Below are 126,005 nucleotides of genomic sequence, written 5' to 3' on the forward strand. Positions count from 1 at the left end.
TTAGGACGAATGCGGTGATCGGAGAATTTAGCCACGCGGACGCGGACGCGTCGAGACCAGGATAGTGCGCGGCGCGGCAACGTCGGATGGGGAAAGTGGGTTGAACACACTGTCAAAGATGCTGTCCAAAGATAATAACGAAAATGTTCTCGAAATAAGAGCTCGCCGATGGGAGACAATTGTCAAGGATCATGAAGGACTGTCAACGAGAGCACGAAAACAATTGACCCAAATATTGTTTACGTATCGATGAAGATTAATTAAATCGAGGCAGCGTCGTGTTCACTCGTTGCGATGACAGTGCAAGCTTTGGCAACGTTGCCACACCTCGAATTCGCGAAATTCAAAGCCAAATTTGCGACAACCCGAGGTCGCGACCAGCCAATGGCCGCTCGTTTCTCGTTATTTCCCATTCCAAATTATCGTCATCGACCTGCAACTGACATTTCGTCCTCTGCACATATAAACGGCGAGCATTTTCAATAGAATTTTTCATGTGCAGATTGCCAAATGATCGAGAGATCGTTGCTTCAAGGATTCTCCATTGTTTTTCCCCGTGAAATCCCTCAGTGGAATAGCAGCGACGCGAAAGCTGGAAATCCCGGGGGTTTTTTGTTCGAGAATCCGAAAATAATGAGCCCCCGTGAAATGGTTCATGACTCCCGACCACAGAGCGTCTAAATATCGGTAAAAAACTCGGAATATATCGATAGACGAAGCCGAGAATGAAGAGCGAGCGTGGAAGAGCCGAAGAGACAGTGCGATGGGGCCGTTGGTTCGGAAACATAGGTCCCTATAGCCGATGGTACCGGGATCTCGAGAAGGGGGTCACCCGGTCACCCAGATGAGGTTCCTTGCCCGCGCCGTAGTCTCGGCAAGCGCGCGACCCACACACAAATACGCACGTTGTAGAAGGGAGAGAGAGCAAAGAGGGGTGAGAAGAGGAAGAGAATCTACGTCATGATCCTCCGACGATTGTGGGGGCCCCACCGTCTTGTTTCTTGACCAATCGCACCATGGAAGTATTCAGGGGCTTTTATGCTTCGGGCTGCGATCCATTTTATTCTGTATATGTGAGAAGCGTGCTCTCGCGGGACCCGGGCATCGAGCCAGATTTAAGCTTGTTCCTTGACCGTCAGGATCTTCTCTTTTCTCTCCGCGGTTCTCCTCATTTTTCGTTTGACAGTTCTGTCAGTGTTAACCACCGCGTCGGGACCGCAGCTCCATCGCGGATTTTTCCATCAATTTTCGTTCGTTTTTTAGTCCTGCCCATCGGGCCAAGTCTTCGAGTCCCACATAACCAAATATCGTTTTTATTCTTCGCTTCATTCGGAGTTTAAGCACTTTCGCAGCGACACACCTTTGAGAATATTAATTATCGTTTTTATCCGTACGCTCGTTCTGCTCATGCGTCGCGACGCTTTGTTCAGGCTTTTTTAAGCTCCGTCCGAGTTGTAAATACCGTTTTTGCTCTTCTCTTTCGACACGTGACTACTCGAAACTACGATGAACGTGACTGTGAGATTTTTTTTGGTACTCACACTCGCTGCTGCTGCCGTCTCCTCCGCTGGGATACTCGGTGAGATGAGATCCTTTGTGAAGCCTCCCTGTGTGCACCGACAAACCCCCCGTCACTCGTTCTCACCTCACATTTTTAATCCCAGTTTCCTCTAATCTCATTTTTCGGCTTCGATACCTTCCGTTCATGGGCGCGACGAGTCTCGGTCCGGTTTTGCGCTTTTTTCAAAATGCCCACGTGCCACTGGGTGATCCATTGACTATAAGAAAGTGAATTCGTTCACACTTTTTTGTGCAGTGCTATCATTATTTTTAACTGATTCGTTCACTCCGGGGAAGAAAACGAAGTTTGTTTCTCATCAAACGTCAATAACGCTGGCAACTGCTTTTAATTTTTCACTAAAATCTACAATTTTGCCAAATTAATATTTGAGGAATTCATTCTGTTGGGTGGATGTGAATACTTGAGAGAATTTTCCTTCATTTTTTCATATTCGAAGCAAACTTGGAACACAGACCCTAAAAAATCTTTGTTTCTTTCTTCCATGAACGACACCAATGGTAGAAACACTTTTATCTTGGGACCTTCCCGAAGCCGAGGAAAGATCGGCTGCGCCTCAATCGAAATGTCTCTGCCAATCATCCGGCTGCTTGTGCTGCGTTGATTTCAATTTGACTTCGGCCATCAGCCTCGGGGGCCCGGCCTGCATCAATATCAAACAGAAGGAACAAAACGTCTCGCTGAACGTCAGCTACGGGGAAAATCCGGTTCACAACGCTACCATTAAAATTGGTCAGTGAAAAGATTGCTTGGATTTATCGAGGACGTTGCTATTTTCGAAAAATCTCGTTAATATTTTACTTTCGTTACCTTTTTAAACGTTTCCTCCGATCGAAAACAATCAAGACTTCGAATCGTAAATTATTTTGAAAAAACGATGAAACTGGAATTGCCATTCGCTCGGGTCATCGAGTGACATTGATTTGGACGAATTCTTGGTCTCGTAATCGGCCGCAATTTCGATGGAATTCGGTTTATTACGAGTTGCTGCTTTCCACTTACGACTTTTCGAAGTTTATCCTGTCGCGATAAACCGCTGAGCAGAAAGTAGAGAATCGGGATTGCGGATTGAAAAAAAAACATGTCAAAATAACAATTCGAAAAGCCTGAATAAAAAAAGGTCTAAGTGGCACGCGTGAAAGTTGTTTTCATCGAAATACAATCGTTCGTTTCGCTATTTTACTTTCGGAATTTCTTTTTACACGCTCTCGTGCATGATCCCTCGGTCACACAAAGGAGGATCAACGAGTCGGAGAAATAAAAGTGAAACACTTTCGGCTCGGTGTATCGGAGAAATTTTATTGACATGTTCGCGTATTTTTAAGCGCTTTTGCCTCGTTTTTTCTTTCTTCTCTCTTTGCTTTGTTTTTCTTGATTTGATTTTGACGAACGAATGCAGAGAACGCGGCGAACAAACCAACGTGCATGAGTCTCCTGCCGTCCGGGGATGGCCTCTTCGTCAATCTGGTGCAGCTTTGCGCTAAATTCACATCCATTAGTCGCTCCGATCAGGGTCACAACGGTTGTCTCGTTATCGAACCGACTCTCGTGAGCACAATACAAGCGACGTACAACGTTGGATGCTTCAATTTCAATCAAGGAGTTCGACAAATTGAAATTGCCACGTGAGTTTCCGAGCATCATTCTTTCAAGCTCATCGGCACTCGACGGAAATTCCACTTTGATGGAAGCCCAACGTTCGTTTCTGCCTTTCGGCCACAAGAATTTACATTTTTTCCAATACGAAATGCTCAACCGAATAAACTAAATTTTATTGAGCATTTTTGGGATCCAGTTTGTTCAACTAATGTGAAAACGAGTCGGCACTTAAGGTAGTTCGATAGCTAAGTGCCTTATAAAAAATAGGGCGCAGCCCTCTCCCTGTGTGGTCAGTATTCGTTGTGAAATATCTTCCAAAAATCATTCAAATTAGCGTTAATGATTAGTTTTAAAATATATGGTTACGATATTTTACCAATTTCACAATGATTTTGGAATTTTTGTATTTCATCTTTTGCCTACGTCCCTGTTACACAACTTCATGCCGTATTTCTCATACGATTTTTATTGCAATAATTTTTTTCTCAAAAACTAGACGGCACATGATGTTTTTTTTATAAATTTTTTATTCAAAAGTTCTCGAGTTATTTCGATGCACATTTATCGTTTGAGGATTGGAACAACTTTTTTTAAAACCGCTTCGTTAGATTTTTCTTCGCGACCATACACTTGTTTAAAAATTTCCGTAAGAAATCGAGTTTCGTTACTGAACACGCTTAATTCGAATGCAGAAAAACAGGGATAATAAAATTCGTCTTCTCCTGTTTATACGCCCGAATGCAGAGTTCCTGAAGCAACGGATTCCCCAGCTGCGGAGGAGGACGAGGAGGAAGAAGTGGGTCTGAACACCGAGGAGTTAATAGCCGCCGTATCGGCGAGCGCGGAGAAAGGAATAGCTCTGTTTTCTCAATGGCTGGGTTTGAATATCGGACCGAAAGCAAACGTGACAGCGACGAAGGAACAAGCGGGTGGCCAGAGCAGCAGGACCGAGGAGGAGACGAGCGTGGAGAACGGGACGTCGCGGATGTCTCGAGGAATGTCGACGAACGATGCTCAGAGGGAAAGGAGCGAGGAGAGATTTCGACAACTGTTGAGCGCCCAGGACAACATAATGAAGGAGTCAGCGAGGATCGGACAGCCCTACGAGACCCAAACTAAATTCGTCTATTCGACTCCTCTCTCCGAAAGTCCCTCGAACAAAAGCAAAGATTCCGCTAGGACTTTGGACGAGAACGCAGCCAAGAGCTCGATCATCGTTCCCCGGGAATCTCGTCGCGGTGGGCGAGCCTACAATATTCATCAGCACGTTAACGAGGTCTGAAAATTTCATATGACCGCAAATAAGAACGTTGAGAGAGAGAGAGAGAGAGAGAGAGAGAGAGAGAGAGAGAGAGAGAGAGAGAGAGAGAGAGAGAGAGAGAGAGAGAGAGGAGGAAGGAGAGAGCGAGAGAGAGAGAAAATAATCACGCACGCCGTACACGTAGAGTATGCTTTTCTTTGTCCACTCTCGATGGGACTCGATGAGTAGATTTTTCACAGAGATATTTATTCACGAGTAACGGTCGGTGTTAGTCACGATCTTGTAGAAAAGATAGTGCGTGGCCTACTTTTGAGGACGCTTGAAAATTCATCACTCCAAATTTCACCGAGATCTTTATTCCTTTGATTATCACTTGACCTTCGTTTCTGCACCAACATTGGAGGCTAATGAAGCCGTTGATGGGGCTGCGGAAGTTTCTTCAGCCTCGTTTATCTCGCGTAATCGTTGTAGACAGCACCGAGGCTTCGTATGGCCGAGAATCCGAGAAACTTCGAAAAAACAAAAAACGTTATAAGGCAGCTAAGAAAGTATCCGGTTGACAGATTATTTCGATTATCGGAGCAAAACAAAATGTCCAATTTTTCGTTACAGTGACAAAAGATCGAATCTTCGAATCCAGGCTTCGTATGCAGGGAAAGATAAAATGAGACGAAACAAGAATTAAGGAGCGAGACGAGGAGTGTGCAACTGACGTAATTTATTATGATTATTCACTGAAACGTGTGTTAAATTAATATTGCACCGTCGTTTTTTGTAATACCATGGAAAACAAAAACCACCGAATTACAACGAAAATTACGATTTTTATTATTCCCACAATATTTGGGCGCTAAGTGCGTTAGCAAACGCTAGCGATAAATTAGTATCGAGGGATTCAAAAGGTGGTGAAGACGAAATAAATCAACGGAGATTAAACTGCATGCGAATAGTTTATTGATATTTATATCCGCAAATCAGAGGTCACGCGACCTCGACATTCGATATGTTTTTGGTTATTAAATCGTATTATTATAAAAATCTAAGAGCTACGCGTTATGTGAACGAATAAAAAAAAACAAATTCAATATTCCACTTGAATTTTGATTCGCACGTTATTTATTTTATGATTTTTCGTATATTCTCATACATTTATCAATTTTTTATTATTTCAGCCGAGAATTTTCTCCGAGAGTCGTTATATGCGAATGGTATTTTGAAATTTTTCAAAAAAAAATGGAATGTGCAGTACAATTTAAGCAAACGAAAATGGTGTTCGTCACCTCGATAGGACTGAACGCGTAGCACGAATGAGAATATTTTTAGTAAATTCCCAAATTTGATTTCCTTCGAATAAGCACCCTTGATATGATTACTCGTAAAAAATAGCTCGTCAAAAAATGTTCATATTTTCCAAGTTAATTATTGTTTCGCACTCGAAGCTGATGTTTTTGTTTTGTTTTTGTTTTGTTTTGTTTTTTTTTTTTTTTTAATTTTTCGTTCGGTTCGTCGTTATTGGAAGACTAAAATCTCGGAGTACGTTTGTATATCTCGTTACTCGACGCGAAAGGCGCGATGGAATATGCTTTTTCTCTTCGTTTTTATTGTCTGTCGTACATCTCTTTGGGTTGTCATGTTACGTATAAATAAATTGAATTTTACGTCGATATATTCGATCGTTCGTACCCACGGCGAACTTTGGAATATATTTCGTCATTTTATTTCAGTTTTTTTATCCTTTTTTTTTAGCCTTTCGAGTCGACCTATCACAAACCCGACGATCGGTGTGATTACGGTTTTTAGTACAAAGCGCGCGCGTTCGACACTAAAAAATCTCGTGACTATCGCTAATCTTTCTCTGTTAAAATTCGATCGACAGGCGTTAGAAACATATTTATGTATATATATATATATATATATATAATAGAAATTTACTTATGAATATTTATTAAATTTAAATATATTCATATAACATATTGACTAAAGCTAAATATCGTATATCACCGTGTGGCATTTAATTTTTTTTCTCTTCTACTCTATTTATAAATGCTTCATAAAAAAAGGTTACAAGTGGACTAGATGCTAACAACGTTTTCGTCTCAAAATATTTCTCGTTCCGTTCATTGATACTTGTTCGTTCCCTTTTTTTTCATTATTATTTTTGTAGTTATTTTTCGATGAAAAATCTTCTCACGTGTCAAATATTCGATTCCTTCTATATACGATAGTAAAATATATATTTTTGGGCTTCATCTTTGGGGTGAGCTTCGGTTAGTCTGGAGTTTATTATTTTCTTTTTGCTCGTTTTAAAAAATAATTCAATCTCTTGTTGCGGCGTGTGAGGACCTCAAACTTTGGATGCTTTCGGTAACATTCCTTTTTCCCTTCTTCCTTTATCTTCCCCGGCCGTTCGTCGTACCATTTACTTTTCGCTCATCCGCTTACGTGATATACTTATGTGAGTAGCTTATATATAGATTTTAATGTTATCAAAGTTTGCTTGCTTTACGTTTCCTTTCTGGTTTTACAGTACTCAGCTGGTTCGTTGATTCGTGACTTCTCGCTCCATCGAGGATAACACTGTTTTGACAGATTTCTGTAACTTCGATCGCGTTCTCACGTTTCTATTAATTTTGGACAATTTCGTGCTATTACGAAAGTAGAATTTGATTTTTTCAGCGTTCCTACGTTTTTTCGTACTCAAATGTTCGTAAAAAAGGTTCGTTGCTGTATAAAGTTTGCTTTCCTCGAAGAAGTTACGTCAGGAATTTAAAAATCTGACGTTTGACGTTGAGAAATTCAATGTTTCATCTTCGTCCCATCAAATTACAACGCTCCATCGACATTATTCGCTAATTTTCGTTTCTCGGACGAAACCTTGTTTCAAAAGACTGAATTTTCATGATAAAAATGTTGGAAATACCGACTGCACGATTTAAACGAGCGTCTCATCGGTGGAAGAACTTCCAGTGCTTTTTGGCACAGTATTTAACAAATTTTTCGACGAAAACAAAATCGTCATGTAGAAAAGGAAATTCGAAAAGTTTTTCTGTGATAATTCGAATGGAAGGGAAGACTGAAATTTTAGTTTCAAGAATTCCAAAATATTTCACTTCCCATCCAACATTCCAGAGGCTCGTGGCCAAAGTGAGAGAAATCCGAAAGTCGATAAACTGTTTGCAGCAATTTTGGAAGCATCCTCTTCATCGGCGCATTGAAAAATAATCCTCCGCGATTTCGGATATGCGCTCAAACGATCGTCATTATTGCCGACTCGTCAGGGGCTCGAATATTCTTTCTGAAATATTTCGAACCAGTGCAGATTCGTACGACGAATTGCGAATGACGAATAAATGAAGGAAAACAGTTATTCGACGGCCTGTCGTGGCGTCGAACCCGCCGCCGCTGGTGCCAACGTCAAACCGTCCTTCTTTTTTCTCGATACTCGACGTCCCACGTGCAGTATGACGTCACCTGCTTTGACAGCCTTAAATTCTGCAATAGCCTCGGCGTGGGTCATCCCGTGCAGAGGTTTGGAATTTATGGACAGTATTTCATCCCCTACAAAAATAAGTAATCAGTTTATTGTTCAGCTCGGAGTTGATGCCTTTCGAGAAATAAATTCGCAGCTTTTGATCGACTAGTTCAAGAAATTCTTAAGGCCAATGCTCCTCGAACAATTACAAAGTTAAAAAAGTGCAATTCTTTTCTTGCCACTAATTTTCACGCATGCATTCAAACATTTTTTAACCTTCCAAACGTTTTTTAGCCGAGCAATTTCTATCGGTTAGAAAAACAGTATTTTACCTTCTTTGACGGTGTTCAAATCAGCAGCTTGACCATTGGGAAACACGGTTTTCACGTATATCCCCATATTTCCACGGGGACTATCGGTACCACCGACGATACTGAAACCGAGTCCCTTGTGTCCGGGGCCTTTGTAAAAACGTGCGGTAAGTATCGTGAACGAGACTCCACCCTTGCCGGGTCTTGGAAGCGTGCAGAATTTCGACTCTTCCCCCTCGCCCGATTCGTCGATGTCTTCCAGCTCGGAATCGGTGTTTAAACCTTCGTCCGTTTCTTGAGCACCCTGGTACCGGCAAACGAACATTTTATTCCCAATCCAAAGCATTCTTGCACGAAATTTGAAGAAATTCTACAAAAGTTCTATTTTCCATTTGTTTTTTTTTTTATTTATTTATTTTTTCAAATATATTTTTATTGTTTATTCATAATTTTAATATTATATTTATTAATAAACACACATATTTATTGTTTTAATTATTTTAATATTTTCTAATAAATATTCTATAAAAGTCGATTCAAGGTAAAAAATTCGTTGATACGAAAATGTGTCATTGCGGATTTGATTTCAGCAAAAAAATGTCGATCATCGCTACAAAAGTGGCGATCGATTGATCGTCGATTATATTTACGATTTATGAAATTTTAGCGAAATCATTTTCATCAACTGCATTACGCAACGATAATTTCAGACTTTTAGATCCATCGAAAAATCCTTTTCATTGATGAATGCGGTGCATGCATAATCGAAAGAAAATTTGAAATGTCACTGGCATTGTGGCAACCGACGTTAATCGGCATGCGACAATAGCTTCGATATTGAATGGGCGAAGTGACTTTATCAGTGAGGCATTCGTCGAAGTGTCTTGTACAATAAAAAGTATCGAAGAACTTACGTGCCAAGCCTTCAAATTGTTTGCAGACGAGCAGGGAATGTTCGCGACGCTACGGCTGTTTATACGGCGAGAATTTTTCTTGCCAGGGCTGATATCAGCCCCGAGACTGGAGGGACCTTCGTCCAATTTATTGAGAACCCCAGCGGATCCGGTGGAGGAGCAGGAGGGCGAATAATTGGTGACTTGTCCACCGAGCTTGAACTCGTTGCTTCGTTTCCTCGGAGTGACCCTCGGTATGTGGATGTCCTCGAAGCAGGAGTCTTCGGAATCGTTGCGTGATTTTGAATTTTTATGGAAATGCATATTTTCGTAAGAGTTATCGGTTTCCCGAGTTTCCGAAATGCTTCTGGCCAAACGCCTGAGATTTTCCTCCCTCTCGTCGTGGATGGTTGACCTCTGCGAGCACCTCGAGAACTGAACGTTCTCGTAAGAATTATCGTGCCGCGAATGATCACGGTTTTCCGAATTGCTACGTCGGAGAGTGTCCCTCGCATGAGCGCAGCTGCCGTTCGCTTGGAGCCTTCCCGAAGCCCCGAAACTCATGTTCTCGTACGGCTCCTTACTCGATTCTTCCTCGATTACGTCGGAGCGTGAATCCTCCAAATTTCTTCGAGCCTCGTAAGTGAAGGCTCGGCACCCCCGCGGGTTTTCGAGCCCCTTACACTGCGGCGAATTCGGCACACTCGCCTCGGCGAGGGTCTCGAGATTCTCGTGATACGGATACGGCGGCAAGGAGGCTGGCTCGCAGCGACTCTCGTAATTAGCCGGCTCGAATTTCTGACTAGTCGACGATGACAGAGGACTCGGAACGTAAAAGTTCGAAACGTTCTCTTTCGGCGGAAACACCTCCGTCACGCTGAGCGCTTTGCGCTTGCGTATCCCTGCGTTTATCTTACTAAATTTGCTGCGTAACACGTTTTGGAAATCCGCGATCCCCTTACTGGTGCCTGAATCATACGGGGGAACGAAAAGAATGAGATTTCATTGTAAAACGTTGACGGCGGTGAGACAATGAATTTGCGGATGCTTCAAAACTCTTGAAAATCGTCGTCGAAATGATCATCGATAAATATTTCATCAACGAAAGATTTTTCTCACCGGGTAGCCTCAAAGAACTCGTTTGCAATAGTTTCTTGGGTGAAGCGCCATCGTGCGAGGATTTCGGAGCTGGTGAAGCCTCCCGGCTCGTCGGGGTTGACCTCACGGCGTGGATTACCGTCCGCCTTGAGCCGTCCTCTAGCAGAGCTTCTCGGGGTTCCGAAATCTCTTGGACGGAGCACCTTCGACGAAGTTTCCGCCATCTTTGACTGATACTCTTGTTCCACAAGTTGAGATCTGTAAAAGATATGCGAACGATGAAATGGACAATCGTTTTGGAAAGTTTCTGAATTCTACCTCGAAACGGGGGAAAAAAAGAATAATTTTCAACGATGCTGAGAGCGAAACATCGAAGCAGAATAATCAGGAAAAATTTTCAACTCAGAAACGGTGACAAGTCCTTCAAATCTTTGCTTTAAGGTATTTTTCTTAATTTGTTTTCTGTCAGACGGTTGGTATCGTGAATTCAGAATTATTCAATAGAAATGTAGTGTTGATGGAATCTCCATTCTCGTATGAATTTCACGATTTTTGAAGTCTTAATCCTTCATTAAATGTTCAATAACCTGACCTGAAATTTCGCCAACATCGCGAATTTCACGCCGGGTTCGTGAGAGGAATACCTTAACCGGAGGAAGAAAAAATCGAAGAAAAATGATGGTCGAAAAACAAATTACAATTGAGAACAGTTTCCATTCTGCAACTTCCGGTTGGTCGGTCTCGAAATTTCGTGAAATTCGTGTTAAGCGTGTTGAGTCAGCGGGCCCGAGACGAGGTTATTCCCTTATTTCGAAGGGGCGTAAAGTCGAGGCCGAGAAGTAAAAACACTTGTCGAGAGATGAGGAAACAATCGCGCCATTGTCCTCCTAATTTGCATGTCCCTGGGTCAATTGCGAGAGTATCGCGCGTGAGTTTGATATTTCGAGGCGCGCGATCGTCATCGGGACTCTGGCCGCTCGGCAGTCGAATCGGCCTTTCGTAATGAACAAAACGAGCGATATTTACAAGTTATAAATAATTAATGTTCCTAGACAGCGTCGGAGGAGCGTCATAAAGTTCGCCGCATGTCGAGGTCATCGAGTCTTGAAACACACGTGGTGAGTATCCTACGAGAACGGAGACGAGAACTTTCGACGTAACTGGAACGTTGAAAATTTCGTCATCGTTGTCTCTCTCCCCGCTTTCGCGAACTTTCCTCTTCGACGCAAAATATCAACTATAATATATTCCTTTTCTTTTTATTCGCTTTTTTATCGTCTTTTTTCTCAAATATTCTCTCACGATGTACGTTGATTTTTATAATTTCCGGTTCGTGGCCGATTCAGCGGTTTCTTCAAAGTACCGTAATCCCTAAACGCCATTGTCCACACGACACACGAGATCATCATGCAAAATAGAAACTTTCACTTTGCCACCGCGTAAAGTGCCCTTTCCACCGCGCGAATGTTCGCTTCGTTTTTTTCCGTCGTACTTTATCGGCACACTAGATCCTCCTCGTTATTTTCTTCTTCTTCTCCTCTCGTTTTTCTCCATCGAGGCATCGCTCTCCGATCGTTGCATGAATAATTTGCCTCCGCGTTCCTTCTGCGCTGCATTCCCATACCGTTGAAGAGACGCTTTTGTATTCACGCTCGAATCTTAACTCCCCATTGTTTCGTAGAAATTCCAAAATCACGTCGAGACGACTGGCTTCCGGTTGACGCTGAGGCCACACGCATCCGCCTCTTTCGGTCGCGTATCCTCGATAGCGAGAAGAAACGACGGGAGGCTTCGATCTCCCGTGAAAAGAGCGCGGATTTCGATCGGTTATTCCGCACCCTTAAATTCCCCAGTTTTTGACAGCTCGACAAATCCGCTTCGGCAAAAAAGCAAACACTCCGAAGTCAGCATCGTTTGTAAATACGATAATTCTCCTCAAATCAGTTGAACCGCCAAGAAGCTCGTCGCCGATTTCCAACGCGCCGAAAACCCCTCCCACCATCACACTTTCGGGGGCGAAAAAAAGTGTCGGTATTTCATAGCCACGTGAAATTCGTTTCTCATTTTATCCAGCATCGGAACCGAAGAAAATCGAACGTTTCTCCTCGCGATAATAATATCGAGCTAAAAACACTGCACTTTTATCAGTTTCACAGCACGAATTTCGAGAGTTTATAGCTCTCGGGGTCAATGACCATCTGCAACTCTAATCGCAACAGTTCAAAGTGAAAATAGAAGAATCCGATGATGATTGCGAGCATTATTGAGAAGAGTTGCTGACCAACCGACGGGGAAGGAAGTTTTGAAAGAACTTGGATTCGTCAGGCCTGAAGGTGAATCGAATTTAGTGTCAACTGCGGCGTCGTTTTTCCTCTTCTTATCAAGCATCGACAGACGCACGATTCAAGGGCCTTCGCAGGCGTGTTTTTATCTTTTTCCGATTTCGCCGGCACACACTCCGACATCTATTTTCGTGGGCACAAGCATACTAACTGCGATCACACACAAAAGTATTGAACGCAACCGTCACCGAGTGCGATGCCAAGTCCTCGTCGAATCCGTTTAAATCCACTGCGCGACGATCTCAGTATTCAATTTTGTTAAATTAAAAAAACAACGAAATTAGAGAAGCAGAAAGTTTGCGGCACAGTCGGTAAGCAAGTAATCGAGGAGCGCTGTTAAAATCCGCGTACACACGGTGCGCAGTCTCGTCGTAGACTGGCCGCGAGATCACAGTCGTAGTATGTGCGTGCGTTGTGGAATTCGAATGTATGTGTGCGTGAGCGAAGGTGCGCTCGGCAGTCCAAATGCCATGTGTACCCGTGCACACATTATTCGACGCTAGAGAATTTTCTATCGGCTCGTTCAGAATTAATGGTGCGGTAGGTCGAAAAAAGTCAAGCATTTTTTCGATAATCTCCAACCGTTTAAAGGAGACGAGAACATTTCGGGCGTTTCCAAATGAGAGGGATCGGTAATGACAAATTTCCAGACGCAGTATTCATTGACCCGGAATGAAATGACGCTGCTAACGGGGCCCCAAAAAACTCGTTAATTTTACGAAGCTCTTCCCGCTGACAGAAGTGAGCAGGAAAAAGTATGGAGTCCTGCCTCGTGATATTGCTCAGCAGTTTTCCGAAAAGGTTCGTAACTTCTTGGCGGAAGTAACCTTCCAAAGAAATGGGGCATTGCAAAAACTTGGCTGCGATGTATCTCGTCCGAGGATTCAAGGATTAAAAGCCCTCGAAACCGGAGCGAAAAACGTACTTTGAAGAGCCTTGTAGTTCAATGTTTCTCCACGGATCCGAAACACGTAGTCACAGATATTTAACATTCGTAGGAAAAACTGAGTGCTGCTCGTTACAGTAGACGTTTGCTTCGTGAATGTGAGCAAACCAGCTGCGTGTGTCCCCGCCGAAATGGCACGCTGTCCTTAGCGCAGTCGATCCCAAACGAAGAGTCTTTCCCCAGTGCACAACGGCGCTGTTGCGTGGGTGCTTGTCGACTGGGGAATGAGCCAAAGTTTGCTTTAATCAGGATCAGGGTGTACGAAGTGTTGACCGCTCTCGGTCTCTTCGTTCTCGGTTTGTGCATACGGAGAGAGAGAGAGAGAGAGAGAGCCGTGGTTTCAGAAGTGACAGAAGTGCGTGCTCGTGTGTCGAGCGCGAGGAGTTTGTGTGTAAAAATACGACGTGCGAGTAAGGAAACTTCCAGGTGTGGAAGAGAGTCCCTTTCGCGTGTTCGTGCTCACGAAATCCGTGTGGAGGCTTGACGCAAGCGTGCGCGGGTGTGCGTATAAAAGCGCTTCGGGTGTGGGACGAGAATGCACTGGTGTGTGACGCGCTGTGCTCGTCGGGCATCACAATAGATTGTACGCGCTCGTGAAATACTCCGGGGAAAGGTATCAAATGGTGGCAAACAAAAGAGTATTATAAGGAGAATTAAGGAGGGAGGACCGAGGCTGGGGGGTTGGTTGAAAAATTCATTTTGTGGATAAAGAGATTCGTGAAAGGTCGCAGGACTGTGAGCACTTTTGCACCAATCGTTTGCCTCGCTGCTAATAGGCAACGTCGTTTCAGCTTGAAACTCAAATTATTTTCCACCATTCGGAGATGAGATTCGAGGGAGCAAGAGGGAGCGAAGCCATTACGGACTACTTGGAATTCGGGGCAGTTAACAGCGAGTCGTGTTTTGGTGAACCGATTTCCATTCCAGTGTTTTACCTCAATGTATATATTCACATGTATGACCGCGAAGAGGGGCTTCATTGTTTCGTGATAGTCATCACGACTAGAGACTCGGATTCGAGCTATTCGCCGAGTGTGTACGCCCGGGATCGTGTGTGCGTTACAAAATGACACGTTTCTGTGCGTGAGGTCAATCCAGGAGAATGCCTGTTCCATGGCTCATTGTGCAGGCTTGTGTTCGCTGGAATCCATGGGGGCATACGCTCGATTCGACTCAAGTTCTTCGTCTCAAGACGAGTTCACTTAATGCGGGTCGAAACTGTCAAAAGTTTCAGTGCCCTCGGATGATGGATGGAAGTTTACACATTTTTAGCGATTCCGGCAGCCCAGTTTTACGGTTAAAGTTAAAATTTCAGTCGCAGGGAACCGCTGCAGCCGAAGCTACTCATAGCGCGGGGCGGAGCGCTTCGCTCGAGCGAAAGACTCCGCTGGAAGCCGCCTAGCGGAGAGCCATCGAATCACCCAATCGGAGTTTGAGCGGCGGTGTCACGACTGTAACAAATGTCGCTGAAGTTTTCAACGTTGGACATGAACGAAATTAAAAAAAAAAAAATTTCGATTCACCTCTTTTTTATTTCACGAATCACTTGGCGTGAGGTCAAAAAAGGAAGACGTGCCAAGGAGTTTGGTCGAAGAATTCGTTCCGGAACACCCCCATTTCGGGGGTTGAAATTTTCGAAACATTTCGATAATCAAAAAATGATCTCCAACGATGGGTTTGAAACATGTTTCACGCGATTCTGAGTCGAATGAGACAAAGTTGTAATGACCGAAAAAAACAAAAAAATTTCAAAGGCAATAGACTATGAAAAAATTCCGATATTCGAAAATTTCAAAAATCAAAATAGACCTCCCACGATGGGTTCGAAACATGTTTCACGCGATTCTGAGTCGAATGAGACAAAGTTGTAATGACCGAAAAAAAACAAAAAATTTCAAAGGCAATAGACTATGAAAAAATTCCGAGATTCGAAAATTTCAAAAATCAAAAAAAGACCTTCCACGATGGGTTCGAAACATGTTTCACACGATTCTGAGTCGAATGAGACAAAGTTGTAATGACCGAAAAAAAACAAAAAAATTTCAAAGACAATAGACTATGAAAAAATTCCGAGATTCGAAAATTTCAAAATTTCAAAAATCAAAAAAAGACCTCCCACGATGGGTTCGAAACATGTTTCATACGATTCTGAGTCGAATGAGACAAAGTTGTAGTGACCGAAAATTTCAAAGGCAATAGACTATGAAAAATTGCCAAAGTTCGAAAATTTTCGAAAATTTCAAAAATCAAAAAATGACCTCCCACGATGGGTTCGAAACATGTTTCACACGATTCTGAGTCGAATGAGACAAAGTTGTAATGACCGAAAAAAAACAAAAAAATTTCAAAGGCAATAGACTATGAAAAAATTCCGAGATTCGAAAATTTCAAAAATCAAAAAAAGACCTTCCACGATGGGTTCGAAACATGTTTCACACGATTCTGAGTCGAATGAGACAAAGTTGTAGTAACCGAAAAAAAAAAAAAATTTCGAAGGCAATAGACCATGAAAAATTGCCAAAGTTCGAAAATTTTCGAAAATTTCAAAAATCGAAAAAATGATCTCGAACGATGGGTTTGAAACATGTTTCACGCGATTCTGAGTCGAATGAGACAAAGTTGTAATGACCGAAAAAAACAAAAAAATTTCAAAGGCAATAGACTATGAAAAAATTCCGAGATTCGAAAATTTCAAAAATCAAAAAAAGACCTCCCACGATGGGTTCGAAACATGTTTCACACGATTCTGAGTCGAATGAGACAAAGTTGTAATGACCGAAAAAAAAAAAAAAATTCGAAGGCAATAGACTATAAAAAAATTCCAAGGTTCGAAAATTTTGAAAATTTTCGAAAATTAAAAAAAATGCAAAAATGACTTTCCACGATGGGTTCGAAACATGTTTCACGCGATTCTGAGTCGAATGACACAAAAGTGTAATGACCACGTTTTCCACGTTTGAATCGGCCATATTTTTTTTTATTAATGTTCAATCGGAATTTTGAGCTAATATTCTGTAAGAATATAAAATTCTACGTCGTTATACCTGAAAACAAAATTTTTTCAACGGCTATAATACAAAAAATAGTCGCGTTGAAAGATTGGTAAAAAAAAACGGGACGCTCGAGCGTTAATGGATTAAAAAACACCCGCGGAACACAATGTTCTGAAGCGAATTTTCCAATTTATCGTGGCAAGTCCCTCTGTTTTTGCCTCGAGAAGCAAATCGCAAATAAAAAAAAAGAAATAAGAATGATCATTTGTCTTAAAATTCGGTTTCGGGGCGGCTTTGTCGACAATTGTACCCTTATGAAGGGGGTATTTCGGAACGAATATTTCGACCAAACTTGGCATGTCTTCCTTTTTTGACCTCACGCGAAGAAGTGATTCGTGCAATAAAAAAGAGGTGAATCGAAATTTTTCTATTTTTTAATTTCGTTCAAGTCGAACGTTAGAAACTTCAGCGACATCTGTAACGAAGCAATGATAATGAGAAAGCATACGATAAATCCATGCAAATAAAAGGCTGTGAGATAAGAATAGAATGGTGAACTAATAATAGGAATTCCGGTGGAGAGAAAAAAATCCATTTATCACTGAGGATTATCCGTGATTACGTGTCGTTCACACGATTCTTAGCTCTCAAGTTCTCTTTTCTTTCATTCGAGCTCCAAGTGGGTTACTTGGTTGATCCCATGGGCACTGACGGAAACGCAGTTTTAATTGATGGAGGAGCAAACCGTTGTAGGCGCGATGCGTGTATGTTACTACACGTGCGCGACTCAGTGCACGTGAGTATTTCTAACAAAAGAGGAAACGAACTTTGCCTTGTCGAATACTCGAAACCTTTTTTTTCATATTGTATACACGAAGCCATTATTTGCTCAGATATGGAAGGCATATCTGCCAGCTGTTCGCTTTTGTACACGCACGCGACATTGGGGGAAATCAATTTATTATTTTACGTTTTATTTAACAGAGTGAGCCAAGTCTTCTGAATAAATTTCGAAAAAAATGTTCAACGCAGAAAATAATTTCTTTGCCTTTTAGGCGTTCAGGCATAATTCGAAGTGGATCATTTCGATGAAACTTTGAATGTTTGTAGGAAATTCAATTTTTCATATGTGAAGCAATAACGGGGAGGAAATCATCCGTCGAAATCCCACAGCGACGATTGCCCCAAGCCACTCGCAGAAGGGTGAAAAAAAACATTTTCGCATTTATGAAATTGCTTCACCGACGAGCTCCGCGAGCATGGAAATGGTCGATTTCCAGACGATCACTTTGTTAAGTGAAGTGGATGGAAAGGAGAGGTGTACGTTGGAGTTAAGGGGACGATAAGGTTTCGAGACGAAGGGAAGTAGTCGCTCAGGGTTCGCTGGCTGAAACAAACACTCACCTACGCACCAATACGCATGCATATGTATACGCCAAAGAGAGGGAGCCGAGAGAGAAAGTGAGAGGACTTTGGGGGCACGAAGGAGCACTCGAGAAGCGTAATTTCAAATTCTCAAGTATTGGCACTCGAATGGGCAACCGCCAACGGTTAACCACTTACGCATTCCTTGCCATTATTTGCTTTAGAGAGTATAATGCATTTCAGGATCGAATATGCTCGCATAGATCGTGCCGTTGGATCTCGAACAGGCGATTTTCAGCCTGCTGGCCTCATGCTCGTTTTCTGTGAGAACCTCAAAATCCGATTAATTTTATTTTTAACCGACTGCCATAAAAATCACGAGCGCTGCTAGAATTCCTGCCAGGAGCAGTGCAATTCAGCAATGAAAAAGTCAAACTTTCAACTTGAGTAATGATCTGCTTTTTAGTGAAAAATACAAATGTAAATACCTCGTTGAGCAAGATCAGTGCAGCATAGTTGAATTAGCTCCGCGTGTACGGGCAGTTGCTACCGCAAGTTAAAGTGCCGACGAGTTGAGAACTCCTTGCATAATTGGAGTCAACGATGCGTACCGAGTGGCCTCAGCCATTGTCTGCATACAGTTACTCGATTATTCTGTGAAGCGAAATTTTATCGGAGAAGAGACGAACGGGGGATTTTCTTCGGTCCCTGCGGCTCCTAACGAGCGAGCAGATAAGATGAATTAAATAGGGGAGAGGCGAGAGAGAAGCGGAGTAAATAAAAAATCACTGCAAGTCTCAACGAGAGTGTTAGCATCGCACAATGATGCCATTGTTTTAGCTGCAGATAGAAATTTGATGAACGATCGCAAAACCAACGAGGTTTCAAATCAACCATTTTTTTTCATTCCTCATCGATGAGCTATCAAATTATGTTACATTGAGTGTCGCACACGTTGTCGTTGCAGCGATCCAAAGTCGATGAGAATTTCGTAGAGCCAACGCGAACCGATGAAAAGTCACAGAATGACGAAGCTTTTTTGCATGAGATACTGAGCCATTTCCGGGCTTTTACTCTCCCTAATTAATAAACTACAAACGGTAAGTTCGTGTGAGATTATAGAAGACACTCGAGTCGTCCGAGTGCGCACTTTTCCTTCTTCTATCCATTACAAGCACGCACTCGGACGGATGGACAAGAAAAGAGGAAGAAAAGGGAATTCAGATAAGACGACAGAGGCATCGGCCGAAGAACAAATACCGAATAATCGTTTTCTCCCTCTCTGTCCTCTGGAGCTTCTGCTGGTTTCACGGTGCAACGCTCCGGTGACGCGTCAATGGCCTTGGACAGTGTGAACTCGAGCAATATCGGCTGGTTTCGGGTTCAAATTCTTGCTAAACTGCGACCTCACTCGCGTTCCGTCCATCGCAACTGCTTTCATAGTTTTTTTTTCCCCATTTTATTCCAAAATTTTATCGTTTATTTTCCTGTCGAAGGTGTATTCGCCCCCGCAATCGCAAGCTCGTTAAAATGAGTAAAAGACCAAATTCGAAATACGAAAAACCCGGAAAAAAGCGAGCGGCTCTGAGCGTTCACCGTCAGCAAAAACTTCCTTTCGAGTTTGACGAAAGGACGCGAACAGTACCGTGAACACTAACTCGGCTCCTACTGTAATCCATCCACATGCGACGAACGTATATATTTGTATTAACACACCCGTATCTCCGAAGCGTAACGATTTACAGGAAAATTGTCTCAGAGTGTAATCAGCGAGGTCTTTATGACACATCGTCCAAAAATACAACGTAACATTACTACAAAGAGTTCTGCCTTTTGTTCGAATCGAACTTCAGTCAATTTTATGTAGTTTTTTATATAGACGATTAAATTCTAGTAAAATTAATTTTGGTAAATATTCAGAGGTGCAATTTTTCCGAAAAATGGGGGTAGAATTTTTTTACTTTTTCATCAGTTAATAGTTATCGGTCCAACGATGATAATCGGTTGGGGGGCCTTGAAATTTTTGATGGAAATTATTTTTCTTAGCAAAAATAAAAAAAAAACAAATTTTTGTTGCCCTTCTGAATTTTTCTATATGGAAAGAATCAATTTAGTCATTTTCATCCTGATCGATTCCGATGGGATCGAACTGTGATTGAAATGAATCAGTGAAAATAGAATTCAATGGTTGTAAATCAGTCGATCAGACCAAAGTAACGAGCTGCACAGAGAGTGAAATAGTTTTCAATTCAGCCTGGAATATCTCGTGTGTAATAATTGTATAAATTGATTATATCGCGATCGTTAGAGTTACAATTGGCGGACATGACGTATGTGCCTCAGAACATGTACGCAGCTCGCTTCGTACTTGGATAAGTATCGTGCTCTCTCTCTCTCTCTCTCTCTCTCTCTCTCTCTGTTCTCTTGACCGAGCACATGCTCGTACAATTTTACAAGGAGAGCCTCGCGCGGCGTCGAGCGTAAGGAAACGAATGCGGAGGAAATGCTCTCGTGGCTTTGTATATAAAGCACGCGTTATAAACTGTTTTGCGCCAGATGAGAGATATTATACGAAGGGAAGGGGCCGGTTAGACCAGCGTGATCTCATGCGCTAGGGTCTCTCACATGCCACACGATCCATACGGCTCAAGTCTTGAAAGATCAAAAGAAATGTGGAGACAAAACTGTCTCGAGTAGAAGATGAAAAAAATCGGTCATTTTTACGTTGACAATCGAATAAAATGTGGAAAAAGTGAATTTCGTCAATAAGCGTGAAAAAATGATGGGGACGATTCCAATGTTTTGTACGATGAGGGAAAGCGATTGGAAAAACGAGTCCGAGCACATAAAAATACAGCAAGACTCGCGCAAACTTTTTTTTATGAATCAACGTCGAGGTGCGATTTTTTATTCTTTTGCTTCGGCTTCAAAGATTTGATTGGAATTTTGAAAAATCGATGGAGATTTGCCCCCGTGAAAAGGCATGTCGAAGACCTCTCAAGAGCTGCGACATTCCGTCAGAAAGTTTCGTCCAAACACTGCCAATTGAAGCCTCGTAAGAGCCAACGTCGTGTAACAACTCGCGTTATATCAGCGTGGGAAATGTTCAAATGGAAAATGTTTTTTTCATTTCGAATTTGGCTCTCCCAAGACTCGAGCAACACGAGAACCATCAGCGCGAATTTGAAGGCCCGATGAAAATCGAGTTATCACATTATCTCGAGGATTTATTGAATCACGATGATGAATTTAGCTCGAAGCGTATTAAGCTCGTCGTACGCTCTGCGGCCCGAGTTCCATACGTCAATTACGATCGTTCGAGGGGAGCAGAAGCAGGAGAAGTTGATGAACGCCGGCATCGCGACAATTAGCCTCGAGTTGGGGCTCTGAACTTCAGTCAGTCTTCATTCCGCTCCAACCTCTCCTCCACACCCAAGATTCGTGAGTTTAAGGTCATGCGGGATCTGCAGTTAAGGATGTGACTTCGGCACAAACGTTCTCACTCAACAACTTCATTCGATGGGAATTTTCTTATTCAACGGCCCTGAGAATTTCTGGGAAACATTGCGAGAGAAAAAAATGGAAAAAGTTGGAAAAATGGAGTAGAAAAAAAATACGAGAAATTCGTTGACTTTTTTCTGCAAATTCAAACAATTTTTGGAGATTGGTGTTTGCGGCACTTCGAAAGTGCATCGAACTTTCGATGATTTTCTCGCATTTTTCAAACTCAACATCCGAAACGAATTCGAACGAAGACATTTTTTACAAAACGTACACGTTCGACACCTTCAACGAACTCGATCGTTTTTCATCGCGAATGTACCGAGCGATCAACGCTTACGAGACGATTCGTCGTCCGTCCTGAGACCCGCATCATGCCCGCAATTTCTCTCGAGACAACGGAAGGAGGGTCACATCGAGACAACAAAACACTCGCGTACTTGCTCGTCGGCAAACAAAAGTTTCATAATTTCACGTCTTTTAAGCGTAATTCCTAATCTAGATGATGCAATATTTAACCTTAATACATATTTTCATACTTATTGTCCTGGACGATGATCGCTTAACGATCCAGCCCAGTGAGGAGGAGTTTCCGGCACCAATTTTCCTGAAGAGCCAAAAAAATTGTTGCGATCTAATAAAAAATTTTGATCCCGACGACGACTCGTCGAGGCGACTCTTTGTGCCATCTTCAGTCGGCTAAACTAATCGACGATTACACAGCATGTTTCAGGATAACCGCTGGAAAAAGCATTGATACTCTTGTCAAGAATCGTTTTTTTCCCATTGATATCAGCTTCGTTACCGGACGAGCTGTCGAGTTAGCGATAAGCCGGCGCCTCCCTGGTTTCCACAAGTATTTGTGTCGTCGTTTCATGTATGGGGTGTTTTCGATCAATTGCGATTCGTCTAATTGCAGCCATTGGATTGAGTTAGGGAAGGGAAATTGAATGGGATAGAAACGAAGCTGAAAATTCAGGGATTTTGGTAACTGTCATTTGGAAAATCTGTCAACAATCATGCGTCGATTCATCGGTCGATTGAGCGTCGAAAACCCCGCGCATAAATTCGTTGCTGCGCGGCGTATCGGGACAACATTTTTCCATCTTCGTCCCTATTTCGTTCGACCTCTTTGTCCGTTGAGATTACGTGCGACAATAAAAGTGATCGTGGGGGCTCTCGCAGCAATACAAGTCGAACGAGTGTTGATGGAACTCGCGATGTTGGAGGAAACGCCGGAATGGATTGGCAACGCCAGAAAAGCTACTGCAATGAATCCGAACTTCCGTTCTGCATTTTACACATTCTTCGCAATTTCCCCGATTTTTTATCGTTTTTATCGGTCGTGTTTCGTCGCCCTTTGATGAAATCGATCTTCAAGATCGTCTGAGTAACAAAGTACTTCATTGTTGAAACTCACTTTACTTTCAATTTATCGCAATGGAAAAATTCGCCGAGAAAAAAAAAATGCGTTTCACTGAAAATTCAGGCAATTTCGAAAATCACTCCTAAAACTCACTTTTTTCTGTGCATCAAGAGAAACAGGAAAGACTACAAAACTGAACTTTCGATCCTGTAATACGGCAGCAGTGCCCTAGTGGCCTTACCCTACGTCTCGTAATTAGCCTCTATCTTTCATCTTTTTTACAATAAATTTATATTCAGTCATTACAGTAATGAAGGAAACTCAGATACGATTACTGTTCATGGAGATGTGGAGTCAGCTGTGAAGCACGTACATGGGTACGACTATGTACAATTAAGCATTTTGCATCGAATTAACGAGCCACTAAAATCACCATTTCAAAGTGATTTTTCATATCAGATTGTCTCGGTGGTAAAAGTAGAAAAATAATCGTTTTAAAGCTGCTCTATGAAGCTATTTCTTTTTTTTTTTATTTTTATTTTTTTATTTTTATTTCCAATATTTCGTTACATTTTTTTTCAAATACGATGAAAAAACTATTAAAGAAACAGTAAATCGGATTGTTTTTTGTTGTTACGATGGAGGACAAATTGACAGAAAAATTGATCAAGAGTTAGGTAATTAACGCGTCGACAACAACCCCGAAGAAAATGTATGAAAGTCGTTGCGCTGTCAAATTGACTTTAAACGTCCCATACGTACAAATGTGTACGTATAATACACAGTAAACTCATTATAATGCTGTGCGAGGTCTCAGTTACTGTGCACATAATTATAGACGCGTAACGGGTCTCGTTTAAGCATTCCCCCTCCCTTAATATGTGTCAGGCCTTCGTCCATACAATCTCTCGTCGAGCATCAGTTTCGCTCGGCTCTCGTGTTTCTTTCTCCCTTTCTCTCTCTCTCTCTCTTTTATTTTTATTAATAATCTGAATCATTTTCTTGGAACAAAAGTGGCAACAATCGACCCGTAGACATTTTCATTACGGTCGACGAACTTTGTGAATCGTACGATGCACGAACGTGAGGGAGTTACAAGCGAGGAGATTTTTGTCACGAGGTTGCTCGATACAATATCACATTCCCATGCGGGTCACGGAGAGAAAAAAAGGAAGAAAATGAAGAAGAAAAAAACGAGAAATTCTGAGGAGCAAGCAGAGCGCGTTTCGGAGGCTCGACGAATTTTTCTTTCCTTACTTTCCCGTTCCCTCTTTTGTGATTGGACCGCGGCTTCCCCGACTCGTGGGACGAGACACACACTTAAATTCAAACGATTCCGAGAAAAAGAGTCATCACGAGTCTTTAGACAACTTGAATTTTTCGAGTTTTTCTCCAGAGTTACATTTCAATTGGCTGCTTGACTATATGTGCTTCCAAAATCGATCACTTCCGGTCTACCATGTGCTCGAGAGCGAGCGACAGCATTAAACGCTCCGCGGGTAAGTATGACCCCGGGAGAGAACTCTCTTCGTAACGAAATAAATGATGGAAAGTTTTCTCACCTTTGCTCTCGCAGACATCGCACAAGACCATTTCCCAGTCGGCGAAAAATCCTCAAAATCAAACGCACATTTGGTCGCAACGAATTCCGATGGAAAATCCAACAAAGCGGCGAGCACTGTTTCACTACGTTCGAGATTTTGCGATCACCGGAAATAACGCGGTCCTGCTTCGCGAGACGGTGAAAAAGAAATGATAAAAAGTGGCTTGGCACGTCGCCGCGGAAGCAATGACACGCGGTCGTGACGAAAGTGCTAACGGTTTGACAGCTTAGCTTGCACTGTGCTTGGCCACGCAGCCACGAGCATATGGACGACATTCGGGAGGGGTAGAGAATTTCATTGTAAAGCATAGACGTCGACGCTCGCTCGCTATCGCTCGCCGAGAGTAGGGACAGGAAAAGGACCCCCAGATCAATATTAGGGCGTAGACTCAAGGGCGAAAGGATGACCCAGCGCAGCCTCCCCATCGCGTTTCTCACCCCAAGCATCCCCGAAAATTCTACCCGGATATAGGGATCCCCTTCGTGGCTCCTTGCCTCTTCACGGAGGAACACAACTCGCGAGGGAATGCGCCCTTATCGAATTAAATTTACGTTCCAATTGAATAAATAATCTTATTACGAGGATTTTTCCTGGTGGGATTCGTTACGAAGATACATTCGATTCACGGGCCTTTTACATTCGATGAAAATTCAAATAATTGGGAGGCAGATTGCTCGCAATTATTTTCAGTTGAATCGAAAATTTTCGAAAATTTTCAAACCTTGGCAATTTTTTCTGAGTCTGCTGCCTCCGAAATTTTGTTTTTTTTTTTTTCGGTTATTACAACTTTGTCTCATTCGACTCAGAATCGCGTGAAACATGTTTCAAACCCATCGTTGGAGATCATTTTTTCGATTTTTGAAATTTTCGAAAATTTTCGAACCTTGGCAATTTTTCATGGTCTATTGCCTTTGAAAATTTTTTTTTTTTCGGTCACTACAACTTTGTCTCATTCGACTCAGAATCGCGTGAAACATGTTTCGAACCCATTGTTGGAGGTCAATTTTTCGATTTTTGCGATTTTCGAAAAATTTCGAAATTTTCGAATCTCGGAATTTTTTCATAGTCTATTGCCTTTGAAATTTTTTTGTTTTTTTCGGTCATTACAACTTTGTCTCATTCGACTCAGAATCGCGTGAAACATGTTTCGAACCCATCGTGGGAGGTCTTTTTTTGATTTTTGAAATTTTGAAATTTTCGAATCTCGGAATTTTTTCATAGTCTATTGCCTTTGAAATTTTTTTTTTTTTCGGTCACTACAACTTTGTCTCATTCGACTCAGAATCGCGTGAAACATGTTTCGAACCCATAGTTGGAGGTCAATTTTTCGATTTTTGCGATTTTCGAAAAATTTCGAAATTTTCGAATCTCGGAATTTTTTCATAGTCTACTGCCTTTGAAATTTTTTTGTTTTTTTCGGTCACTACAACTTTGTCTCATTCGACTCAGAATCGCGTGAAACATGTTTCAAACCCATCGTTGGAGATCATTTTTTCGATTTTTGAAATTTTCGAAAATTTTCGAACTTTGGCAATTTTTCATGGTTTATTGCCTTCGAAATTTTTTTTTTTCGGTCACTACAACTTTGTCTCATTCGACTCAGAATCGCGTGAAACATGTTTCGAACCCATCGTGGGAGGTCTTTTTTTGATTTTTGAAATTTTCGAATCTCGGAATTTTTTCATAGTCTATTGCCTTTGAAATTTTTTTGTTTTTTTTCGGTCATTACAACTTTGTCTCATTCGACTCAGAATCGCGTGAAACATGTTTCAAACCCATCGTTGGAGATCATTTTTTCGATTTTTGAAATTTTCGAAAATTTTCGAACTTTGGCAATTTTTCATGGTCTATTGCCTTCGAAAATTTTTTTTTTTCGGTCACTACAACTTTGTCTCATTCGACTCAGAATCGTGTGAAACATGTTTCGAACCCATCGTTGGAGGTCATTTTTTCGATTTTTGAACTCAACGGTTTGTTGGCTCAATCTTGTTGTCAAACTTTTAAAAACGCTCCTAAAAGTCATGAGTTTAAGAAATCCTTCGATGCTGCCATTGGTTTCGGTCACGGACACGAGGTGAACGATTTTCGTTTGGTATTCAAACACAAACGTATAAATATTTGTGACTTATCGTATCTCGCAGCTCACTAATGAAATATTTATACTCATCGAGCTCGCAACGGACAGACGTTCCTGCTTGGCCATCGGTTACGTCTGGGGTCGAAGAATTCGATGACTCAAATGTGAGAGGTAATTGTTATTGAGATTCTTTTTTTTAAATCGTTTTGATGAGAAGAGAAACGAGAAAAAAATGTCTCAATCAGAGACTGACGGAGCGATTAGCACCGCCACAGTCGAATGGTATTTTTATTGAGTCTACGATCGCATCATTTTTCCGAGGCTAAATATTCACTAATGTGAAAATAATGATCTTTAAGGTCGTCGAGGCGATCGGAAAGATCATCGGTCTCGGCTTCGCTGACAGCGCGTGCCGCGCTGTGCAAACATATGGGCATTTTCGTGCTTCTTTCCCCATCGAAAGGTCGGGATTTGCCACTCTCAAAATAACTTTATTCATGGACACAGATTCGATCTTTGGAGTGTGCCAGGACTCTGTCACATTCGCTACGCAGGCAAATTGTTAGAAAAAATTTCACCAAAAAATGCAGGAGCCTCTGAGCCCAGAGCCCATTTCGAAATTACTCGAAAATATTTCATTATTTCGGCACGAATTTATGATTTCGGAAGACCATGATTTTTAGAGTTTTTTCTCATTCTGTGGGAAACAAAATAAAATTGAACCAAGCAGTTCCTGAGCGATTTTGGTCTGCCTCAAACTCCGATGATTTTTTGACGCCGATCATTGCACGCTTTCGCGGTCCTATCATGAGCTTTTCGATTAGTTATGTCGAGACGACCTTTGAACACACTGTTTTTATTTTTCCAGTCGTGAGAAGACGTGTACGAAGACTTTCGCACCGAACCACGAGGATCGGCGACTGATCTATGCTGCTCTCGAGCCAAACGTGACTCTCGATAGTTGCTCGTGCATATATTTATATTGAATGATGCTGGTATCGTTGTACCACGACAAAAGGCACATGCCAAACCGAAGACTGCCGTGAATGTGTTTCACGAAAGTGCATAGTGGAACTTCGACCTCGAGGGGTTGAAAAAATCGTTGAAAATTTCAAAGTTTTTTTCGAAAAAGCGTCTCCGCCGAAGCCTGAAAGAAAAAAGTGTTTCGACAGACCTCAAATCCAGCACTCGCGAGCGATTTTGGTAGCTTTCATTTTCTGCTTTCAATTGCACCCAAAAACGCACATAAATCCTCCGAGAATTTCACATTTGCATATTTTTATGGTTACGCTTACATCGCAGGAGTCACATCCCAGGGAACTTTTATTTCATTATTAAGGCGCGCGCGCGCTATAATTGCACGTAATTACACGATTACATAAGGATTTATTTAACGAAACGAGAAATCGATGGAATGCGAATGGAATGTGAAACTCGATGGAAACTGACATCGAATCGAGCGCTTCGCAATCCTCCAGAATTCTATGCAACTTTAAACTTTCTTTGATACACCGTATCACGAAAACGTTTCTTTTTTCTTGCTTCGAAGATCTTCGATTACATCTCAGCGATGAATTTGTTTACTTTCTTCGCTGTTTATTCATGGATCGTATTAGTCGAATTTTCAACAACGTTTGAGGGAAAGTCCACGCAGAGAAAACGAGGCCGAAAATTCTAGAGGAAAGTATTAGAAATACGGTATCTCGGGGACCTTTCACGAACTCGAATATTCTACAAATAACTGATTTTAAATAACAGTAAAGTAAAAGTGCATGCGAATAGATTGGCGAAATTTCAGGTCAGGTTATCGAACATTTAATGAAGAATTAAAACTTAAAAAATCGTAAAATCTTTACGGGAGCTTATGGAAATTCCATCATCACCACATTTCTATTCAATAATTTTAAATTCCTGATACAAACTCTCACAGACAGGAATACCTTAATTCTCGAAGAGCAGTAATAAGAATTGTTTTATCCACCATAGTAAAAAGACCAATACCCATACCTTTTATTCAAAAGACTCAAGAGTCTTCTCTATAAGCATAATAAAAAATGTTTTCAGTCACTTCGAGTGTTTATATTGTTAAGTGTGCTCGAGCAACTCTGAAAAAAATTATATTATATAGTAAAATGTCAAACGTATTCGGTGTATCATACAATTTACTGCGCTGACAGTCCAAATTTGTGATTTCCAATACATCACTTCTACTTATCAGTGAGTGCTAGTCTGACACGATGAATAACACTCGAAAACCAAACGAAATATAGTTCTCACGTACATTACTTTTTGCTGTGGACATAAAGCTGTTTAGAATTGAAGGGACGAAAAAAAATGGCAAAATTCAAAAAATACTATGCTGTTTGTATACGGTGGCTAAATACTTTGAAAATTCTTGAAAGATAATATATACCGAGTCTCTTGATGCTATACAAAACGAATTCGTTTTCTCGACCGTGTAGGAACATCGTTGCGAAAACTCGTCCGCGGTAATGCATTTTGAAGATTACAATAAAAAACGAAAATAATTAACTTTGGATTCAAGATGAATTGAGTTAGAGAATTCGAGTTTACTTTCCTCCAGGCTTCGTGTTTTTTCATTGAAAAATCCGAGAGTGCGGAGTTTTAATGGGAATATCCGATATTCAGTTCGACTTGAGTGAATCCATATGTGGAAGGCGAGCACATGCACACATGTTTTCGGGTGACTCGTTTCGGGAAGGCAGTCCCCGACCTGGGCCATTGAGACTCCGGGGGAACGAGGCCTAAAAATAGGGATTGCCTAAGTCCTGTATTAAGGGTTCTTTCTCGTTCGTGTACCGCGGTGTTCGGGCACCTATACGCGTTGCCTCGAGGACACTCGTAAATTAAAACTAATTCAGTTTTTCCGCTCAGTCAAAATTCTAACCGTTTCGTTTTTTACGGTCCTGCGGGGGTCGAGTGCCATTTTTCTCGGGTCCTTGACGCTGAACGAGTTGGCACGAAGTTTAAGAAAAAGCTTTATGAGGCGTGTCGTTCTGAATCTTTCTAAAATTTCATGGATTTTCAGTTGTGTAATAAAAATGATCGATTTCGTCAGGCTTTGTTAAAAGGAATTCGAGTAATGAAAGTGCCTTTACCTTTTTTCGAGTCCTCGCTGTCAGAGTGCAATTCCACGTCATGGAGTCTCATGGATTGTACGAAACCTCGCCAATGACTCCTCGGTCGACTTCTCTCGGTCAAATCGTTCTGCAACTCTTCCAATTGCCTGTCAGATTCTTTAAGCAGGCCGTCGAGTATATCCGGTCTCTCAAGGACGGTTGTTCGCTTCGTGAGACCCTGACCAGTGTCGCCGTGTTCCGTGGGACCGGTGGACGAATTTTTGATGTCGTGGCAGCCATTTTTTTTCGGAGATCCTTCGCCCGCGTCATCGAGCTGATCGGTGATCATGGAAATTCTGGAATCTCGTCGCCTTCTCGCGGGCGGTTGAGGCTGCTCGTTCTTGTCCCTCGTCCCGAGGGGCTCCTCACTTTTACTGGTGAATTCAGCGGGCGTGCGTAGTTTGGAGGGACTCGATGGGCTCTTTTCAGCAAGTTTGGGCGTTTGGTTCGTCACTTTTTTGTCCTTTGTGTGATAATCTCGTTTGTTATCGATTCTATCGAGTTGCTTGTTTTGCTGTTCGCGATTGGAGCCACGAGAAACTTGGATGAGTTTCTGTGCGAGCAATCGCGTTCTATTAACATCAGCAGATTTGCCGCTTCTCTCGTCGCCGTCGCGAGTCTTCGGGGCTCCGTTGCTACTCGAATTGCCAGTTTTGGGCGAGCCCGTGTTAGCACCGCGGGATCCGCGCTCGCTCGGGGAAGCGAACATTTGCTGGATCTTCATGATGTCGGCGCGTATTTTGGCGGCGTTGGAAGTGGCGCTTTTGGGCGAGGGATCGGGGCACTCGTTCGACGACTTGGACGCGTTTTCAACGGGTGTTTTGTTGTCGCCGCGGAGTTGACGACTGGAACGCGAATTCCTTTCCGGCTGCGGAGTGCTTCGGAGGCGTTCCAAATCTTTGAGATTCGCCAACATCGAACTCGGCGGACGCGCCGAGGCGTAGTGCAAACGCGTACATTTCTCGTCCTCCCGTTCCTCGCGGTTCGATTCCTCGATCGTTGAACCCACGAAGAGAGTTTTCGGGCGCGATCTCGAGCCGCTTTTCCCTGATGCTTTCTTATCGACTCTCGGGGTCGCGTGGATGCAAACGGTCTCTCGAATCTCGTTTATGTTCCGCAGCCGCGGCGCTCCGACCTTTATACCGGTCGTTCTCAATATCACCTTTTCCACCGACTCGATGTCGCGCTCGCGACACAATCTTCTCTCCTCTATCAATCTCGCTCGATCGACGTCGATTCCGCCGCTTCCACCTGATCCCGAATAAATGGATTTTGACGGGACAACTGATCCGCTCGAATATCCGGCGTGTCCTCGACTCGTCTTGTTGTTCATCCCCGTCGATGGACTTTCCATGCCGTTCGTTCGACTCGTCCGGAGTGGCGTCATCCTCACCAAGCGCGGCGCGTCCCGAGGGTCGTCCGTTTGCAAGCTCCCCCGATAAACCATCTTCGGAAAATGGTTTTATCGACTCCTCGCGCGAAGCTCCAGGCTCGTGAGCAGAAAATATTTTGCGGACCTGCGAATTCGGAATTGAAGCGTTAACGATTTCAACGAAAAACACTCATCCAAACACCCCGGCTGACGTTAATATTTGGCTGGTTTGAGGAAAGATTACGAAACTTGACGCGACCTCTTTCATAAGAAATTCGTAAAACATTTTTTATTCGAAAGTGCATGCGCGACGGCAAAAAAGGTGAATTTACATCCTTTCGAGAGAGCTAGAGCTTTACTACACTTTATTCATCGCGCATGGAAAAGTGATCGTACCCGTAAACAAGGAATGCCTTAATCCCGGATTTGAATATTTCTTGGCACAGAGTGCGTATTCCATAAATTATGGAAATCGATGCTAAAAGAGAATGTGCCAAAAACACATCAATCCCCTCGAACTAATCTGCTCCGCGTCTCCTTTCGAAATAAGCAGCTTTTCTAGTCGACCAAAAACGTCGAATGCGATTGCAGAATGAAAATATATCTTTTCGACGTTTCGAAACTCGTGCACTGCACAAAGATAAAATGCCACGATTGTAGAGGCCCATTTGAACCGCGCGCGAGCTTGCCTGACATTATACGTTACAGTGCGACGTGTAGAACATTTCGATAGTGAGTTCGATTTATGAGGGCCGATAAGAGTGGGTTCGTGACGCTGCTGCGGACCACTTTCACCGCCCGTTCATAGTCGACATTAAATTTGCAATGGAAACCAACGATACGGGGACCATCTTTTTTCCAGTGGAGAAAAAACGCGACACGAAAAATCAAAGGAAACCATTTCGTGTATAAATTCATCGGAAAGTTAATTCCGCACGCGCGTTGTCTCGAGCAACCTTCATCCTAGAAAAATTCTGTCTGTTTCTTCGAGCTTCAAGCCCTGTGCGAAACTTGTTCGGCTTCTGGGTGATTAACTGAGCAATCGTTCACCGCCCACGCCTCATTTTTCACTGGGGGTCAAGCGCGTAATTGCCAGAAGAACCGTTAAAGATTCGACACTCGGAGCCCGAAACTGCGTAAAACTTGCAGCCTCTCCAACGACACCAAAAGCCCAGAGGATGCTCAAAAACTCTGTTAATCTCAACGCAATTAATGTGTTTTCGGTCGACACGAAAGCCACGACCCTTCTACGATTTCGGAGGAATAATACAAAATTTTATTATCCTCCAGTATTCAAAATTCATTTACATTTGGAAAACTCGTGGAAGACCCATTTTTGAGGAACGCCGCAGACTCCGCTGGATGGCAACGCACGCGATTGAAGCGCCTCAACCTTCGCCATTGATCCGAGAATCGAAATTTTTCGGCTATCGACGATACGAAATTCTAATCGTCTTGGAATCGAAGATTTCGTCGAACTTGCATTCCTCAATTTTAAATCCACATTGTAAGCCGTGCCAAGTGAGGAGTTTAATTCAAGACGAAAAATGATTTTGAGCTCGTCTAGTTACCTCGTTAAGTAGGCACACGTACATAAGAGCGCGAAGGTCGTTGAAGTTTACTTAATAGCGGGGGCGTCATGCATGTAGGCAGTGACCTGCGATGTATTGCGTTACCGAGGACTCTTCATTTCAAAGTAGGTGTTATACGAGCGTTAACAAACCAAGCACAACCTGTTTGTAACACGAAAAACCAGCGAGACTCGGAGTTAAGAGATTGGCATGTTAGTATACACCGCGCCATAATGGCGTACGGTATAATTGTTTCAATTAACGGTTTCCAACATCGAACAGTTACGTATACGATAATTATTAACCATAGCGCAGCAGTGTTTGAAGCTTTTGAGAGGACTCGCCCAGCAACAGGGTCTCGAGTCAACAATGAGCGCTCAATTATTCTTGCTATTTTATCGTAAAATTATCAAGGGAATTTTCGAGTTACCGGGCAAGTTGTAAATTACAATATTGAGATGATTTACTGGGAAATGCTGAGCCCGAAAGCTCGATTGTCGCTTTCCTTCTTTTCCCCAAAATTCGAGCGATATTTTTTGCACTTATAAAAATAATAATTTCACGATGGAACTCGTCGGAGGATGTTCCATCACATTCAGCCGCACTTTGCGCGGGTTTCCTGCTCGTCAATCTTTTCATACGACCGGAAACCGATTTTATAGAGACTCCAGCGCTTTTGTTATAAATAAAAAACTAGCCAGTTGCATGAATTCTAGTTCGGATACGAGTCTCGATAAGTTGCGTGCTTTTTGTTCGCCGCGTTGATCGGAAAGACCTTGAGGATCGGAGACCCAATTATTTATGTCACTTTCATGAGAATTTTTTCCCTTCCACCGCCGGTTGGAAACGATATATTCGTTGATGAATTAATGATACCGATCCTTGCGCGTTGAGGTGGCTTGAGACGCGCTGTGAAAAAGTGCCCGAACGAGGTTTCCTAGGAAGAATAAAATCACAGTTTCTCTATCAAAGTCGATTCTCGACGTGAATCGTTACGAAACAAATAACCGTGACAACGATCAAGAGCTCCGCGTGAAGTAACTCGGAGGCTGCTTCGCCCTTCGAAATTCTCCAAAACTTTTCAGCACAAAAATGGGAGACTTTCCTCCGTGAATAATGACAGAATAAAAAGACAATAAAATATGAAAATCGAGTTCCCAGCATTATTACGCAGCCTCCAGTGTTTTTGTATCCTCAAAAGTCAACATCCGCTCTCACCCTGTAAAAGGACTCACCGCAGTTGACTCCTCAAAGCTCCCTGACAGCAGGAAGCGCCGTAAAAGTATGAGCAGCTCCGACCCAACGACGAGGCAAAGAGCCCGAGCCGTCAGTCATTTGCGATCGATGAGAAAATCCACTAGGAAATCGGCAGGACTGAAGGAAAGTCTTGCTGAATAATCCATAAACGTACAGTAATAACTGGCTACGCAACGTTGCCGACTTTCCACTCGGAGCGCTTAGAAAAATGGTATTAAGTTGGTGAAATAACCTCTATAAGCACGGTTTTTATGTCGATGAGAGTACATGACGATGCCGACATAGTTAGAAAAACGTAAACATTATAAGTGACGTAATCCACGCGAGCTTCGGTGCGCGATGATCGTCGTCTACGTTCGCGAGTGTCCCGCGTCCTCTTTGACTCCTTCGTCCTCTGTCCGACCTTGCAAATGTCACTTCAGGAATTCCGCACTATCCGGAACCGAGTGGAATAAAGTAGAACGAAGTGATCGCGGATCGCGACGTGACTCAAGAACCGATCGATCGACGAAGCTCCTTCTCCGTCGTCTCGTGCCACCGTTAACAACCGTTCTCGTTATCGAAACGTCACAAATGCGAGGACACGAAGCCGCACGTTCATATTGGGCCTCAGAGGCAAGGTGTTACGAGTCTCGTGGCGTGAGATGTACTGAATGAGCATGAGGGAGCTTAGAACAGAGCCAAACGCCGATCGTTTTCTGCGTGTGTAGGCTGCGTTTATGAACCAACACTGATCACACCTCCGTGTGTTATACAAGCGAGTTCGTATGTGTGCGAGCCTTCGAGCCAGCATGTATACAATTATACACCGGCATATGGATCTCCCCCTCACCTGCGCTCCGGGCAGAGGCAATGGTGCACACTTCTCTTTCCTTTCCTTTCCATTCCGGGGAACAAAACGCGTGAGACGCAGCGGTGAACACGATCGGAGGGGCGGGCTAGTGTTTTATCCCCTTTCCTCGAGCCCCTTCCTAGCATCCTTTTTATCGTGTGGACGCATATGCCTCCGCAGAAGGGAAAATAATTTATAGAATTTTTCTCCGTCCCAGCAGCATTCTTGGTTCGAACGGCTTTTGGGACTCGAGTCGATTTTCTAAATTTCTTGGTGGAAAAGGGGCGATGCTATGGGCGATGAGAGAAATTTGGGATTCTTGGCGTGGAAACTCGTCGGAAGCCCGTTTTCTAGGATTCCAGTGAGGGAAGGAACGAAGGTACGTCTCGATGAGAGGCTCGGGAGGGCCCATTTCTTGGATCTCAAATCGCGTTCCTCTGTACAAGGATTTTGCTTTTTCCGTAGTTTTATATCGAACGTAAATCCTGGCGAGAATCCTCCTCTCGTTGAGCTCAACACGACCATTAGTTTTTCTCGCTAATCCCGGGCACGAGACTCGGCACAATTACCTCGCGTCTTCACACGCAATTATCGTCGCCGGTTTGTTTTTTAGTCGATTATAAAACGTTGAAGGATCTCGAGGAATGGAAATAATGAGCCTGGGATTTAATGACTGCGCTTCAACAACCATTTTATTTGACAGCTCGGCAGGCATCGATTTGCCAATTATTTACATGCGTTATGTAATTAAATATTACAAATGGGTGGAACAAGTACCGAATGTACGCACGTTTAAACGCCCACGCGAAACGTAGGCTCATGCGAGTTCCGCAGTCAGTCGTACGTGCGTGTGGGCTGAGACGCACGCTCCCCGCGTGCGCCTGGCATTGATGGAAGCCGACGTTGAGTAAACTGTCCCGACCAGTTTTATCGCTACGTGTATGTTTTTCCATTGCGTATTTTACGTAAAGGGATAGAGGAAGAGGGAGAGGCAGGAATACACGAGCCAGGGGGATAAAAAATGAAAGGAAACATCGACAATAGCTGCGCGAGGTTTTTACGCCGAGGGCTAAAGTATCCGAGATCGGGAACGTTTCCTCTTTTTCGGTGAAGGATTGCTGATAAGTAATGCTCAGCATAAATTTATTTGTGCTCGCAGCTCTATCTGCTCAACTGTCAAAATGATGAGCGCAACCTGCAAGCCGAATTGAAAATTACCCGAATTATTTATCGAGGCTGCTCGTCATTTTTTTTTAGGAGAAACTACGAATTTTTCGGCGTGCTGCGACAGTTCCACTCCGTTCGTGACTCCGAACGATGCGCTCGATCATGGATTCGATCGAATCGTCATTGATCGACGAATTAATAAGTCGTTCGCAATGATTTACTCACAATTTCGTTATGTTTCGTTCACAATATTTTCCAGTCACTGGACGTTATTGATTTTTCAAAAATCACTGACCACTCGGAAAATTAGGGAATTCGAATTCAGTGAAACGAGCTTGTCTGTCCGCGCCGTGGTTGTGTCGCTCTGTGTGCTCACACGCGCGTGGGTAAGGGGCCTTTCTAATCCAGTCCGTGACAGCAACGCACGCGTATTAATAATAATTCGATGGTGAGCTATTGCACCTCGCTCGATAAGGAGTGTCGCTCGTTTACATCCTCGAGGTCGTCGATCCGAAGTTTCAGGCTTGACCGAGCTCCATTTCTGACACGTTTTTATCGAAATTTCAAAGGACATTTGACCTTGATTGAATCTCCGATTGCGATAGCAAAATCGACTCTGGCGAATCTGAATTTTTTCAAATATCCGCTTCGAACTTTCCTCTGCATTCGGATTCTCTGCTGCTTCTTTCCACCCTTTGCTACCAACATTTCGAGCTTTATTTTTCTGCGCTGCGACGAGCTCACGCGACCGAATGAGCGTATTTTTCTTCCAACGTTTGTGCAACCACAGCAACATCAGCGAGATACGACGATACTCAAATATTCAAGGAGCCCTCTCGCTGACGCGCGCGGTGTCTGTTCCATTGTTCGGAATGCAAGATGTAAAAATGCGCTGCCTACCTCCTCCCGGCACTTGTCCAAAGTCCTCTCAGACGAAGCAACGATACACCGAGAATAATCGCGTCAACTTGACACTCCCAGGCTGAGATTATCTGCGCTTTCAATGGAAAAATATAAAAACATTATTCGGGATAGTTAAACTGTGAAATTCGTTGCAAATGAAGCAGTTTCTTTAAGATTTTTCTCTCACTTAGAATTTTGCATGAAAATCGTGAATTTCCGGTTGAGTGAAGCTACGAAATAAATAAACCGAGCAGTTATTTCGATGATCGAAAAACTGAGTGCCAAAATCGTTGTCATCAGTGTTCCTGGTGGAATGCAAAATGAAATGATCGGAGACAGCAGAAAATGATGAAACTGCCGATGAAAATATTGCGGTTTGTGAGTATTCTCGTTCGAGGATCCCGTTTTAATTGGAAATTCAATAAAAACTCGGTTAAACCTGAATAATGGTTTCTCCAACGTTCCTGGGTGGAATTTGCCATCGGAAAGTTGAGGGACGAGGTTACGATGGTCTCGGTAAAGCGAAAAAGAATGAAAGAAAAAATATTATTGGAGGAATTGAGCGCTGCGAATTGTGCTCGAGACAATGAACATAAAAATGTTTATCCTCGCCCCAGTTCGCGCAATTATCATGCAATGTATAATTCCAATGGGAGATACGCGCCTCGGATACGTGATAATGAGATTCCTCGGCGAGCGGTGTTGGATGGAGCGGAAAAATCGTATTTCTCGGTTCGTGTTTCCTGGTCGAAAGACGAGTCGACGAACGCTCTTGCGACCGGACGTGTCTTCGGTCTCGCTCGATTGGTCAAGAAATGCGAAAAGAAAGGCAAAGTGAGCGAAGGTGTAAACGGAGAAAGAGGAGAAGCAGGAGCGAGAGGGATGCCGGCGGAGGTGCGAAAGGAAGAGTTTCCAATCGGGAGAGAAAGAGAGAAAAACATTGACACAATCGCCACGAGGCGGCGACAAGTGTGCAATAACGAAATAACATTCCAGTCAAGCCCAAGTCTTATGACACAACGTGGCACGGTGAAGAAGGAGCCTTTGACGGATGCGTCTCATCGGGAGCCAACTCCCTACAAGGACTGCCATGAAAATCAATGAAAAACAATGAAAAAACAAATAATTACTCCAAGACCGGGCTGAACCTCGGCGGCAGTTTTCGGTCCAACGAACCGAGCGATGTCGAAATTCGAGGAGCGGCAGGATTTCACTCGCTGTGCCAAAAGCCAGCCGGGGGATAAAGGAGCAGAAAAAATACGAAAATCGTGACAGAAAGACCTGGAAGAGCTGGCAAATTGTGGAGGAAAAAAATGATGACTTTCCTGCGTCGTGTGTGTGTGTGTGTGTGTGTGAACGATGACGAGTGGGACTCTGGCGAGCGGAGCAAGGCCATCAGCTTCGATGCAATGGAAAGACACGATAAAAATGAGTGATTGCTAAACATTCTAGGCAGGTTACTCGCTCCGTTCGATTCGCCATTTAAGGACGCTCCGTCATTATCGTCTAGTGACTTTGCCGCAATTTATTGATCGCGATGAAATCTAGTGATTTCTCGAAAACCTTCGAGCCTCCGGCGGGAGCGAAAAGGACGACGAAAAATGTATCTCGACAGGAATCTACTTTCTTCCCACGCTCGAGGATCCCACTGCATATGCGTTTTGGCGAGAAATGTGCTCGGGAGTAGCCTGAACTGGTCGATCATTTTTTTTTTTTTTTTTTTTTCCCAAAAACCAGCTCCATTCTGAATCACAATTTTGTTTTTATTTCATAAAAAGTGCACGAGAGATTTAATCGGGAAGACGAAACTCGGCGATCGGCACCTACCGATAGCAAATCAGACCGCCTGCTAACGCCCCTGTTTTATTAATGCGGCAAAGGTCACTTCCGCCCGTACGAAAAGCGGAAACAGCACGCACGTGCTCAACCATATCCGGTTGAAGAACCTGGACAGTTACGCATGCGTTACATCCAGCGTCGTCTTTGCTAACATAGTCGTTGAATTATTTTCAGGAAATGTTCGCGATCGCCCTTTACGATTTCTTGTTAACCTCTTATCCGTGCGCTTTTCACCGCGACGAAAAATAACAAAACTCAAAAACCCCATTAACCCGACACCGGATTCGTCTATTCGGTGGAAAAAGACCCAATTTTAAGATTTTTTTAGACGCTAAAGGTAATAGCAAATGAAATTTATTAATTGTGACAGCATAATATATGAAGAATATTTCCAGAATTCTTAAAACCCGAACATCAATCATCGACTCGATGGTAGCAAATCTTCAGAGTTCGGAAAAAAGTTGCCCGTCTGTGAACAGTATAAATCGAAATCTACTCGACCGATACTTTTGAAATTTGGCAGGATACTTGCTCACACAGTTGACCAGGTTTCTACGAGAGGATTTTTTTTCGATTTTTTGTGACACTTCGAAGTGAAAACACTGATTTTCGCTTAAAATATGAGCCTATTTGTTATTGTAAAATGAATAATTATGAAAAAATGAAAAAAGCTCTCGCAGATAGCTTGTCAATTGTGTGACAAAGTACCTTCAAAGTGCCCCTGCTACAGTCGAGTTTATTAATGATATTCGAGTATTAAAAACTCAGGGAATCTTTTTTATATATTGTATTGTGATGTCACAATCAATAAAGTAAATTTGTATTATCTGTAACGTGTAAAAAAATTCTTAAAATTTATTTCACCAAGTTGACGTTACCCCGGCCTTAATTGCAAAATATGGAGAAAAAAATGCACCCACTTTACTGAAAATCCATTAATTATCTCGATGAACCCCTCCATTCTCTTAGCTTGACCTGCGCACTAACGTGAGTGCTAATAAAAAGCGTGTAAACTGGTATTCGCATTTCAATTATTCACATTAATGTGAAACTTTTTATGATTCATATGATATTCCGCGTTAATCACTCCTCCGATTGTACACAATTTCACAACGAGCTTAGTGATTAAAAAAGGAACGGAAAAAAGGTTTCGTTGAAAACGATGTTTGTTCAATGTCTAATTCGTCATTGTTTAAGATTGTTCGAAAATTCCATTATGAAAATGCTCATTGAGCATGCAAATTACTAAAGAAAAACTCAAAATATCGAATATTCGCAGTAATATTGTTGGAAGCATATAACTAAATTTTGAACGGTAGCGCGTAAAAAAATGACTCTTTTGAAGTCAAATATGTCGAGAAAATGGTCGAAAATTCGAACTTTTAAGTAAAACGGCTTCCAAATTTTCAATATTGCACTTCGTCATCATTTATTAGGTGCATCTTTCGCCTTGACACGTCAGTGAGCGAATGACGCTCGTTAATGATTTTCAGATGAACAGAAAAGAGTGACAACTGGAGCAGTTTTCGATGTCGCGGAAAACAGGCATCCGAAGACCCTTAATAACGCTGCCAATGTGTTATTTATCCCAAATGAAAAATTTTTTTAAACTTGACAGTTACAATAAACCCATGTCCGAATTTGAAAATGATCAGATTATTTTGTCCACTCTAAAATCATTCCCGAAAAATACTTTTTTTCTACGCTCCTAGAGGGATTTCTCGCCTTAATATTATTAATTTCAGCAAAATGTCTAACGATCATAAAAGTTCGAAAATCCTTGAGAATTTCAAATTCCGTGTGCAAGAGTTGAAAGAGTTGAGTGAAATGAGCGCTGAGCAGGTGGATCATGAAATTCCAAATAAAAAAATCCAATCTGGTGGGCTTCGACGAGTTTTTGTCAACGTTCCGGACCGACTATGAAAAATAAATGAAAATATTCCATTTGATGGATGAAAAATAAAAAATTGTCGAATGTTTCTCGGACCTGCGGCGGCTTCGAAACATGACTTTTGAGGCGGCCTGCGAAGCGTCCCATTGCTTATATTAATCCCACGGATGTTCGACGACCGAGGCGGCTCAACTGCTGAATGCATTGTCTCTCGGACGTTCTAAAGGGGGAAAAATCGTATCCGTGTTCCCGACACACCTCGGTGCAATGCTGGAAACCAACGTAGGATGCGCCACGACGTAGGCGATTTTTTCCCACCGAATAAGCCAAGTTATCGATTGTCCTCGTGTGTCCTGGATGTGCGTGAATGAGAAATCCTCAGCTCATTTCACATTCGCGAATGACTAACGTCGTATTTACGAAATAACTCGTGCGATTTTTAAAGATCAACATTGCAATGACAATTCGTTGAAAAAAAAAATCACTCAAAACAAATCCGTCATAAAATCTCGTTCTCCGTCGACACGCTTAGGTTTTAAGGTCTCACGACAGCAGCCGCGTTCTAATATATTCACTCTCAATTCGTGAAGTTTTGTCACGAGACCTAACTTTTTTGTCAAACTTCATAATTTCTTGCCTGCGATTGCCATCGAATAAAGAAAAATGATAAAAACGTTAAAAAATGGAAGAAATCTTCTCAAGTGGGAAAAAAGTTCTAAAAAATGGTAAACACTTTCGAAAATGTCTACAAAAATTAGTGGTTCGAATTTTTCCTCGAAATAAATATCAAAACTCTTCGGCGAGTCACATTTATTTAGCTGAAAAGAAAAGAAATGTTTCAAGGACGATATTCCATGGGCAAATGACTGAAATACCGAGACCGCAATTTCAAAGATGTCTGTAAATGCAATGCTGCATTTTCCTTATTTTTATCGAACCCTCTACGAATCGTTAGTTGTCGAGGAGAGGACATCCCATTGGGTTTGGACGTCCGCCATTTTCGCTCGGATTTTCCAAGTGTCGAGTAACATTTTTCGCCTACCAAAATAATGAGGGAAAGGATCACTCCACCTGCCAAGACCGAAAGTATCGGCGCTACTCCCCAAATAGTCACTTCGTTGTGGGTGGCTTCGGGCTCCGTAGGTTTCATCAAATACTTTCGTTTCAGACGATTCAACATTCCGTTGTCCTCGAAACGTTGAATGCTGGAAAAATCAACGATTCGTTAATTTAATAACGAACTCAACGTACTTTGATCCGTTGAGCTTGTTCATTAATAGACGAACTGATGCACTTTTTGGACTCACTGGTAATTCATGACCCCGGTATATTCACTTCCTTTTCTTAGGATGAGAGCAAAACTGTCGATGCTTCCGGTATCGATGTGAGAAATTTTGCAGGGAAGATGATTCATCCCCGTTTTCACCAACGCCTGACTCGAGTAGAATGCAGTTCTTCCATCGCAAATCTTAAGGAAAATCATGCGTTACTTGTCATTCGAAAAGGCAAGTGAACTTTTTCCTCTTTTCATGATCAAAGAAACGATCAAAATTTATTCTTGCAATTATTTAATTCATGTGCAACTTATTTGTTGAGATTTATCTATTTTCAATACAATTATAGCGTTTAAAATACTTTCGTAGTAAAATCGTCAAGCAAAATGTCACAACAGCCATTTTCTATTTATATGCGTTTGCATATCTATATTTTAAACCAGCTGGCTCGTGCTGTTGTCAAACCTTCCGCTGTTTGTGTCGCTATTACTCGTTAACCTCAAATAAGTGTTTTCTTCTTCCATTCCCAAGTGATTTTCACATTTCTCAAGACTTCATTGATATCTGAAAACTTTGGCTCTTTAAAGTTGGGCGGATCCTATTTCATGAAATTCAAATCGTCGCACAGGAAGTGTGCCGTAAGGGCCTGTGTATAACCCTTAAAAAATGTGATTTTCGTTAATTGTTTTCTCGACAACTCGACGGTAGATCCTGTAATAATTCCGGGAATAGATGCACGCTGTATATTTCTAGCATATTTCCGAATTTCAGCTCTTAAAGTTGGAATATTCGATTTCCATCAAATTCGTGTGAACTTTTAAGAAATTTTTATTCTAAATGGAACGTATTTTTCAGGTTTTTATCATTTCTGTACTTTTAAAAAAAATAATATAGAAACTTTTAGCCGAAGCAAGACGATTTTCGAACGCGAGCAATTTCAGTTTTTCATTACACTATAAATTTTGTACATACTTGTTCGAAGCCTTCTTGCATATTGTTTGGAAGAGATTCCCAAGGTCTCAGAAGAGTTTTCATTTTGGAATAGACAGGATCGGGCGAGGACTGAAAATGCAGGGGAAGAAATGAATAGAAAATCATGAAAGTTGTCGCTCCCAACGACCTTCCAGCACGAAAGTACAAAAAATTGAACTCACGTCGAAGAGATCCCAATCGGCGCTGTTCTTAAGGACTACGAGATCGTAAGTTCCGTCGTTTACGAACTCTTCTAATGTGGTGAATGGAAAACTGGTCGTTGAAACCGTGATGAAGCTTATCAAAGCGGCCGAATAAGCTGCTGATACGACCAAAGCGGAAATGAATATCGAACAGTAGGCGATTCTGAGGGGAGTTTCCGGTGGGAAAACTGTAAAAAAATGACAAAGTAGTCTGATGCTCGGCGCAAATGGCTCTGAAAATGATTCATTTCCATTTTTCTCAGGCCAGAAGCATGGAGGAGCACGAAACTTTAATGTTTTTCCTGCAAACGCTTGCTGCGACCAATCTCACTTTTCAAAAACCTAGTTTTCTAAAAGCCCAAGAAACTCCTTCGACAATGAGGTTCGAAGATAATCGAGGGAGCAAAAGCGATCGAGGCTGCTAAGCAAAAACGATTTTCCCTCACCTGCCAATCCCTGCTGACAAAAAATGCCCCAGACGTAAAGATAATGCTCGGAAATGAGGTGCGGAAAGGAATGGCTGCCCGTCCTCATTTTCATTCCGGCCACCAATATCGATGAAGTTATCACGAGGAGGACGATCGTCATCCAAATTTGTAGGGCGAATGCCTTCACCGAAAAGTAAGACGAATAATCGCTCCAAAGTCAACGCTTTATCACGAACGCAGTAGAAACCCAAAGAATCGAAGAAAAATCATTCCTCGTACCTTAAAATGAGCCGACCACTCGACCTCTGAACTGTCGAGAGCTCTGAAGTACACTTGAATCGGTGTGACCATCAGAGGCAGCGTAAAATCGACGACCTGGAGGCGATGAGTCGTCATGCTGAACTCCGCGACACCGAGATCGGCCTCATTCGCGTCGAGTAATTCTATCACGCCGGACCAACTTTGAGCCTCCGAATCCCAACTGCCGAAGCCTTCCTTCTTCGTTATTTTCATCTCTTTGAAATCCATAACCTGCTCCAACTCCCTCAAAATGGAGTTGAAGAATCCACCCGGGCGGCCGTCTTCTTCGAGATAAAAAGCCGAATTCTGACGGTAACATTGATTTGTTATTGCGGATTATTAAGTTACGCTGGAATTCAGCTTTTTTCAGTTATCTCCAGCTCATTTTCGTCGCTAATTCAGTTCCTCCAGGATACTACAAACTTTGATTCTTTAACAATTTCTGACGCGCAAGCTGAATCCGTTAAAAGCCGCAGCCCCGCGCGACATCGCAAGCTCCGTTGACCTCGTGCAATTGCGATTGGCGTGAAAAAGCGTGTTTTTGTTTGGCGGAAGTAGCGAGGATTAAATTGTAAAAAAAACGAACTCACGGTGACAACGCCGATGCGGAATCCGACGCCGTTGACCTCGGAGCGTCTCGCGTAGAGACTCTGATTCGTTATCGACGTCAATCCATCTCCGATGGACCACTCGCCGATGGTATTTCTTTCCGTGCCGTTTCTGTGATCCGACCACCACTCTTGGAGCGATTTATTTTCGCAGCAAATAATCAACATTTCGGTATCGAAGCGCAGCCCGAAAATATTTTTCGTTGGATTATTGCAATGCTCGCATATGGAAGTGCCGAATTCCTCGGTGAATATGAGCAGCCAAACTGGATGCAAAACTTCGAATTTTCTTTTGTTCCCAACGAATTCGGCGACGTCCTTCGCAGCTGCCAACACCACGACGACCAGGGGACGAACTCCTGGGGCATTGTAGTTGTCCGTGCGTTTCAAGCTCTCTTCGGTATCGATAATAAAAGTCTGCACACCCCTGCGCGAAAAATCCCGAGTCAAAGTGACAGCGACGGCACTTCCAGTCGTGTCTGTACACGAAAAAATATCATTTTCCTTCGCATCCCATTGGCACGGTTCTCGTGCACGCGAATTTCTTCGAAAATCTTTCGAGTTCGTTATCCAATGCTTCGTCATCTCGCAAACGCCAATAAACCAAGTGGCAATGAAGCTCTTTATCGCGACATCTCCGCGATTACGAGCGACAGAAAATCGCGGTTATTTTCCGGCTACCCATTTTTTAAATCCGATTTCATAATTAAAAATGAAAAGTTATTCTGTTCATTATTGAAGCATATTAAAAAATGTTCATATCAATTTATTTTCGTATTAAAAAAGAAAACAATAATAATGAAAAATAAAAAAGAAAATAATAATTAAAAACTCAATCGAAGATAAAAAAATAATTCATCTAGAAAACGTGTTTTTTCGAACGATCCGCGAGTCCGCGATTACTTCGGTTTTTGTCGAAACTCGAACGTTGCCCTGGCCGATCGAGCCGTCAGAGCAAAGAACAGGAAAAGTGACTGAACAATTTCGACACTCCGGACATTTTGTTCGGAAGTTTGATGACCGACTGATCGGAGTCGCCGAAACGGGGAGCCCCGCGTAGCTGCACGGTTCCCCAAAAAATGTATTTCCAAACGTTTAAGGATATATTGCACAGGCGATACAATGTTGCCATGCTAAACCATGCTAAAAACATAAAAAAATTCAAAATGATCAGAATTTTATAAAATTTGGTGAACATATTCTTTAGTGCCAAATTTGACAATACAAATTTTTTAAGATTTTTCTTCTGTACAGTTATCGAGTAATTGATCACTAAAGTTCACGTGTATAAGCATAGCGTTTCCATATATATAGGTATACATTCCAGGCATAAGAAATCTGCTTTAATGCGTAATTACTCGATAACTAAACAGAAGAAAATTTTGAAAAAATTTGTGTTTTCGCACTTGATGTTGAAGAACATTATCACCAAATTTCATCGATTTCTAATTATTTCGACTTTTGTATCATTCACCCTTAATACTCTTACTGTGGACGGAGAGCGGCAGAACGATGCAGACTCGGGAGGGTCCGTAGAGCTCGTGAAGTCCGATTATGAGAGGAACGTACTTGTGCAAATAAGAATTATCGGTTTGTAGTGTAGAGCCAAAAAAAAGGAATGGTACGAGGTAGAAATAGGAGGAAGCGAGCATGTTCGAGCCCCGTGAAAAAGGGAAGAAAAAATCTCGCCTGAGTTGCGGGGGCGGATGAGAGCTCACGGAAAAACCGGGGGAGGAAAAAACGGCGCACGAGTGGTGAGCAAAATGCGACTAAAGTCTCCGGTGAGGCGTTCTGATTTATCCGATTCCAGGATCTAGATGGTGCGTGTAAACCGATGCGCATGTTCTGGTCACGTGTCTCTGTGTCTCGTACATTATGCATCGAAATAGCTTTTCTCTGTTGTGTACAAATTACCGAGCGATGATCGACGATAGCGCGGGCAAGCGTTGCGTTCATCGGTGGATCCTGACCGGTGGCGAACGAGCGAAAAAAAATTGCCTGCTATTTCTTTTCTCTCTCTCTTTCTCCCCCTTTCTTTAGCTATAAATATAATATATAATATGTACGTGCTTAAAGGTACAGATATGTTCGTACATTTTGAACGTATGTACGTAAGAATTGTGAATGCGTATAGTATTTCACTTTGGCATTTATGTATCGTATATCTCACGTCCGCACGTCCCTCAACGCGACAGAGAAAAAGTGGCTTTCAGCTCTCGCGCTTCGTAAAAGGAGAATTACGGAGAAAAAAAAAGGGAAGAAAGGAAATGGAGTGTAAATAGGTAAAAAAAGCAGCTTGGAAAGCCGGTCTCGCTTGGGCAAATAACTATTTTTATTTTCGTGTCTTTTTTTCACCTCGACAAGTTCGATTTTTCAATAAATATGTTTCGTACTTTGCACACTTTACGAAGCAGTTTGCTTTTCATTTTGAACCGACGATTTTGGGGTGTTTTTTTAGGTGGAATTTCGAAAATTTTTAGTCTTCTGGAACTTCGATTTCCCAAGCACGTCGCACCAGTGCCAAATCATGGACAAAATGCACTCGAGCTTCGCCTTGGATAACTTGGAATACGCGCTCCCGAAACGTTCCGATCTTATTTTCGGGTTCCTTGCTCCGGGGTTTTTGACAGTTTTAATAAATATCTGGAGAATTTTCGAAATATCCGATTGACACTGTTTCGGAGACCGGAATTGACATTTCAATCTTTTCCTGGCTGCGCGATTATACATTTGTACTAAGGTACTGAGAGTTCGAAAAATCCTAGCACGATTTGCAGAATATGTTCTTGAACAATTTTTAGACGCGACGCCAATGCATCTCGATTATCACAGTCGAATGTGATTTTTATAGATTTGGAAAAGAAAACGTTGTGTCGAAGAACTAAAAAAATCGAGCCACTATTCCGTAAGATTTCCCTCGAGTTTTTGACGTAAAATTATGAGGAAATTTCTTATTCCACTTGGCTAGGATTGAGCATTTAACTGGGAAGCGGTGTCGCAAATCGACGATACACAGAAATCAATCAGTTTCTTGCTTCGTTTGCTTTTGTAACTGCAGTATGTCAGGTTGCACGGAATCTGTCAAATTGGTTGTTTCTGTGTATCATATCAAATGGGAAGCGTTTTTTAGCGTTCGCATTATTACGAATGTTAACAAGAATAAAAAATACGAAGAAAAATAATTGCGTTTTAGGTTCCATCGAAGGTTATGTCGCAGGGATGTTCTCTTGTTTTATTATTTCACAATGAATTTTTTTTACCACTGTTCTTATTATCCAAAATTTTCCTCCATCACGCCAATATCTTGTATTAAAAAACGATCGTCGAACGGCACTTCATAAAACATAATTTTTATTGAAATGTTTGCTTTGTTCGGTGTTGAGGATCTCACAGTGCCGCCACAACTTCTCGGTGGCCGATGTATGAACTCAGGTTTTATCATCTGCTACGATCAACACGATGAAGTGATGATACATTATCGACCGCCGATATAGTGACTACCTTCATTATCGATCGCAGTTTTAATGGGGTACCAAAATGGCCGCTCTGATGACTTGCGCGCTCTCGGAGCAACACAACCGGCAAGATTCCCGCAACGTTGTTGAACCCGCTGAGTAATAACTCACGTAAGAAGCTACGATTGGATCGATATCAATTTGGCCCCGTAATGCCCTACGTGGTGGATGAGCCATCACGGTCGTTATTCATTCCGTCGAATAAACTGGAAGCTTCTGAAATTTTCTATAATTCTAGAATTTGATGCTAGGACACGCACACGTGAACAAAGCTTTTCAAATATTTATGCACATTAAATTTTTAACTGTAACATAACCTAATTTCAATCTTTTTTCAACAATGTCACAAAAATTCTGATTTTATTTATCAATCCACTCACCGCATTCCTTTTTATTCATTGATTCTTATAGGGTAATAAATGATTTCGTGGATGAATTCCACAAATAAAATTATCTTACCATGGATTATATTTGAAATTAATCTTTAATAATCGTTCATCGAAGCTGCGATCGAGTTTGGTAAATCGCGTTTATACAACAGTTCACTCGCTATTTTGTTAGCGCGTGTGAATCATTTATATACGGTGTTCGAGTGATTTAGGAAAGATAACCAAAAAAGCAGAATATATGCGAAAACACTAATTACAAGCGTGGATTTTGAGGCTTCCATTATATGGCAACAGCTGAATTTGTCAATCAAGTGTTTTCATATTACGAGACGGTGACGTTTAATTAATGATGTACATATCTGTTTTCATATAAATTATTTGCACGAAAAACAAAAAAGAGATAATCGTTGAAGCTATAATTATATATGCTCTGAAAGCGAAAGGAGAAAAGTTTCATGAATTTTCTTGTACACTACAACCGGTTTGGAAAATTTGATCGGTTAATAAGCGCTAAACTTTCGAGTTCCTTCAACTTTATCATTATTATTGTTGCCTGTTACAGAGTCTTCAAATGAGTCATTGCAAGACTCGTCGAGAGCCACACGCAAAGTTCGACACTCGTAGAAGTGAATAAAACCACGTGATCTGTTGAACAAAATATACTTCTCATTCAAAGATGGCGACTTAGCGGCTGCAAGTTCAAAAAAAAATTAAGTTTTGCCGGAAATATATACGTTTCTGAAAAATTGAAAGAACGCTCGATAGAGCAGGTAGAAGGAGAGAAAAAGTATCGTGTCGATACGAAAATAAGGCCAGTGTCATCACTGACAAAAAAATTACAAAAAATTTGCAAAGATTCTCGAACGTTCGCCACAAAGTTTCGTAGCCATATTCACGCCACTGTAAAAATTATCCTGCACCCTTGCGTCAGCATTTCCATGGTTTGTTTGTCAACGAGTCATCGTGGCGCTTGCTTCGCCTATATAAAGGCAACGGGCATTCTACGACGCAGTACTCGATCGCTGAATTTCACAAGATCTGGACGTAAAGTTTGTTCGTACAAAATATACAATTATCTACTTCTTTTTATTTATTGATACGTGCTTCAACGAGTTGATTTTCAATTATAAACCTCGTGTTTTTAAGCAGTTTTTTTTCTTTAATAAACTAAACCAGAACCGACCTGAAGTGAATTAAAAACGAAAAAAGTAATTAAAAGAATTGTGAAAATGGCCGGAACGGTAAGCTTCAAAGTTTACTTGTCAACGGAAGAAGAATCTTCTAAGGAAGTTCGTCGTTTCGGTATTGAACCCGATGCTGTCACGAATTTTCTTTATCTCCGTGAAAAATTGCAAACCCTTTTTCCTTCACTGAGAGGCAAACACTTCACTGTCTCTTGGAAAGGTAAGCAAGAAATTAATCGATTAGTTACTATTTATTTCTATTCCTATTTTCAGATCATACCACCCCATGTTTACGAATGTTATTTCTTGTCTCGTTTATTTGTTTTCCGTATCTTGTCTATCTTCGTCGTTTTCGTAACTGATACTTTCAACCTCGTTTCGACGCAACAAAGTAGTAACGATTTCATCCGTGGACGCAATCTTCTCTAAAATCGGACCAATCAAGTTTATCATTTGTTCAAAAAACAAGAGAAATCTACTCAGCCTAAGAGTTTAAAAAAATCGCCATCTTGACATATTGTGACTGATTTCTTAATTTTATAACAATTTTACTTGAAGATTGCAATAAAAATTCAACTGACATAAAAATAAATTTGTTTTTTCTAGAAAGACGTTTCATTTACACGATGTCTTTGAAAAAAATTAATCGGAAAACTTCAAAATGTTCAGACACTTATAAGATAATCGAAAATCTTTGCTATCAATAAACTCGGTTTGCATTGCACAACGTTTATAATTCTTCAAACCATTAAGTGCATGCCTCCTTCATCAACTATAATTTGTTATGAGTATCGCAAGAAAATAAAATCTATGGAATCTTTTAAATGCTCAATTTTCATCAATAATCACTATAAAATATAAAAATCAGGAAATTAGAAGTTGTTCAGGAAAAGAGGAGTTGAAATGGCAGGATGGGATATTTTATAAAAATATTTTAATCAACAATTTTCATTTAGATCTTGATTCGATATGTGGAACAACAGGAATTGAATGCTCTTCCCACTACAGAAATTATTTAAGAATTTAATAAGGAACCTTATTGATTGCAGATGCTGATGACGATGATGTTGTAATTTCAAGTGACGAAGAGTTGCAAATTGCTCTAGAGGAGACAGCCTCATCTAACATCCGTAAATTGTATGTGCTTTTGCACTCGGAATATCCGACTTGCAGAAACAGTGCTACTGAGACAGCAGAGTCTGGGCCAATTCATGACGGCATTATTTGTGACGGCTGTGACAAGCAGATAAGAGGTTTTCGCTACAAATGTGTCCAATGTCCGGATTACGACTTGTGCGTAGAGTGCGAAACTCGTGGGATGCATCCAGAACATTGTATGATTCGCTTGTCCGAGCCGTTGCTGTGGAAACCACACTATGGAAGACGTTTGGCCACGCAAGTCAACAGATTTGTGAAAAAGGCGCAATCGTACACCGCCAAAGACGATGAGACCAAACAATGCCCATTCAAGGGTGGAAATCGAAGTGGGAAACGTTGCTGCAGTCAAGAGACACCATCTTGGATGCCTAAATTCATGACTTATTTGGACGAATTGGCTAATCTTCCTGGTGATTGTCCCTTCAAAGAAACCTCTAACGAAGCGACTGGAGAAGTTCCAACCGCTGCATCTGCTGGTACCAAAGCGTCGGCTCCACCACATGAGACCAAGGACAAACGTGGCTCTGAGAAAGTTCGACTCCTCAGCGAAATGGGCATGACCCTGGGTGAAAATATTCTTTCTCAACTCAACCCCCTCTTCATGAACCTACCTAAATATTGCGATCCAGCCTGCATGGCTGACCCGGATGCTGCAAGCAGCGCAGCCAACAGGGAACAAGAAGTACCTCAGAATTCGAAGGAATCCACTCCTACCCCTAAATTTCCTGGAGAAGGCAAGAAACTCAGGGAATCTAAAGGTGATGAGGCAGCCACACCGTTATCCAACCAGGAACTTCCTGCTGATACACCCAAACGGGTTTCTTTTGAAAGCGAAGGATGGACTTTGCTCAATCAAATTGACAGTCCAACTCCCAGCATGACATCTCCAGCTGCATCATCCACAGGCACTATACCCAAACAAGTACGCACTCCATATCAATCTATTATGTATTTTGGAACAAAAATTCAATTTCCTACTCGAATTTTAATCTTTTCTCTCCCTTTTTTCCAGGTACAGTCATCAGCTCCAACCGAAACGCCAAACGCTTCCATTTATCCTAAATTGCCGGAAGCTCCACCAGAGAAACCCATGGAAGAAGCTCCAGTTATTTATCACCCTAATCCAACTATCCAAAAAGCAGTAGAAAGCATGATTCAGATGGGGTTTTCCAATGAAGGAGAATGGTTGACAAACCTCTTAGTTTCCAAGAGTGGAGACATTGCCGCTGCTCTCGATGCACTTTCACCTGTACCACGCTAAACAATCAATCCAATTGCGATTTATGTTCAGCGGCAATTTCTGGTTCTTAGTTCTAGAAGTGAACATTCCATTGTTGTGGAAAGTAATGACTGTATCTTAACACTATCCTTGTATTCTTCGTGGTGGCAGTTTCCAATTTTGTGGCCAAATAAAGTAGCACATGAATATGTTACGGAGTTCTTTTTCTTCTCAACAATTCCAAAAAATCAATAAGAACATTTTCAGGAAGCCAACAGCAACCATCACTGCTATTTGAAAGTTGCTCCATTGGTGTTTAAAAAAATGGAAATTATTAGTAAACTTTCGCATCCTTACAATATAGGCTCTTATGATACATTAAAAAAGAACACCGATCGAAATTTCTAGCATTTTAATGACCAAGACTCGTCAACCTAGCTTAGAAAATTGGACAGCCAACGATAAGAACTTCATTAACAGCTATTTAGATATTTTTTCATATACAAATTTATTTAAATGTGTGTTGTACGAGTCATCAAAGTGTAGGGATTACGAGCACTTAACAATTCCAATTCTCGTTGACCCTCTTTCGTTATGTTCCTCACCCATTTTCGATCTTTGTAATATTCCATTACCGACTCGAACTCTTCAGGTGTGTAATCGTCAACTTTGACAGGTAAAAAGGGGTCGAGATGCTCGAAACCTTCAGTACCCAACATCAGTCGTGGAAGGCCTGGACTTTTTTCGTAATCTTTACTCTGTGTGCAAATTGGATAATATTTCGTTAGCAAATCCTGTTGATTCAATTCCACGATCATATACAAAAACTGAATGAAATTTGGAGAAGCGAATTGAATAAAAAAATAAGCCTCCGAAAAGCTTCATTAACATAAAACATTGAAATTATTATTTTTTTTCTTTTTGTAACTCACCATAGTGGCGACTGGATCAACCGTTAATACGATTGCTCCATTGCACCAATCCCATTTCGTTATATTCAAAAAAGCGTCCGTCAACGAGACGTAAGTTGGCTTGAGCCATTTTTTCTCCTCATCTTTTATACGCGATTGTTCTGCGTAAAACGCGTTGAATCCATCGATCAAAACGAGCGTGTTACATTTTCCAGCTGTACTCGCGAGTTTTAACTCTTCGGTCAACGCGTAAATAATGTCGCACGCGTATTTTACTCGACTCACGCCAAGATCTATCATCTCCGTAAGAGGAGCTCCAGCTTTTGTTATCTCTCGTGCACTCCATTCGTATTCTTTCGAAACTACCAGCTGCAATAATTTTTTTCATTCAATGCATTGTTGGTTTAATTACGGTTTGATTCTTGAATAAAATGATTATTCCGATCAACTTTTATCCTTGTTTTCTGGCTAATTTCATGAAATAGAAACTCAATGCTCTTAATTTTTTTAAAATTATCTGTTTCCTATTCAAGGAAAAATTTTGCTTTCAATTGTTGAATACTCTCATGCGAACGAATTCAAAATTCGTGCAATTCAACTTAGGCAGTCTTAACAACGATTTAACGAAATAATATGGTTAGAATTTCACATTTTTTTTTCTGTTTTGAGTATTCAAAAAATTATCACATTTTCGTTAAAAAAAACACTGCTAAATATCAGGCAGGATTTATGTAATAGAACCTACATTGAGTTCAGCGAGGAGAGGTTCGTTCTGACGTTTGAAGTGGACGAGCCACGTAGCTGCGTCGAGTGGTAAATCGTAATATCCTTCTTTGGTCAGTGAAGTGGCAACTTCTTTGGGAGTTTTGAACCAATAAGGGACTGAAAAGAATAATTTTCAGTGACACAATTTGTAAAAGGAATGTAAGCACATGTTAAAAATATATTGAAGGTTAAATTCATACCCCAAGGGACATGAACTATAATTTTCTTAGTTGCCAATCCATAGTGCACCAAGTGTGCTACGGTTAGAGTTTTCCCAACTCCCATTTTGCCATCTAGCTAAATCGTTAAGGTCAATTTTACATCATTCAAGACACTGTGTTTCAAATGGAAACAATTTGTTTAGAAAGGATACATAAAACGTATTTGTTGGCTGGTCTAGTGTAGTCTGTTTGATTGAGATATGAAATTATGTCGACTGCAGGAGACCGGACGAGTAGACTGCACTCTAAAAATGTTGCGCAATTATTGGCAAATTTTTTAGGCAATCCACCTGTGGCAAACAACCGCTGTTGAACTTTGGGCTCGATTGTGTAAAATCTATGAAGATGATCAGTAGTGTGATTCGCTGGATTATTTTCCAAAGTACGAAAAACCTGGAGTGGCTCATCTGGAATTGATACAGCTTCTGCAGTGGCGCTCAATCCTCGTGCTACAGGTGCACACAGACGAGACGGCCGTAGAAACTCTGGAATATTGTTAAAAATTTTAATCTGAAAATAAATCTCGAACGCTTGACAGAAAAAGAAAAAAACAGTGGGTTTGTTTTGATTTTTCTTCAATACGAGAACCAACATTTTATAGTTTGTTTTTCAATTTTTCTTATATATTCAATGTCTCAACAAACGGAATTATGATATTAAAATAAAAACTGAAAAATTGAACATTTTTTCATCATACCACATTAAGCATATAACAAAAAATGCGAAACCATTTGCAATACATAATGACGAGGTTTTCACTAAAATTTTTGCACATTTTTATAGAATGCTGTCACCGAATTGTTTTCGAACTACTACAATTGCTTAATACCCACGAAATAATTATTGACAAAGACAACATAATCACTAATGAAAATAAGAAAACTGCCGGAACATACCGAATACTTTGACTATACTAGATTTGTATTTTGGTTTGATAAACATGTTGTTTGAGTGTATGATTTCAAAATACCGAAAATTTGAAGGAATTATAACTTACGTGCACACAGTGACATTTTACATGAATATCCAATAATCGTTTTTCTAAAAAGATATTTCGTTCGGCACATTTACACAAAGTACAGATTTTGTTAGGTTACGGGTTACGGATGCAGTGAAGGGGTGCGAAGCTTTGTTGAAATGACTGATAAATTATTACTGTTGTATTTTTAAAAAATGTTTAACAATTGTTGGACGATTGTTTTTAATTGTTCGTTTCATTGGAATATTTTTTTCAATTATATACTTTTTCAAACAATCTTATAAGTTTTTCCTAATTCAATTTTTTCTGAAATTCATCTGTTCGGAGTTGTTTATTGGTAATGATAAAGATTGTTGTTAAATTTGTTCAATCTTTACTTTCAATAAAATAATAAAATATTGAGTCGGTGTTCACGAAATGACAATATCCAATGAGAAAGCTTCGTACATCGTACATTTTTCTGTTACTTTTTGGCTAGCTTCCCGTCTGTGAGTTTGGCGTGAGATTAGCCTGGCCACTGGAGTGACTCCGCTTCGGCCAATGTCAACTGTTGTAGTTGTATGCGTCATGCAGATCTTTAATCATAAAATACAATTTCCGTCGAACGCCACAGTGTTTTCTGTTAAAAACATGTTTTTCGTAATTTTAGTCTATATATCCACAATTGCGATGGTAAATTTTGATTTCTATATTTTGCTATACTCCTTCCTTTTCATCGTCTCAGTTTTTGTGTAGCGATTGCTTCATAATGTAAAGCTGTTTGAGAGGTTAACCTCGCGACTTCGAGAGGTACGCAAAAAACGAGAATACTGACCGATTTCTGTCGCGCTTTAATTCTTTATTTCAGGCTACTGCTTCTGATGACTATTGCGAATGGGGATATTGCTATTTGTCTGAGTATTGTTGTGGAGATAATATGTGTTGTCCTGACAATGGAACTACGTGGATTCTCATGTAAATAGACTTATTTCATTTGTTTAAGAGGAACAATCAAACCTTTTATTTCATTGACAATAATCAATGGGATTATCACTCTAGGGAGCGTGAAAAATATTAAAATGGAACACCTTCCAAAATCGTTTGTTCAAACATAAATACCAATATTTTGAGAAATCAATTATTTCTTTGTAGTTGCGGGTTGCTGTCAGCGTTGGTTGCAATATCCATTTGTTGCGGCTGTCTCTTCCGATACTACGATACGTATAGACTGCGTATGCAATGGCCATTTTCTCGAAGAGAGCCTCTTTTGCCTCACACCGAAGCCTGAAGTATTGAACAAAGAGTTAAAACTATGAATTATAATAATTTTTCCAATTGTAAAAAATAATTGGTAAATTGGAATACTTTGCCATGTGAAATTTTGATAACTGTGAAAACTACATTTGTCAACGGAGTTGCCAATGTATAGAATCTTCATACTCTGTCCCAAATTTAATACAAAAGTGAACAGAAAACAAATACATTGTAGGAAGGTTCTCAAAAAAATATTATTATAATTTGCGCATGAATGTTCACTGAAATTTATCCTTTGCATTTTTGTCACATGGGACAAAATCGATTTTTATAGGTTTTTTTTGTTTTGTAAAAATGTAAGTTATCGTTGGATAGCCGCGAAAAAACTCAGTCATGTTTCCTGCGTAATCGTCTTGCGATATATATCATGAATCTTCGAATTTTCGACTGTGATTAATCGACTGTAAATATAAGTGAATATGTACCGTTAAATAATAAACTCGATATACACGAGAAATATTTAAACTCGCTTGAAACAGGAGAAAATGATTGAATTATTTTTATTCAGATGAAAATTAGGTCGAAATTTAAAATTTCTCTATTTTATGGGAACTGAAAAATATAGCAGCTTCTCGAAGAAGTAGTATGGTTATACTAAGTTTACGGGGTCACGTTGACACATCATAATACACTTCTGTGTTAACGAAGAACATAAGAGAAAACTTTCTTTGTTGTTGTCGTTTCGCTGCAATTACTTTGAGATATAAAATTTTCAATGTGTTGAAAATGCACATAACTTTTACGAAATAGTGTAATTAGGTTAGTCCATCCAGGAAGAAATTTTTGGGAAAATTCAGAGAATTGTGCTTTTACCAATTGGGAGAAAAAACTCTTGCGTAAGGGCGGGAAATTGTTACGAATTGAGCTCCAAACTTGTCCGCTGGCGCTATCTACGAGCGGTATTTTTAAAAGTCAAATTTCACCAAACTTTATCTGCAATTGAGTTTCAGTGTGAGGAAGAAAGACAAAATATGTAAGATTCAGAGTTCAGAATCGTACTGCTCCCCTCCCAAAGTAACTCATATCAATCAATAATAAAAATAATTGAAAAAAATGAAAGCATAAAAAAGCGAAAGGAGTTGAAAAAATAATGGAGCGGCCATTTTGAAAGAAGTGGCGAGCGTCATAGTGGCGGGTGATTGGAGCGTGGTAAATTGTTTGAAATCAATAAAAGGTAAGGCAGTGGTTTATGAAGTGGGATTGGGTGCGAGGGAGTATGACGTAGGATTTGAGGAGGTCGTAGTGCGAAGTGTCGTCGTGTACGGTGGCGCTGTGATCGATGTGACAACATAACGGGGTAGCAGAGCGTCCGGGGGTGTCGAGGTTGTTTTTTGTCGATGGGGGTAGAGAGAGACGGCCGCGACGAATATGGCCGTCGAACACGTCAAAACATAGTGTCAAAGTGAGGAGTTTCTGTGATCCGTGAGGCTAGAGGGAAGAGGGTGTAGAAGCAAAATTAACATTAAAACAAGTAACCGGAACAGAGAATACAATTTCAAAAATAATAAATAAGAATAAATATTAGGAAAAGGATTACGTGAAACTGTGTAAGAAACAAAATGTCGTGGAACTCGAAGAGAAAACTTGCGATCGTCGCCGGAATATCCGAGTGTTTAGTCTACGTAGGTGAAACGGAATTTAAGCCTGTGCGCCTCTCCTTTTTATCTTTCGTTTCGCATCGTCGATTATGTTCATCTTTTATTAAAATTTTTGTTCCAAGCACGACCTGAGGTCGTCCTTGAAGGTCATGAGACTCTGTGAGACCTCGATCCTGCTGCACGCTAAACCAGGCGCAAAAAAATAAACGAACAAAAAAAAATTCCCTCCCCCCCGAATGTGTTTACCAGCACGAGCGCTTTTTGTGACCTCCAACTGTGAAACTCTCCAACCACCCCGAGATATATGGATAAACATACACGATTCTGTTTACGTTTCAATGCTTGTACACCATTCGATGCAATGTGCTCTACTTTCCCCTTCGTCCTTCACCCTGCTGCGACCTTGACATCATTCTTATTGTTTCATATTGATTGTTTTTTTTTGTTTTTTTTTTTTTCGTTGTTACACGCATTTGTACATAAAGTTTTTGCGCGAAAAACAAATGCACCGAATTGTTTTATTTAACCCTTTCCACCGAATAAACAAAATGCGTCACTTTCCAAGATGGCGTCAGTAGCTTATTTTGATGAAACAATTTTTTTTTTTTTTCATCTTTTCGAGCAAGTGTTGTGAGATTTCGAATATTTTCAGGCTGAAGCGAAATACTGTGCCTTCGAAATACACGGGGAACCGAAATACTACGTGTAAGTTACGCTCTTAAGGTCAATTGATCGTGTTCTTAAGGGGAGGCAACCTCCCTTTTAAATATTCAAATTAATCGAACTCGAGCTCTCCTCTGATTCGCGTTAATCAATGAATTTCGTTTATTCAGATGTCCGAGAACCGAGTACTGCTGCAATTTTGGTTGCTGTGTGTCGCCAGGATTTCAGATTTATCATCTTTGGTACTACTGGTAGGTTCTCCATTTTTATTTCGCTCACGCTCTTCCCAATCGATGACTAATCAACCTCGGAAAGTTTTCAATAACGCACGGAAACGTAGAAGTAAAATTTGAGGCTATTGATTAGTTTGAATTTGGCGCCTTTATGTAGTACAAACGCTCGCCGTTAAAATCTTAGAGATGGCGCTCTCGCATGCATACTTCAGGGTTTTCGATACCCCCGGGCTATACAATCTCATTAATTCGGTGCACTCGTATATTCCACTTGATTTGGACGAAACAATGATACGAAAATTGAAAATTAATTGAACCGTCAATAAAACAATCGTGTTGATATTGTCTGGGAACGTTTATACAACCGATTGATCAACGCAGTGATCGCTTCAACGATAATTTTGCAGGCTTCTCGTCATAATAATGTTCCTCGTTTGCTCGGGTGGTGGCTGGTGGTATCGTTATTGGTTACAAGGCAGATACAGAGCCGCTGCTTCTGCCATACCGAACCGAGGCGCGTCAAATTCAAGAGGTCAGAATTCACTTCCGGGACGTACCTGTCCCGCGCAGCAAGCAAGCATAACGTATAATTCAGCACGAAATACAGTTTTGCTACATCGCATGTGGAAGGGGGGTGAGTTATGGGCTAAAAAACAAATGAAAACATGCACGAAACAATTTTTTTAAGAAAATCTTGAAATTTACACAGTTTCAATGGGCAGTCGACTGACACGCATATCAAATTTTAAAGGGTTCACCTTATTTATTGGTTATTTCGATGAACGTGTTTAAATATGAAGAAAAATACACAGGGGTATAGGGACTATGCGTGAAAAATCGTTTTTCTTTCCATATAACGAATGAACGCTTCTTACGAAATTTATGAACTAGTGCACAAGAAAAATGAAGTATATAACGAAGGTCTGGGGAAAAATTCGAGACGATTGTCTTACTAGTAATAAAAATATATTATGTTAAAGGTTGAACGAAATTGGTAATGAGCACTCGTATAACCTCACATTTGTTTATTTCGGCATTTTGTTACTCCTTGGCTTGGGCCAAAATCTGGTAATTTATTTAAAAGACAGAAGATAGAAGACTATAGCCTTCTGTCTTTTTATACAAAATTTTAAAAAAATATAAAAAATGTTAATAAAAAGAGAGAAGGCTATAGCCCCAAAATTTCATTCGTCCCTGGCTAAAACACTATTGTTTTTTATGTAAAAAATCGCATCATAGAGCGCAAAGGGTAAACACAAAGAGAAATGAATCAAGAAAAAAATGTTAATAAGAAGGCTAATATGTTAATAAGATGGTTAAAAAAAGAATACAAAAATAAAAAAAAATATAAATAATGTTAACCTTTAGAGGGCCGGCATTTGAGAATTGAAATCGCCTTTGAAAAGTGCTCAAATTAGTGTCTGGTATCACGTATCAACTGCATACAAAGTTCATATCACAGGATGAGCCGATATATCGGCTTTCCGGTCCTCTAGAGGGATTTTTTTTGGAGCTATAGCCTTCTGTATTTTTATTGACATTTTTTATATTTTTTCAAAATTTTGTATAAAAAGACAGAAGCCTTCTTATTAACACTTTTTATATTTTTTTAAAATGTTGTATAAAAAGACAGAAGGCTATAGCCTGGCTGAACCCAAAATTTCATTCGTCCCTGGCTAATACACTATTGTTTTTTATGTAAAAAATCACATTAGAGAGCGCAAAGGGTAAACACAAGGGGAAACGGATCAAGAAAAAAATGTTAATGAGAAGGCTATAGCCTTCTGTCTTTTTATACAAAATTTTTAAAAAATATTAAAAATGACAATAAAAAGACAGAAGGCTATAGCCTTCTCAAAAATACAAATATAAAATTTTTAAAAAATATTAAAAATGTCAATAAAAAGACAGAAGGCTATAGCCTTCTCAAAAATACAAATACAAAATTTTTAAAAAATATTAAAAATGTCAATAAAAAGACAGAAGGCTATAGCCTTCTCATTAACATTTCTTTCTTGATCCATTTCCCTTTGTGTTTACCCTTTGCGCTTTATGATGTGATTTTTTACATAAAAAACAATAGTGTTTTAGCCAGGGACGAATGAAATTTTGTGTTCAGCCAGGCTATAGCCTTCTGTCTTTTTATACAACATTTTAAAAAAATATAAAAAATGTTAATAAGAAGGCTATAGCCCCAAAATTTAATTCGTCCTAGGCTAAAACACTATTGTTTTTTATGTAAAAAATCGAATCATAGAGCGCAAAGGGTAAACACAAAGGGAAATGGATCAAGAAAGAAATCTTAATAAGAAGGCTATAGCCTTCTGTCTTTTTATACAAAATTTTTAAAAAATATTAATAATGTCAATAAAAAGACAGAAGGCTATAGCCTGGCTGAACCCAAAATTTAATTCGTCCCTGGCTAAAACACTATTGTTTTTTATGTAAAAAATCGCATTAGAGAGCGCAAAGGGTAAACACAAAGAGAAATGGATCAAGAAAAACATGTTTTTTAAATTTTGTATTCTTTTTATTAACATATTAGCCTTCTTATTAAAATTTCTTTCTTGATCCATTTCTCTTTGTGTTTACCCTTTGCGCTCTCTAATGCGATTTTTTATATAAAAAACAATAGTGTTTTAGCCAGGGACGAATAAAATTTTGGGTTCAGCCAGTGATGGATCCTCGTTAAATTAATGGCTTATAATTTCATTCGCCAAAAAATAAGTTGAAAAAATTGATTTACAATTTCGAATTGATAACTCTGACATTAATTTAAAGTCATGATAGTTTTAATTAGGAAGTAAAAATCGGCCCAATTTAGGCACCCGTAAAATGCGAACCTTGTGCTGTTTCATTGGAATTTTCGAAAGTCAATTTTTTTTTGATTTTTATGATGAAATGCGATTTTTCATGATTTAAAATTAGGTCCTCATCGTGGTCCCGGCTCGTCACCCGCTTACACAGGTCCACCTGTAGCTGCGGCCGCGAGTTCGGCGCACTTTCAAAACACGAGCGTCGTTCTGAACGATGTTAACTGTCCTTATTATCAACTTTACGGTCCACCGCCGAGTTACGAGACCGTTATAGCCCAAACACGGGGCAAATTGTCGAGTCCACTGTCCCCGGAACGCTCGAGAAACATTGACTTGTCAACAGCGACGAGTAGCTCAACATTACCGAATCAGGATGTTGCTTCACGATGTTACAATCATTCGCCCTATAACAACAGTCATCCGTCCCAAGTTGGTGGCAATATCGGCAACATCGATACTGCCATACCGTGTTACGAACAAAATACGAATGTCACCGATAACATTCATCGATTGGACACTCTCGAAACTACTTCCGGTTTTCCACGATTCGCCCCGTCTTACGTCGCCAATACCGATGGCACAACTCCTGTACATACAGCTGGACGCCAAGAGCCGTGTTTACCGCTACACTATCACGGTAATTTTTTCACAAAGCTATGGCAATTCTCATATGGTTAATAAATATAAAATAAACGAGTTGCAGAGTCTCGAAGGGTTTTGTGATCAGCACCGGCTTTTATCGCGCGTACTCCCCGAACGGTTGTAGATAGAGCAAAAGTCCATGGGACCAAACTTGAAGAGCATCAAATTTTCTACAAAAAAGTTCCCGAAGAGGTTTTTCTATCTCTAGTATTTTGATCCTGATCACAGAAAATTCATTGTTTTCTGTTTTCGGGATCTTTCCTATCTGCCGTCGTGATCAAACGACTGCGGATAGGAAATCCTCTTCGGGAACTTTTTTGTAGGAAACTTTCCGTTCTCCAACATGGGTCTCACGGACTTTTGCTCTATCTCGAAGCATCTCGGTAATACGCGCTACGGAATGACTCTCGTCCATCAACTCTGTCGAACGATCACTTTCCACGAGGGAACCTGATCAAAAAACCTTCGCAGACTTTCGACCCATAGATTCTCCACGGTATTATTGAGCACTCCCAAGGAGTGGCCCGAATGCAGAAAACTGCAACTTTCAATTGCCGTCTTTCCAGGAGGACCAATTCCACCTCTCGATTATCAAGAAGAGCACAGCGCCATAGTTCCCGACACGTACAGAATATACAACGGTGAGGAAGACTTGGAAAGATTGCCAAGTTACCACCACGCTGATAGAAACGGGCTGGATCTCCCCCGTGCGAGGAGATTGAACGGGGTGTCAGCATCGGGAAGCGCGTTGACGCGCGATCACCGGAGACGTTCGTCGCAGGTGTTGGTGGGTGAATCCCACTCGTCGGTGCCCGATTTGAACGCGGAGCTGGGCGACGCTCGCAGGCCGAAAACGCCTCAGCAGGAAGAGCATCGCGATCGCTATTATCGGAATCACGGTGGATCTTTAAAATTTTCAAGGTCACGAGACGAGACGACGAGTGGAATACATGCGAGTTTTCGACGCGGTAGAAACCTGCTTGAGCTCGGTACATCGAGTTGGGCGAAGGATCAAATCGGACAGAACAAAGCTGGCATTACGCTCGACAGTGAAAGTAACAGTGGCGATGTTGACTTTGAGGAAACCGGTTCGTTCTCAAGGTCAACGAGAAACGGACTCCTCGCGGCGAGTGATAAACCTCGTAAAACGGTGATAACGCGTTCTTACGACGTTGATCATCAAACAAATCCATCCGATAATGTGATATTAGAGCCACTTACTTCCGTTAATATAAATGACCCCAACCGCCCGAACGTTGGTTCTGCCATAAACGAGGAAGACGCCGCTGCCGCTTCTTCTACCGCCGTCGCTTCTTCTTCTTCAACTTCTTCCTCCGCTTGCTGGAGAACCCGTCGTCAGGATGACGACGAAAAACGACGTAGACGAGTGCCCTCGCCCGGCGCGAGGCTTAGCAACGACGACGATCTTAACATCGTTCAAACTCCAATCAACAATCATGAAAGTAAACATAATAAATTAGACAGATCCAAGTCTCTAGACTGAAAATCTATGTGAACTTCACTACCGCCTCATTCGCTATGTTAACGTGTACATTCGCGACCTTTCAACAGGCGCGTACATCTCGCATACGGACACAAATATTAAGACTTTTTCAAAAGATACAAACCAACGATCGTGATCGCGCTTGAGATTAAAACAAACACAAACATTCCGCTTCGTCTTTTAACCTTCATTTTATCCGAAGGTTTTTTCCAAATTCTGTATTGCGAACACGGTTATAAATGATTGACCGAGTTACGAAACAATCACCTCGGTTCATTGATCCTTTATCAAGTATTTTTTCCAATGAAATTCGCAATAAGCATCATCGCACATCAGTCTATTCGTAACAAACTCTATTTATTTATTTATTTATTTATTTATTTGTTATTTACATTCGAATTTACAGCTAGATCGTTAGAATTTACGAGAGTGATGAAGAAACTTAGACGTACAGAGTACGATAAAAAAGAAAATTAAAAAAAAAAAAAAAACGAAGAAAAATATAAATGTGTTATTTATCAAGCTGCAGCATCATTGCGGGATGCTGAATAACGCTCAAAAAGCCTCTCGTTATTGTAAACTCAATGAAAAAGTGAAAGAAAATAATAAAACGAACGCGCACGTCACTGTCCACTTAATAATTATGAAAAAGACATAGCAACATTTTTCGTCTCGATCAATCGAGACACACGCGGTTGATTAATGAAGAAATATTAATTGACTGTCAGAAAAAGACAAAACATTAATGTATCGAGGGTTCACCGAGAAGCTGCACACCGATATCGGATCTTCCATCCAACTCGTAAACACAATTATTATTATTATTGTTATTATTATTATTATTATTCGTCAGTTCGCGATTGACCTCGCGTTGAAAAAAGATCTGATCGGTAGAAAAGATCGATCGTGTGCTCCGGCGTCACTATGATAAATCTGGCATCGCACGAAATTAATTACACACCTATTTTATAATAGAGAAAAAAAAAGATAAAAAAGTAAAAGAATTGGAAGAACAGAAACGAGGGTCGGAGACTCCCGGACGATTTGATCGACCGATTAATTCAATCGATCCAATCAAATAAATGATCTGATGAATGAATCGAGATTGTGCATTAATTTTTAGCCAAATGACCAAAAGTGTCGATACGAAAATTCGAATTTTTCTTTTCGTTTATACTGCGTTTTTCTCAAGAATTTGTCGGAATAGACAAATGGTAGGGAAATGTTTTCGATCTTGCGGCGAAAAGCCGAATGAATATAACGCGATAATATGGTACTATAAGTGCGCGATATGCGTAATTTCGTAATTCGAAAGAATTTTCCTCATTGAGATTTTGGAAAGGGCGCAATAGCCTCCTAGGATACATTTTATCCGGGAGATTTTCTCGCGACGGGGAGGCAATAAGGTTTTTAACGAAATGTCAAAATTAAAGGAAGCTGGAAGAAGCGACGATGTCAATAATTCTCGTTTTTGTTTTGAAGCTTACGGTGTAATACTTAGAAATACTTTTAAGACTGTACAAATAATTCGTTTCGATGATACTCCATGATGAATTATTGCTACGAAATAATTTTTAATCGCGATTAAATCTCCTCGTATATCGATCGCGCGTATTGAATTATTCGTATTAGTATCTGTGATCGTTTCCCCGGGGAATTTATTGCCCGCTTCGAATATCTCTCCGTTATCGTACTAATTGAATGTTTCCATTGACACTGATCGTCCTAGATATCTGTAAACAGATATGGGCATAATTCGAACGGTAAGAAAAACGATCGTCCCTCGTCGATATTGACCGCGAAGAAACAATCTCGAGTGAAAAATACTCGTTTGATAATTACAGTGAATTATTATTATTTTACAATCAACGGCGAGGGCGCTCGCTTTTTGACACCCGAGTTGGGCCAATCTCGTCCATCGTTCGTTTTTCAAATCGATTTCAATGTGAGCGTGTAAATGCGTGTGTGCTCGTCTGGATCGCGCACAATGAAAAACAAAGATATTTCATCTTACAAGGAATATTTTACGATGAAAACACACACGAAAACAGTATTTTTTCGTTCGTGAGTCGATGAAACGTTGATTTGTGTTTCTTATCTCGACATCTTGAGATTCCCAGCGAGCGAGCATATTTTTTATATTTCTAACATTCGTTTGGGTTTTGATCGTGATGAGCGGGAGCTTAGGAGCTTGAATGACGAACCGAATTGCAAAATTTTGTAGATCTTATGCGCCTCTTTAAATAAATATGCCGGCGAACTCGACGCGGCTAGTAGGAAGGGAGAAATCTCCATAGTTCGGGCGAAGAATACGATAAATTGTTTGAATTATATTTCGAGAGAGATGCTGAACGAGAGCATATGAGAGTTTCCGTTTTTCGTTAATACTCGCGAATAAGTCGACGACGAAAAAAGTGGTCCAAAAAAAAAAGTGAATGTGCCAATAGAAAACTCTTACTATACTTAAAAATGGCGAAAGGATAAAGGAAAGGAAACACGAGAGAGGGTGGGGGCGGACGAAAGGAATGAACGAGATGAAAAAAGCGATAAATAAATAATACGAACTACGATAATGCAATTATTTTTTGTAAAACAATCTTAGAATCCGGTCGAGCTCTTCGATGCACTTTCGACGGGAATCCGAACGCTTCGAGCGTCCCAACAAACATTTGATTAAAAAATTATTCAAAAATATTATTCACAGCGCTACGATGATTCGCAAAGAAAAATTCATCTCATCGACATCTCCTGCGCTGTTCCTCGAAAGGAAAGTCAGCTCTTCACTCTAACGTGCAATCATTCGTGTTTTAAAGCATAAAAAGAACATTAAAAACGAAAGAACAATCTCAAAAGGACGAAATAATTGAGGAAGAAAATAAAATCCACTGTAAAATATTGTATATCTAATGTATAAAAAATGTCTTGCTGAGAAATAAAGCGACATGAAATATTTATTCACAACGAGGCGAGAAATTGATTGATTCAATTACTTCCACAATTAACGATCGAACCGCAAAACCGGAATGGACCGACGAAAATATCTTTAGCAACTGGAACCGAAGATTGTTGACGATTTTAAGAAATTATAAAATCGCCCAGGAAGAAATATCCTGACGATGCTTTTCAACACGAATCGAAATCGACGAAGGTCCAATCGCGATGGGAATGAGGAAGAATTGATTCGCTTTTTATTTGAAGGATGAGCTATCAAATCCACGAAATATCCGAGTGCTATGAAATTCGGTGACAATCGTAAATTAATAATGGAGAAAAATAATGATTTTATTTATATTCGTAGCGTGAATAATTGAGGCTCGAATAAACGAGTTTTGTAAGGAATTGATGGGAGAATATAAATTGGGCGGTTCGGATGGCCCGCTCCAAGCCCATTTGTAGAATGATAGGAAAGATGGCAGGTGCAACGTAACACTTGGACTGAAAATCAATAAAGGGAACGGGGCAAAGAAGGGGGAAAAGCGAGGTGGGGGTTGAGGGTAAGGAAGGAGGGATGAAACGCACCCCACGTTCGAGGGAAGACGAAAAGACGGTTTTGTCGTGCCAGCACGCACTATCGGAGCTCCAATTAATTCATTTATTTACGTTTTTCGTTTGCAACGAAAGGGAGACGAGAGATTTTAAAAACGTACGTAAGAGTGTCAATGGGCACGAAAAAATGTCGAGTTTACGACGAGCCAGCGTCGTTCGTTAGTTTCCCATAATTTCGATCCTCGATTGGTCAACACTTTCTTTTTCGTGTTTCTTTTTACTCCAATTATCGACGGGCCTCTCTCGCGACCCACGCAACTTTGTGTTTAGTGAGTTTCGATCTCTTTTTTTTCTTCAACTCTCGGCCTCCTCAGATGGTGAACAAATAAAGTGAGCCAGAACCCTGGGTAGCCGCACTGCATGAAAGTGGCCAAGCAAAATGTCAGTGAAGGTGAGATTATTAGCAAACAATAAACAGAGACAATTACGAACTTCAAATATTCTTATCTCCTTGTTTATCTCGTTCATCCATGCCGCACACGCTTCTTTCGTTTTTCATTCTTCACTCCGCGCTGTGATTCCTTATCGGAGAAATAAATAATCACCGAGAATCGTCGTTAGGAGGATAAATCGTGGATTTTTTTTCCAATCATTTTTGCCACATAAAAAATATGCTTTTCGCGCGATAAAAGTGAGCCTGAGAAGGTCAGTTTCTGACAGAACTTTCGGAAGATCTTCAAACACGTGGAATTTTCGAGTTCGTTTTATCCGAAAATTTTATTACCCCAAATGTGATAATTTAACGCTGAGAATATTGAGAAATCAAATCTTCATTATCCCCGATAAGTAAACGAGCTTTGAACCGAGCTCCAGAAAATGCATGCCGCACCGAGAAGTTGACCCGGAGCTTTTGGTTGCTCGGTGCACATTCGCCGAGACACCAACGCATGAGGCCACTATAAATATAAACAAAAAATTGATGCCTTTTTGCCTCTTATCTCAGAGACGAACGAAACGAGCTTCTGCAGCCGCGCCTCAAAGACGAAATAAGTACTCGCTTCCTGTTGCGCGTTCGTGCTCCTCGCTCAAGTACATAAGCATAAATAGCGACTGATACAAAATAAATAAATGAACGAGCAAGAAAGTTTCTCACGTTTACCAAACACAAAAGCATTGATCACTGTGAAACTAATTTATCAATCCATTTTCCACGGGGATTGAGGCAAAAAAATGATCGAAACTCGATAAATTGACGCTAATCGTAATCGATAAACGATCGAATTAAAAAACAAAAATTTCATTCCAAAAATCGAAATAAAACAAATGAAAAGGAATTGCGCTTTCTCGAAAGGATAAAAGTACCGAAGAGAACCGATTAGCCTTTTCCACGTGTAAATCGAGGCCGATTTCCGGTGGCATACACATTCTGTACTTTGATGCGTTCGTAAATGTTTGTGCAGAGAAAAAGTACACGAAAAGGGAGGTGATTTGAGTTTCGCGTAAAATCGGAGGGGAAGAATATGAAAAAGAGGTGAATCGACTTTATTCGCTGTGAATCGCCTCTAATTTTTGGGTAACGCGCATTAAGGAAGTTCAAGCGATATGTACATAGGATACCCTACAAAAGATACATTATTTCGCGTAAATGAATTGAAAATTTGCATGAATCTTGTTGAGCAGCGTTTAATTATGTGTGAAAAATTTGGAGAGGTTTCACCGTCCGGTAATCGAGATATTCATCCTTGAAAATGGGAGACTAAACACGAGCTCTTGTGCATGGAAGCTTTCAAAAAATAGCGAACTTCCACAATAAATATCTCAATTTCGAGACGTTCAATCATCGACGTATTCTCTGTTCAAAAAATTTCATTTGTGTAAAGCTGGAAAATGATTTTTCCATAAAATCCGCTTGAACCTCCTTAATTCAATGGTTCACTTTCTTGTTCCTGCTTTCGTGTGCGCGTATGCACAACAAAAAAGGCGAGAGAAGGAGGCAGATTTAAGTTTCGCGTTGCATCAAAGGGGAAGACTATCGAGGAGAAGCGATCTGACCTTTCGGTGGGTAATTCGACGCCTAACTTTCGGTTGACACACATTTTTTGAACGATTCTATAACTCCGTACGTTCACATATGTATTTAGATAAATGGGCATACGAATAGAGAAGTTTTTCTATCAACATCACTATCTTGTGGACTCTTATCGTCTGTATATCTCCGCGTTTGTCTCCCTCCCTCTCTTCGTCACAGGCTCTATCTTTTTCTTCCTTCCTGTCCGTCCCTCTCGCTCTCTAACTTTTGTCGCGAGTCTGGTCAGGCGGGATTTTCGAGCAGCGCACGATGCTCACTATTCGCATGTGTCCGTCCCGTCGACGCGCACATGTTCAACGTTTCGTGTAAGAAATTCCACCCGCGAGTTAGTTAAACGACGCTCAGACGCTGCGATCGTGTTATTTTGCCACTAAACTGAGCGCTCTGTGTGTTCTGCGAGCGACGACGACACGCAGAAACGCGGATGGCACACTTTGGATCGCGAGGGCTCCACGAGGTCGTCTTTTATCTGCCAGGCGACGCCGCGGTACAGCGAAAAATTCAACCGAAAAACAGACGCGCTGAAAAGGAAAACAATTAAAAAGTACTGAAATACCATTATTCGGTGGCTCGTTTCTGTGATTCAAGTGAATTAATAATATCGCGGATGAGTTCGATCTGAAAACATCGACGAATATCGCTGGCTTCTTCGTTTGATAAAACCAAGTGAAGCGGCCTCGCTTCCTCCAAACGTCGATTCAATTATTTTCAAAGGAAAATGGAACGGAACTGGAGGCATCAACTTTGACGGTTGAAACATAGAATTTTGAAAATTCAATTGAAAGACGGAAAAAACGGTGACGTAATATTTCGTCGTGATTTTTACTCGAAATGAAATAAAAGCGCTGACGAAGACGTTGAAAATTTATATCACGGTTACGAACCCTCAACGAACGTGCCTCTTCAAACGTAATTCAAGTTTTTGGTGAAGTTACGCGCTGCCGCACAAGAAAATACCTCTCCGACGAACTTGTAAACACACTCGGAATATATTTTTAGATTCAACTCAAATAAAACGGCGTTATTTCCTCGAGGTTCCATTGGAACGAGGAAAGCGAGAAGTGGTGCCACGCGATTCAGTCGTCATCGTTGCCTGTCACACTGACAGTTCCGTTTTCAATAGTGCCTATTCGACGGATACGAAAATACTTATTCATCCTTTTTCATCTCGCTTATAACACTCGAAGATAAAAAGTGGAGACCGACACTCGCACGTTTCTTGAAAAACTTATTGGCGCAATGATGGCGTAATACCGATCAGTGGAAACGCGGTTATCTCGAGATCATCCGATTTAATTCGTCGTTATTTCATTCTCTTCGAAAATTCGATTTGAAAATTCGATTCAAGGTAAATACGCAAAGGTACGTTCGTTTCGTTGAAAAATTAAAGACGCAGTGTCCGGCTAAAACTCGTTAAAGAATCGCGCGTTAAAATATCCGTTCACTCATTATTCTCGGGCCGAAAATGAACTTCGTCTTTATCAACTGAATTCGTCGCATCGTAATCAGTGAGTATTACGAAACGAGTTAACGGTTCGAACATTATTTCCGGAATTTCGAGTTTCCAGTAGTGACTCAACGCACCGTTTATCGTACAACCGAAAACAATAACTAAATTTTTATAACTCCATTGAAATTCTCGAATCAACAAGAACTTTACGAAACAAAGTTTGAGGTAGATCATGCCCGAAGGATCGTATTTTATGGGTGTCTAAGTTGCATCGATTTTTGCTTCCTAATTAAAGATATAATCACCTTAAATTAATGTCACAGTTGTCAATTCGAGATTGTAAATACATTTTTTCAACTCATCTTTTAGCGAATGAAATCACGAGCCATTATTTAATCGGGGGTCCATCACTGACCGAACCCGAAATTTCATTCGTCCCTGGCGAAGATACTGTAGTTTTTTATCTTAAAAAATCGCATTAGAGAGGGCAGAGGGTAAACACAAAGGAAAATGGATCAAGAAAAAAGTATTAATAAAAAGACAGAGAAGGCTATTACAGGAATGAGCCAAGCCAAGAAGAAATAGGTAAAATACCAAAATAAGCAAATGTGAGGTTATACGAGTGCTCATTACCAATTTCGTTCAATCTTTAACGTCACATATCTTTGTTACCAGTAAGACAATCGTCTCGAATTTTTCCCAAACCTTCGTTATATACTTCATTGTTATTGTCTACGTTTTTCATAAATTTCGTAAGAAGCGTTCATTCGTTATACGTAAAGATGAGCGATTTTTAATGCATGGTTCCTATAACCCTGTGTATGTTTCTTCATATTTAAACACTTTTATCTGAACAGCCAATAAAACGAGCCCTTTAAAATTTGATACGCGTGTGAGTCGACTACTCATTTAAACTCTGTGTAAATTTCAAGACTTGTGCATGAACTACCTTAACAACCGAACGAGATAATCAGAAATTTTGAAAAACAAAACGCCTTCGAGTCAGCACTTTTCAGAGAAATATATTTTCCTGGTTGTGACGCTCGTTCGATATCTTCCCCGGCCCCTTTGTAATAAAGTGTTTGGAGTTTAAGGCATTTTGATCCCCGTTCGGGTCACGAAATGTCTCGATCTCTGTGTCAAGTTAAATATGTACACGCACACGTCTTGTGTATCGAGTCTAGATATATGTTGAGGAGTATGACGTACAAATCCGCACGAGCAACGCAACCGTATAACAATCATCCTCTCTCTCTCCGAGAGCAATCAAATCGTTTATGCTCCACGCTCTTAATTAGTAATGCATGGACTTACGCACGTGCGGTTTCCATGACGAGGCGGAGGTACCTTAATCTCAATCGCTTTATCCTGTATCTCTAAAAGCACGTTAGCTGATCGACAATTTTATAAATTCTTCTCATTATCCAACATCGTAACTCATTCGTTCAAGAATCCCAGTGAAGTTCGCGAGCTGCTTTTTCACATCGACAAAAAGTAACAAGTGTGCAATGAGAAAAAAATATTGATTCAATAGAAATTGATGTTATCGGAAGAGTTTTCTTCGTTCAACTGCAATGCTTTTGGAGAAAATAAATTTGTAGTTTGTCTAAAACCATTTTGGTCATTAGATCATTATTAACCTTGCGATGATCGTATATTTTATTGGCATCCCGTAATGCCACATTTCGTTGCTGCAATGACTTTTTTCTCTCAGTGCGTGTGTGTGTGTGTGTGTGAATTATGACGAATTGCATGGTCCTTTGTAGCATCTTTCTCATGGATGATCAACTCGCCAAGCGTTTTTCAAACTTTGTATTCGCATTTGTCAATACAAAAATTCACTGGTATTTCAATCGAACAAAATAAATCTATTCGATTTTAGTAAAACCGAACAATTATTCGTTGAATCGATTTTCAGATTGTACCGTTCTCTAAAATTTTATAATTTTTTCATTTTATTCAAATACTGAAAAAATATAGAAGAACAGTGACTGAAAAATCCAGCACTTGGAACGATTCATTTGAGTTTATAGAACAGTTTCAGTAACGAACAACTTTTTTGCTGTTTACTCCCAGAGGCGCTGTTGGATGTTCTCGTTAAAATTAAATTAGCGGGAAGAGCACAGGCTGTTGGCCTAGCGCAAATATAATGGTGGGCAGAAAAAAAATAAGAGAAAAAAGTTTCGCAGTCGTAATTGAAACGAGCTCAGTTACGCGCGTACGAGTGAGAAAAATATCAATTAAACAAATTGAAGAGTAAATATGTGCCTCTAAGATAATCAGTTTGTGGGCGTCCCAGCCCGAGGTCGTGTCTGTCGCACATTCGGTCGATAAATTTAAACGAAATAGTCAAGCAAAAAGCACACAGCGAGTGAGTTGTGCTTAAAAATGAATTCGTGCTTAGTCGAGATTTTTCATACTCGAAATTCGCGCATTCCCAAGTCCCCCGATAATTTAGTGCTTTGCATATGTATTAGTTAATTAAGTCGATGGATCGTTTGTCTCGCAGATGACGAGGTACAAACAGGCAGAGTTTGAGGACGAGGACAGCAGCAGCATCGGCTCGATAGTGCTCAACAGCGAGGGAATAACGACATCTGGAACGCACATACGATACCACTCGGTAATTCGAGAAGCACCCGAAACAGCGAGCTGCGAGCATAAATAGATTGTTTGATCGATTCTGAATCGACGGAATTCATTTGAAAATGAGACTAACGTTGAATACTTGACTCTTAAAGGCGTTTGTGTAGAAAATTGGAGCTCGATCGCTCGTCGTGACAGTAGTCACATTGAAAAGGCACTTTCGTCAGTTTTCATAGCGTATTTTTCAACGAAAAGCGTTTTATCGTCGATCGACTGAAGGAAACGAAAATGATTAACCGCTCGATCGTTCATTCAGGGCACAACGCTTTGGAGAGCAAGAAGTACACTGGAAAGATGTTTGCTGGTGACTTGCATAGGTTTACTGCTTTTGATTCTGATCCTCGGAGGCCTTCTCCACAGCAAACATCGCTGGGAGGATGCTCCACGAGTCCACGTCGTACCGAAAGGTGAGATTAAACGAAACGATGATGCGCGAGTGGAGTGCAAATATGATAAGAATTCGCGTTGATCCATTTGTTATTGAATTTTGGAAAGAGCAATTAATTTGCTGCGACAGAAAAACACGTGGAAAATCACCTGGAATTGTACTCCAGAGACACCGCTGCTTTTATCAATTTATCGATCGCCTATTTTTTATTTTTTCTTATCATTTCAATGTCAATCATGATCCAATGCAGATGGCTCGCCTTGTTTGACGGAGCACTGCGTGACCGTGGCAGCCTCGATAATAAATGGTATCGATCGTACGATAAACCCCTGCGACGACTTCTATGAATACGCTTGCGGCGGTTGGATTAAGAAAAATCCAATTCCTGATGGGAAAAGCACGTGGGGCACGTTCACGAAGCTCGAGCAGGAAAATCAGCTGGTCGTTAAGAACGTGTTGGGTGAGTGTCAGTCGGTCATCGCGATTGAAGGGCTCTGGGATCGATAAATATTTGTATTCCCAACGTAGAATAATTCCATTTTAAAGTGAAAAATATTTTCGTCCAAATATCGATGCTGATAAAAATTCAAGAAAAAAATTCAACAATTGGCAACGCTTCGAATGATTTTCACGTCGATTCTTCAATATCGAAGCTACCCATTGAGCAATACACGACGTTGGGACAAACAAATTAAATCTGAAATCCATCTCAATGTAATTATAACGATTTTCGACGATTTTTCGCATCAGAAAAACCTATTGAGGAGATGAAATCGAAGGCAGAGAGGAAAGCAAAGTTGTATTATTTGTCGTGCATGGACGCGAACGAAACGATCGAGGCATTGGGCGGACAACCGTTGCTCGATCTCCTCGACAATGTTGGGGGATGGAACATCACCGGTAAATTCAACGTTTCGAGGTGGACTCTCCAAAGGAGCATGCACGTTTTGCAGAACGTTTATAACATGGGAGGCTTGTTTTCTTGGGCCGTTAACGAGGACGACAGAAATAGTAGCATTCACATAATACAGGTAACGATCTTTAAATAAACATACTCATTGATGCGGCTGAATGGCTCCGCTCTTTTATTCAGAGCACCGGAGACTCCCGTTTCTATGGATTCTTTTTCTCCCTTCTCATTGCTTCTCCATTAATTTGATTTTATTCAATTCGCCTCTGAAAGCTTCATCCCTTGCCTCCTCCTTATTGCGTAAGCTCGACTTCTCTTTCGACTTACTTTGCTCACCGATGTGAAGCATAGGATCATTAAAACTGTATGGTTTTCAAAGGCGTAAACAGAAGCCACTTGCTTCGATGGTGCACATTTTTGGTTGAGTAGCATGCTCTCGTATTTTCATCGAATATGGAGCGAGGAATGAATTTTTCGTATTATAATCAAGTACTATCGAGCAAGAAGCAAATTTTTTGCCATCGTATCGAATATTTAGTGGAAAACCGAGTTTTTCATAACTGCAACGAATAATGTTGAGCGAGGAATGAATTTTTCGTATTTTTCTCGATTATTATTGAGTGAGAAACGAATCTTTCGTATTTATATTAGATATTGAATTCGTTGCGGTTCACCATGCAAGTGAAAAGTCCGATAATAGGGTGAATTCAAGCGCGAAAGGTCAAATGCATGGACGTTCAATCGGTTGGTTAATTGAAGGAATTGTGCTGAAGCGTTGTGTTTCAATTGTTTGCAGATTGATCAAGGAGGACTGACGTTGCCGACGACGGACAATTACTTGAACAAAACCGAGCACGGAAAAATCCTCGTTGCCTACTTGGACTACATGACCAAGGTAAATAGAAGAAGCAATTATAACTGTGGATTACGAAAGACTCGAGGCGAACAGAGCGGATTGTTGTACGAAAAAAATTCCTGTGCTGCAAAGAACGAAAATTAGAGCAAAAAGTGAATAAATAAATAAATAAAACCACGAAAAAACAAATTTGTAGTGTCGAGAATAAGCAAAAAACTCGACGATGTACCTGTGTACAGATTGGCGTGCTGTTAGGAGGTGAGGAAAACGAAACGAGACGACAAATGCAAGCTGTTATCGATTTCGAGACGAGACTCGCTGAAATAACGACGCCCCAAGAGGAGAGAAGAGACGAAGAAAAGCTTTACAATCGAATGTCCATCAGCGATCTTCAACGTTTAGCACCTTTCGTAAGTTTTTTAGTTTTCTAATAACAAAAACTATTCGAACATGCTGAGTTGGCTAAAAAGTCTTGAAACTTTTCGAATCTGCCTTCAACTTCGAGTCTGCGAGCTTCTGATCCGCAATGGCACTGAGCTTTCGTTGCCTCGATGGTCCAAAATTGTTGATTCGCAGAGTCGAATGCTCTATTCGGAGTTATAAAAGGATAAATAAATGAACAACGAGTGAGAAGGCTCTTCCATTGCCCTTTGATTGACGATTGCGTTGAAGTAAAAGTTTGTAGAAAGACGAAAAAAGCTTTGGTTGAATGAGAAATTACAAAACTTCTTTCCCCCTGCAGATGTCGTGGGTAGAATATTTCACGAATGCGACGCGTCTCGTCAACAAAAAGGTCAACAGCAAAGCCATGATCGTAAATTTCGCGCCTGAATATTTTGAGAAATTGGCGAGGGTCGTTCAGGAATACAATAAAACCGACACCGGAAAAACGTACGCACTTATTTCGACCCTTCCTTGAAATTCATTCGTTTCGTCGAGTGTTAAAGAAGCGAATAGTTCACGTAATATCTGCTTGGTTCATTTCGTCAGGGTTCTGAACAATTATCTGGTGTGGCAGACGGTCCGGTCCCTGACCGCTTTCCTCTCGAAACCGTTCAGAGAGGCCTACAAAGGCTTGAGGAAAGCACTCATTGGATCTGAAGGGCGAGAGGAACAATGGCGTTATTGCGTAAGCGATGCTAACAATGTTATGGGATTTGCCATAGGTGCGATGTTCGTTCGCGAAGTTTTTCATGGAAAGAGCAAAACCAAGGTAACGATTTAACTCGAATTTATTGTCGTCTCGTCAAAATTTCAGACACGAAAATTAAATTTCGAAAAAAACGAAGCGAAATATAATTCTTTCATGAAGCATGAAAACAACCTCGCTGAAATCCCTGAGAGAGTGGATTTCCGGCTTGACTTTATCAAATTTAGACTTAAACTACTAACGAAACTCATTCGAATGTAATTACCACGGAAAAAATGAATTTTTCTCCACGTTCATAAATAACGATCGCATTATTCGATGCTTACTCACCCCAAGGCCGAGGAAATGATAAACGAAGTGCGCGAAGCATTCACCAAGAATCTGAAAAACCTCGATTGGATGGACGCAGAAACGAGAATGTCAGCGAACGAAAAAGCGATCGCGATAACCGACATGATCGGCTTTCCTTACTTCATCCTCAATCCCAACGAGCTCGACGAGCGTTATCGAGAACTATCGATTCGACAGAACGAATATTTCCTTAATAATATTCGCGTCAATAAGTACACGCTGAAAAAGAATCTGGAGAAGCTGGACCAACCGGTGAACAAGACCACCTGGATTATGTCTCCCCCAACCGTCAACGCTTATTACACGCCTACGAAAAATCAAATGGTCTTTCCCGCGGGAATTCTTCAGAGCCCGTTTTACGATATGGAAAATCCTATCAGCTTGAATTTCGGAGGCATCGGAGTCGTCATGGGCCACGAATTGACTCATGCCTTCGATGATCAAGGTGCGTGTGAACGTTGTTCGAAGATAGAAAAAAACGAAGAATCAAATTTACATGAAATTCAATTGATGTGTGGGAATTTTGAATTTTTCCTTGCGGGTCCTTCAAATTTTTGCAAATATTTGGAGGCTGGCCCATGACATTTTTTTTCTCCATTTTTCTGTCTTCATTTTTCGAAACAACCGGAAGCGCCGGATGATTTTAGTCCCCGAGTCCATGCTGGGTGTTCAAACTCATCGGAGTCCCTTAACACTTTGAACTACGGTTTTCAGGGAGAGAATACGACTTGCATGGGAACTTGCACCAGTGGTGGAACAACGCGACGATCGAGAGGTTCAAGAATCGAACCGAGTGCATCGTCGATCAATACAGCGATTACGAGATCCAGGGTCGCCGCGTTAACGGAAGACAAACACTAGGTAAAAAGAAGCGATTACATTGAGGACTAAAATTGAACGAGGGTGCACTGAATTTTGTTATTTTTTCGTTGGTAACATCGATTTGATTGCTGGTTCGATTCCAGGTGAAAATATAGCCGATAACGGAGGCCTTAAGGCGGCTTATCACGCCTATTTGTCGATGCCGAAAAGCTACGACGATCAAATGCCGTTGCCGGGGCTGAATCTGACGCATCGGCAATTATTTTTCTTGAGTTTTGCGCAGGTAAAAGGAAAATGTGCTGAACGTCGTTGCAGGATGTCGCTGAGTTGACATTTTTTTAAAATCGTTTTGAAACCGTTTTCAGGTTTGGTGCTCCGCTGTAACGTCCGAGGCGATAGGCCTGCAGATCGAGAAAGATTCTCACTGTCCTCCCAAGTACAGGGTGATCGGACCACTATCAAATTTGCCAGAATTTGCGACCGAATTCAATTGTCCGAAGGGTTCGAAGATGAATCCTGTCCAGAAGTGCGAAGTTTGGTAATGAAAATCGAGATGAAAGAGCGAATAAAAGCAACGTTTGAATAAATATATAAATGAATAAAAAGAAAAAAGAAAATTTGAATCCGTACAAATCGGAACTTTAGTGGTAACGTTTGGGGATGTAAAAAGGCGGAGTTACAGGAAATATCCCTCGCAAATTTTTACCGATAATAGCATAAACGGCCATAAATATCTTCATTTTTAAACGGTATGTCCAGCATTGAAGGAAGAAACAAAAAAAAACAAGAACAACTCTTTATTTTATACGACGATTAAAGCACTGTCCATGATTTTTCCTATAGCGAGAAACGGTACAGAGAAATTTAATTTCCTGTCCCTATGGCAGTACAAAAACAAACAAAATAGCAGCAGGACAGAAGACATGAAAACTGTCGAGGTATATCGATGTATCTCGAATTAATCAAAAATTAAGAAATATACGAAGATGTAGAGAGATAGAAAGAAATAAAAAAGCGAAGCCGGGAGGCGATTAAGAATCGAGGAAAATTCACAACTATAACAGTATCGATCAATTTTAAAAATGAGTGTCTGCGTGTATGTACAGAATAATGTTACGTATTATTTATAGTTAACGAGAAAAATTTACTTTTCACGGTGCTTGCGTCTTGAGAGACCGAGAAAATATAGAATTTTCGTGCCAAGTCATATTTCTGCAGGCAGGATGAGAAAAAGAAACGAATAGTATTTAAGCTTTGAGGATATAAATTATTTTCTAACAGGAGAACTGCTCGAAAAATGAGCCCTCGAGACCAGAGATATATATACGTAGTTAATGTTTCATTATTATTGTGTTACGTAGCACTACGATCGCTGTAACGTTGAAAATACTTTTGTTACTCAAGTGTATATTGTCTACACAAGTATAGTCAAAGTTCGTTTGTTTATTTTTCTTTAAGGGGGAGTCCTGCTCTTGGAAGTAAAAAAATCGATTGTTTTCGGGAATGTTTTTAGGATAGACGGAAATAACTGACCGTAGCGAACTTCTCGGTATATTTCAAGAGTGCAAAAACATTTTTTTAATGTGAGAAATACTAATTTGTACATGGTTTATGCGCCAGGTCTGATCGTCGAAGTTTCTCAGCTGCGTACAATGTGGAGATCGTAATTATTGTTTGCAACAAAAATTCCAAATTTTTTTTTCCAATTTCATATGAACCTATGAAAATCCGAAAAAATTGCGAAATTCTATATTTACAGCACGTTGAAGCGATATCTTTCTTCTTTAGAAGCATTTTTTTGTCAAACTCGCTAGAAATATAGAATTTCGCAATTTTTTCGGGTTTTTATAGGCTCACGTGGAAGGAAAATATATTAAAATGGAAAAAAAACGTTTGGAGTTTTTGTTGGAAATAATAATTACGATCTCATTCATTGTACGCAGCTGAGAAACTTCGACGATCAGACTTGGCGCATAAACCATGTGCGAATTAGTATTTCTCACATTAAAAAAATGTTTTTGTACTCTTGAAACCTTGAAATCCTTGAAATTGTTCGCATGGTGGGTTAAGTCGGTCTATCCAAAAACATTCCCGAAAACAATCGATTTGTTGACTTCCTAAAGCAGGACCCCCCTAAAATACAAAGTCGAGGTACTTTCATTCGTCGTATTTTTCCATCCGATCATCATTTTTTCATCCGATTCATAATCATTTATTATCGTTTATGTTTAGTTTGCAAACATTCAAGTTATGTTAATCACACTCTTGTCGGAGCTTGATGGCAAACATCCGTCTTACGTACACGAACGGATATTTTTTTAGAACAATCGACTTTGGAAATTCCTGTTTGCGCTCAAATGATGTTGAGTTACGAAAAAATTGGACTTCGAGTTTGTTTACGTTAGGAACAGTATTAGAATTTTCTTTCTTCTTCCATGTGCGTGCAATTGAAATAATAATAAAAAAACAAAACAAAACAAAACAAAACAAAACAGAATGATAGTCAAAACATTTTTCTCTGCTGGTTTAACTGGCACCGGAATGAAATTATCATCATCATCATCATCGGAGCTTGACGATTATGCATCGTTTTCTTTCGTTCGTATACGGAAATGTTTCTGTGTGATTAAACGATTGTTTACGCCGAGAAGAAAAAAGTTGCACGATTACCTGTGATACTCGTGTGTGCGTGTGTGTGTGTGTTTTTGTGGGATAAAGAAAAAAAAACAGGAAAAATTGAAAAACGTTAAAGACGATTCGACGTGAATTCATCGACGTTTTTTTTTCACTCGACTCTCACTTTTTTTCTTTCAACGGATTTATGTATTATGACGTGTGTAACAGATGCAACCTAAGCCGCAAAACCCCGAGAATAAAATGTGAACAGAGACCTCAAATGAACTCAGCGACCTCGTTCAAATCTTTTTTCCAGTTTTTTTTCTCTCTCAATAGACGCCCCTCATTTTATTTCTCGCTTTTCATGCTTTTCAGAAAGACTTTCCGGATATCCGTCAATTCCCAAAATTCATCATCCACAGTTGTCTTGAGGTTGGGTCCAGTTGAGCTGCCGGAAAATCAGTCTTCCATAAAGGATTATTCCAACGGTCGACTCGCGGATGGACCAAAGTGTTTTTCGTTCTGCTCGATTCAAAGTGGAACCAAATATTTTCGAGAACGCAAATAAAACTACTGACGAATATCATGCCAACGAAGGCCAACCATATTATTTCGATGTGTTCGTACTGGACCGTTTTGAAGGTCAAGTGACGCTCTTGCGAGGTTGGCCATTCCTTTGATATCCATTTGCGCTCGAGATAGACCAATATTCCGGCGGAGTGGAGTCTCAGGAGGCTGAAATCATTGGGAAAGTAACGAGCGAGTCGACCTTCGTGAAAAATCATTTTCAACCTTCATCGCTCCAAACTTGTATAAATTATTTGTGAATGCGAACGAAAAATTTTTCGTACTATTTGTCGATGAGGCGACGGTGGCGCGCTGCTCTTGCGTGGAGAAAAGCTATTTTCGAAGGCCAATGTTCTCCGGGAATTTGTACAATGTGACACTTATGATGAATCGGATAATATACCGAGAGAAATACATCGGGAACTTCGACGTAGACATCACCAGATCTGCACAAGCCAGACTGATACTGAAAGTGGTCTTCCATGTTCCGACAGTTTCTGTTGATTAAGTGGCTCCAATCTTCCGTGCCATTTTTCGACATATCTTTTAACTTTCAAAATCATTCGTGCATCAACATAAATCAACATATAAACAAAGACATGAGAATTTTTTTGGTCGTCACATCGATTCGGAGCTTGGGGGAGTGAACGTGTCTATAAAATTCGGATCGAAGAGTTCCAATTAAGGTAGAACGGTACGTCTTTTGCGGGACAGGCGGTGGAGATGGGTACTCCTATGCTTTAACGTGGAAAGCCTCTCGTCTCTTATACCAACTGCACGTGAATTTAGTTGCTGGTTTTCAATTTACATGAAAAAATAATAATTGTCTACTTTTAGATGAAAAAATCACTATTTCAACCGTTGTTCCTTATTTTGCCGAAAGAACAGCTTCTTGTTTAATATTACAAAATATCAAACATTAGCAAAATATCAAAGATCGATTGCAGGAGTTATCTTGACAGTTGGTTCATATACCAGTGTTCGTTTCATCGAAAATAAGTGGTTTTTTTAACAGCAGTTTTTCAATGTTTTTTTGCCTTTTTTACGCTTTTCCATAAGATTCAATGTGAAAATTAATTCAATTTCCTCAGAAACGGTATGGATCCAACCCGTTAAAATTTCGCGAGCAAATAGTTAACACACTTTCGAACGTATCTGCAAATTTACATAAAAATCCCTCTTTTTTTTTATAATATATGCTACCGTTCCACCTTAATTTTTACGGCGGCTGCACCGTTGCCGAGACATTCATTGGGAGCGGAGGACCAATGCGGAGCCCTCAGCCAATCGGGAGCGGCTGAAGTAGCAGCGCCACTCCATCGGATTGGCTCCCATCGATAATTACTGATATCTTGGCAACGGTGCAGCGGAGAGAGATATGAGTAAAGACTTTTTTTTACAGAATTCTTCGATTTTTACAGAAATTCATATTGTATACATATTTACCTCGTCATGCGCCGTGCTCTTGTTTCGTGCGCATAAATTATGAGTTTTTGCTTTCAAAATGTCTTGCAAACTGTTGAAATGCAAATCGTTACCGCGTATTGCCAAGTACGAAGTGAGAGTGCTACTGAAACCGCATGATATCAACATTCCCATTACGACTGCTGACAGTATGGTGAATCTGAGGGACCAAGCGGTCGGGATTTCTTGAAACCCTGAAAAAATGAGTGATCGATAATAAAAGCCAAAATAAATTGATCAATCACGTTCGACGAAAATACTCTCCCGTTTTTACATCAACTAAAATATATCAAAATTTCTTGCATAACAAAATGAGTTTTCCCCTCTTACCTTGGCCAGTCATGACGCCAAGAACGCTGAGAAGATTGAACGACGGTATGGCCAGCTGATTGTTACATTCCTCGTAATGTCGATTCACAACTCTTTTGAGTCTGTACATAAAGAGAATGAGGCCGGTTATCCCGACCACAAAACCGAATGACATGGCCCACAACTCCCGAGAAAATATGCTCATGTACCACCATTTCGAAACACTCTCGCCTTCGGACACGGCGTACAAACCATAGCTAAAGTTAAAACAATTATTTTTAAGACCCTCCTGATTAAGGCATGGAAAATTCTAATTAACGTGTTTCTTTCAAGCTCACTAGTTCGAAGCAACTACATGGCTGTAAACCATCTGACCACTATTTCGCCAGTACACCCCTATCGGGGCCAACCATTCGTCGGTTTCGCCTCTCTTCAAAACGTCCTCACTCGCATCTCGAGTCGGTCGAAAATCAGTCCTGAAATGATTAGTGATTCATCCGTCGATCATTTTTGAAACAACGCTGATGGTTCTTAAAATTTGTCTTAAAATCGTTGTTTCGTTACTTGAATTTCAGTGCGGTTTCCAAAATTGTCCAAATGTCGCCCAGGTAACCAGTCAAAGTTTTGTCCGGTTTCACCTCCAAGTAGGGAAGCAGCTTTTTCGGTATTTTCATAAATCACAATTATTAAGTTGCTCATCTCCATTGAACTTTTTCTCTCAATTTAATTTCAGTCTTTTCGTACTTACGCCTTCGCCCATTAACACGATCGTTTGACCGGTAAGATCATCGATGAAATCGACACTGCATATGGAAGTATAGTTTTGATTGAACGCTTCGATCACTTCGAAATCGTTTCTCTGTCGGTGCCATTTTATAATCCTCCCCGGATGATGACGTGCCAGTGTATGTTCTCTATCGTTTAGTGTGGTCAAACAAGTTGCTGCACAGCCCGCGACGAAAACCCACTTGAACAATCCATCAATATTTGTAAGAGACACAGCACTTTGAAAAATTGCAATTTTTCGAATAATATTACGGTTCAAAACATTTTTTAATGATCACTATTGAAAAATTAATTCCCCTATGTATTTTCATTCCATTCTTTCGTTATTTCAAACAAGAAATATGAATCCGAAAAAGCTCACCAGCGTCAATGGGAGTCTCATATTTCTGGAAGTGCCACAATTTTTTTTTATCACTGCCCTTAAATACGAAAAACCAGGAATAAATCATTCAAGCCCTTGTCAACCGCTCAATTTGAGGGTTCCGTTTTAATGAACGTGGTAATTGGCAGATTCGAAGTAATGAGGAGTGGAGCATTGATTTTTATTGATCCAGAATGCGAATTAGAACGTCACAATTCATCGGAATCACAGCTTCGTGAATTATTCACATTTGTGTGGGACTAAAAACGGGTGTCGGGAATTATGAATCGAGGAAAATCTCATCCGATTAATAAATATTTCATGAATACATATGGCCTTGTATTCACGTATTCGTTGATGAGAAAAAATCATTATTTCAGTATTCAATCCAAAAAAAACTCCTTTTAACAGACTTCGAATGGATTTTTTTATGTTGTTTATTCACTTTCGACCAGAAATCGTAGTATGAGGCGTCAATTTATTGCTGCTGGACGAGAAACTAATGAATTCAAAAGTCAACTTTCGTGCACGAGAAAGTAACGAAATGGATTCGACTTTTCATTTTGACGCGTTGAAAAATATTCAGCTTTTATTTAGAATCACAAGAAGCTCGTTTATCCAGAATAGAAAGATTTGATATTCAAATTTTTCCGCATGAGTTTGACTCGCTCTTTTCATTTGTTTGCTCTTCGAAGCCTCGATTTCATATTCACGTTCCTACGCTCTATCCATCTTCTCTGTATCTCTGGATGGAGATCGTTCGTGGCAACGCTCGAAAAGGTGAAGGGGGGGTGTACGAAAACTAGGTCAAGTGGGGCCGGAAGAAAAGGGCGCACGAGTTAGGTCATTCGGGCGCTCGGGGGTGGCGGGTACGCGCGAAGAAGTAGCGTGAACGTCGGTCGGTCAAGACGATGCTCCGCGTTACCGTTTGTCGTTTTGAATTTGCGAAAACGGGGAATACAATACGACGAGCAAAATGCTATTTGATCTTCAGCGGATAAAAGAAAAAATCTCAAAAAATCTTTTGGTCGACGGAAATACTGTTTTTTTCCGCACGAAAATGCACGGCGAAAAAAAATTTAATGAATCAAAAAACCGACTTTTCGATCGAAGCATCGTAGCGAACAAATAGATTCTGTTGATTCAACGGTTCGAGTCAACGAATCAAGCCTTCGAATCAACCAAATTTTCGTTTTAGTTAATAAGTTTTATTTTGTTAATCACGATTTTCTTTGACCCAATAGAAATCACGCATCAACGAATTTCCTATCTCAGCCCTCGGAAATAATAACACACGGAGTGAAAATTTAACACTAACTTTGTGCGTTGCATGAAAAATTTCAAGGCCAAATATTATACGGACTCAATATAAATAAAACGCAGGGATAATTCGATTTATTTTAACACACTGCAAAATGTTCAATAAAGATTGTAAACTTTGAATGGAAATATCTTTGCATAAACACGAAGAGAAAATTCCAGTAAAATCTAACTATGGTGCCATAGGAGTAGGCTTCTGTAACGTAATATTTATTAATTCTTACGAACATACATAGTAATTTTTTGTGAAGCAAAGACTCGATGAAAATCGATGTGTGATACCGAAACAAATCGTACAAGCGCGAATGAAATTCTGCTATGTACCATACTAAATTTTCAAACGTTTCAGCGGATTGGCGATACTCGTATTCGAGCTCTTAGAATTTTATTATGCTCAACTGTAAAATAAGCAATTCAGAAATGTTAATTCAGAAACGACACGAAAATTATAACGTTTTTGATAAAAACCTCCAAAATGGACGATATAAAACCCTAACACTATGGTGGCATAGTAATTCTTACTATTTTTTCTCTCCGTGCAGTTTGAATAGCTCTTAGGGTGGTCCAATTTCGTCAAAATATCAGAAGAAAAACTCGTGGAGTTGAATTACACGAAACCGATGAAAATTGGTTTTCCAGAGTCCGATTCGAGTTTTCGCTCCTCAATTTACATACTTTGAATACTCGGACTAAAGCTGAGTCAGATCAGGGAATATAAAAATGAAATACATGTCACGCCATCGAGTGAATCAGACTTGGAAGGTAGAAGAAAAAGAAGAATCTCAGGGCCAGAATACGGTAAGGAACACGAGCGCAAACTACGTCGTTTAGTGATAACGCTGATTGTAATAAAATCACGTACTAATCTTTTGTTCCAGGAAAAATATCGTCGATGAATAATCGAGTGGAATTTATTGGTAAAGAGATCATTGGAAGCTTGGAAGCTAATTGTATTGTGCATTGGTTTCAATAATAATTAGCAAAAAATTAGGAGAAAATTAGGAGAACACGTGAGTTGGAATCGTCGTGAATTTAGCGTCGTTATCGACGAGCTTTCCAAGTGAGCTGAATATCATATTTGCAATGTTCTCGAGCCCGAAATGGTCGGTACAATGTTCTAGAAGTTTTGGTCATCGAGAATACGTGAGACGCGTTCTGACGAAATTTGTATTAACGGAGTCGCTGGAGTTGCTTCAGTACGAAACTTAAGGAGGTACTATGGCCTCGGCACTTGACCATTCAGAGGAACAAGGAGATCTTCAAGATGCAGAAAGCGAGGCGAGGTGGATTTAATATTTTCTTGTCTTCAGACAAAATTTCCTATTGTTTTCTTTTGGTGCGTCAAATTCATTTGAAGTGCGAGAAACTTTGTCGATCACGCGTACTCAAATTATTTCAGAAATTGATTTTTTTTGGAAAAACTTGAGAAGCTTTCACTGGTCACTGACGTTTTTGCTACTTTTTCGTTGTATATAATTGCCGATTTTCAAAGGTCATTTTTAAAAGTTCAATTACGTCTCAAATCGTGTTGATCGGCATCGACATTAATTTGTCTGTTGTACTTATAATTCCTCTGTACTTATTTCATTTTCTCGTTCCGTCACGTTAATTCGTCGAACCTTAAAAAGAATTCATGTGTCACGACACAAATTCCTCGTGAAACGAATTTTCTGCACTCTTTTCTTTCTTTATTCTCACTAATTTACGTTCGTTAATTTCAATGATTCTGAATACATAAATTCAGAAACGTACGTTTGGCCCTGTGTACGCTCATCTGGTATTCCGTGTTGCAGCGATCGAGAAGAACTTGTCGAGTTACAGCACAGAGAAGAAGAATGGCAGCGAATGTTGGACGATTGGGCGGTGGTTGAGATAAATGAAGATGAACGAATTAAGGAGCTTTGCAGAGTCGGAATTCCACCGAAGGTGAGACCACGAGCGTGGTTTTATCTCTCGCAAGGTCACTCGCTACTGCTAGAACAACGAGCTCTTTATAGACAGTTGGTCCAGGCAAGCGCAGATCGGTACATTATGAAAGAAATAGATGCAGACATCAATCTGCAATTCGCAGATCATCAGTGGTTTGGGACACACGCGCCTCGCCGACAAGAACTGTTTTCAGTATTGAAAGCTTATCACGGTTTGAAAGGCGTGTATTGTCGTGCACAAGGCCAGCTCGCTTCTGTACTCCTCATGCACATGCCCGAGTTACAAGCCTTTTGGAGTTTTGTTGCGATCAGCAAATACCGTCTCTTTGATTGGAAGGATAAAGGTCGACGGATGTTGCTGGAACATGAACAAGTGACGGTTACTCTCTTAAGAAAAATCTCGCCGGTTGCGTACGAGCATCTTGTCAGTACTCAATTTACTATAGTTTCTTAAGAAATTTCGAAATCGAAATTCTTTGCCACAGTTTGACCGATCAAAAAAAGGCTCTGTCAGTCGACTTTTGCCATCGTTCTGCGTAGGCTGACGCGCAGAGCCGTTTTTAAATCGTTCAAACGGTGTCAAAGAATTTCGATTTCGAAAATTTCAAGTGAGGTTAGTCGACTGATCCGTACTCTTAAGGCCTTATATGCACTTGCAGTGGGCGAGAAAATGTGATTTTTTTATTTCTTTTCGAGTAGAAAACTAATGTTTATTGAAAAACTGTTAACGATATTCACTAGTACATATATTTGTGTACTTGTACAATTTTTTCCATCAAAAAATTTCTCGTTATGGCGCAACTCCAGCTGTATTACAGTAGCACCTTTTTTTGAGCATCAGTCGCGGTGGACATGATAACTAAAAAACTATTAATCCGATCCATATCTAATTTATACCACTTATTTATTATAATAATAGTTTGGGTGTGGACGAATGATTTGAAGAAATTTTGATTTAAACAAAATGGCGACAGTTTTACCAAAAAATTCATTTTTGGAGGTGCCAAATTTTCGTTTTTTTTTGTCACAATTTTTCTTCCCAACAAAATACGAAATGCTTCGTCCAGGCCTTAGCTATTATTATAATAAATAAGAGGTATAATAGCTACGAATCACCCAATGCTCCGATCATTATGAAATTAGGTGAGAATATTCTTCAGACATGGTACTTGAAAATATCTAATAAAAAAAATTTCGATTTTCACGCCCATCACAAGTCTAGCTATATAAGGCCTTAAGATTCAATCGAACCGAATTATTTTTGTCTCAATTGATGCGACGAAATCATGGAAAAAATCGAACGAAAATATTCAAATTGAGATTCTCACGATTTTTTTTTCAACTAACGAACTTTTTTTCAATAGACAAGACTGGGAATTGATCCGAAGATATATCTTAATGAATGGTTCTCGAATCTATACGCGCATACATTGCCTTGGGAAAGTTTACTGCGCGTCTGGGACATGTTTCTCTGTGACGGAAACGAAGCTATTTTCAAAGTTGCTCTCGTACTTATAAAAAATTGCCTTGGAAATACATCACTAACACAACGTTGTCCTACGATGTACCACGTTCTCGAAATTTTGAGAAGACCGCCCTATAATGTAGTCGAGGAAACAGCGTTGATGAGTGAGGTAATTTTTATAGCTATGTTCTCACTTCAAAGAAAATTTGAATTAAAAAATTACTGTTAGACTGAACGAAAAAAAATTTCCATTGCACCACGCAGATTCGTGAATAATATTTGCCAGAAAATTATTTCAATATTTAAATAATCACGGTGCAATATCATTGAAGAATTATAATTCCGCAGGTCCGGGAAATGGATCTGGGCGATCAGCTTCGCAAATACGAACTCATGAAGCGATCACTCAAGAGACCAAGTGAGGCTTCGGGTTCAGGCATTCAAACTAAAAGGGAAAAAGCGAAGGAGGGTGAATGAGAGCTGCGTTGAACGAAACCGACGAAACGTCTGTTCTGTCATCGTGGTTTAAAAATCATCTAATTTGCTTTATTTTTATTGAATTTATCACATGTTATTTTTTACGGTACCAGTAATCCTCGAATTGTAATCGATTGTGAAAAATCTTATCTTTCGTTATGTTAATGGATCGACGGAAAATCTACTAATTGTAGCGAATGTTATTAAAAGAAGAATAAAAATGATACAATCTTTGGCGCAAGAATGTTTTGATAATTTTTCGAGATTCACCCGATATATCATCAACTTACGAGCGTAAAAACTCGAATTTCTCATTATCAAAGTTGATTAATAATTTATTGGATCCCCCGATTTCTGAATAAAAATCTACAGGAATCTTGAGTTTCTTTCTGCTTTGTATTGTTTAAAAGATCGAACCGTCGCTTATTGACGCAACGAAAAATTAAAAAAAAAACGGTATAGAGAATATAAGCAAAAAAAACTAACTCAAAATAATAGTGCACACGACCATTTCTAATTTAACCATCACCACGAACTAATCTCGTTCCTGGAAGTATTTCTCACGTGAACAATCGACTAGCACCGCGATGAGTAATAGAGTTATTGTAACGTCGTTGCAAAATAAATTTGTTGAAAATATTCTTTAAAAAATATTTTTCCGGAATCTTATTATTAAGAAAATGATTAGTATTTTGAATTATTATTTTGAAAATATGCGAACTCACGGGTTCGCATATATTAAGGATATACTGAGAATTCATCATAATTTTTCTTCATCATAATCTGACGAATTTTTTTAGTTACTTATTTAACGACATTGCTTTCGGTTGCTGCGTTACGAGAATCCAAAGACTCCAACTACCATGGAATCCGATGAAGGTCCATTTTATAAACCAGAAAGGTTCGAGCTTTGTATTTTACATCCGAAATCTATAAAAATTATTCTTCGTTCCCTTGTCATTCAATAAATGAATTTAGGGTTCGAAACCAATTCCTATTTGTATGAAAGTGACATTTTTTTCAAATATTTGGACCATTTACAAGGTCTAAGAGCGTCGTTTTGACTTTTTTGTGTCATTCGAGGGGCGCAATTATTAAAAAGTTCGTTTCTTTTGTGAATTCGATTTTCATCAAATTTTGAATTGGTGTTGCCTTTACACACATTTATTCCTTTTGATAATTCCTTCTTTGATCATTTTAACAAGTCTGAAAAAGTGGACTTGGAAGTGTGTGAAAAAAATGCATGCAGTTTGACATGTTCGTTTGATATTTTGCGTTGCGCAGCCGGGAAAAAACGTATTACGAGTTGCAGCGAATAGAAGAGAGATGGAAAGTAATATTAACTCATTGGACGCCTTCGATGATGAATAACAATGGAAGATATCAAGGAACTTTGCATGATAGGAATTCCACCGACGGTGAGACCACAAGCGTGGTTTTATCTCTCTGGCGGTCGCACGTTGATGCAAGGATTGGAAAACCTTTATGAAGACCTAAAACACCAACAAGGAGATCCAAACACTATGAGAGAAATCGAGGCGGATCTTCGTCAGCAATTCTCATATCATATACACTTTGGGGACCAAACACCTGGACGAGAAAATCTGTTTTCTGTGTTAAAAGAGCTTTCTCCATTATGGATAACGGCATTGGATATTTTCGCAGCCAAGGAAACATCGCAGCTTTGCTTCTCATGCAAATGCCACCTGAACCGGCCTTCTGGACTCTCGTCGCTATCACTAAAAACCATCTTGCTAATTACTCCAAACGTAACGCGAGTATGTTGCAACGAGATGGACAAATTTTACAGGATCTCTTGAAACGAGAATCGCTAATCGCCTACAGTCATCTCGTTAGTACTTCATATATTTTATTATTTTAATAAATTCCCACTATTTTCATCTAAATTCATTTGACCAAGCTGTGAAACAAAATCAAACAAATAACTTGGATTGATAGCTTAGTGGAAAACTATTTTCCTGAGTTTCCGATCGTTCTTATCAATCGAATTGAAATTCGTTGACCGGCTGGGCAAAATACTGCACGCAGATATTGGTACATGAACTATACAACGCCCGAGGGATATTCATGGGAAAAAATTTCTATGAAAATTTTAGAATTTTTTAAAAATATTTTGCAACGCCATAAAATAAATTGTGTTACTAGGTTCGTTTAAATCACGTCGAGTTCGTACTGTATTTGATTGTGAAATTTTTCACTCAACGCCCAAAGTGAGTGCTGAGTTATCGAAAATTCTCACACCATAGCGTCACATCGTTTGGTGATCGCTTTGAAACTTCCCATTCATAATTGTCTTTGTGAAACCGATGCAGTGTAACTGCACTTTTCAATACTCCTCATGGATGCCACGATATTTATGAAAATTTAACAGATTGAATTTCCACCTTTTTTCATTTTCCTATTCTATTGATGAATTTTACTCTTATTTAGGAGAAACTTCAAATCGATCCGAGGTTATACACTGTCGAATGGTTCTCGAATCTGTACACGCTAACATTGCCTTATGGAACTTTACTTCGAATCTGGGATATGTTTGTCTACGAGGGACGCGCAGTGATCTTTAAGGTTGCTGTCGCTTTGATAAAAGGTTGTCTCGGAGGCATGTTGGTAGAAAGACGTCGATTCACGCTGAGCCAAACTCTCGAAATATTGAGGCAACCGCCCGGTTACGTAGTTGAAGAAGAATCGTTAATTCGCGAGGTAATTGTTCACGATAATTCGTCTCCTCCAAGATAATTCGAATTAAAACAATATTTTCGAATGTAACGAAAAGTAGTTTGCACTTCATCGTATGAATTGGCAAAGAAAATTCGTTGGAAAATTATTATTGGATTGTTTTTGTGATTTCGTAAGATCGTTGAAAAATGGTTATATTACAGGTTCGAGCCGTGGTCTTCAGCGACGATGTTTGCTGGCAGCAGAAATCCGCTGGGCAATCGCTCAAAAGACAAGCTGAGGATTCGGGTGCAGAAGTCGATCCTAAGAGACAGTAAATTTTAGTTCGGCCTGGGGAGGAGTAAAACGGGCTGCTTGTTTCGGGGAATTTGTGACTTTTTAAAACTTTGGTCATCAAACTACTTTCCTTATTGTGTTAAAGAATCGATGAATAAGCGAAAGTCAAATAATTTTCGCAAATGTCTTGAATCAATAAACGGACTCAATACCGATATCGACCCAATGTCTTCATTATTTTCAGAGATTCGTAAGATTCGTCATCAAATTATTCGCAAAGTTAATTTCTCGTTATAGCAAACTCGAAATCTGCACAAATCTCACATTTGTTTATCATAACGGTTTTTTATTCTTCAGAGAATCGCACGGTCGCATAACGCGACGTTGATTTAGAACGCAATTAGTAGCCACGCGACCAATTTGAATAGAACAATCACAGCGTACTAATCTTGTTGTCGGAATAATCTCATCGATGAACAATCGTTTAGCATTCATGAGTAACAGAGTTATTGTTTAGTTGCTACACAATACTTCGGTTGAAATTATCGTTTAGAAAATTGGCAGAAAATGCGGGCACACGAGCGAGGTATACTGAGAATTCATTACAGTTATTTAGAAAGATTTGAACATTTTTGTCGAATCCGATGTTCTAGAGACTTCGGTCTTTGGCAACATATAAAACGAAGTCTGACGAATTTTTTAGTTTCCTTTACGGCATTGCCGGAGTTGCTTCGTTAGGAAAATCGAACTACCATGGACTACGACTCCGACTCTTACAATGATATAGAAATACGGGAGGAGAACGAACCTGGATCCGATCACGGTTCATCTTCTATCTTAGAGAGGTTCGAGATTTGTATTTTTTCGCGTTTCTACAAAAACCTTTTAATTGTATCAGTCTCATATCAGTTTATTCAAAAATAAAATGTTTTTTGAATTCGCAAACGCGGCTGGAACAGTTTTATGGAAATTTCCATGTGTTTTGAAGTACTTGGACCATTTAAAGTTTTTAGGGTCATCGTTTTGGTATTTTTATACCGCACGAGAGACCCAACTTTCGAAAAGTTCATTTTATTTGCGATTCCAATTTACAATATATTTCCAAGGTTAACTGGAAGGTGGACAAAGAAAATTTGTACAGTTTGAAGCGTTCGTTTGACATTTTGTATTTCGCAGCTGGGAAAAACGGCGCCAGTTGCAGCGATTAGAAGAGAATTGGCAACCGCTGTTAATGCACTGGAAGTCCGAGATGGCGGATGACAATCGGTTTATCAAAGAACTTTGCAGGATCGGAATTCCACAAACAATGAGACCATATGCGTGGTTTTGTCTCTCCGGTGGTTACACCTCAATGCAAGGATTGGAATATCTTTATGGAAACTTGACACGCCAACAAGGAGATCCAAACATTATGGAAGAAATAGCCGGGGATCTTCATCAGCAATTCTCATCCCACAAAGACTTCGGGGACCAAACACCGGGACGAGAAAATCTGTTTTCTGTGTTAAAGGCTTTCTCTCTTATGGATAACGGAATTGGATACTGTCGCGAACAAGGGCCCATTGCCGCTTGGCTTCTCATGCAAATGCCAGCTGAACAAGCCTTTTGGACTCTCGTCGGTATTAGTAGATATCGTTTCGTTAATTACTGCAAAGACAAAGCGAGAATGTTGCTACAAGACAAGGAAGTTTTATTTGACCTCTTGAAACGATATTCGCCGATCGCCTACAATCATCTCGTGAGTACTTTTATTATATTCTTTTAGATATACATCCCCATACGACCGACATAATTCGAAATCAATCGAATTACTCAATGTCTTTGAATCAATCATATATTCGTCTTCGAAATATTTCACTGCAAATCCACATTTCTGCAAATCCATTGACTCGTATTGCGTAACAAAATGGAATTCAATGATTAATAGTTTTCGATAATATAATTTTGTTCATTTTATTAAAATTAAGCGAATCTTCTATATGGCTTCAGTCTACTCATATCACTGCTAATACTTGAGCCTTGTAGTAATCAATATTATTGGCATATGGAAAAAAATTATTTCTAATAACTAAAATTTTCCATATGTAATCCTTTAATGAATATTCGCACTGAATTATGAAAATGAAAAAAAGTCAGTCCAATGATTCACGTAGTACCTTTACGAAAACCACGCTAAATCAGGTCGACAACCGACCCTGAAATTTTACACAGCCCTTTGTTAAAAGTTGAAGTACAACATACAACATTTTTTTTTTTTAAATCTTATAAACTGAGCCTCACGGTAGGATTACCTTAAACCGATGCAACGTTAATTTTTCTTTGCTCTTTTTTTAACGAAGCAACTATTGTTTTACAGGTAAAGATAAAAATCGATCCGAGAACATACATAAGCGAATGGTTCTTGAATCTGTACACGCTAACTTTACCCCCTGAAACTTTACTTCGTATCTGGGATATGTTTGTCTACGAAGGACGTGAAATTCTCTTCAAAGTCGCTCTCGTATTGATAAAAGGTTGTCTCGGGAGGCCGGAATTAGTACAACGCTATTTTACGATCCACGAAACTCTCGAAATATTGAAACAACTGCCCCATCACGTTGTCGACAAAGATGCCTTAACTCGCGAGGTAATTTTCCACAATAATTTGCCCCATTCCAAGTTATATCGAAATCAGGCAACATTATCAAATCCAACAGAAAATAGTTTGTGTTAAACGATGCAAATTCGCGAATGAAACGAGTTGAAAAATTATTAGATTTTTCTCGCAAATGCGTAATATTATAAACGAATGGTGTTCTCACAGGTCCAGGCAATAGACTTCAGCGATGATAGCTGGCAGGGAGAATCCGCCGGGCAAGCGCTCAAAAGACGAGCTCAAGATCCAGCTGCAGAAATCGATCCGAGAAAACGAAAGCTGTAAATCGAGGTTAAGAGAAATGAGCTTGTTTGAAAAAATTGATGATTTTGTCCTAGCTCAGTCATTTAACTTTTGAAATGTTGGAAAAATAAATGTTGCAAATTAATAAAGAGAATCGATGCCAATAACGACGTATGCGAGTGGTTTTATTACATGGAGAGATTCATCTAAATCTAAACCATCACATTATGAGCAAAAAATATTTTGTGCCTTACACACGCATCTCTTCATCATACCTGTTCCTTATTTCGGAGCAAATCAAATCGTTCGATATCGACCTTGACCTTCTTTATAGTAGCTGACGCGATTATAACGCTGATTCAACAATCACTGCGAACTAAACTTGTTCTTGGAAACATTTTATCGAAGAACAATCGACTAGCACTAGTGACTAAGAGAATTATTTTTCAGTCACTGGAAAATAAATCGGTTTTAATGGTTATTAAAATTAATGCCAAGAAATGCAAAGCACGAGTTGAAAATATATTGAGAGTTTGTTTAATTTCTTTACAAAATTTACACCTCAATGCCGAATGCTGTGTTGTAGAAGTTTCTGTTTTCGCGAACCCACGAAGCAAGCTCCGATAAAATTTGTAGTTGCTTCAACGGAGTTGTTGGAATTGCTTTGTTAACAAAAGTTGAAGAAATAGCATTTTCAGAAAAACCTTTTTGTTGTCTCATCGTCGAATGAGTTCATTTGAGGTGCAAATGAAATTTCTGTTAACACGAATATAAGCTTTTTTCAAGTTTTCCTTTCGTTATATTCGAACCAGTGAAATTTGAAAAAAAAAATTCGTACCAATTAATTGCCATTTATCATTTTTTTAAACTCCCGATTGAAAAAGACGGGAGTTGAAACTACCCGAAAGATTTTTCTCAAAATGCTCGAAATATGACAAATGCGTTGTGACGTTACAAATGCATATTGATCAAAGGACACCAGCGTCTGGATTACGTTTTGATATTTTAGGAAAATATATTCGAATAAATAACGAACCCTCTTACGATTCGAAAAGCAATATAATTTAGGAGATGTTGTCGTCTCGCCATAAATATATGGCGTTCTAATTAAGGTGCTCTATCAGTTGCGCGAGTGCGAAAGAGATAACTGCAAAATGGTTACACGGTTTACTCGAACATGCTTAATTTTTTGAGAAAAATACAAGTTACACCTTGTTCTTTGATAAAATGAGAATAGCGTGTACTCATATTTTCTTTCAAATATTAAAAGCTACTTAAAATAAACCGCGCAACAGGTTTTTTACCGACTGAACAACTGATCACCTCAATACATATTTTTGATGAATTTGTTAACCTGGAAAATCTACTTTACCAACGAAAGCGAGGTAGCTACGTGTAATACGATAGAAAATTTATGTGGTAGAAATGTTTTCTGGTAGATTTTTTACGTGGTAGAGATTTGTCAAATCATTTTTTTCCATGGTACAAAATCGTTGCGATTTATACGTTTACCGATAAAAATGTTTCTGGCGGAATGTGCTGAGTTTTTACAGTTGGTGGTGGATTTGTATAATGGTAGAAATGTTTCCGATAAGAAACGTCGATATGTCCGAGAGTCTTTTTCGACGACACAAGATAAAGCAGATTTCATAAAAATCGTCGCTCGCTGACGTTTCTTTTTCCAGTATATTTGTGGGCAGATGGCGTTGATTGTAAGTTTGAATGAGCGATTGTAATTGAGATCCTGAACTTTTCGAATTCCGTACTTTTATACTTCGACAACGCTCGAGTAATAAATAATAAAGTTTGACTCGAAGTGTAGCCGAATGACTTGACAGCAACCAATTATAAAATATAAAACGACGATTCGGACGAGAAGTGTTGAAAAGTCGAAAAATTCGGAGCCGAATTGATTTTTTTATTGGAAAAATCAAATGGAAACGAATCGTCAAGGGTGATGTAAAGAAAAATTCTCATCATTTCGACGGTTCGTTCGCCGGTCATGGTCGAATCTCACCGGACCTTCGAGTTCGTAGCTGCTCAGAGAATATTTTTTATACGCGCAATATTCGATGGTGCTGTACACCGTGGTCAGACGCGTCTGAGTATGCGAATTAGATTGATCTCTATCATTCGATCGTCTGGCCGTCGTCTCGACCGTTCATTGGCAGCGGACAAATATTATATTTTTCCTAGAAGCTACCGGTGATATCGGTTTATACCGGTGGTGCGTGTAAATATACGACATTGAAGGCCTCGAGATAACTTTTTCTGCATTCATGACTTTCAATGATATTTAAGACAAAAAGAAGCCTTCCGAGACATTTTTTGAGAGCAGTGATTGCTGATACTTTTGGCGAATTGCTATGGAATGAGAGCAAAACGACGAGCAGCATGACGGCTCGAGCTGTCCCGAATTTAATCATTTTTCACGCTATTGAAGTATCCTTTTCACTGGCACGACAATTTTAGAACGCTCTTGGCGTTATGCACGAGTTGACCGAGTCCCGAGAGTCAGCGTTGTCCCACATGCTGCGGAGAATCCCCGACCATTTTTCCTTCGTTCTCTCCATCCGATTTCCTCAATTTTCATTCCTTTTTAGCGAAGCACAAAAGTGGTCAATGGCGTGGCTACGCTTCGCGTTCCACTGACTTCTCATAGCTGCGGGTCAAGCGCCCATAATTTATGAATTATTGTTACGCATACGTACGCGCGGGCCGGCGTGCCGAGTCGGTCGGACTCGAAATTTTTCGTCGTTTCCCAAAAAAAAAGGCCCTCGGATACCGTTCTTTCCTTGTTTTTTAATGCTTCATTGAATTTTCGTGAGAAAGTATCGTTCGTCCGATCGATCAGGTTCGAATTCGATTAGAAAGTTGTCTTCTCCCTCGTACCAAAAAGAGATATTGGGGTGGGCAAGAATGGAATGAGAAAAGCATAAGTCGGACGATTAACAGTTTCGAAATTCGCACAGGTTGTACGCTTGCAGTTGTTCCTCGGGGCAGGAATCATTTTATTCCTCATTTTTTGGTAGCTGTTGCTTCGTGTAGCGGGTGCGTGTGAAACTCGCTCGAGTTTGCTTGATTGAATGCGGATGTGCGTGTTGGAAAGCTACGCGAAGCTTCGGAGATGGAAATCGGTTGCAAAATTATAGAAGCCCTTTAATTTCGCTTCTGCTATATGAGTTTCTCCGCTGTGGACGTACACACGTGTACATACGTATGCGAGTGTACGTATGAGAGCGAGAGGGAAGAGACCGCTAATGCCCTCCCACGATTCTTATCGGCGAACGACCGGGGTTTCCGCGAAATTCAACCGTTTCGCGATTAGGACACGGTACTCAAATGTTATTTCTCGTCTCCCTCGTTTTACCGAACGCTATAAGCCTTTCCCCTCTGGACGTATGTATTCGTGTATATTGGTAGCTGCCTTTTTTTACCTCCTTCTCATCCCGCTGCCACCTCGAATGGAATGGAAAGAAAAAACGATGCCACCCTCGCCTAGACGCACCAGACTGGGTTATTACCCGAAAGACTGCAAATTCGACACACGCCTTTTCAATCGTCACGCCAAATCGTACCGAATTTCCTTTTTTATGCGCACGTTTTGACTCAGACTCGAATCCCTCAGCGACGTTTAACATCCGGAGTTACTTTGAGGCTGTTTTTTTGCGCTCCGAGAACGGGGAGCCTCGAGATCGATTTTATTGATTAACAAAAGTTGTGAGACTCGTGAAAATCGTTGAAAGAGGTTCGAAGAGCGTGAGGAAACGGCGGAAAATATCGCTCGGTAAAACAATGGAAAAAAATACCGCGATTCGTTAAGTAAAAAGCGACGCAAGTGAGAAGCTCAGTGAATTTACTTTCATCAATACATTTAACGAGATCTATGAACAACTTTATCCGTTGCTCCCGAAGATTCTCACCGCTCATTTTTCGTCTACGCAAAATGTGTTTAAAAAAAGCTCTCGTACGGGAGACGTCGACGAATTTGTCACGGAAGGCTCTCGAACGTCTGGCCGAGATTCTGCCGGATAAGAAACCGAATAAATATTAAAATTCGGGGATTAGTGCTGGCGGAGATAAACATCAGAGCGTGTACGCGGGTGTTTTTAAGGCCTCAGCTGATGCACGTTGATGCAAAAATGCTTCGACGCTCTCTCCCTTCAAATTTTATATGCCGTGTAACTTCCATCGGTTTGTGCACACACCTCCTGGTTAAAACCTCGTACACTTGTCTCGTCCCTCCCTCGCCTTTTCTTTCCCTACGATCGCGTAATTATATCTTGTAAAATCGCATTAAGGGAGGCCCGGGTTCGAGCCGAGACCCAACCCAACTCTCTCGCTCTCTTTCTCTTTCTCCCTTCGATGTATCTCATGCATATGGGCAATTCCATTCCGAAATTTTTCAGTCGCCGCGTTTACTTTTCAATCCAAAATCACTTTTCCTCTCGCATCAATATTTCAGTGTTCTATTTTCGTTTGGAAAAATATGGTGACTTCGACACTTACATTTTCACGTTTAAACATCATTAAACATTGATAAGTGAAAAGGAGGTCCCGGGTAACATTTTGACTTCTAGATACACAATTATAAAACCCATTGATTACTCTAATTATCGATCGCACCTAACGCTCGCATTCGGAATATCAATAGCCTAGAGCCTCGGGAAAGATATAAAAATGAAAAAATTAATTCTGCGTCTCCATTTTCAAAGAAATCGTCACAAACTTTTACTACCTTTTCATCTCTCTGCACCTCAGATTGGAACCTTGTTCCTTGCTATCACGATTAAAATGACAATCGAACGATTAACAGAGTAATGAATAACTGAAGAAAATATAAATCGATAGAAAGTCTAATCGACAGTGAACTTTGCAACGTCCAACGATTCCCCTGATTCTCCAATTCTGTTACCTGCTTAATCTGCACAATCGGTAGTTTTTCGGTCTACACCAATGATTCCCGTGAAATATAAGACGAGTGAATTACAAATGTTATTTTCGTTAATTTCTTTGGACTCGAACGTCGCAAACTTCAGCGTAGTTCGAACATAACACCAAACCACCATCGCCAATCATCCTTTCTTTTCTAATAAGCATAAAAATTGAAGAATCATTAAAAAGTCACTCTCTGTCCGTCCATATATATCGACAACTCCATGAACAATGGTCCCCTTAATCTTAGCGCTCATCACCGGTGAGTATCGCGTGGTTTTTCTGCCGTTTCTGTGGGTGCACTCGTAGCCTAGCTCGTAGGTAGGTAGGTAGGTTGTTCGCTAGTGAGATCGTTCGCAATGTCGTATCGGCTTGCATTCGTGAGTATGTGACAGGTGAACAAATGAATGTGTGTGTGTGCGCGCGCGCGCGTATAAATGCGTAGGAGTGTCGTACATACATAGGCCGCTGGTAGTATAAGGGGGAAAGACATTTTACGGGGTTACCAAAGTCGTTGTATGGCCTCCCCAAGCCCCATAAGGATAGCCCTCAGGCACGCACCCTCCTTATCGTGCGTATGCACTTTTTTTCTCTTTCGCGTTGTTCGATGTGTTGTTTCGCTGCTTTTTTTTTCCCCCGGTGTTTTTTTTCGCCAATGCGTGCGGTGCAGCCCTATGCAGTGAAGGTGAAGGGGGCATCGGGTAACACGGGCAGGCAGCCAGCGTGTTATACACCTCGAGCGCACCGATCGCCATCCCACTGTATATATGTATTACGACACATCGCACAGTCTCCCCATTCTCGATCCCCCTTTCCATAGAACAATGCCTGCTTCTGGGCCTATATTCGTATGCACGTATGTGTGGATTTACATATGTATGTATACGCGGTTATTCGTACGGGCAAAAGTAGCTGGAACAATTTAATTTGTTCGCCGAAGCTAATGAAGTTTCCTATCTTTTTGAAGGATTATGGAAAATATCGATGCACGGGGGGTTCTCGGGGCATTGGGAAGGCGTTTTGTGTTACTGGCGAGACTCGCTGGTCCTGAGCTTTGTTTCGAGTGTTCAATAATTATTGGACTTTTGACAGCCGTTGGAAACGCATTTTAGTGGAAACGCGTCGAAGGCACTTGTCGTTCTTGGATCATCGACAACTTTTATCCCAGGATTTACTTTTCTTTAACGCCACTAATGGAATCGTCGATCGCTTTTCATTCGTGTTATAGAGTTTCGAGTCTTCGGGACGGAACATACCGCGAGTCTTGTACGCGGATCTAATCCTAGAGTGGTCTAGAAATACATCACCCTGAGTTGATTCAAATACGCGACGGGTCTCCGGCTCGCGATTCCGTTGTCCCTACTCGCCCGACAACGAGCCACCGAGTTTTCGCTGACGATCGATTCTTTCACTGAGTTCGATTGGGAATATCATTCGTTCGAATAGCATGGAGAAACAAAGATTCTTCGCCTCTCAATTCACTATTTTGTTGTGTTTTTTATTCAGTGCTAAATCTCTTTCACACGTCAAATCCCAGTTTATAAAACTATGCGACTTCCCGCGAGCCTTTTCTTCGTACCAGCACAGAAAACGAGATCGTACTTCACTGTTGAACTTTTTTACAACCGATTCTCAGTCCGATTTCCTTTTCTACTTGCATCCATGCTCGACGGACTCGCATTGGCATCGCGGCGATTATTTATCGTCGGAAAAAAACGATGAAATCTTTTCAAAAACTCCAATTCGTTTCCAATCTTTTTCCAAAATGTCTCCACTCAAAAGCGACCCGAAGTGTAGGCTTAGAATTTTTTCAAACTTAACGCGATCAATCATCTTTCAACATCACCGAAAGAGAGTGGTGCTGCTGGGCTCAAATAAAATGATCTGCCGAAATTGATCAGGCAGCGCCGTGCACAGTATTAACTGCACAAGACAATGCACGAGAAAAAAAAGAAGAAAACAAAAAAAAAATCATCACATTACGATGCGCTAGTGGCAATAAACACTTTTGATCTCCCCTCCCGCCCCCTTCCCCCGAGCTTTTATGACTCATAATAATACGTATTAAGCGAGAGGTGATGGTGCCCATAGTTCCCTATCTGAAGGATGGAGCGAACCCGGTCGATCGTATCAGAAATTGGCTTTTGCCTCGTTGAAAAAAAAAAATAAATAAATAAAAAGTACGAGAAGTAAAAAGAAGGAGAATGAGGAAAGCAAAAAGTAAGGAACATTAATAGCAGTATTTATCCCATCTGGGAATGAAAACTGGGCGGTGGGCACGGACGAAAAGTTATCGTGATTCTTTCGAGCCTTTCGATTTTGGCGAAAATTTTGGCCTCATCCCTATATTTTTATGTACATGTACGTTTATACGGACGTATTTATGTATGTATGTGTTTGGATACGTGTGGTGAAACGACATTTCGAAAGTAGAATGCATAATTGAGGGAAGGGGAAAGTAGAAAGGGCAGGAAACGGCCTAATTTTCGTTAGCCTTTTCAAAAGATACGCTCTTCTGACTCCAAATCGGTTATGTATGTTTATGTGTCCACAAATATATGTATATATTTAATATTTTCGTATATATAAGTATAAAAGGCATGCCGAGTTGAGCTGCACACTCGTAAAATGCAAATTCAAGGAAACGACTTTGAGTTTGTGCCTTTTTTCAGTTCACTCCCTCCCTCTCTCTCTCACTCTCTTTCTTCGACTTTTGTTTTCTCTCTTTTAACTTGTTTTTCTCTGCCCCTCTCTCTCTCTCTCTCTGTCTCACTTTCTCATTCTTTCATGTTTGCCCTGAGGTGCTTACGCGATGAGACGATGATGCTTGCTCAGGGTGGCGCTTCGAATGGGTCGTAAAGCGTTTTGCGGCAAAAGAGAGAAAGAGAAGGAAAAAAGACGAAGCGAAACGAGCAGCAGCCCCCTGACGTTTATTCGCCAGCCCGTTAAATGCAACGATCGTGTCAAAGCTCCAAAAGCTTCGCTGATCCTTTTCCCATAAAACTCACAAAACTTGGCTGTTTTTTGTATTGTTTTTGTTTTTTGGGAAATACGTGGTTATGCATGCGCTCTGAATACCATTTTATTCGTATTTTTCGAGTTGCTTTTTTTCACATCACAATGATTGATTATTCTTCGTTATTTAGTCACCTTCATCTTCGGACTTGTCCCGGTCAGTGTCAATCAGGTAAATGGACGACGAAGCAAGCAGAAAGTTCATTGCCACATATCGGCGTAGTTCAATCACGAATGCATGAAACAAACATCTCTCTCGCAGCTCGCTAATATGCAACGTGCCAATTTTTCTCTCTCCCCCTCTCGCGCGCTCGTCCACTCTGAGCATACGTCGTCCCTTTTGTTCGTACGATCGTTGAACCCTTTTTTATCTCTCCTCCCTGCGAATCAGACAATTAATAAATATCCCTCGTGATCAGCATCGATCATTCTACTTTGGCGCGTCGATCATTCGGTCTGTCGAGCCTGTAAATATGATCGTTTAAAAGTGCAATGCACCACGAGCGTAAACCCTCGAATTGCATTCACATGTGTACCTTAAATTTCGCTCACATTTGCTCGCACGCGAGAAACGATCAGTCGGATTGACCCGAAAAATTTATCGGGCATGGACGCACTGACATGCGACAAAAAAAGAAACAATATTATCGAGCATTATTCGGAGCGAGAGACCCAAATCTCAGACGACAAGAAGCCCTGTCGAGTCGAACCTTTCACCCATTTTTACATCTTCGAGTAGAAACGAAAAAACAAACCATCATTCATTTACGAATACAATCCAATGTAAATAGAAGGACTTAAATTTAACCCGAGATCAGTTGATATGAAGGAACAACATTAATGAGGCAAATTGTTACATAGTTGATACTCGATCAATAAATTAACATCCTTCATAAATCCATTAATAAGATGACAATCATAATTCTTGTTTCAATGAATAAATCTGTGTCATTCGAATCACCGACGTGAATATGTATGCACACTATTTCTGTACAGTCTCTTTCGTCTGATCCAAGTGTTCGATCAGTCACTTACACTTAAATGTTTTCCAGTTTAAGGTAGTTCATCTACGAAACGATTTTCTTAAGAAAGTCTTGAAATTTAGACAGAGTGTAAATGGGCAGTCGACTGACACGCATATTACATTTTAAAGGGTTCGCCTTATTTATCGGTTATTTCGATGAACGTGTTTAAATATAAAGAAAAATACACTATGCGTAAAAAATCGTTTTTCTTTTCTTATAACGAATGATAACGCTTCTTACGAAATTTATGGAAAAGTGCACAAAAAAAATGTTTATAAAACATTAAATTAAAAAATCTTTATAAAAGACAGAAGGTTATAGCCTTCTGTCTTTTTATTAACATTTTTTAGATTTTTTAAAAATTTTGTATAAAAAGACAGAAGGCCTTCTTATTAAAATTTTCTTCTTTTACTGTAAAAGATAGAAGGCTATAGCCTTCTGACTTTTTATACAAAATTTTTAAAAAATATAAAAAATGTTAATAAAAATACAGAAGGCTGTAGCCCCAAAATTTCATTCGTCCCTGGCTAAAACACAATTTTTTTTATGTATAAAATCGCATCATAGAGCGCAAAGGGTAAACACAAAGGGAAATGGATCAAGAAAAAATGTTAATAAGAAGGCCCTCTGTTTTATTATAAAAAATATAAATAATGTTAATAAAAAGACAGAAGGCTATAGCCTTCTTATTAACATTTTTTTCCTTGTGTTTTACATAAAAAACAATAGTGTATTAGCCAGGGATGAATGGAATTTTGGGTTCAGCCAATATGATGGATCTTCGTTAAATTAATTTCAAGTTGAAATTATGATTGTTATGAAATTATTGAAATTATAATCGTTAAGTTGAAAAAATTCATTTAGAATTTCAAATTAATAACTCTGACATTAATTTAGAGTGATAATATTTTTAATTAGTAAGAAAAAATAGACATGATTTAGACACCCATAAAATACGATTCTACGGGCATGATCGACCTTAAGAATATCGTTTAAATCTTGGCATCGCGATAGTGTCTCGAGTGAACCGTTCGCAGTAATAACTCGTAATAACTCAGTTTTGTTGACTTTTATTTAACACCAGCCTCGTGCTGTGTTTTTTGAAGTATGTCAATTGCTCATTTGAATATCATTTTTAACGTCGTTATTGTTTTTATCCTTATGTATTGTTTTATCTCATCTCGAGTCTCCTCACAAATGCAGCTCTCGTAACGCGATTTATATATAGTTAATGGTTTTATCGATAACTCTTTCGACGACGACGATGATATCGGCGATGACAACGACGACGCGGAGACGACGATAGAACATATGCACTTGCAATTTGCCCCTAGGGGCCCCTCGTATGCTCTCGCTGTTGCCGAAGCCTTACATTGTAAATACGTAAATTGATAGAAGCGCTAAGCGCATGTTAGGGGCCAATAGTTCTTGGTCAAACGTCTCGGCTTCGATTGGAGAGGAAAAAAAAAAACATGCTAGGAACGCTCGTGCACTTATATACCAAGTGACGTAATTGTGTCGCGTGCGAAAACTACCAAATTTTCTGCACTTTTGTCAATACTAAAAAAATTGAGTTTCCAATTATTTGCTCCATTTGGACGAACGTATTTCGTTTTTCAAATTTATTTCCTCATTTAAAATGTCCCTGCCCCAAGAATATTCGATCGTACGAAGCGCACTAATTACGATTTAAAAATACCGAGTGTCCTCCAATGCTGTTTGTGCAAGCTCGTCGAAATTATTAATTCCACCGAATATTACGATACGATTCGACATAATTAAAGATTCGCTCTAATCAAAAACTCCACCTCGATCGTTGCAATTGAATAGATATTTTTTTTTTTTTCGAATAATATTGATCGCCCCGCGTTCCACTCCCGGCTCCGACGTATCATTCGTATCAAATTTGTGGCTTTGTTTTTTCATACGTTTTTAAACATTTTTTTACTTTTTCAAGTAATTTTCAATGCGGTACACAAATGAGAAGTGAGCGCGAGGTGGTGCCGGGGGGGCGCGAGAGGGGGAGGGACAGAAATGCAGGCTTTTATAACGTCTGAGGTCAACGAAGATTGCACCGAGAGAAGACAGCGAGATACAACTCATGCATGGGGGAGATTCCCATTCGTTTTTTTTATCTTACGACCCTGACCATTTTTCATTCGAGCCAATCGACTCTCGTCTTTAACACACAATTCGAAAATGTGCTCGATATTGAATAACATTTCAAATGCATTACAATCATCGTGTCACAAACTATTGCGCGTCGCAATGTTTCTATTAAAAAATGTCTAATTTGCGTGTAAAGTTGAATGAAAAATCTTTCGTGGCTCGTTCGAATGCAGCGGAAAAAAAATCGAGGCATTTGTGGCCTCGTCCGAGCAAACAATGTTCGAAAAATATTTTTTGTTTCTTTCCAAAGATGAACCAATTGAACCCGGAAAAATTCAATATGCTGAAGCGTTTTTTATCGGAGAAAATTCTTCTGCTTACCTTCGCTCGTCGATCGTTCCGACTGATCACTATCGCAGGGCTTGACGAGTCGCGTTGCGATCCTGTTTTTCGAATATTTTCATTCAACGTGCCAGGTCAGAAACGCTTTTGTCAATAAATTGAACTCGAGCGCTCACAGCGATATTGTATCTAATCGAGAGAAAAAGGTAACAAGTTCAAAGGAGTCGATACGAAAAAACTTCGTCATTGAATTTTCAGACGATTGTATTGTCGAAGAAAAATTAAATGTGCTGCAAAGTATGGTCACTAGTAAACACAATGAGCGATTACTTTTTTTTTCTTTTTTTTTTCTCGAAAAACCATTTATTTCATCGAATAAATATTCTTCTATCTATCTACGAGAGACTCTGCCTAAGGAAGTACACATTACATGTACAATGATATTCGTCGAAGATGTTTAAACTGTAAATATTTCGTTTGCTTGGATTCAAGCTGTGTTACTCGGAGTACACAAATTCCATGATTCTTATATGATTAGGCTGATTAACGGAGGTGACGAAAAAGAAATGAAATTAAAATTAAAAAAAAAAAAAAAAAAACATAAAAGTATAAGAGAGACGAAATAAATCTCGAGACATCTCGGCGGGTATCGTCCACGTCGTAGACCCTTTATTTTTCTTATTTATTCCTTTAAACTGTACGCGAATTAATGTGAATCTTACGTGTTATCGACGCTATTTTCCCCTCAGTTCGGATTGGGAAGGATCGAAGCTCTCGTTATAACTGAAAAGTTCTTCGAGAAAATACGTAATCGCAGGGACAAAAACGTACGTTAATCGCGCATCGATACAAATTTCATTGCTCGAATCGTTTGAAATTCGATTAGTTCTCAGAGTTATGCGTGTACGCGTTTGCTCGCATTCTTCCCCCCTTTTTACTCCATCCTCTTTTAATATATAAATTATACAAATGATCACACACGAAGGTCGCGCCATATTTTCCGCTACTAATATTGTATATATATAGTACAAATATGTATTATATATTACACACACACACATATATTATATAGTACATTTTACATCGTATGTGAGGCCTGTCCGAAATCGGCCAATTTTCAAAATACTCTCTTTCTCTCTCGCACTCTCTCTCTCTCTCTCTCTCTCTCGACATGTCTCGATCCACCGTTCACATGTATTCTCCGATTACGCAGAGCTTCGCATGCCCGCCACACTTTCAATTCTTCATTCTTCGATTTTTCATCCCGAGCCGAGCACGCACCGCGATCGGAAAAAACAAAATCCTCGGAGACTCGTTCGTTCGTTATTCGTGTGCTGAGAAAATTCACGCAAAAAATACGCCATCGGCACTCTCAGGCAAAAAGACTGCTGTCATTGCTGCTGTCAAAGTATGACGATTGGGCTTCCGAACGTGTTCGGAAACAAAGTTCACGTGCGCTTCGATCCACCCAGAAATTTCATTATAGTTTCACAATTTTTTAAATACTTTCTTATAACGCTCATTGCCCTGTCCGTACATTCGTGCTGATGCTCATTGTATCATACATTGTTTCTTTAAACTATCGTTAATATTAACATAGCGAATGAGGATTTACCGATTATTAATCTCCGCTACGCTACTGTTGTACTGTTATAATTTGGTGTATCTACAAGTTCGAAAAGAAATTAAAAAACAAAAAAAAATGAAGAAAAAAAAAAAAGAAAACAATCTCGAATATAATTACCGCAACTCATTGTCTCCGCTATCAGATGTATCTCTACGTTTTTTTTTTTTTGCATTTTTTTTGTCTTTTTCCTTTTTTATTTTCCGTTGCGCAACGAGAAGCAAATGAAGCCGCTACACGTGTCACGGTCAAGACGCTTGCAAAAGTTCGTTCTCTCGTGGTGGTGTGTTTTTTTTTTTGTTTTTTTCTTCCTCTTTTTCACAATAATAATAATAATAATAATATGGACACGTGTGCGCGGTTTCTACAGATTGTTTATTCAAGAATTTTGTTGTTATTCGTATCAATAATGTTGTTCATATTAAAATTATCGTTAATATATTCTTATGGTAAGTTTCATTTAATTTTATGTATATATACACAAACACCCACGCCTCGTACACATCTCGATGTGACAGACTTACGTTCGATGTAAGATGAGGATATAAAATAGAAGGAAAGACGAAGAAGAGGAAGAAACAAAGTGAGGATAGAGGCTAATAAATGACGCGCGATGAACGATAATTGCGAGCGAAACGACGAAATATTACAGAGCTAAATATAGTAGTAGATCGTAATGATGAGTAATGAGGTGCGCGGATAAACGAGGATAAGCAACGAGCAACGATTTGTAAAATATTCATACCGATCACGGGGATCCAAATGATTGATAATTATTTTCTAATTGCACACAATTATAATGCAAATGAGATTATTATTTCTTCGGTTTCTTAACTTTTTAGTCGATGTTGTTTTCTTATCTCACTGCTCCCATCTCGGTTGGAAGGATGCTGGTAATTGTGGTTGCGCGTTAGTTTCTTTAGTGTTTTTTCGCTCACTCGCTCAATTAAATTTTGCTCCTGCCCCGATACGCTCATTCGTGCGAAAGAAAAGAAACGCGATGGCGCCTTATAAATAATACCGCGACGCTAGGAACTGTCCCGCTTCAGCGAATCGACCCAAGCCCAAAAACCCCACCCAAACGCATTAGATTTATTCCTCAGGGAGTACGCGATACCTATACTTTCGTTGTATTAACGCAAATGGAAAAACAAGACGGTGGCGAATCGTTTTCATTATCACACAAGCAAAACGGTTGAAAATTCAATAAACTCGTCGTGCTATGTGCCTATTTTTTTATGGAATATTTCACTTGCATTAACACTGAATTATTTCACCGGAACGCATCACTCTCGTTTACTTTATATCTGTTTAACTATTAATACGAAAATCACTGAGAGGAAATGAAATTTTTATGTGAGCGCAGAGAGACAGAGATTAAAAAAGAGAAAATTCATGCATTCGATTTGTGTGCAAATAAACGATTCGGTTTGAGGATTAAGTATGTATATCACAGCTGAAACAAACGGAGATGTTCATTCTCGGAATAGAGAATTTTAACATCGTTCGCATTGAAGCGAATAAATAAAGAAAGGACTGAAAAGATGAAGGAATATTTGCGATGATCGGGAACCGGGGGGGAATCAGTAGAAGGCCCAGAAACAGCGATTTAACGAGCAAACGTTATGAAACATTTGTGAAATGTAAATAAAAAAATCGATTTTCTATTGCTAGAAGCAACCTCGTACTCCCGAAAGTGCAAGATAATGAATACTCACCCCCCACTCGATTGTCCACTCTCTCTCTCTCTCTCTGTCTCTCTATTTCTCTTTTTCTTACCCCCTTTTGCGCGTGCAAAAATTTATTTCGTACTATGGCCTAATATAATTTTAGTATCACGTAATGTTTTAATCGAGGGACGAGAAGACAAAAGGACCAATTGGCTTGACGATGAAATGAGATAAAAATAAGAAAAAAGGCTCTATTATAATATTAATAATAATAGTAATGTTAATAATAATAATAATAATAATAATAATGCGAGACGGATGAAAATGTTATAATAAAAAAATGGGAATATAAAATGATGAGAAATTTTCATTTACAAGCTTGGAGACGATGATAAATTTGTAATGGACGGGCAAAAGATCATTTTGGAGAAAAACTCTTTTGTTTTTAGTTATCGTTTTGTTTTTCCTCTTTTTACAAGGTGCTAACGACTATGAGCAGCCGCATCTCTCGACCACCATACCGGGAAGCCGTGAAAATACGATTTGGTATTCGTTATCAAAATACAGCATCGTTATCTCGCTGAGCTTTCTCGGAGCGCAGCACGGACCCGTGTTGTTCGGTGGCTCTGCCAGGCTCACTATGTGCGTGTTCGGATAAGCTGGCAAAAAAGCCATCGGACAATCGCCCGTGCAGTAATTAGCGTCGTATCTGAAACAAGCGAAAGAGGTGCGGCGGGACGAGCCGAAAATTAGGTACGAACGACGAGACGCGACGGTTTTTTCGGCTCTTTTTACTTCTTTCTTTCACCCATCGATCGGCAAGTTTTATTTTGGTGCCTCATCGCTAAATATCTTGATAATGTTTCAACGTTATTTCGTATTTGTTGCTGGTAAAACTTACTTTTTGGGTGCGATGATCCAATCCCATCCGAATTTTTCAAAATCGACGGTGAGTTTGTACCGACAGCATCGTTTTTCCTGGCTCGCGATGTCGCAGTTGAGGCCCACGTTGCGTTTTATTCTCGATCCCCGTCGGGAATCGAGCTCTTGCGTCTGGACTTCGAGATACGGAGCGTACTCCGCTCCCGGATTAGTCTCGACGAGCCAAGAGTTCCTCCGGTGGTTGTTCGTGTTAGCGTTGAGGCTACCTTGGTCGTCGACGATTTTGAGAGCGACGCCGAGGTTGTCCCGCGGATGCTTGAACCACTCGGCGACCATGCGCCGCAATTCGATCGTGATCCAAGCCCCGCGCCGCCCGATCGGCCGCGGGTGCTTCGTCGTTAAAGGCGGCCCCAATGCTGGACCACCCGACTCCGTTGTGCCCCGTAATATTCGCTGCAACGTTATTGTAACGGGACCCGAATTACCGGAACTTTCGGGACGCTCCTCCTCGCCGTCTTCCTCTTCCTCGCCGTGCTGCTCGTCTTCCTCCGAACTCGATTCCTCGTCCCCGGTTCCCCATATCCACAGCGACAATTCCGCTTTTGTGACACGGTGCTGTACAATCTTATCCGAAAACTTGAAATACAGCACGTCCGAACTGCCCTTCGAATGCCTCAGCCGTTGATCTGAAAAAGAGGAAAACATAAAAAAAAAATCAACTTTACGATTGAGAATCGATCGTGGCGAGATTTGATCGTTCGCTGCTCTCATTATTCGAGAAAGAAAATCGAAATCTACGATATTGGGACAGTTTTGCTCTCGAACGAATTGTCCATTTTGCAACAATGTCCGTGTATTTCCTCATTCGTACAAGACGCTCGACATCCTCTCATCGAGTTGGCGGCTCTTACACTCGCACGACGGATCCTCTCTTTTCAACTGCCAAATTCTATGATTTGCCAAGAGATTAAATCTGGCACGCGTATGTTTGACGAAAGATTGTAACGGAGAGGCGCGCGGTGTCAAGTGCAAGCGGTTCGTAAGGCACTCGTACATGCTGCCTCGTGGATTAAAACTCCCCGCGACGAAGTTTGTGCGTTCCGGTTATTTTCAAGACACCACGAAGACCAATTTCTCAAGAGATCTCTTTCTCGTTGATTATTCAAAAAACTGTGCGTCCAGTTCGCGAGCATTGGTCGGGGCTTTGCTTTCTGTACTTCATTATCGTTTATTTCTTTGTTTTTCAAATACTTGTTTCGAAAACGTTGAATCGGGCAATGATAAATAGGTTGTCCGTCGCTGTTTCGATTACACTTTTTCCCATGGGTTCTGCGATGTATCGCGAATGAACCCGTAAACGGTGAGACGTTCGAGATGGACCGATCGCGAAGGAGGAGCCGGGGAAGGCGAAGAATCCCGATTCACCGTGGGAAGTTGGTGAAGAGGGAGAAAGAGCGAAGAAAAAAGCGCAGGAGAGGAAGATCCGAGCTGTTGCGACGTATTTTCTCGCGGGGTAAGATGAAGTACGTTTGCACGAGACGAGCGTGCTTCGTGACGAGGCTGCGACGAGAAGTGTGCGAGAATACGTCGGATTCTCTATGTCGCGTTAACCGACCGGCTGGCTTCTATTCAGGCCGTTTGTGAGGTCGCAAAGAGCACGCACCAGCCCCGAGATTACCATCCAGGGTAAGTCCGTCGTCTTACCGTTACGCACACTCGATCGCGGAGGAACGAGGGAAGAGTTTTTTTGCTACGGTCAATCAGGAGAGACGTACGCGAGATCCTTCGCAACGATTTATGGCTGCGAGACGAGAGATCTCCACCGAACGTGAAAGAAAGAGAGAGAGGGAGAGAGAGAGAAAACTCTTGCTGATCAAAAAAACGCTTTTAATCAACAGAGAAGAGAGAGAGAGAGAGAGAGAGAGAGAATGAGAGGAATCTCACAGCCGGTGACACACTCGGGCTCTCCGTTCCTTCATTCCGCGCTCAACAATTTTGCTGAGTTTTTCATCTTGAAATAATATGCGAGTATCACTATTGGCGCGATGAAAATGATCGAGCGTCAATAAAACCGCTAATTGCGTTATTCCCAACATCAGTTTACTGCTATTTTGAAAATAACGCTCGAGTTCAATGTTTATAATCGTTTATTTTGAAAGCGTTAAGTAAATACTTCGCTTCGTCTGGTTATCGTCTCTCGAGAGGAGCGTGCAGAATTTCCCCGAGTTCTTAGCAAGATCGTGGCGATGCTCGGTCGAGACGTGCGCTATTTATCATGTGCTCTCTTTGTTGCGAATACTTGGCACCGGAAAATCTCTTCTCTCGCGTATTATATATATAGCACGAGTAAACGAGAGAAGCGTGCGAAATAACTGCGATGAACGACGAACGAGAAGGGGCCTCTCTCCATTCCCGATTCACCAAAGGTTCGCGAATGCGTCAAAATCGCGTGGCCTTACGAATTTAAATTCAGAGATAATTCTAACAGCCCGGGAGATCGCGCATGGCCGTGATTCGATACTCCGATGCAATTCCATTCACCGTAAATCCCTATGAAACATCTGCAACCAAGCAACTCCACTTCCGATCAATCTTTCTGCTCGAAATCCACAAATAGGAATTAAGAAATTTCGATCGATAAATCGGAAAAAAATTGACCAAAATTCACCGTTTTAAGGTACAACGACAGTTTCCTAAGTTGCGTGTGCTCCTACACGAAGAAATACGTCAATTCGTATTAAAATTATGATTTTCCAACCCTTGCACAATCAGCCTAATTGAGGAATAACGAGGACAATGTTATAGTAACGACACAGCCTCTTCCTCTCGACTGATTGTTCGAAGTGTTTGGTAATCGCGCAGGCGGCGTAGGCGATCAAGACGATATTATATAGGTTTGTATATACGTAGATATGTGCGTGTATGGCTGCTGTGGCGAGGGAAGGGTTGAAATGAATAATTCAAGCCGACAGTGCGGCGGGTCTTTGTGAGATTTAGCTCGACGTCTGACGTGCCTATATATCCCCGAAACTTTAATGCTCATCCCCAACCCCCGGAGTGGAGGTCCCTTAAAACGATTTACGAGAGAGCGCTATATCCGCTGCTGGCCAAACGGGCGCGTAATTTCGATGAATCGTTAATCGATTCGAACACGCCACGTAGTCGGCTCGTCGCGCGGCGGCGGCATCACCGTCGCGTTTACCGTCTTCTTATAAATCGATTATGAGCGATATCCTAACCTCTTTTTCTCTATAGCTATATACAGAAGTGTGCGAACGTGTATGTACAGTTACGAATTCGCTGGGAAACACGTAGGTTCTCGGCGTGCGCCCCTTCAAATTCATTTCGTCAAAATATAACAAAGGACCCTTATCTTTTTTCCGAATTCGAGGTTATTGAAGTTATCGAGGAAAGTACAAATGCATGGCGGGTTTTGGGGCTTCGATTTAATTCGTCCATACTTTTCAGCGCTTTGTCTTTAGCTCGATCGCACGACACTCCGAGTACTGTTTCGAGTGATATCAACCTTGATTGCGTCGATTTTTTTTCGTCTTACGAGTTGTTCGGATGCGAATAAAAGTGCAATAAAAAAGGCGGCTGAATTCGAGGACGAAAGAGCTCACGAACAGCTATGCTTCGCGAATTATTTCTGTCTCTCGGAGACCGTTCGAGATTCTCGTCTGGCGTTATATCCGTAACGTACGTTTTCGTACTCTCGTGCGCAACGCGGGGGAATAATAAGAATGAAAGGACATTGCGCCTGGTGCGTCGCGATGCACCAGACGACTTTTGAGTCTATACTCAGCGAGGAAGCCCCCTCTCGTGCGTTCCCCGTTGAAATAACGCCTCTGTGGAAAGCCAACCCCTTAACGACGAATTTTCCATTATGCGGACCATTTCAAACTTGCAGACAAAAATAAACGATTCTTTGTCGCAAAGCAACCTCGCCATTCCCCGACGTATTAATATTCAGATTCGACCGCTCGATTCCAATCAATTACGGCGAGTGAACGCACCCTTTGTTCCAATAACGTTCCAGTGAAAAACCAGCAATTCGATGCAGAATATTCGAGCAGGAAAGCTTGAAAACTCTGACAAAAAAAGGGGCGATTTATCGACGAAGCACGAGCCCAAATTTCCCTATGAAGATTTTCACATTTATTGATCGGAATTTATAAACGAAACTCGAAAGAACGAGTAATTCTCTTACATTAAAGATCGAGCCGAAGAATTTCCAGCTGATAATTGTCTCGGATGGGAAAACAATGGCGATACCGTCTGGGATATCGCACGGACCTTACTATTAATAAGTGAAGAGTAATCGACGCGTAACGACCTCTCATACGTATGCAAAACACTCCGGAGATTCCCTCTCGCGTATGAAACATTGGAAAAACAGTAAATTCGAGCGGTCGCAATCGAGAGAAGAGTGCGAATCCGAGGGATCGAATTCGTGGCTGAAAAATTTCGAAGATTGCGTCACCTTCGCCGCATCAATCCACTGCGTTTCGAAGCACTCGCTTCGCGTGTGAAAAAAACGAAAACTGCTGGAGCTAATGATAAATGTTTTTTATAATAGTCCAGACCCCTGTATAACGTTTCTAAGAATTTCGAAACATGAAAAAGAAATAAAAATGAAGAACGCGATGGGTTTGAGGACGTTATGAGCAAAGACATAAAACTCGAGCTTTTTCGCTGATATAATATCGTAGACAACGATGGACTGTCCTGGGCGGGGCAGGTGACCAAATTTCGTTCTCCACCTCGTTCTGTCTCTATACACAGGCAGAAAATTGAACGAGAAGGTATATACGACGATCGGCGAAGGCGTGTATGTACGTCGGGGATCGAGCTCGTTCCTCGGATTAGCGAAATTGAGGGTTGCAAAGTAATAGACAGGAGTTAGGAGTCAAAAGGGAGGAGTGAGTAGGCATGAGAGCGAAAAAAGGGACAGAAAGGGTCAGACTTGCTCGCGTACGAGCAATGAAAGTGCTCTCTCCTCATCCTCGTTTTACCTCATGCAAACGAACGGAAGGAGCAAACGAAAACGAAAATAAGAAGGAAGAAAAAAAGACGAGGAAAGAGGGGCGAACGAAAAGAATCAACGAACTAAATCTACGCAGCCTTTCCTCTTTCTGGAAATCCCTCGCGTGAGTCTACGGAACGTTATTAGATTTTGATGGCGTCTCGCGCGAAACCACCGCGCCAACCAACTCGGCGCTCGTATTAAACGAAACGATTCCGTGGGCAACGCACTCACGTGCAAGGACGAATTTATCGAAATAACGAACGACGATTGAGCGAGACAAAATAAATATTTGCTCGGAATAGTTTTTCACGTTGGAGACAATTCTTCGTTCGGACGAACAATCGAGTTCGAGATCCGCGAGAATTTTCGTGCAAATTTTTATCGAGAAGATTCTTGGCTTGGACTGAAAACGTCGTCAGCGAACAAGACAGCATTTGGCCCGAAATTCTAGAGCATCGAATCCGGAAATAGCATGAAAAATTGATTCTCGTTGAATGGAATATCACCGTCGACGCGTTGCTTCTCTTGCTCATTTGTAAGAGCCTCCAATTATAATTCGAAAACGGATGAACGTTTATGCGCTTTAGAAAGTCTGCTCATCGTGAGATCGTGCGGGGAGATTCTTGAGAATAGCGGAGGTGAAATACACATCGTTGATTGTCGACGGTTGCCTAGGACACTGTAAAACCGATTTGGTAAGGTATATAATAAAGGATTCTTCGATCGATCGCGCGCGAGCGTATATAGAACGGCGTGTGTGCGTGTGTGTGTGTGCGTGTGTGTGTGCGGGAAACGTGACGTGGAGTCGAATAAACGGGCGGAACGAGTTTTCCGCGCGATCTTTCGTGACGCGATATATCGTCAATTAGCCGACAGCCAAGGGCAATCGTCGCCGTGGGTCCTCGTTTCTTGGATCACCCTGCGATTGACAATGTTATACGCGTATAGGCACGATGCGAGGGAATACACGAAGAAAAGAGAAAAAGGTAATGTGGAAAAAAACAAATGAAATAAAATAAAGGAGCAAAGAAACTGGAAGCAAAGCAGAGGAGAATTAAAATAATGAGAGCCCCTGCGGTGACGTGAACATCGATACAGACCGTGGCGCCTGTCTGCAAGTATATTCTCTGACCACATGTAATCGTGTTCCCCTGCCCCGTGCCCCGGCCCCGCACATTCGAGGACTCCCAACCCTCCGCGTCCGCGTCTCCTATCTCGCTGCAATTCCATAACGCACTCTCGGAGTGTGTCGTTAACTCTCGTGAGAAAACTCCATTTATTTCTCAGACCGAGACGTCTTGAGAGACTAAAGTTCGATAATATGTGCCCCGCGGACGAAATTCTCAACGTGGGAAAACTCGTAATTAACCCTCGTTGAGTGAATATTTCGAGGATTAAACTTGATCGACGATTCGTTTGAGTTGATAAAAAGCAGAATGTTCTCGAGACTTTTTACGATTGATGCGACAAACGCGCGGAGGAAGCTCCTCTGAAAACGAACAGCCAGCCGGAGCCTCGCACTCTCCGACCTTGCCGCCATTTTGGTACTCCGAATCTGGGATTTTCTCGTCATAGGAGAAAGTGAGACTCGACGAATCCGAGTCCGCATTGGGATCCTCAAAGAAATTACGAGTTTTTCCGGTCGCATCGAGAGCAGAACGTCATGGTTGGTTAAAAAGCGTATATAGTCTGGCCTCTCCCACCGCGGATTTCGTTTCCCGCGTCCTTCATAGCCGCGAACGATCCCCGAAATTAGCTTACGTTTCCACGTAAAACAGCGAGGTTCCCGGGGCGCCTCGCGACCCTCGAAAACACTCTTCGAGTCTTTATTTTTCTCGAGCTTTACACGCAAACCCAAAAGTTCTTATGAATACATATACATGCATACGGTCCCGAAGGGAACAGGTTCACGGAGGGAAGGGCCAGCACCGAGCGGTGCGCCGCCGCCGGCCCTAAAAGCAGAAATGGGCCGAAGGGCGGCGGACGGGGGACGCAGACACGCGTTCCCCGGTAGAAAGAACGAACTTTAGCACGCACTCTATCATGGAAAAAGCCCCCTGCTACACGATCTTTACTATTATATATCCTCGCCGACCTCCGACGAAGCAGCGTCGATGTACTCGCGCTCGATCGAGAGTACGCTACGCGTCGTCGAACACGCGATAAGAAATACAAAGTAAAATCGCCCGGAGGATAATTCGGTGTGCTTTATTCATAAAATCATGTTGAAACAAGGAATTTTCGATCGGTCCGCACCACCTTAAATGGAACATCCGAACGGATGCTTCTGTTCAAACACAAACGCATGACCTCCCCAACGTCTGTATATAATGCGTGCGTATGTCGACGAACAGGCACGATTATTTTAAATATTTACACAAGGAAGATGTGTCAGAAGCGATCACCGCCCACGAACGTCGTCGCGAATCTCTCGCGCGCGCGGTACGTCGCCGATAACTAATACACCGCGTCGACGAGACGCACGAGACGATGGGCCTGACCTAGGCTTTGCACCGGCCGTGACCTTCGTCGGGCTGGCTGCGCCTCCTCCCCCGTTTCTTCGCAACCAGGCCAAAGAATTTTAACCGTCGTATATGCGCATATATACCGATGGTACAGAGAAATTCGTGTGTACGTTTGAAATAACGAGACAGAAATATGTACGGGGGGGATGACAGAAGCGAGAACGTTACTTGTGCGAACGAAAGAATAAGAAAAAGAAAAGAACAATCGACGAGTCCGGCTCCAAACCGGGCGAGTTATTCGTACTTTGAAGAACCGAAGGAAACAGGATGACGATACGCGCAGAGTCGCGAAAAATAATAAATTTATGGTAGCGTCGTGTCGTTGATATAGTGCACTTAACGATACGCCTTTTTACACTCGGCAACTCGAATTCGATTCTGTACTCGCAGCTGTTGGTTTTATCCGGAGATAGAGACTGATAACCTCTTGTGGGAACGGGTCCGAAGCGCTCAAATTTTGATCCGCGAAACCGTGAACGATGCACAATATCCTGAGTGCGTGTCGAAAGATTTATTATTTTCTCTTTGCGCATCGGCCCCTTGTGGAGGAAAGAAATATGGAATTCGATGAATGGAGCGATCGTATGGGGGACGTTCGCATTTATTTCTCGACTCCGGATGCAGACTTTTCTTGAAAATACAATTGCAGCTTTGCGGCGGATGATAAGAAAGTTTCGTTGTTGTTTCACTTCCTTTGGCAAATATTTGTCGGTAAGGTTCCTCGAGTTGATCAGAAGCCGAAAAATACTTGCGTGGAAAAAGCGACTAAATCGCTCACTCTGTTCTTACGTTTTTTCCTCGTATTTTTCTTTCTTTTTTCACTTTCTTGCTTTCGATGAGGCTTTTTTCTTCTCTCCCCTCTGCAAATATATCGTCAAGTGCACGTCAACTGCACGACCACAAGCCATAGAATTTTTACTGTAGCGCGCGGAGGCGCTCGCGAACTCGGCTCGTATGTCGACCAGAATAGCCTGCTAATTTGCTATGTATAAACTTGTAAAGTTGCGTTATTATAATTGTGCAAACTTGGGAGTTTATAGTTTGCTTTTCTCGCACGATTCACCGCTCCCCGGTCACAATCAAAGCTATTTTTTTTATATCCTTTTCAGAAGAATAAAGATTTAATAAAAATTTTGAAAAATATTAACATACGAATATCTATTCGCGATGAATATAAATATGGATACGCGTTATTCATTCACGTATATTTCCGTGAGTGAGTGCATGTGGGCGCGCGTGTGTATGAAAACGCGTATGCGAACTGACACAAACGCACGATCGTGACGACAACTCGTAAAATCGCGAAATGCGCGATAAGAAATCTATTTTTATATTTTTTTATTCGCGAATATCGAAGCATGCTTTTTCTCACTTGCTTTGGCGAAGCAACGAGAAGAGAAGAGAGCCTACGACATTTGTTTCGTCGCCCGACATGTGACGTCACCCATTGCCACAGAGAGAAAGTATTAAAAATGTGAAAAAATAACGTATTTAAATATTTTTATTTATACTTCGTTAAACTGTACTTTTCTTAATTTCCTGATACTAAGAGCCGGAGAGATTTGGGCCTCCCTTTATTTGGAGAGTATCCGAACGGCCAAACTGCCAAATATCACGGATTTCATCGGACGAGCATCGCCGAATGAGATATTTTAATCTGTGTGGATATATTCTTTTGAAAATGAATGCATTATTCAGCAGAATTTCGTTTTTTTAATGATACTCGTTGGAAACGTTGCCGAAATTGAGGATCTCATTCGCGTGCAACAGATTCTTTCGACCACGTGGTACCCGCATGCCGACCATCATTATGATTTTAAATACGAAAAAATTATGAATTCTTAGCTGCGGTAGTGATTCGATGGAAAGTTCATCGCGATTCAACCGAGCTTCGTGCCCGACGATTCTTTCTTTTCTCATTCATTTTATCAGCGACTATTTGTTTTTTTATTCGCGAACACTCAGCCCCCGTTAATTTGACGTTTTCATTATAACGCTTGCACTCGCGATTTGTTAGAACGAATAAGTCACACGATTATTCTTGATAATTTAAAAAATCTTTCGTAACTTGATCTCAGATTATATGTCGAAAATTTATTTCAATCGAGCCAGGTTCGCACGTTCCGCGTCAGTAAAGAGTCACAAATTCGAGACGAATGTGAATCAGCATAGGAAGAGAAAAAAAATAATGAAATTGAAGATCGAAGGGATGGAATGATTGAGTAAATAAACAAATACTCACGTGGTTGAGCGAGGGCAAATACGGTTTCGGTTTTAGCAGAAAACTCGTCAATTTCATCGTGGTGCGTTATCCCCGGTTCAACGGGTTGCGGCTGGTCGGCCTGCATGCCGTACATGTCCATGAGTTTCGAGATCGGGGGTATTCGTGGCAGAGCTCGACCGGTCATATTCGGCGCTTGTTTCAGCCCGAGTTTATTCAAAATTTGTTCTTTTATAGCCTCCAGGCTCATGGCGCGAATTTCTTCGTGCATACGACACGCGTTGCATCCGTGACTCGCGAGAGCGAGCATGCGACTTTTCGAAGTCGAAGATTTGCCATCGGTACCGTAAGGTGCGTCGAAGGCACCCACGAGTACCAACGACAGGCAAACGATAGCCCTCGTTATCATTTCGGCAGTGAATTTCTTCGGTATTTCAATTCGAGCGAAAGTATATTAAATTCGACTAAATGTCTTTGATTATTTAATGATTTTATAACGAATTATTATTTTTTCGGTATCACTGTTATCAATTAATGATCACACGTAAGCATCGGGCAGCGAATTTCGTTGGTTTCTTCATCTATAATTTTGCTCTCCTTTATCCTCCTCCTCCTCCTCATCCGCCTCTTCGACTTATCTCTCTTCTTCCACTTTTTTCTTCCTCCCGCTTCCTCGCTTTCTATCTCTTCTTTATCTTTTGTCTCTCTCTCTCTCTGTCTCTCTCCCTCTCTCTCTACTCTTCTTTCTCCTCCTCCTCCTCCTTTTTCTTCTTCTTCTTCTTCTTCTTCTTCGTCGTCGTCGTCGTCGTCGTCGTCGTTTTCTCCTCCTCCTCCTCCTTCTCCTCTAAATAACCCTTAATCTGCGAGCAACTTTTGAGGCTTTGTACGATTTGTATTAGTCACGAGCGTCTCGCCGGCTTGGTAGCTTTACAACCCCCTCGGTGTCGTTGTCCTCCTCCGCTTCCGAGGGATCTTCTGACGTCTTTGAGCTCCGCGCCACTCACTGCCAGTTTCTTCTTCCCCTAACTTCGCTTCTCACACCGCGAGCCTCCTACCTCCCTCCCGCCCACCTTCGACGACTCCCTACCGAATCCTTTTCTCGCTTCTCTCTTTCTCTCGCTCTCTCTGTCTCTCACTCGCTTGAGAATACCAACGTCCTGGTTCGCAGGGACAAAACGCTAGACGTGAAAAATCGTTTGATTCTCGATCCCAGTGCTTTTGTAATCTCGATTATTTCTCGATATTGTTTGGTGCTCCTTTCGAGATCGCAGCTTTTGACTATTCTCGCTCGATAATGATGCTACGGAGGAGACTTTTTATCGAGGATACGAGAAGAGTTCGCAGATGTGATGGCAGAATTAGTATCGAGACACTCGAACGAATGTGAGCAACGATTACCATTTCCCACGATCTTTCACCGCGATTCACGCCGATTCGATGAGAACGAAAATCGCAGTCTCGATCCTCTTTTCCTCTCTCTCTCTCTTATTCTCTCTTTCTCTCGCTCCACCTGCTGTCGCCAATTCTTAACAATTGTTCGTTCTTCCACTGGATGAGTTAACACGTGCCACTGCTCGTCGCCTTAATAGCTCGTAAACAATCGAGACGTTTTTTTCTTTCCTCGATGAAATCGACTCTCGCAACAGCGGCAGGAAAATGTAATAAAAAAGAAAAGGCAAAAAATCCACACACTCACTCGCACTATTCTCCTTCTTTTTCGTACTTGCGTTTGGATCGTAAGTTATTTTAGTATCATTATCGTGGCACTGTCACGCACCGATTTATCCGACGGTGTAAAAAATTCGTCAGATTTATCCCGATCTTGTGGTAAACCATGTTTTTTTGTGCTCTTACTTTATTAGCCCCAGTAACAATGAAATCTCTTGAGTTCGGCTCTTTATAATATTCGGTCGCGCACACAAAATTATGTTCACAGATAAAACAACAACGAGTAATAAACAAATCGGCAATCGTGATGCGCGCGATTCAACAGCTCGTTTGGGATCGATCGGAGAGCCACGGTATCCCGATCTCAGAGTATTTTTCGTGAGATCGGGCCGAAAGAAAAAGGATTTGAAAAGGATAAAAAGGAATCGAAGCTTTAGAAATAAAAATGGGCAAATCGGTGGCGTTTCGTTTTATCGTGATTATATCATTAATCTGTTTCTCCGATTGATGAAAAATCCCATTTTATCGTTTTTTGTTGCTGTTGTTGTTATTGTTGTTGTTGTTGTTGTTGTTGTTGTGGAAGTGTTGTGCTTCTGTGACACGCGATCGCGGTTTAAAGTATAGCCGGTGGTGAACGGGCCCGATGAAACGGGAATCTCGCTTCTTCGACGAGTCTTCTCGTTACGATCCGGCCGGCTCTACTGACTCGACTGATTCCATATTATCGCGAATTTCGCGATATCCACAGAGAGAGAGAGAGAGAGAGAGAGAGAGAAGAAGAAGAAGAAGAAAGAGAGAGAGAGAGAGAAAAGGGATGAGACAGCGAGAGGGAGAGAATGAGAGTGTAATGCAGAGAGAAAAACGATAGAGAATAGAGAGGAGAGAGAGAGAGAGAGAGAGAGCGAGAGAAAGAGAGAGAGAGAGGGAAAGAGAAATTTGTGTATGATGCTAAGAGCTTGCTGGCCTGTCAAGCACTGAGTCAGGAGCCGCCCGTCCTCACCGCATATATGTTGAGGTGGGAGCCTCGGAGCTCGCTTGTCTCTCTCTTTCTTTCTTTTTCTCTCTCTCTCTTTCTCTCTCCTACAGACGCACACATACAACCGTGTCCTCTTTTATTCCCTTCTCTCTCTCTTCCTCTTCTCTGGTCTCGCACGTCTCTCTTGCAACTTTTGTACAATCTCTCTTTCCTCTTGCACACTCCTCTTTATCTCACGCATTCGCATATACGACCAGCGAGAAACTGCATCCACCATTCGTTGTCCTCCGTTTGCTACCGTCTCTATAAAAGCCTCCATTTATATACCGATCTTTCTGCTACCGCCACATTCATTTGAACCCTTCCTCTCAACCTTCTCTTATTTTACGCGCGTGTCGAACTTATTTGTCGCTTTACTTTACCCGGAAGACACTTATTTTCCAGTGGTTTACCCTTCACCATCGCGTACGGAGCCAAACGTCGTTTCACGGGTTAACGATCCTCCTCGAACCGCCGTACGAACGTCAATGTCTATTGACAAATAAACGCTTCGTTGAATTGAACAATATTTTTGTTTGCTTGTACTTTTCGAAAGGACTCGGCTCCTGCTAATATTTTTGAATTTGCTCGTAACTAAAAGTACGTAAAGCCAAAATTTGACGAAGCTCGCGAGGTGGTGATCAATTTTTTTCGTTTCTACTGTCACGCGCCGCGTCAAGTTATTGTCAAAAGGTAATAAAAAGGACTGCGGAAGAAATGATATTGGCACGATTTGACTGAACACGCTCGTTTCTCGATGCTCCTATCGATCGGATCTTCGACCGATGATGCGATGCTCTCCGACCATTTTTTCTCAAGGTCGTCGCATGTCGCGTCGGACCGATCCAAAAGATTTGACTAAACAATTTTCTCCGATATAGATTTTTTTGTATTCGCACACCGATCGTGAGATAGTCGAATAAGATAATCGAAATATTTGGCCGGATCGGACGAGCGACGAGGCAATAAAAATTCAATGATCTCCTCGCTGCAATTGTCTCTCGAGAAACTTCCTCGTATACTGCATTCTTTATTCAACGATCCGTTTTTTCAGGCTTCGCATTGTTTTTTGTTTCCTTTTTTTTTATTTTTTATTTTTTTTTCTTATTTTGCACTACTCGAACATGCACCGCGTCTATTGTCGTGCCACGCAATCGCGTTTTATATACAAATGAAATCTCGTCGTCTTGCGTGAAGATTGAAATCGGTGGTAACGCTGAAATTTTTATTAAAAGATTCCACGAGAAAAAGTCTCCACGGTCGAGTTCGTGGATCGAAAAAAATCGAACTGAGAGCTCGATTTTTTTTCGAGAAAAGTTGCGTCGAATAATTTTATTGGAAAAAACGAACAATTTCAATCGTTCCAGTTTCAACGAAACTCGGTTATTCAAGATTTTTGGCAAACTTTTTGTTAAATCGAAAGAACAATTTCGTCGCACGAAGGATCGTCACTTACAGCGTCGGATTCGTTTTTTTTTTTTTTTTTTTTTTTTTTCGAGGGTTGGAAAGTTCTGCTCGTTGATTTATTCGCTCCAAAAAGAACCGCCTGAAAAAAAAGAGGGGAAAAAACTTAAGGCAGAAAAGAAAAAAGCGGACATTGGAAGCCACCCAAAAATTCTTTCAGCTGCGCTCGGTCGCATCTCGGCCCGATCGAGACCGGCGGCAAGCTCTTGCTCTGACCCTGAACTCCGCGCCGCTGCTGCATGGTCCCGACGAAAAATTTTATAGCACACGCGAGGGGTGACGATGTATTAGCAGCTCCGGTGTATAATTTGGAATTTTGACGATCGTCTGGCTTCCCAGATCGATTCGCGCCGTTTCCGTTTCTCCCGAGCACCGAATAGATCATTTTTTATCGCGTCTGGGTTCGGCGACCGCCATTTTGGTGCACGATCATCCAAAAAATTTTAAATAATTTTCAAATAAAATTAACCAACCGAGTTTACGGGAAATAAATCTTAAAATGTCAATTTTTTTTCTTCCTCCATAATTTTATCACTCTTCGTTACGCGTACGAATAAATCATTCTCTCGCGTCAATTCTCTGCCGATTTATTATTGCAATTCAAGTTCGCATTCATTGACCAATCGGAGCATCGATCGAAAATTTTATTTTGGCCACCCGTTACATGGAAACTCGCATTTATCGTGAAATTAAACGAACAGCGAACAGTTGTTCGGGTCTGTAACTGAGGTTAATGCTTTGTTTCTCAATAAATTAATCGAAGTTAGAAGAATAAGGATAAATCGTATATTAAGAACCCAATGCGCTGATGATACGTTCGATTCAGCGTTACTTCGAAGTGCATAGGACGTTCGAAGGCCGAGAAGCATTCACTTCGAAAAGAAACGATCGAACGATCGAAGTAGAATGAAAGAAGAGTTTGACGAATAAAAATCTTCCAAAAAAGCTCTCGTATGCGCTTCCAGCACATTGAAAACCTCGAGACCCATGAGACGGGGATTCAGGGAGTGCGGAACACCCGCCATTTTCATGTCGAAGGACAACAGTTTGTCGATAGATCATTTTTCTCGCTTAATTATCCCTCCTCGTCCTCGGCGACTGGGACCTGACAAAAAGTGTCGCAAATGGGCTCACTTCGGCCACCCACAATCCAGAAAATTATGAGAAACATGTGGGACATTCGAGGTAAAAAAAGGACCGAATGAACCGAGAGTCCCTCGGATACAGGACGTTCCACAAATCCCTAGTTTCATGGGGAAATAAATCCTCGTATAAAAATTCATCTCGAGAACGAAATGCTTTTTCGGAACAAAAAAAGCCTCGTTTTTGCACGACTGGGGATGTGCAAGTTTTCCGATTCGCAATCGTGAATTTATCATTCGACGAACCACCCCACAAGTCGATGGATCCTTCGATTCTTCTTTAGAACCGCATTCAATCAGGTTCCATTATAAAATAATGAAAAAATCGTATTTTCGATATTTCCGAACGGAACGTCCGATGCATAAACAAATATGTGGCTACGTGTATCGATGATGACTGGTATCCTATAGTCAAGCGCAGCATGTGGCATATGCGCATCGGGGAGTAAAGCGGACGAGGCGAACGGAGCAAAAATCCCGATACTCGCACATATGTTCTTCGCTGCTCATTCTCTTCTCGCGTATTTAAACGTCCGGGCCCCATGCATCGAGAGGACAATCAATCATCCGGAGGGCCCAATCGTCGAATATCCCTCAAACTTCATGTATATATAGATATTCGTATAACAATATACATTGCTGCTTGATTTATTAGGTCGTTTGTGGAAGAAGACGAACAGCAGGTGGTCCAAGAGAAACGATGCTCGCTGCACGTCGTCGGTTTTTAAATTCTTCCATATTTTCCATCCTTTTGTTCTCTCTTTCCTGGGTTTTGTCGTTTTTCTTCAGCTCG

General features: G+C 40.8%; 12 protein-coding genes across 15 annotated transcripts; 7 read left to right on the forward strand and 5 right to left on the reverse strand.

Moving 5' to 3' along the window:
• Window positions 1-1,029: 1,029 nt before the first annotated feature.
• On the forward strand, window positions 1,030-5,516 carry LOC122413406 (uncharacterized). Its single transcript, XM_043423724.1, has 4 exons — window positions 1,030-1,579; window positions 2,084-2,311; window positions 2,979-3,204; window positions 3,923-5,516. Exons 1-4 carry the CDS (start codon window positions 1,507-1,509, stop codon window positions 4,458-4,460), a joined length of 1,065 nt encoding a protein of 354 aa, XP_043279659.1. The 5' UTR covers window positions 1,030-1,506; the 3' UTR covers window positions 4,461-5,516.
• On the reverse strand, window positions 5,371-34,376 carry LOC122413405 (uncharacterized). The gene is made up of 6 exons (XM_043423723.1): window positions 33,726-34,376; window positions 29,527-31,064; window positions 10,235-10,471; window positions 9,137-10,083; window positions 8,244-8,526; window positions 5,371-7,997 (listed from the first exon to the last, which is right to left on the reverse strand). Exons 2-6 carry the CDS (start codon window positions 30,992-30,994, stop codon window positions 7,804-7,806), a joined length of 3,129 nt encoding a protein of 1,042 aa, XP_043279658.1. The 5' UTR covers window positions 30,995-31,064; window positions 33,726-34,376; the 3' UTR covers window positions 5,371-7,803.
• A 6,796-nt stretch (window positions 34,377-41,172) lies between these two features.
• LOC122414084 (glutamate receptor ionotropic, kainate 2-like) lies at window positions 41,173-45,975 on the reverse strand. 2 transcript variants are annotated; one of them, XM_043424935.1, is made up of 8 exons: window positions 45,654-45,975; window positions 44,147-44,643; window positions 43,536-43,862; window positions 43,275-43,437; window positions 42,808-43,016; window positions 42,626-42,715; window positions 41,687-41,847; window positions 41,173-41,584 (listed from the first exon to the last, which is right to left on the reverse strand). In XM_043424935.1, the coding sequence occupies exons 1-8, from the start codon at window positions 45,814-45,816 to the stop codon at window positions 41,218-41,220; spliced, it is 1,977 nt and encodes a 658-aa protein (XP_043280870.1). In that variant the 5' UTR covers window positions 45,817-45,975; the 3' UTR covers window positions 41,173-41,217. The 2 variants fall into 2 exon arrangements, with proteins under 2 accessions (XP_043280870.1, XP_043280869.1); XM_043424934.1 differs by having other exon boundaries at window positions 45,639-45,975.
• A 3,076-nt stretch (window positions 45,976-49,051) lies between these two features.
• Window positions 49,052-51,843, forward strand: ref(2)P (refractory to sigma P). The gene is made up of 3 exons (XM_043424938.1): window positions 49,052-49,472; window positions 50,302-51,332; window positions 51,423-51,843. The coding sequence occupies exons 1-3, from the start codon at window positions 49,298-49,300 to the stop codon at window positions 51,669-51,671; spliced, it is 1,455 nt and encodes a 484-aa protein (XP_043280873.1). The 5' UTR covers window positions 49,052-49,297; the 3' UTR covers window positions 51,672-51,843.
• Window positions 51,844-52,026: 183 nt separating this feature from the next.
• mRpS29 (mitochondrial ribosomal protein S29) lies at window positions 52,027-54,930 on the reverse strand. Its single transcript, XM_043424940.1, has 6 exons — window positions 54,524-54,930; window positions 53,679-54,011; window positions 53,506-53,598; window positions 53,286-53,422; window positions 52,562-52,909; window positions 52,027-52,387 (listed from the first exon to the last, which is right to left on the reverse strand). The coding sequence occupies exons 1-6, from the start codon at window positions 54,591-54,593 to the stop codon at window positions 52,142-52,144; spliced, it is 1,227 nt and encodes a 408-aa protein (XP_043280875.1). The 5' UTR covers window positions 54,594-54,930; the 3' UTR covers window positions 52,027-52,141.
• An 843-nt stretch (window positions 54,931-55,773) lies between these two features.
• On the forward strand, window positions 55,774-66,215 carry LOC122414085 (uncharacterized). Its single transcript, XM_043424936.1, has 6 exons — window positions 55,774-57,420; window positions 58,049-58,101; window positions 58,230-58,310; window positions 58,700-58,926; window positions 61,221-61,745; window positions 62,317-66,215. The coding sequence occupies exons 1-6, from the start codon at window positions 57,358-57,360 to the stop codon at window positions 63,252-63,254; spliced, it is 1,887 nt and encodes a 628-aa protein (XP_043280871.1). The 5' UTR covers window positions 55,774-57,357; the 3' UTR covers window positions 63,255-66,215.
• Window positions 66,216-66,876: 661 nt separating this feature from the next.
• Nep3 (Neprilysin 3) lies at window positions 66,877-80,303 on the forward strand. 2 transcript variants are annotated; one of them, XM_043424932.1, is made up of 13 exons: window positions 66,877-66,897; window positions 72,789-72,902; window positions 73,182-73,332; window positions 73,564-73,773; window positions 74,064-74,344; window positions 75,020-75,118; window positions 75,319-75,489; window positions 75,822-75,970; window positions 76,070-76,292; window positions 76,566-77,025; window positions 77,295-77,441; window positions 77,546-77,685; window positions 77,768-80,303. In XM_043424932.1, exons 2-13 carry the CDS (start codon window positions 72,789-72,791, stop codon window positions 77,942-77,944), a joined length of 2,322 nt encoding a protein of 773 aa, XP_043280867.1. In that variant the 5' UTR covers window positions 66,877-66,897; the 3' UTR covers window positions 77,945-80,303. The 2 variants fall into 2 exon arrangements, with proteins under 2 accessions (XP_043280867.1, XP_043280868.1); XM_043424933.1 differs by lacking the exon at window positions 66,877-66,897 and adding an exon at window positions 66,910-67,191.
• A 96-nt stretch (window positions 80,304-80,399) lies between these two features.
• On the reverse strand, window positions 80,400-85,497 carry LOC122414087 (uncharacterized). The gene is made up of 8 exons (XM_043424939.1): window positions 85,348-85,497; window positions 83,107-83,325; window positions 82,923-83,014; window positions 82,697-82,834; window positions 82,380-82,615; window positions 82,032-82,243; window positions 80,870-81,135; window positions 80,400-80,753 (listed from the first exon to the last, which is right to left on the reverse strand). Exons 2-8 carry the CDS (start codon window positions 83,116-83,118, stop codon window positions 80,414-80,416), a joined length of 1,296 nt encoding a protein of 431 aa, XP_043280874.1. The 5' UTR covers window positions 83,119-83,325; window positions 85,348-85,497; the 3' UTR covers window positions 80,400-80,413.
• A 346-nt stretch (window positions 85,498-85,843) lies between these two features.
• On the forward strand, window positions 85,844-88,949 carry LOC122414089 (TBC1 domain family member 10A-like). Its single transcript, XM_043424941.1, has 4 exons — window positions 85,844-86,108; window positions 86,619-87,177; window positions 88,118-88,387; window positions 88,567-88,949. The coding sequence occupies exons 1-4, from the start codon at window positions 86,044-86,046 to the stop codon at window positions 88,693-88,695; spliced, it is 1,023 nt and encodes a 340-aa protein (XP_043280876.1). The 5' UTR covers window positions 85,844-86,043; the 3' UTR covers window positions 88,696-88,949.
• A 564-nt stretch (window positions 88,950-89,513) lies between these two features.
• On the forward strand, window positions 89,514-91,877 carry LOC122413083 (TBC1 domain family member whacked-like). 2 transcript variants are annotated; one of them, XM_043423194.1, is made up of 4 exons: window positions 89,514-89,596; window positions 89,980-90,547; window positions 91,147-91,416; window positions 91,596-91,877. In XM_043423194.1, the coding sequence occupies exons 2-4, from the start codon at window positions 90,332-90,334 to the stop codon at window positions 91,707-91,709; spliced, it is 600 nt and encodes a 199-aa protein (XP_043279129.1). In that variant the 5' UTR covers window positions 89,514-89,596; window positions 89,980-90,331; the 3' UTR covers window positions 91,710-91,877. The 2 variants fall into 2 exon arrangements, with proteins under 2 accessions (XP_043279129.1, XP_043279128.1); XM_043423193.1 differs by having other exon boundaries at window positions 90,361-90,547.
• A 494-nt stretch (window positions 91,878-92,371) lies between these two features.
• On the forward strand, window positions 92,372-94,713 carry LOC122413668 (TBC1 domain family member whacked-like). The gene is made up of 4 exons (XM_043424174.1): window positions 92,372-92,513; window positions 92,845-93,406; window positions 94,025-94,294; window positions 94,472-94,713. Exons 1-4 carry the CDS (start codon window positions 92,422-92,424, stop codon window positions 94,586-94,588), a joined length of 1,041 nt encoding a protein of 346 aa, XP_043280109.1. The 5' UTR covers window positions 92,372-92,421; the 3' UTR covers window positions 94,589-94,713.
• Window positions 94,714-106,611: 11,898 nt separating this feature from the next.
• On the reverse strand, window positions 106,612-122,555 carry myo (myoglianin). The gene is made up of 3 exons (XM_043424968.1): window positions 119,945-122,555; window positions 110,168-110,834; window positions 106,612-109,975 (listed from the first exon to the last, which is right to left on the reverse strand). The coding sequence occupies exons 1-3, from the start codon at window positions 120,330-120,332 to the stop codon at window positions 109,756-109,758; spliced, it is 1,275 nt and encodes a 424-aa protein (XP_043280903.1). The 5' UTR covers window positions 120,333-122,555; the 3' UTR covers window positions 106,612-109,755.
• Between the last annotated feature and the right edge of the window lie 3,450 nt (window positions 122,556-126,005).

Source organism: Venturia canescens, chromosome 7 (assembly GCF_019457755.1).
Source record: "Venturia canescens isolate UGA chromosome 7, ASM1945775v1, whole genome shotgun sequence".
Taxonomy (NCBI): Eukaryota; Metazoa; Arthropoda; class Insecta; order Hymenoptera; family Ichneumonidae; genus Venturia; species Venturia canescens.

What these genes read in the sequence shown, in the direction of transcription:
- LOC122413406 (XM_043423724.1), top strand. Translation starts at nt 1,507, where the DNA reads ATGAACGTGACTGTGAGATTTTTTTTGGTACTCACACTCGCTGCTGCT. An exon ending in CAACGCTACCATTAAAATTG is followed by an intron (nt 2,312 to 2,978) that starts GTCAGTGAAAAG and finishes GAACGAATGCAG; the next exon opens with AGAACGCGGCGAACAAACCA. An exon ending in CGACAAATTGAAATTGCCAC is followed by an intron (nt 3,205 to 3,922) that starts GTGAGTTTCCGA and finishes GCCCGAATGCAG; the next exon opens with AGTTCCTGAAGCAACGGATT.
- mRpS29 (XM_043424940.1), bottom strand. Translation starts at nt 54,593, where the DNA reads ATGTGCCGAACGAAATATCTTTTTAGAAAAACGATTATTGGATATTCA. An exon ending in CTCTCCTCGCTGAACTCAAT is followed by an intron (nt 52,910 to 53,285) that starts GTAGGTTCTATT and finishes AAATTATTGCAG; the next exon opens with CTGGTAGTTTCGAAAGAATA. An exon ending in TTGATCCAGTCGCCACTATG is followed by an intron (nt 52,388 to 52,561) that starts GTGAGTTACAAA and finishes ATTTGCACACAG; the next exon opens with AGTAAAGATTACGAAAAAAG.
- LOC122414087 (XM_043424939.1), bottom strand. An exon ending in TGGCGTCATGACTGGCCAAG is followed by an intron (nt 82,244 to 82,379) that starts GTAAGAGGGGAA and finishes TCATTTTTTCAG; the next exon opens with GGTTTCAAGAAATCCCGACC. An exon ending in CGTCGCCTCATCGACAAATA is followed by an intron (nt 80,754 to 80,869) that starts GTACGAAAAATT and finishes CAATGATTTCAG; the next exon opens with CCTCCTGAGACTCCACTCCG.
- LOC122413083 (XM_043423193.1), top strand. Translation starts at nt 89,559, where the DNA reads ATGGAATCCGATGAAGGTCCATTTTATAAACCAGAAAG. An exon ending in TAATCGCCTACAGTCATCTC is followed by an intron (nt 90,548 to 91,146) that starts GTTAGTACTTCA and finishes ACTCTTATTTAG; the next exon opens with GAGAAACTTCAAATCGATCC. An exon ending in AAGAATCGTTAATTCGCGAG is followed by an intron (nt 91,417 to 91,595) that starts GTAATTGTTCAC and finishes GTTATATTACAG; the next exon opens with GTTCGAGCCGTGGTCTTCAG.
- LOC122414085 (XM_043424936.1), top strand. Translation starts at nt 57,358, where the DNA reads ATGTCGTGGAACTCGAAGAGAAAACTTGCGATCGTCGCCGGAATATCC. An exon ending in TATCCGAGTGTTTAGTCTAC is followed by an intron (nt 57,421 to 58,048) that starts GTAGGTGAAACG and finishes GAATATTTTCAG; the next exon opens with GCTGAAGCGAAATACTGTGC. An exon ending in GGGGAACCGAAATACTACGT is followed by an intron (nt 58,102 to 58,229) that starts GTAAGTTACGCT and finishes TCGTTTATTCAG; the next exon opens with ATGTCCGAGAACCGAGTACT.
- myo (XM_043424968.1), bottom strand. Translation starts at nt 120,332, where the DNA reads ATGATAACGAGGGCTATCGTTTGCCTGTCGTTGGTACTCGTGGGTGCC. An exon ending in ATTTGCCCTCGCTCAACCAC is followed by an intron (nt 110,835 to 119,944) that starts GTGAGTATTTGT and finishes CCTCTTTTTCAG; the next exon opens with ATCAACGGCTGAGGCATTCG. An exon ending in TGGATCATCGCACCCAAAAA is followed by an intron (nt 109,976 to 110,167) that starts GTAAGTTTTACC and finishes CGCTTGTTTCAG; the next exon opens with ATACGACGCTAATTACTGCA.
- LOC122414084 (XM_043424934.1), bottom strand. Translation starts at nt 45,816, where the DNA reads ATGCTCGCTTCCTCCTATTTCTACCTCGTACCATTCCTTTTTTTTGGC. An exon ending in TCCGCATCGGCGTTGTCACC is followed by an intron (nt 43,863 to 44,146) that starts GTGAGTTCGTTT and finishes TGTTACCGTCAG; the next exon opens with AATTCGGCTTTTTATCTCGA. An exon ending in TTGTCAGCAGGGATTGGCAG is followed by an intron (nt 43,017 to 43,274) that starts GTGAGGGAAAAT and finishes ATTTTTTTACAG; the next exon opens with TTTTCCCACCGGAAACTCCC.
- Nep3 (XM_043424933.1), top strand. An exon ending in TTCAACGTTTAGCACCTTTC is followed by an intron (nt 75,490 to 75,821) that starts GTAAGTTTTTTA and finishes TTCCCCCTGCAG; the next exon opens with ATGTCGTGGGTAGAATATTT. An exon ending in AAAACCGACACCGGAAAAAC is followed by an intron (nt 75,971 to 76,069) that starts GTACGCACTTAT and finishes TCATTTCGTCAG; the next exon opens with GGTTCTGAACAATTATCTGG.
- LOC122413668 (XM_043424174.1), top strand. Translation starts at nt 92,422, where the DNA reads ATGGACTACGACTCCGACTCTTACAATGATATAGAAATACGGGAGGAG. An exon ending in TCATCTTCTATCTTAGAGAG is followed by an intron (nt 92,514 to 92,844) that starts GTTCGAGATTTG and finishes TGTATTTCGCAG; the next exon opens with CTGGGAAAAACGGCGCCAGT. An exon ending in AAGATGCCTTAACTCGCGAG is followed by an intron (nt 94,295 to 94,471) that starts GTAATTTTCCAC and finishes GTGTTCTCACAG; the next exon opens with GTCCAGGCAATAGACTTCAG.
- LOC122414089 (XM_043424941.1), top strand. Translation starts at nt 86,044, where the DNA reads ATGGCCTCGGCACTTGACCATTCAGAGGAACAAGGAGATCTTCAAGAT. An exon ending in GATGCAGAAAGCGAGGCGAG is followed by an intron (nt 86,109 to 86,618) that starts GTGGATTTAATA and finishes TCCGTGTTGCAG; the next exon opens with CGATCGAGAAGAACTTGTCG. An exon ending in CGGTTGCGTACGAGCATCTT is followed by an intron (nt 87,178 to 88,117) that starts GTCAGTACTCAA and finishes TTTTTTCAATAG; the next exon opens with ACAAGACTGGGAATTGATCC.
- LOC122413405 (XM_043423723.1), bottom strand. Translation starts at nt 30,994, where the DNA reads ATGGTTTATCGGGGGAGCTTGCAAACGGACGACCCTCGGGACGCGCCG. An exon ending in CAGCGAGGACTCGAAAAAAG is followed by an intron (nt 10,472 to 29,526) that starts GTAAAGGCACTT and finishes TATCTTTTACAG; the next exon opens with ATCTCAACTTGTGGAACAAG. An exon ending in ACAATTTGAAGGCTTGGCAC is followed by an intron (nt 8,527 to 9,136) that starts GTAAGTTCTTCG and finishes TGCCGGTACCAG; the next exon opens with GGTGCTCAAGAAACGGACGA.